The 142,252-nt window shown below is 43.2% G+C and overlaps 5 protein-coding genes across 11 annotated transcripts; 2 read left to right on the top strand and 3 right to left on the bottom strand.

The window, feature by feature from the left end:
• Positions 1 to 18,087: 18,087 nt before the first annotated feature.
• On the bottom strand, positions 18,088 to 24,310 carry TDP2 (tyrosyl-DNA phosphodiesterase 2). 2 transcript variants are annotated; one of them, XM_063164982.1, is made up of 7 exons: positions 24,107 to 24,310; positions 23,944 to 24,032; positions 21,784 to 21,951; positions 20,674 to 20,765; positions 20,080 to 20,198; positions 19,530 to 19,700; positions 18,088 to 18,733 (listed from the first exon to the last, which is right to left on the bottom strand). In XM_063164982.1, the coding sequence occupies exons 1-7, from the start codon at positions 24,293 to 24,295 to the stop codon at positions 18,452 to 18,454; spliced, it is 1,110 nt and encodes a 369-aa protein (XP_063021052.1). In that variant the 5' UTR covers positions 24,296 to 24,310; the 3' UTR covers positions 18,088 to 18,451. The 2 variants fall into 2 exon arrangements, with proteins under 2 accessions (XP_063021052.1, XP_063021042.1); XM_063164972.1 differs by lacking the exons at positions 23,944 to 24,032; positions 24,107 to 24,310 and adding an exon at positions 22,399 to 23,830.
• Positions 24,311 to 24,319: 9 nt separating this feature from the next.
• ACOT13 (acyl-CoA thioesterase 13) lies at positions 24,320 to 30,459 on the top strand. The gene is made up of 3 exons (XM_063164996.1): positions 24,320 to 24,466; positions 27,456 to 27,640; positions 29,779 to 30,459. Exons 1-3 carry the CDS (start codon positions 24,386 to 24,388, stop codon positions 29,933 to 29,935), a joined length of 423 nt encoding a protein of 140 aa, XP_063021066.1. The 5' UTR covers positions 24,320 to 24,385; the 3' UTR covers positions 29,936 to 30,459.
• Positions 30,460 to 37,236: 6,777 nt separating this feature from the next.
• C1H6orf62 (chromosome 1 C6orf62 homolog) lies at positions 37,237 to 44,180 on the bottom strand. The gene is made up of 5 exons (XM_063164956.1): positions 42,469 to 44,180; positions 40,552 to 40,728; positions 39,864 to 39,986; positions 39,012 to 39,146; positions 37,237 to 38,523 (listed from the first exon to the last, which is right to left on the bottom strand). Exons 1-5 carry the CDS (start codon positions 42,595 to 42,597, stop codon positions 38,398 to 38,400), a joined length of 690 nt encoding a protein of 229 aa, XP_063021026.1. The 5' UTR covers positions 42,598 to 44,180; the 3' UTR covers positions 37,237 to 38,397.
• An 8,978-nt stretch (positions 44,181 to 53,158) lies between these two features.
• Positions 53,159 to 58,946, top strand: GMNN (geminin DNA replication inhibitor). Of its 3 annotated transcripts, none has more exons than XM_063164925.1 (7): positions 53,159 to 53,223; positions 53,922 to 53,986; positions 55,697 to 55,795; positions 56,131 to 56,263; positions 56,950 to 57,032; positions 57,113 to 57,223; positions 58,441 to 58,946. In XM_063164925.1, the coding sequence occupies exons 2-7, from the start codon at positions 53,930 to 53,932 to the stop codon at positions 58,642 to 58,644; spliced, it is 687 nt and encodes a 228-aa protein (XP_063020995.1). In that variant the 5' UTR covers positions 53,159 to 53,223; positions 53,922 to 53,929; the 3' UTR covers positions 58,645 to 58,946. The 3 variants fall into 3 exon arrangements, with proteins under 3 accessions (XP_063020995.1, XP_063021004.1, XP_063021013.1); XM_063164934.1 differs by lacking the exon at positions 53,159 to 53,223 and adding an exon at positions 53,428 to 53,537; XM_063164943.1 differs by lacking the exon at positions 53,159 to 53,223 and adding an exon at positions 53,574 to 53,639.
• Positions 58,947 to 63,567: 4,621 nt separating this feature from the next.
• On the bottom strand, positions 63,568 to 132,931 carry RIPOR2 (RHO family interacting cell polarization regulator 2). 4 transcript variants are annotated; one of them, XM_063164884.1, is made up of 22 exons: positions 132,791 to 132,931; positions 98,287 to 98,413; positions 96,999 to 97,154; positions 96,305 to 96,383; positions 96,069 to 96,092; positions 94,981 to 95,034; positions 92,026 to 92,175; positions 91,073 to 91,136; positions 87,281 to 87,324; positions 85,314 to 85,439; positions 83,764 to 83,912; positions 82,584 to 82,713; positions 79,905 to 80,594; positions 77,105 to 77,289; positions 75,183 to 75,351; positions 73,619 to 73,754; positions 72,585 to 72,746; positions 71,467 to 71,625; positions 69,837 to 70,039; positions 68,312 to 68,395; positions 66,294 to 66,384; positions 63,568 to 65,186 (listed from the first exon to the last, which is right to left on the bottom strand). In XM_063164884.1, exons 1-22 carry the CDS (start codon positions 132,849 to 132,851, stop codon positions 65,086 to 65,088), a joined length of 3,144 nt encoding a protein of 1,047 aa, XP_063020954.1. In that variant the 5' UTR covers positions 132,852 to 132,931; the 3' UTR covers positions 63,568 to 65,085. The 4 variants fall into 4 exon arrangements, with proteins under 4 accessions (XP_063020954.1, XP_063020965.1, XP_063020974.1 ...); XM_063164895.1 differs by lacking the exon at positions 132,791 to 132,931 and adding an exon at positions 116,294 to 116,452; XM_063164904.1 differs by lacking the exon at positions 132,791 to 132,931 and adding an exon at positions 115,862 to 116,109.
• Positions 132,932 to 142,252: the final 9,321 nt, after the last annotated feature.

The following is a 142,252-nucleotide window of genomic DNA, read 5'->3' as shown; positions in this document are numbered from 1 at the left end:
GAAAATGTTCTGCATGACAAAGAAACCTTGCCTAACCCTGAGAGAAATTGCCCATGTGCAGGGAAATTTGAATTCCTTGTTCAATAGCCAAAGGAGTTTAAGAAAAAGTTATGATAAGACACCCAGGATTATTATTCCTTAAAAAGTTCTTACTGCTGCCAGCTTCCATGGGCTTCCATGTTGGCTAAAATGAGAAAAATATTATGTAATTGTCTCTCTATATAAAATGGTTATATAACTTGTACACCAGTATTAGTGCTATCATCTATCATCTGCTGTTACCTTCCCAGAAAAATCAGATATTCAGAGGAATATTTGTATTAGGAAGCTGGAACAATGCCACCTACAAGCATCATACAGCATAACAAGTCTAAGACTATGTAGGGCAGGGCTGATCTCCTTCAAATTCAAAGCAGATTTAGAATTTTCACACTGTAATAGATTTATGAGTATAAGCTATTTTTTTAAAAAAATTATTCTGTGTTTAGGTTTTGTGCTGATATGAATGGGTGGGCTTCAGTCCTGAATCAGGGATATGATTTCTTAACATGGTTTGAAGAGATTTTCTTAACCCTTCTGGATATTCCCTGTGTCTTTGAGAACCACTCATGTTGGTGTTTGCCTGCAACATACACACACAGAGACATTAAACCCCAGCAGTTACTAGTTTGGCACAAAAACAGCACAAAAAGCTGCATATTATTAGCAGGGTTTTTCAAAGTTGAAATCTGGAAGAAGAAATCCAATCTGTCAGGGGCTAATAGCATGAACTACAGAGATATTCTCCCATTGCAGTTACAATGCTGAATAACTGATTTTCACCACTCTGAGATGTAATAAACCAAGCTTTCAGAATAATTTGTAATTAAGTCTTTATAAAAGAGCTGTCAGTGTGTTTCAAAGATGCTGCTATGTTGACCAGATTTGTAGTCCAAGGGGAAGCTTTAGGAGTAAATATAGCAGGATCTTAATGGCCATTCTGCCAGAAATGTGTAAGTAGTCATTAATGTCAGCAAAACACAGGCTGGGAGATGGCATGGCTGTAGAGAAATGTAGCCATGATCACTACTTCTATGCAACATTTAATTTCAAGAGCCTTGATTTGAAAATCAGGCTGTTAAAAGGCTGCTGTTATTTTGGGTGTCATCTCAGCAAAAGCCCAAGATTTATAGCAAGGCATACCTGCCCCCTTCTTCACTATTCTGCAAGAAATCCTGTAGCTGGTTAGCTGGCTGACTCAGCTGTGCAAGGGCACAGCTCATGTAAATACCTATCAGATCACTAGATGTCCTCCTCCCACAAAATTTCTTGTCTTTCTCAGCTAGCAAACATTTTCTCTTAGAAAGCACCTACAACCTTGTGCAGCACTAACAGATTGCCGGTGAAATTTTGTGTATTCACAAAAGACCTGAGCCCAGAAAGCAGCCTCAGGGCAGGTCAGAGCCTTCAAGCCCAAAGGCAGGAGCACTGCCCTGGCTGGGAATGGGAAATGGTGCTCACCAGTCCTTCCAGGCAGACTCATGCTTTACCACACCTCTCTTATCATCATTATTTTCAGTGTGTTAAAACAGTGATGGATCTCAAAGGCCCAAGATTGGAATCACCTGTATACTAGCTATGTAAGTGATGAGAATTTTTGACTGGAAAATGTGGAGCAGACCATAAATTTCAATGTGGAAAGTGAAAGTATCAAGTTGCATCATTATACCAACAATTAAAGTTTGCATGGTCAAAATTTTGAGTAGCACAGCCTAGTGTCTTTTCTAGCCTGAGAAATTATGCAATGTGTTAAGCAGAGTGAAGGGTGTACTTTGACATTAGCTGACTATATATTTCACTTTATTAGCTTGCTAGAAGAAAAGCTGTTTTACTTACAGGTCAAAGCTTGCCCTTAATTTTTCCTTTTATTACTATCTACTTCAATGGATGACTGCATCTATGGCAAATGTTGACTCCCTGCCTTGCCTAAAAATCTGAGCTTATTATTAGGTTGTGGGGTTTTTTTTCCCTACAAAGCATGATTTCCTTATTTAAACAACTGAGAATGGATGTGATATGAGAACAAGAATATTTGGACTAAATTTTACTGCAATCTTGCAAAGGCATTTGATTCTTTGAAGAATCAAAAAAGTTTTAGCAAGGATGTGGATTTTTCAGTGTATTTTTTTGTTCCGATTTCAGGCTTACAGAAATGCAAAATGTCAGGTTTCTTTCACCCGTGGCTGTCAGCATTCCATTCTAAACATTAGGCAACAACTAACACATTGTCTTGAGGCCACTGGGAATATTTTGTTCTGCAGTTTCTGCTACCACAAATCACAGTATCATGAAATGCCAAGGACTGTTTGTGGGTCAAGGTTGGACAAGAGAGATGACTGGGAAGAAGGTAAGTCTCATGGAGCAGTCAGAGAAATCACCCTGAAGAAAGGAACTGAAAACCTTATAAACTGTAATGATCATGTTTAATGAAACAGTCCCACTTCTAATCAAGTAGACTTTCTATTAATGCTTAATAATTGATAAAAATGCAATCCTGTCTTCTCTCCTTTTACTTGCAGATATCTTACACAGCAGGACCACTTTGATCAAATAGCTCCTTTTGCACCTGCACTTGCACAACCAGGAATCATATCACAGAGAGACTGCATAAGGTCTGCCTCATTTTCACTTCAGAATACAGCAATTCAGGGTGTAATTGTCACTTCTCATTGTATTCACCCACATGAAATTGCCATTTGAAACACCAGGGGAGGAACTCAATGACACCAAGGCCATGTTTGCCTCCTTAGTGCACTTTTGTGGATATTGGTGTCCTGCTGGTAAATCTGACCTTGTGAGAAAAAACATTGTTAGAGAAAGACAAACATAAATGTTTCCATGTAGCATCTTTCCAAAACAGACTAAAGGGGTTAACCTGTGAGAGATAAAGTACCCTTGATTGGGCCATCTGCACAAATAGAATTTGAATGTTGTTGTCATTTTGCATCTTTCACACTAAACAAAGTTAAATGGAAACATTGTCCTTATTGCTTGCTTCTTCTACAGTCTTTTTCCCTCCTAGCAGCTTTCCCTTCTAATTATAGTAAGTCATGTGCAAATCACAATTCAGCAATATGGTTTTTTAAGCAGCTATTCTGGAGACATTTATGCTTCAGATGTAGGCAATCAGTTCATGAAGCACCTCACAGGTTTGTGGGTTTTTTCTTATCCTAGGCACTAAAGGGCAAAAAGCATAGAAGTAACTTAGATATGTGTTCATTTTTCTGACTTTGTGATTTATTGTATTACAAGGTCTAGGAACAATACAGAGCTGAATTAGTACCCCCAGTATCTTCTCCTAAATGGACTTGGATGGTGCTTTGTGTGGGATAAAAGTTTATTCCCTTCTCACGGACCAAAAAGAAGAAAATTATGTATATATTGGGCACAGTGAACTACATTTTTCAATGGTTATGAGGTTAACATTGTGTGTGAAAGTGAAGTTGTATCAAACCAAGCATAACCTTCTTTAGGACAGGAACAGGTACTTCAGACACTTTGACAACTGCCTTGTGAAGGGGCTGTGACACCGACCTCCCCATGTAGTCTCCCTTCTGCCATGAGAAACCTGAAAAGGAGCTGCAACAGCACCAATTGGTTCTGAGCTGTTGATAAGAAAACAGTTTTTGAGTTCAGCTGGTCCTGTCATAACACATAAAGGTGCTGCAGCTCTCAAAATACAGCACAGGGGACCGTGGCTTTGAAGTCTCACAGCGTTTTAGAAGGGTGCTATTTTGCTCTTTCAATATGCATGTAAACTTCAGGTGACAGCTTTCCTTCCAAGCTGACCCAAGTGTGCTCAGAAAAAGACATGATGCAGGACAGGTATGAGGAGACAAGGCTGTGGTGAGAATATGAAAGCACTTTTCCAAAAAGCTTTAATTCTCCCGCCTTTTACACTGGCGTCACACCGGCTTCCCCTGAACATTACAGTGCATTTACACTCGGCCTAGACAAGAGCTCCAGCTGATCCATAGTGGTGCTACATAATTTGTATTATGCATTAAATAATTATGTATTTACCTTCTAAATTTCCAAAACTTGGGCTGAGAAACTGGTCAAATGAATGGGGACCTCACACAAAAAGTGTTTAATCAAATTTAAGTACAAAACAGGCAGTGGTCATAATTAGATGGTAGAAAACAAAAAAGGTAAAGTTAAACTTACTTCTACTCACCCTCATTTCTTCTCTGTTTAATCACTGATCCCAAAGTAATTTTGGGTCAAGATTGTAGCAAGAGGTTTTTTTTTATTTCTAGATTATGCTGTGATAAAAAATCTTAGGTTTTGCTTTCTGGTCAGATACAAATATGGTGATCAGATAAAAATAGATAAAAATATGGGCTGACACTCCTGCTGCACTGTAGGTGAAGTAAAAGCCTTTTTTTTTTTTGGTTTTTTTTTTTTTTTTTTTTGGAGCTTGCAGCATCAGCAGTTTCAGGATGAGATGTTTCCTGTCCTGTTAAATGGAAGCCAGTGGTATAAAAATAGACAGTGCTATATATTGAAAGCCTAAGCCTACTGAAGTTTTACAGATTTAGAAAGTTCACTAATCATTACCAATTAAAAGGCTGCTTCATTCTGCATAAATTAATCATAATGATGCACTTAACTGCAGGGCCTGCTGAAAATATTTATTTTGAAAAAGTGGTACCAAATTTAATTCAGAAGTGGTGCTTATAGTAACAGTCAAAGCTTTTAAACTGCTACAATTACAAGTTTTTTTCTGAATACTATATAATTCAGCAAGTCTGTGCTACCAGTGTCTTTGCATCTGGTAACTATCAAGCAGGTTCTGAAAGGCAAGAACAGAAAAGCAGTACTTACTTTGAGTGTCTGGAGGACTGAGGGTATGTACAGTGTTCCCATTTGACTTTCTTACAGTCAAGATTATGGCTGAGAACAAAAGGATTGATTTCACATTAGTGCGAGAGAGAGTAGCACAGTTCTTACCCAGTATCTTCTTCCTGCAAATGCTTGGATATTAGAAGCATACCCTGGGTTAAATTCCCTCTAGGTCTATGCCAGTAGCAAGGATTCTGTTATGTGCTATCAGGTTTATAGATACTGTAGTGCTACCATCCAGAATGTTTTCAGGAAGAGAAGTGTCCTTCAGCTCCGTACCAGCAGCAGAAGTTTCACACAGAGCCCTCGAGGTGTGCAGCTCCCTCTTTAAACCTGCAATGTCTGACTCCATGGGTTCCCAAAAACCATTACTGCAAAAGCTTCTTAAAGAGTGTTGGAGGCAGGAGGGTCTGCGTGGTCATCATAGCACGCAGAGTTAAAGCAGAGACAGTGCACAGAGACCTACAAGCTGATCCGGGAAGTCAGAACTCATTAACTTTTACTGGATTTATGACAAAAAATCATCACTCTCTAAAAAAACAGCAACCAGCTGACAAATGGTTGAGAATGAGTTCCCAGGAAGCACAACATGAACAGATGGAATTGTTTTATTCAGTGCAAAATAATACAAACAAATGAAAATATCTGACATACCATGAATATAGCGTGGAATTACTATTATAATAAAATTGATATTTTTATTTCATGAAAAGTATCTTTCCTAGCAATTGTGATAATGAAGCACATGTGGCACATGTTTCTCACTAGCTAAATGTTAAACTAACCATTGTTAAATCATCATTTTTACTCATAAACATTTATTAAGTTTGTAAGTATGTTGTTCTCACTATTCAAATAACCAGTAATCAGTCATCAGCTGGATAGAGTTTCAAGTGGAAGCACCTCAAATCTCTAAGGTCTTCAGCCTTTGTGATATCTCCAAGGTGTACCAAGGGGCAGACAATACTGATGACCTTCCACACATGACAGTGACTAGACAACATCTCATTTTAAAAATTCAGCGCTGTTTCAATGATGTTTTCTTGTAGGCAGTACAACAAAAAATGTATTGAATACTTTCAGTTTATCTGTTTGCACTGTGCCTCATATAAATATGTCGGTAAGTGATGTAAAAATTCTTCTTTTTCTCTCAAATTGCTTTTCTTCAATTCTTTGTAATGAGCATAAAGGTTCTATCAAAGCATAAAGATTCTATCAAGCCAAGTCAAATTAAAAACTCTTATTATGTTTCCATCTTAGCAAAACACACATGCAAGGAAAAGCACCTGCTTACTGACTGAGTCTGGAGCTAGGAAACTTCTGCCTTTATTAGAATGAGGATTTCTCTGTATTAGTCCCACAACATGTGCCATCACTTGCTTATGGTTTTCATAAAATCAAAAGGCAGATCCCACTATCCTTGCATTAGAAGCATTTCATTGGTTTTCAGTTTAAAGTTTTGCTTTGAGACATATGTGAAGAAATATCATGTTTGCTGTCAAATGTTTTTATATTCTGTGAAGCTCGTGGATAGCTGGTTTAAGTATACTAAAATAGCTTTTCAGTGAGACTCAGAGAAAGCATGTTATTCTCCCATATTTTTGAACTGCCTTCCTTGAAATCCATAGACAAAACTGCCTTTAATTTTTTGTCATCAACACCATAAACCAGGTGCTAACCTTAGCAATTTTGCCAAATTAGTAGTGAAGATAAATATTTTGCAATTTTCACCTGAACAGTATAGTATTGTAGCACTTACATGGGATTTGAAAGTACTACTGCACACAGAAATGATACTGTGTTCTGCCCTCTTGTACTGTATGTTGTATTTTATCAAGAGGAACAGAACAAATCAGTACAGGAGAAGACAGGACCACAGCAATTCATTCTAGATTTAGAACAACTTCTAACTCTCTGAGGCAGAAATATGGGTTACTGATTCCATGGTGCTCCATATCTGCAGTGAGATTAATAATTACTGACAGCTGTACCCAGCTGGAAGTTTGTTCAAAGCTACTGGATCCTTTCACTTGAAATGCTCCAGCCAGGGAGTTTTGTGTCCTTTGATGGAGCATGCATTAGAGAACCTCTGCATGTCTAGGGGCTCTTTCCCGATGATCCCACCACAGAATTGATCTCCATTCCCAAATGGCTGCTCTGAGCTGAAGAGCCCCGGATTTGTGAATGTGCTGGCCCTGGCTGAGCTGGGGCTCATTTCCCCACAGCAGCCCCACAGAGCTCTGCTGGGCAAGGTGTTGGTAACCCACGTGGGCTTTGGGTGCTGCTGAGCAGGGCTGGCACAGCATCAGCCCTGTCCCTCAACATTCCCACTCACCAGTGGGCTGGGAACAGACCCAAACTGACCAAAAGGATATTCCATACCAAATTAATCCAGTTTGCAAATAAAACAAAGGGTGAGGGTGGGGAGAAGAGAGGGGCATTTGTTATTACAACATTTGTTTTTCAGATCACTATGAGTGCTAAAGCCCTACTCCTTGGGAAGGAGGTAGGCATGACCTGCTGATAGGAAGTAGAGAATAAATCTCTTGTTTTCCTTTGCTTCTGTATGACCTTCATTAAATTGCCTTTATGTTACCCCGCAAGTTTTTTCCCTCTTAGTTTCTCCCCCCACCCCTTGTCCTGCTGAGAACAGGAGTGATAGAGCAGTATGGTGGGTGCATGGCATCCAGCCCAAGTTGCCCATCACGATTAAAAACTGTATTCCTCAAATTGTCACGGGAAATGACCTGAAAAGTCTACCCAGATACTCTGTGGAAATCCTTCTTCAGTGCACTCTGGTGTCTTAATCTTCTCTTACTCTCACAATTCAACTCCAGAGACTTCAGCTTTGAATCAACCTGCCTTGGTGCATTGTGGATGCACAGTATCCACTAACATACAGTTATCTTTTAACACTATTAACATAAAGGATGTCATTCTGAATATTTGTTTTAAATCCAAATATTAAAAACGCATCATTAATTTTATTCAGGCAAATTGAATTAATTAAACCCACTGACACTGAATTGATAAAAAATACATTGATTTACAGGTTTTCTGACTATCTGAAAATTCACTAAAAGCATTGTATGATCCCCTGTATAACTGATTTATGTAGTCTTTTATTCAATACAATAAATTAGGTACAGATTATTGATAGCTTCCAGCATAAAATAGTGCATACTGGTGCTTTCATTCAATATTGCAGACTACATACCCACTAAGTGCAAAAAGGGATGGTTTCTTCCTAGCAAAATAAGTCAGAAACTGATTTATAGAAATAATACAGAGTAGTAAATATTTATATTTTAGTATTTTTACTTAAGATGCTTATTTGTGAAAATCAATTATTTGAAAGACACTCTTTATACACAAAAAGACATCCATAAAAAAGACATTGTATCTGAAGTATCATGGGTTCATACAGATAACACATTTTTATTTAATGCTTATTTGTAAAATTGACTACAGAAAAGACACTCACTATAAAAAAGACACTGGATCTGAAATATTGTGGGCTCATACAGATAATACATGTAATGAATATTAGTGTCAAAGTTGGTGTTATATTGTTTCTTTCTCCCACTGCACAAAATACCTTAGCACAAATATTTAGTGCAAGACACCAAATTTCTCCAACCATTTGTGAAATGTTTATGAAAGATTTTTACCACATTAACTGTGCCTTAGAATGATACCTGTATCATAGATGTGAACAGGGCAGCTCTTGAGTAGTCTCAAAACTCACCATCCAATTCTTCCTTCTTTTACCATCCACTCTTTGAAAAGTTAATTAGAACATCACTTGCTGCTATTAAAGGTGAAGGTCATGCCTTTATTTCTATAGTCTAATGATAAAGTAGTAACCTAGCTTTAATTATAAGCCATATAGTAAAATTACAAAAAATATCAATACCCTGAAGTATTTATCACTAAATAACAGCAGCCCACATAAAATAAGACATTATCTAATTGCATCTGTCAGAACTCTCACACCAAATGACTTTCAGTCATTCTGCTCCTTGGATCCACTGTTCCACTTCCTCTTTGCTCTTATTCAGTGGCCTGTTTTAAGTTCTGACATTTAATCTCTTTAGGACTATTTAAAAACAAAACTACTAAACAACAAAAAACCCCAACAACCAAAAAGCCCCCCTATCTGGTATCTCTGCTTGGAGCTTATACCTAGTTTAATAACAATAAACACAAAAACTTCTCTTTCTCTGGGCCAACTTTTCTGAAGAATGCATTGTGGTTAAATAAACAGATAATTTTTGTTCACTAAAAGTGAAATATTAACATGTTAAAAGGGACATTGATACCTGTGGCTTCTCAACACTTTTCATTTCTTACGTAGTTTTTGATTGTCATATGCTTTCAATTTGTACTTATTTAAAAGTTTGCCTCTGTTTGCAACAGAATGAATTTTGGCTTCACTGATTGCCTCAATGTTATCAGTGCTGCCCAGATTTTTCTTTCCAAAACCCACACACTGTTGGTGATCTTTTATTTCTCTTGGGCTCAGAAAAATAAACAAAATTCAACTGAAAGGATCAGACTAACATCAGTCCATGTTTTTTTGAAGTTGAATGGCATATTTGTTGAAAATTATTCATTTGCTGGCAAAGCTCAACACTGCTAGAGAGACAGGAACAACTTTACTGAATCCTCAGGTCGCTTAGAAGTCTTTACAATATTGTCAAAATTAAGCTTGGAGAAAAGATAAACATGTCTTTTCAAAAATCTCAGTGTTTGCAGAAAAGTATTCTGATGACTAGAAAAGGTAGACTGTGTGTCTCCTGTTGCTGATACATTTCCTATCTGATAAAAGTGAACCTTTTTCTTACTGAAGAGAACCTTTTTCTCACTGAAAAGGGCTGGCTATGCAAGATGGCCTCATCTTATCTTTTTACAGCCATCTCATACAGGTTCTCCAGAGCAGTATCAGTCTCATTGTTGCCATAAAGTTGATTGAACAATTCCTTAGGGATTAAACTCTTCTTTTTCTCTAGAAAACTGTGGTGGGAGAGAACATAATACAGAATACAATTCTCTTTTCCCTTGCCTGAGAAGAATGAATAAGAAAAATTCCCCAAATGTGACTTTCAGACATTTTGTGATGTATGAGTGCCCTTCAGAGACTGGCACTACACCAGACATATATGTGCATTCTCTGGTTTATTGACAGAAACCTAATATGTTTTCTCCCTTCTACCATTTTTTAAAATAATATATTCACATTTCTTCTCTGGAGATCACTGCTGAAATTTGGACATCTTTTCTGCCTTCCAGTTACTCCTCCAGCTGCCATAAAATGTACTTTTATTTGATCTGAAGACTGTATCATTGTAATTTCAGAAGACATATAATCTGCATTACCAGTTTTGTAGTAGCCCACTGATAGATTTCTGAGCAAGCATGAAAATATTATAATTGTTTTTATGATTGGGCTAGGGGATTTGATAATGTAATTTATGTCATCATTGCATGAAGGAGTGAGGGTTTTTTTCTCCTTCTTTAGGATATACAAGTAGTAACATTTTTTAAGTCTCTGCTCTGCTCTGAAAACCTTTTCTTACAAGGACCATGCACCAACCAAGCCAAAATTGCTGTCTTGTGTATACAGATCCTCACCCCACGTACACTAAGGTGAAGTTACATGACTCAAAGAAAATTGAAAAGAAGAAAAATATCTCTGCTCTGCAGGTCTAAGGTGGAGAAAAATATAAGACCTTTATGTCTTATATCTGGTTTGCCATACACACAGGCTGTTATCTGGAAAGCTAACAGCTTGTAGAGACTTCTCACTTCACAGCCAGCATTGCCTTTGGTAAAATTAACTCAGAAACAAATTTTGGAAGTGCATTGTGCCCAGAGCCCATATAGGATCAGGAATTCAAAGCACCTCTAACTGACCAACATATACATTTGTCACTGGTGTGGTGCAATGAAGATGACCTGATAAAGATCACACTACGACAAAAATGCAAAATTTTTCTTTTGCATTGACTGCTGGACAGATAGGAACTGTTTCCTGCGGCCAAATCCCTTCTGCCAGTGATGCAGATAATGGCAATTCCACAGGCAAATCAAACCTACATTTTGTCTTCATTTTCATCTGAAATATGGGTTGGTCTGTTGTACACAAGGCACACATTTACTACTCATTTTCCTTTTTTGATGTTTAGGAGTTGAAGCATAAAGTGTTCCTCAAGTGTAAAGTGAGGCAACAGCTGCCATTGTGACCACGACTACAGCAGCACCACAACCACCTAAAGCAAGGTTTCATTCATCTCTGAGCCAGCACAAAGTATCCTTAAAATGGAGCTCTATTGTAGTTATAGAAATTAATTGCTTTGTCTGCATGGGGACTAACGGGGACAAAAGCTGTCCTTAGTAAACAGCAACAGAACAGTAAAGTCCTTCTTACTGATTTGCATTCAAGGGCTTTTCCCCACACCATATCTTGGCAATAATTTGCAGCATGCTTTTTAATATTTTTCTCACTGAATTATTACTAACAAAATAAACATAACAAAGTGCTGCTATACACAGCAAGAGGAAAGCCAAGGCACTCAATTTATTTGTAAAATGGTAAAAGACAATTGATAGTGTGGATAAGTATTTTTATATGCATGTATTAATTCATAAATTACAGTATTTCTCATCTCATCTTTCAACAACAGCTGATGTCTCCATTTTCCTCGGGAAACCCCTGCAGTTCCATTATGAGAAATATAAATAATATGTTTTAATGAGATATGGATTGATAATGTTGGGAAAGCTGACATTTTTATCCATCATTCTAAATGTTGTTTAATGATGGATTACAAGCCTGCAATTCCTCTGATAGGAGATTAAATAAAACATCAGGCTGTTTCAGCAGACTAGTCCAAGGAGATGACAATAAATCTGCTCAATTATCATATCAACAATCTGCTTTTCACTAATAAGGATATTATTATTTCATTTAGACTTGCTCAGGCATCACAGATTATTTTATTTCAGTCAGTCAATGGGAGCAAGTGCAGTATTTTATTCTCAGAGTTGCAAAGAACCAAGCTTTGAGAGAGTACAGTACATGCAGCTCAGCAGGCTTCAAGCAGACAGAAGAAAGCTACCAATCCCCTTTCAAACCAAAAATACACTGTGGAAGAACATTTTGTTTTCAACCTAGTTAAGTAATCTGAAAGCCTCAACTGAAGGATACTGTGTGAGAAGCTGATCCATTGAAAACAGAGTTACTGGAACCTCTGTGACTTGTGCTTCATCTTGGTTCTGTTGTATATTTATAATTAAGATCATTCAGACTATCTTTTGGCTTGAAAAATTAGATTGCAAATAACTGCAACAAAAAGAATCCCTCTTTTTTTCTTGCTTCATGCTCATCAAGCAGAAATCATGCAAAGTTTATTAGCAGAAGCCTAACACAGAGAGGATTTTTGCCAGCCAGTCCTAATAAACTCCCCCTCCCGGCAATCTAATCAAAAATGTTACATTTCACTCAGCAGCCTTGCTTTCCTCAGAATGTTTTGTAATGGCAGATAATACTTCAATATGGAGCATGTCCAGTGCCCAGCAAGGCCACACGGACATGGGGGAACTTTTAATAGTTGAGAAAGTTTCAATTTTCTACCCCAGACTGCAAACCAGTGGAGCAGGTGGTCCATGGAAAACACATTGTGTGTATCATGTTATACCTGGATGATCCTTGCTGCTTTACCAGTTACTCTTCTGAAAAATAAGATATAAGATATATTAAGATACTGGTTCCCCCACTCTCTAAACACCAGAAATGTGACAGCCTTGCAGTGGTAAGTTATAATCTGTTCCTTGCAGAAGGGAATTTTTCCAAATCTGCTCCAAAACCTATTTCCCAAGTTTTCATGGAACTGACTCCTTCCTCTGCTTGTGGGTATCCCCAGATGTCAATAAAATAGGATTTTCCTCAAAAGCAAAAGCAAAAACACAAAATCGCTTATACTCTAGTTGTGGAAACTCTATACTGAAGTTGCAGGGGTTGGACGAAGAGGAGACATAGAATTTATTTCTTAGTATTACCACTAGGAGCCAGTGAAGAAATGAAAGCTGCTAGGATGAAATGGAAAACTTGCTCCAGTAAAAAATGTTCTCCCTGGCTCTTTCCTGGCTCATGGACCATCTGATAAGCTTTGACATGATAGACCAAAACAAGGACATGGTACAATCCACGATGGTGTCATCATGAAAGGACAACCACAAACTTCTCTGCAGTGCTGGACTAATTTAACTTTAAGGCAACATGAGGGTGATTCTCATTAGTAGCATTAGTAGTTAAAAAGGCAAAGATAAATATAATCTCTTCAGTATACAACTCTTTTGCTTTGTCTTTTTACTTCCCCCCTGATTCCCACCTTACCAATATTTTTTTAACAGTCAGCTGTATGACTTTTCCTGAAGATAGTCTCCCTTGGTGCAAGCTCTGTAAATATAGAATATGAATCTCTGAACTGTAACTCTGAAATAGTCTGATTGCATTTAAAATAATTTTCATGCTCTGTTATGTCAATTTTTATTCCTCAGTTTCTGTGATTTCCATGGTTAGGCCACAGTTAGGGAGGCTGAACTCTGCTTATTTGATGTAAAAATAATTGTTCTAATAATAACACAAAAAAAGATCAATGAGAGCGTTGTATATTTTTTGATGTTGACCAAGACTGGTCGGTTTTGAAAAGGAAGTGTGTGTAGAGAGAGGAAGCCTGGCTATCTGTCCTTACCAAGGCAGCCCCCTTTCGCCTTCCTGTCAGCACCCAGGGTGCTGATGTACAGAGGTGCTCTGTACATCACCCCTGTGCTGATGTCAGCACAGGGGTGATGTACAGAGCCAGTGAGGGAAGATGATTGCCCTCCAATGCTTTGCATGCTCCTGAGTTCCTAATTTTACTGACTGGAAAAGCATCAGATATAGCTTCAGATTCTTCTGCAGGAAAAAATACTCACTTGGATGCTCAGAGCTAGAGCTTTCTGAGCCATCTGTGCAAGTTTGCAAAGGGCTCCTTGGTGCAGTGCAGGCTGAGGGAGATAAGCCCTCTTCTCATTCTGCCCAGAGGTACCTCCCATCACCTCAGTGAAAGCAGGGGAAAGGATGAAAGCAGCAAATGTCCCTCTTTTCTTTCTCTGCACACCAGCAGCTGGTCCAGTGCCCTCGGCTCTGTCACAAGCAGACTTTCCTTCTCCAGTGAACAAACAGGATGCAGCCAGTCCCATGCAAACACAACGGCATCAGAGCAAACAGCTCCCAGCTGGGAACACCAGCAGCAGCTCCTGTTGCCCATTCTCTGCCTGTGAACTCCAGAAATGCCATGAAACTGAGGAGCAGACCGAGAAAGCAGATTACTGCAGAGGGCAGAGGGTAAGATGGTATTTTCCTGCTGAGCCACTTCTTGCCTTTCATAACGCTGATGAGATAATAGGTTTAACGCTGGTGAACTAATAGGCTGAGTGTGATGTAAGCTATCTAAAGGCCATGGAAGCTTTGAAACACAGATCAATGTTGATTCACCTCCAACTCCTTTCCACAGCAGGAGCACTCAGTTGGGCAGACACAAGCCCTGTGAAGCTGCCATGAGCCAGGAGAGGTAACTCACTGCCAGACATCCAGGGGTAGATAGGAGACCTGGCAAGCACCCATTCCATCAACATCAAATGGTCCTTCTGCCACCACTTGGTGCTGGTGGCAGGGAAGCCCTGACTCGAGGCACAGCATTACTGGGAGGTTTCTCCCATTGCAGGGGGCTGATGCAGCCCCCTGGGCACCCTGAACCCAGCTCTCCCTGCTTATCTGCCTTGTTCACAAGCCAGCCATCTGCTTGGAGGTGTGGAACATGCACAAGTTTGGTTACCAAACCTTGGTGAGATAGTTTTGTGCCTTTGCAGAAAGACCCTTTTGCCCCACCTTCCATCCTAAATGGAAAAATTCTGACCTGTTTCAGCCCAAGGAAGTGTCTGCTAACACTGAAAAGGACAACTGCATTCACCTCCAGGGCATCCAACCAAAAAAAAATTTTTTCTGGTTTTTCAATAATTGGGAGAATTTTTGAAAGCCACAAGAAAGGGAGTTCCCTTTCTTGGACATGTTTGTCCAGCCTCGCCATCTATACTTGCATGCAGTATCTACTTCCAGGTCCAGGTCGAGCTTCTGCCTCAACAAATTATTAACTCCTCTGTCCCACCAGTAACAGCATCAGGAAAAACTCTAGTGCAAAATTTTATAATGGCATGGTGCAGTCCTTCCTTTTTGTCTTTCATGCAAGTGTTATCACTGCAGAAACAGTGTAACTTTCAATTGTTGTAATGAAGCAGCGTTTCAGCTTCTTGTTTAAGCCTCCTACTTTCTCAAATGTCAGTGTTACACTGAAGACTTCTCAGTCACTGGGAGTCTCTTTCCCCTGAGCTGATGTTACACAACAAACTTGACTCCCTGTATGTTTAACATTTCCTTATTTAATTCTAGGTATATCACTTCTCTTTTAAGTAAGTTCAAGCTTTTTTCATGTAGGACTGTTTAAGACTGGCTGGGTTCTCAGAAGAAATTGCTTCTCTTGATAACTGGATCAAAGAATTAATAAAACTATGCCTCCAATTGTGCGTGGTTTCCCCAAGTACAGGTTACTGTTGATTATTAACTTTTTCACATTTGCATAACTCCTTTGGGCTGTATAGATGCCATAATATCATGCTACTGAATCAAGAAAATAAATCAAATTACAAATTGCAGGCCAAGAAATGTTTCGTTTGGTTTAACTTTGCTGTTTCTACCCCTTCAAGTTTTAGTTGCTGTATTCAGCAGATATTTTACCTTTTACATCACTGATTAAATTAAGAGGCAAATTAATTTAAAGACTCTGACTGCCCTTGATTGTCAGCAATTTAGATGCTTATTAAGTGGTTTAAAGTACATTTAATTAAAGATGTATTGCTTCACATCCAGTAGTCAGTGAAACATGTAGTGTTTATGTCTTTTATAAAGTATTACCACTTCTGTAGTTCAAGAATGCTTTCAAAGGATGGATGCATAATTTCCTCATTTTAAAAGAATGACTAACCACTAATTGCACTGAATTGAGTCTTCCTCTTACCTACTGTTTATAATCATAATTAAAAGAATTGGCCCATACAAATGTTATGTCTTTGCTTGCTCTTATGTCCCCCTCTCACTATCTATTCCAAAGGTTAGGAAAGACTGCTGATCAGAGGAGGAATCAGCCAATGCTAGAAAGGGATATGGGGTTTAGGCATCGAGATACATCACACACTACTCTGCTTTTTTTATCCCTGATTCAAAAACCTATTTCAGAACAACAGGAGTCAGCCTCTTTTATGTCTTCCAAAATAGTTCAGAAAGTGCAGCCACATAACCAAAAGCAGCCATAATACAGAAGGCCACATAATCTGGTATTTCTTGATGATGAAACATGAGTTAATTGTGCTTTTCCCTTCTCAAACATTTTTAGAAGTCAGACTGCCTTGACCTTCCCCGCAAATCCTTTAGCTGGAACTACCAGGGAGGGGGAGGAGGTGCAAGCCCTGACAACAAACCCCATGACATTTCTTCAGAGGCTTAGTAAGGAACAAGACTGTCATGGAGCGAGTCATAATGTGTGATCTGTGCCAGCCCCATTTTAAGCCCAGAAGGAAAAGCCTGGCAGTTGGAAAATCCTGACAGTTTTGCCTATTTTTCCCTTTCTTATAGAACTATTTATTTTGGAATAGAAAGAAGAGATTATAGGCTCAACATGAGTTCAAAATTATATCAGTGCTTTCTCCCTCCTTGTTTTTGCAGCTGTTATTATAAAATAATGGGATATGTTGAAAGCAATCAAGGAATGTACATCCTTGCCAAAACAGGCTGTTCTCTTTCACCTTTAATAAACGGAATTTTCTGTTTAAAGAAGTGAGAGCAGAACAGGAGATCTCTGCAGCTGATTTCTGTGCATATGAATTAACATCCTGAGGCTTATTTGCTTGTTTAGTAAAGTCACCTGGGGCTCCTGCTGAATGAAAGGAAAATCACACCTACCTTAGGCCTCCCTGTTCCTGTGACAAGAGGAAGAGCTGGTTAACTTATTCAGGAGAGGTTTAGACTGGACATCAGGATGGATATCTTTACTGAAAGAGTGGTCAAACACTTTTACTGGCTGTAAATTTTGTAACAATGTGTGATAATGGGTAAGGCTGGAAGTGAACACCAGCAGTCATTTAGCTCCTGGCTCAAGCACAGTCAGTCCACTGGAGCACATTAGTAAGGAGTGAGTTTTGAATATCCCCAGTGAGGGAAACTCCACCCCATCTCTGGGCAGCCTGATCCAGAGTCCCTAAACCAAGTCTGTTTTGCCCATGAGGATAATTGGGAAGTGTCCTTATCTCAAACCGTGAGCTTTCCTGGTTTTTTTTTTTAATTTTGATTTCTTCCTCCCACCTCTTTGGGAAAGGGGATTGAGAGAGTGGCTGGGTGGCAGACTGGCTACCAGGTGGAACCTAGACACCACAGTAGTGCAGCAAAGTACAAGTTGTTTGTAAGTTTTGGGCTCGAGACCAAAGAAAAACAACAACAACAACAAGAATTTAGGCTGTCAAACTCCATTCACTTCATGGGGTACCTCTCCTTCTTCTCCATGCCTGTGCACTGAAGTTCACATCAGAAAGTTAGGAGGCTTTCCCTATTAAATCAGCATTGCACATCTATAAAACAACAGTTTCTACAAGATTGACTACACAGTTCTTAGAGTAGGAGGCCTAGTTGATCTTCTGCAAAGAAAGTCAGCGGGGCCTTGACCTGTTCAGGCTTTGCCCAGCAGTTTATAAGAGCTCCCTAAAACACAGCAAGTCTTAATCTGAACCTCATATCCAAGCTAATAAACACCAAGTAAGATGTATATAATCCCAAGTGAACAACTTCCATGCATCTGCCTATATAATTTTCTTGTCAAATAGAAGGCATATTTTTCTTAAATCTGTTCAACAGTAGTTCAGTTTCTACTTAAGAAATCCTTTAATGAGAAGCTAGTCATTCCTTCCTCAGCTCCTTTACTGTCTTGCCTGAAGGGGCATGTACATTCAACACAAACTTCAGAAGCTGACATAAAACATCCTACAAAAGACAAGGTCATAAAGGATGATGGGAATGGTTACAAAATAAACAATGAAGGCACAATAAAAATAGTCTTAAAATACAAAAAAGCAGCCTTTATTATGAGATCATAATACATGCCAAAATAAAAGTGTCTTTTAAATCACTGTGTATGCTTATGAATTGTATTTACAGGTTTTTCCCGCCATTCTAAAACTAGAATTTGTTTGGTTTTGCAGATATTTTCAAAAATAAATATTATAAAACATGATTCAAGAAAAGAGGCATACAATAGGAAAAGGGAAACCTGGCTTGAAACAAAGCCATTCCTGCAGAAACCAAGAACAAAGAACGGGTTGAAAACTTAAATATGCCCTACCTTAAACTGAGAGGGTAAAATTTTGTAAAAACAAGAATAAATCACCTAAAAACTGAAGATGTGAGTATTTTTTTTCCTTTTTATAATATAACATCAAAGTTACACAGAATGCCCCAGTGATCACTAGGAAACCTGCCACATTCTAGTTTTTCCAAACCAATCAAGTCCATGCTTCGTGGGATGAAATGCCCCCCTTCCACTGCAGGCCGGAAGTAAATGCGGTCAAACCTCATCTTGCACTTGTAGGCTGCGTTCAGGTTGGTGTTGGACTGCGTGTCCCAAGTGTAGCGGCAGTGCTGGGGCTTGCCCAAAAACTCCCAAGCATCCTTAATGTTGTCAGGCAGATTACCAAGTTTGGTAACCTGAAGGGAGAAGGAGGGAGAAAATTCCACAAGACAGTGAATTCACAAATTCTACCTTAGAAAAATAGAACTGAGTTGTTGCAGCATTGGATTTTTTTCTGCAAAACGTAAGTTGTTAAAAATCAAAGATCTTGGAGATGTTTCTAAACTATGGTATTTCTCCAGATACTTTAACGCACAACCATTTCCTGTAGCGCTTTCTAAACCCAAAATATGTTCCAAAATAAATGATCAGCTCTGAAATGTTGAGGTATAGGGGCCAACACCATGTTTCCTAAACCAACATCATCCCAGTTCACCCCAATGGAATTTCATGACAGGGAGAGGTGAAACTCTGACCTTCTAGTAATAATGCACAAATTTCCCTTTTAGTATCAGCAGCCAAAAACTACTTCTAATTTTGAATGTCTTCACTGCTGGAAATGAAGATCTATTTCTCCAGAGCACCCTCTTCCTTCACTGATTCTGAGAACTGGAGAGTTGAACAAGTAAAGACCAGGTTCTCAAAATGAGAAAATGTTTTTCTAGTCAAAACTTCCATCAAATCTGCCTGCATCTGCTCAGATACAAGTATTGTTCTTAAAGCACTAAGTTATTTGGAAGGGGTCTCCATATATATCACCTCAGCCAAAACAATGCTTACTTCTACTTAGTTACAATTCTACATGTTAAGAATAAGTGTTGACTATCTCTGTTCTGCCTAAGCAGGTGATTTCTCATAAAGACATCAGAAAAGCCTGAGGAGGTTTTGTCAAAATACCTTCTCTAAATAACAAAGTTGCTTATTTCTATTTACCTCGCTGTCTCTGAGGTTTGTATCCCCTCCAAATATAACAGTGGTAGACTCAGACTCCTTCTGCATTTCATTTAACACTATTTGCAGCTGCTTTATCCGTTCCTTGGAGTGATCTTTAGTGCTCTCCAGATGAGAAGTCATAAGGCAAAGTTCAATACCAGATATGCTCACCTGTGTGTGAAACAAAGAGGCAGTGTTGCTATCCACATCACGATAAGAAGCTCAAAGACAAAATCTAATCACAAAGCAAGTAACTGAATGTTAGAGCTCTGGTTAATATTAGTTTTACATTGAAGAAAAGGGGCTTACACAAGGACAACAGGCTTTTAGTTTTGTTTTCAGAGGTTATGAGACTTGAAAGCAAAGTATGGTAAGTAACTTGCATACAAGATTTAAGTTTGTCAGTATCAAATGCCACCGGGTTCGTATGCTTGAAGAAGTTTTTCTGCTCTTTGAGACTGTCATACAGAAAAAGCCAGTTCAGTTTTTTCTGGGATTTTCTGTTTGGAAGGCAGAAGTACAGCTGCTTAGTACATCCTGACTCACTCACGTGCACAACTAAAAGGTTCCTCTTCATGGCAGTCGTTGGAAAAGGTATTATGTCATGTTTCAGTAGCTTCACTCTTGATTTCTTTAACATTATAGCAGTGAAATACTCATCTATGTTACCTACAGAGGACCAAGCAAAGAAATGTTTGAGGACATGTTCTGCTGTACCACAGCAGAACTGCCATAAAGCAGTTAAGGTTCTGAAAGAGACCTTTTTACCACAACCTGAGAGAATATGTTGATTTTTAAGTCATTAGTGAAAAGTTGCATGATAATGGTCTGAATTTTCCAGATTTTTTAAATGCAAATACCTAAAAAAATTACTTATCTATAATACTTTTTGATTACCCTTGGTACCAATTTTTCAAAATGCAGAAAGAAATACAAAGGAAAAGGCCAGAAAAGCAAACTTTTCACATGCATAATTTGCATCAAGCTACACGCTGATACCAAAACACAGAAACATCAAATGCTTCCTTCTTCACTTTACTATTTATATTCTTTAAAATGGCTGGATGTTTTGGCAAGAGAAACAGAATAAACCCAACCTTTGTTTTCTGGTTTTTGTCTTTAGCACCTGAGGGTATTTTCTTACCTGGAATAATAGTGTAATTGCCTGCTTTCATCTGGAGAAGAGGGAGATGTGGTGGGATGACCTCCTGTAAAAATACAACATCCGGACTGTATCTGAAATCAGCAAGGCAAGAAAAATTTCAATTAATAACTGAGTAGTACTGCAACACTCTGAGGCCAAATGGAACAAAATCAGGGATTTCAGGGGCACCTTGCCCTCATTTTCCTAGGTTTTGTAAGAATCTACTCTTTAAAAAAGAAAAAGCCATCTGCACTGTGTTTAGCAGCACGTAGACACCACCCTTACTAAAAGGGAGGAAACAATTGTTGTTATGAACATGAAACCAACATGGTAATAAAATGCATTACCTCCTTCTACCATGAATTTGCAGGTTTCATATACTACACAACATGAGGAATTAATCTTAAGCAGCTGAAAAGTAGCTTTGGGACATGTTTTCCAGAAGATTCTCACGTACTGGCTGCTATTATGAATTATGTTTGTGATGTATGGTAGCAACTTGAACAATATTGCTCATTATTAGACTTTTAAAAGTAGCCATCTGAAAACATTTAACCTCTGGGATGCTGCACAGGTTCACACCTTTTACAGTAAGTATAACAACTCTCAGCTATTTAGGGTTTATAGGGTGATTGATCTGTTGCATCTAACATTAAGATAATTGGGACATGAAGATTTTTAAATTCTTAAATCAAGAAGCCTTTTTGTCACAGTTGAGGCGGTCACGACATAAAGCAGAGACTACAAGCAGTCTCAGTTGGCAACAGTTGGTAACACTTTATTAGTGAAAATGGTTGATTTTTTATATAATTTTTAGTTGTTTATTTTTTTTAATTTAATAATTTGCTATAATAATTTAATATGTTATTGGTGAAAAGTTATTTTGATTTTACTTAATTTTTTAAAAATGTTTTTTTTAGTTGTAGAATGTGGGTTTTTTTTTTTTTTTTTGATCTCTTTGGTTACAGCTTTGGAGAAAGCTCCTTATCAACTTCTTCTTCTTACTTTTCGCTCTTTTAGCTAACAGGCCCTCTGCTAGCCCCTTCCACACCTTTTTATTTTTCTGCTGAATCCAGGCACCTGACAACACAAGGAGGAGGCTGTACTTACAATGCCAGGTATGTACAGATTCCTCTGGCTCGGTCTTTCACATTTCCCAGATCCAGCCCATCAATGTTCCAGGTGATCAGTGAGAAGTTGCTGTCATCTTCTTTCTGCTGCGAGTCTTCACCATTGACACCAGCAGTACTTGTAGTTACATCTGCAGTGAGGTCAATGCTAAAGAGAGAGAGAGTATTTGTTTGTTAACATGCTAATACTGACCTATCTGTGACTGCCTCACTTGTCTGCTAAAGCATGTGTGGCTCTCAACATCATTTAAAAGCACAGTAACTAAAACATGCAGGCACCTGGTACACAGGTGAAGTAAGTGGTTTTTTCTCCACCTATGGATGGAAGATAACATTTACCATTCTGATGTGAGCTAAACAGATGGAAACCAACAAAATCCAAAGCACTTGAGTAGTTAAACTCTTTCCCCACAATCCCACTCTTTCCCCATGTACTTCAGCAACAGGCTGCTTCCAAGTGGCTCCCCATGGGGTCACAAGTCCTGCCAGCAAACCTGTTCCAACATGGGCTCCTCTGTCCATGTGCCCACAGGTCCTGCCAGGAGCCTGCTCCAGCGTGGGCTTCCCATGGGAACAGCCTTCTTCAGGCACCCACCTGCTGCAGTGGGGACTCCTCCCTGGGCTGCAGGTGGATCTCTGTTCCTCTGTGGTTCTCCAATGGGCGTGCAGGAGCACAGCTGCCTCACCATGCTCTGCACTGCTTGGGGAATCTCTGTTCCTGCCCCTGGAGCACCTCCTGTCCCTCCTTCTTCGCTGACTCTTGGTGTCTGCAGGGCTGTTTTCAGCTCTCTCTTCTGCTGCAGATGCTGTGGTGCAGCAACTTTTTAACTTTAAGTACATTATCCCAGAGGCACTACCACCATCACTGATAGGCACAGCATTGTTCCACAGCGGGTTTGCCTTGAAGCCAGCTGACCTGGGCTCTGTCAGACACAGAGGAAGCTTCTGGCAGCTTCTCACAAGAGCCATGCCTGTAGCCCCTCACTACCAAAACTTTGCCAAGCAAACCTGGTCAGAATAATGTTGACAACACACTGATGTTTTTGTTGTTGTTAACTAATGCCTACCTCAAAAGAAGGGCTTTTCAGTTTCCCATGCTCTGCCAGGTGCATAAGAAGCTGGGAAGAAACATGACCAGGCAAGCTGACCTGAACTGGCAAAAGGGATACTCCATACCATAGATCATCACGTTCAGTGAATGAACTCAGAGGGAATTGGCCAGGAGGAGCCAAGTGCTGCTTAGAGATGGGCTGAGCACCAATCAGTGAGTGGTGAGCAACTGTACTGCCCATCACTTATCTTTCTTGGCTTCCATTTCTCTCTGTCTGTAATCTCAAATTTCATTACAATTAATTTTATATTATTATAATTAATTTTATTTCTGCCATAAAACTGTTTTTACCTCAACCCATGGGGTTTTTTTTTAATACTCTTTCCCACCCCACTGAGAGGGTGGTGGTAAGTCAAGGTGTCTGAGTGAGTGGGTGCATACTACTTAGTTGGTATCTGGGGTTAAATCTGGAAAAGTTCAATTCCACATGCAGATCAATACACTCAATACCTCCTCCAGGTGTGCTATGAGATGGTGTATGTAAAACACAGATCTTATATGTTAACTTTCACAGGTACATCTAACAAGGTATGCATGTACAAGCCTATTTTATTTATAGAGATAAAAATATGCATACATCCACTATAATACAAATATGCATAATTTACACATATACAAACGCATGTATGGTAAAATCAGCATATGTATCACTGCACAACACAAGGAAAAGAGAAGAAAATATGCCTGTGCCTTCTCCAAAAGGTTCACAATCCACCGGTGCGGAGGATCCACAGAGGGAAAAGGCAGTCCAAAAGACTGAGAGTCTCTCCGTGGGAGAGAAACGTGGGGAAAGGGCGAGAACGGGAGCAGAAAAGGAACGGGAACCACCTGCCCCGCTGCACCTCAGCCGAGGCGCGGTGCCCGGCGGGAGGGGAGCGCTGCTCCCCAGGTTACGCCTCGGCCCCGCGATGGCTCTTCTCGGGTATGGGGGCCCCAGCGCCTTCCTGCCAGGGGGAACCTGCCTGCCCCCGGGGAGGCTCCGCTCCCCGACCCGCTCCTCCTGCCGCCTCCCCCGTCCCTGTCACCTACCAGGTGCCGGTGTCCGCGCAGGCCGGGGCCGACCCGCCGGCCGCTGCCTCCGTGTCCCCCGGCGGGTCGAAGTAGGCGTTCAGCGCCCTCTGAAACACAGGGGCGGCTGGCAGCGAGGGGCCGCCGCCGGGCAGCCCCGCGGCCCAGCCGGCCCCGGCCGTACCTCCATGTGCCAGTCGCTGCTGGCCAAGAAGCGGCGCGCCACGGCCTCGTCGCTGCTGGTGATGGCGGCGAACTCGGAGCACAGCACCTTCCTCCGCTTGGCGACGTGGAGCGCCTCATCCTCATCCTCCTGCTCCCGCTTGTGCTCCGCTGGCGGCGGGCTCGGCGCCGCCTCGGCCCGCTCCTCCATGGCTGCGGCGGAAGGCGGGGAGAGGCGCCGCCCGCCGGGGTTGCCGTTCCGGGGCGCGGACGGGCGGGCGGAGGTCGGCGGAGCGGCAGCATGGGGCTCACGATGGAGAGCCTGAAGGAGGCTATGAAGTACATGGTGGAGTCGAAGGGCTTCGACCGGGTGCTCGGCAAGGTACGGGCACTTGGAGGGCAGGGCTCCGGGAGCGCGGCACCGGCGGGACAGCTTGTCTGTACGGCCTTTGTCCCGTCCCGGAATAACCAGCTGGACCAGGATCAGCCCGCGGGGGCTGCGCGGGGCCGAGCCTGGCGGGGCTGCGGGCACGCAGGAGCCCCCCGGTGCAGGCTCGACGGTGTTTCCCCGCATTCCAGGCCTCGCACCCTGGCGTGTGGCCGTGCTGCTAACACGGGGTAGAAAACACAGTTGTTATAATAAGAATAATTACTCAGTTGTTATTCAGTAACTCTCGTTGAACGCTCCCGCTGCCTCCCAGCAGCTCTCTGAAGGTGACTGTACTGAATAACCTTCAGGAGTCATTCAGCAGGTGCCATGCTTTCCTTCGCAGTACGTGCGAAGCCACTAACTTCAGACACCGTGAAATTGTAAAATAAACTCTTCCCTGTTTTAAATTAGAAAACTGTCTCGTTATGACATCTCCTGAGCCTGAAGTCAGGCTGAAAGGACAACACTCACCGCTGTGCTCTCTGAATTTCTACATAAGGCCTTACCCTATACCTTCACTGAGCATTCTGGTGCAAGGAAATGTAATTGACTGGTACTGCTGCAGGGTCATGCTACATTATGCTCAAAAAAAAGTTGAAGTTACTGTTGATTTACACTGCAACTTGTGTAGCGTGCAGTAGCATCGCTGCTGTGTAGGAAAGTTCTTGTTCTAGAAGCAGTTTCAGTGTTCTCATTAAATTTTCACTTTAATTTTTATTTGGTTGTGTAACTGTGACATGGAGTGATGGAGTAAATATAGCTAAGAAAATCAGCCATGCAAAAATGGCTTTGCATTATAGAGGAGCAAATGTTATAATGGAAGCACTGCTTTTGTTGACAGTACCATGATCTGATACACTTAATAGAAACCAACTGTTCACAAGTAATTCTTACAGCCGTGTTTTTCCAAGACATGTTGGTGAGTATAAAGATTTTAAAAAATGTATAAAGCTTTAAGAAGATAGTTTATATATTTATAGTCCATTTAGTTCTTAGTCACCACTTCACTGTGATAACTTTACGCTCCTTTTAAATACTGATAAGTGGTGAACAAATATTAGCATTTCAGCTTGTAAAGGTAAGTGCCTGGAAGTGAGCCTTGGGAGGCAGGTTTCCAGTCTTCCTGTGGAATTCTTTCAGATTTTTCCTGCAACCTTCTAGAATTAGGATGCTAGGAATCTGATGATAATACCAATAAAAGTACAATCCGAATTAAAAGTAATGGCTGCTTTTCTGAGAGATACCTGAAATCTCTCTTGCCATAAGTAATGACTCAAGGTTTCTCTTACTCCAGGGAAGTCACATTTAGTCTGAAACCTTTCACCTCAAGCCTCAGACCTAGTTTCTGGTGTAAGTCCGATGTGGTATCTAGCCAGGCTCTAATGGCTGTGTGTTTAAAGCCTGGAAGCTGCAGCAGTGTGCTGTGTCCCAGGCAGACGCGTGGGAGGACAAGCACAGCAGGGCTGGGAGAAGCACACACCAGCAGCTCTAGCTGAGTAGGTCCTGGAAGCGCTCAAGTACTGAGCTATTTTTGTCAAGGAGAGCAGGCATGTCATGCCAGATCAGAGCCATGACAAATGGGACCAGATGCTTTCCTCACCTCGCTGGTGGGGTGGAGCACCAGTCCCTGATGGGAGCGGAAGCAATCTGCTCCCAGTGTTGAGCATCAGTAAAGTCCTCCTTAGAAATTCTGTCAGAAGCTCAGGCCTCCAGTGCAGTGCAGCATGCCTGATTTAGGACTTGGGGTTTTCATTGACACCGGTGCTATTTCTGTATTAGGATATTGCCTCAGTAATTTCCTCTCTGTTTAATACCAGTTTTTTCCATTAGAAGACTGTACTACATCATCACGGATCTTATTATCATTTGTCTGCAAAATTTAGATAGATTTTGGTTTATCAGAAAGGCTGAAACTCAGCTCTTACAATGCATTATAAATAAAGAACAATGAAACTGGAAACATTTCAACCTTAATACCTTTTAAAATAAAAAAATATTTAAACTCAGCTGGTAACAGAATGGAAACATTCAAGTTTAAAAAAGCCCTTGTAAAAAAACCTGAAAATTAGTAAGAAGAAATATAAGAAATCTGTCCACGTTTCACTTTTAATAGTCTATAGGCACTTCAAAGTCTTAGTTATACATGTAAATATATGTGGAACTTACCCCAGTTTTGCATCTGCTTTCAAATTTTGAATATAGTGCTACTGACTGAAGAAAATTAAATAGAGATTTTCAAATACTGAGTTGCAGTAGCTTCTTGGTGTCAAAATTCCAGCTTCTTTTGTTAGTTATAGGGGGAAGAATGGTACTATAATTCTGGATTTACTACCTGTGGTCTGGAATAAAACTGTATATACAAATGATGATGCTGTAACATTGTGATACAGTCTTGGATACTTCTACTCATGAATATGAATTTCCAGTCAGAGAGGCAATCTGATTAGTATTTCCAATGCTTATTTCAAAATACTGATTTGTATTGAGGTTGCTCTTATGTAATGATTCATTAATTACTGGCGGTCTCATTACCATATTGTGAGCTAACAAATGCCTTCACAACTATGGTACGCACAGATACTTAGAGCAGTTGTGTGTTCCCTCTAATCTGGTCTTTCACTCATGGCTTAAAGCAAAAGGAAAACTGAAGACAGTTTCCTCTTAAGGAATTCATGACAGCGTAACACCTATTGAAGTTCTGTTAAGCTGTCAGCTTAAATATTTGTCTGCATTAGAAGTACAGATTTTTCTAAGGCAACAGTCTTCTGCTCAAAATCTATGGGAATATCTAATGGGACAGTTGAATTACTCTATTTTCCATCTTTTAATTTGTCTCATGGGTCCAGAGTCAGAAAAAATGTACTTTCAATTTGATTGAGGGCAATATTAGGTGTTGGTACTACTGTCACTAAGCTTTTTGTTCCTTTTTTATGTTATACAGATGAAACTTCACTCTGCAACTCCTGGAAAAGTTGTTTGTGAAATGAAGGTAGAGGAGGAGCATACCAACAGAGGGGGCACATTACACGGAGGTTTGACAGCCACCCTTGTGGATGTGGTGTCGACAGCAGCATTGCTGTACACAGAGAGAGCAGCGCCTGGGGTCAGTGTGGACATGAACATCACGTAGGTATTGTCCACTGTGCTACCAAAACGTACTTTTCTTCCCCTATGGACTCCATTGTACATCTTTGCTGTGGCACTCACTAAAAATGGGTGCTTTCTTTGGTTTCAGAAGTCCTGTTTTGATAAATTAAAGAAGTTGCATGTGTGTTTTTGGAGACTGCCATTCAGTTTCAAATGTTGAGCTGGACCTTCTTAAGCTTTTATTTGTTACATGTGTTTATGAGACAGTGCCCATTCCTTCATAGAATGTAAAGGGCTGCTGCTATGTCAACAATTTTACTCCTAAGAAATTGGTTTGGTTTCAGTTTTTACTTGTGCAGGTATGTTAATGTCTCCTCAAAACCCAAGCTCTAGGGTAAGCAGCTTTCTGTAAACTCTTTTTTAATATTACTCCATAAACCAGAGAAGAAGCAGAGTTTACCTCTGTTGTGTATAGAGGGTGAATTACAGATTAAATCAGAATTTCTCGGTGGAAGAAAAATCCTTTGCTTTAGGTTATTTTAAGGTAGTTTTATACTGAGAATAGTTCTTCCTGTAATGAAAATTCAAAGCACGGTGTCTTAAAAAAACAATTGTTCTGAAACTTTCTTTGATCATGCTATTGTAGCTTGTCAGCTTTGCTTCATTACTTTTAATGAAGACTTTATGACAAATTGGAACTAAAGTAATCCTACTTAGAATAACTAACACAGAGCATTAAAAATCTTAGAAAAGTAACCCCTCATCAAAACTGCCTTAAAAAAAAAAAAGCTTTAAAAGTGCGTGGAGAGTGATCTGTATCTTTATCAGGTTCCCTCCTTTCTCTCCCAGCACCTTCTGATTTTTCCACTAGGCAGATGGGGGATTAAGCATCTGTTTAAGCTTCGTGCTACCACTGTGATGACTAGGATCTCACTGGAAATTAAAACCTAAAATTCTCCTATCGTTATGGGTTTTTTCCTGCAGTAGTATAATAAGAGGCCAACATCTGAATTATTGACAGTATCAGTTATGTTCACCCAATTACATAAGGGCTGAAATCTGAAGAAAGTGCTATCTCTGGAGGTGATCCAAAATTACCTTTAGGCAATGGTACATGAAGCAATATTAATATCTTTTTTTAACTTGGACTACTGCATTCATTGAACAAGTGAGATTGGATATCAAATATTGTTACAAGAACTTTTTTCCTTTTTGGGAAGGAGCTTTTTAAAAAGTTGTCATGAGGAAGCTATTTCAGTAATGGAAAGAACAGAGAGAAACAGAGAAATTTTTTTTGGTAACCACAAGAGGATCAGCAGTAGCTTCTGGAAATGAGACAGGGCTGAAATGCTGCCCTTGTCAAGCAGTGGAGCTGGTGCTACGTCAGCGCTAGGCGTGGCTGGCATTCTTGTGACATGGCGTCGTGTATAAAAATGGACTCGTTGATGAAATTTATATCAACAAGATTAACATCCAGCAATTCTTCAATTTCCTCTGCAGCTCTAACATTTGAACATTGTTCCCTTACCTCAGATCATGGCTGGATCACATTCCTCCTAATTTGTTCCAGGGGAATTCTTTGTGCAGAAATTTCTTCCTATTCACTGAAGAGTGTGTTTTAAAAGCACACCCTCCTGCTCATGTAAATAAAACAAAGAGTTTTTAATGAATGGAAACAACATTTGAGGGTGCCCAGATTTCCATGACTTTCTTCTAACCAGGGTATGGGAACAGTTAACCTATGCTTACAGTTCCATACAGAAATGACCTTCTGGAGCCTTTGTGACATTGACATTTTGCAGCTGAAGCAGCCAAACTAGTTTAGAAAGGCTGTAGGAAGCCAGCAGTGGTTGGAACAGGACTTGGATCTGAACTTTTAACTTAAGTCTTGGATACCTCATTGTTTCTGTTCCAAAACAGACTTTTCCTCAGAACCAAGCCAATGGGTTTCTTTCTAGCCTCCATTTTCTCAGAGAACTCTTACACTTACTTACAACTGCCAGTAGTTAGAGGAGCTCAAATCCATTAAGTTGGGATTTGCAAGTAGACAGGCAGACAGAGATGTTGCTTTATTACCTGCTTCTACTAATTCCTTCATGATAATATAAAATGCAGGAATATTCTTGGATTTATCCTCTGTACAATTGCTTACCTGTTCCTTTTTTTCTTCCTTGAAGATACACTTCTGCTGCTAAGATTGGAGAAGACATACTGATTACAGCTCAGATTTTGAAGCAAGGAAAAACTCTTGCATTTGCCACTGTGGATTTAACAAATAAGGCTACAGGAAAGTTAATTGCACAAGGTAGACATACAAAGTTCTTGGGAAATTAATATAAGTATTTTAAATAAGAATGTTGGACTCCAGAATCCCATTTAGAATTATTTTCTCACGTACGCAATATCATCTGAACAAAGTTGTGATAGTCTCTATCAAGTGAATTTGTCTCACTTCTATAATAAGCAAACAGATTTCTTAATTACCACCAGTATTGCTACAAGCCTGGGTTTGGGATGAACAACAGAGTGTGACAGCACAGGGAGGCACCTGGCTTTTTTTGGTCAAGATAGCAGAAGGGAAGAGCCTTTGGGCCAGCCATATGGTTAACCAGCATGACAGCATTTTAGGAGATCTGCTTTCTCTACATGTGGCCAAAGCAACCCTGTCTTCAGGTCTGTCACTGTCACCCTCAAACACTAGAAATGCTTCCCAACTGTACTTGTTCCCTGAGGTGGTAGTACAGAGTTCCTGTAACACTGTCCAGAACTGGTTTGAAAGTATGCAAAATGTAATGCAAAATGTAATTTACTGATACTGTAATAAATTAAGAAGTATTCAATAAAGCTTTCTGAAACTACCTTTTTAAAGATTGTTTCATAGTTTTGTAGCCTCTTTGCACTAAGTAAAAGCTTGTCAGCATGGAGTAGTTGAGAGAGGGTTTGGTGGAACCCTTGTACATAAATTCTACCAACATGCCATCGTCTCCCTCTGATCCTGGAACGTGAAAATAGTTGTATCATGTAGGCTTTTCAGCTCTCCCTAGCTGAGGCTGTGGTTATATTTGTGTAAAATCCATCAGCTGCATGTTACTGATGTAAAAAACTAATTTTGGTGAGCTCTCATTCAGGCTAAGGCTGTAGATTATCTGACCTGGCTTAAATGTGGTAGAGTTAAGCTGCTGTTCATCAGCTGAAGCCTGGTCTCCTCTTGCAGTGTTGTGGACAGGCTTAACTGCTTTCTTCAAACTGTTGACAAATGATCCATGGTGAGATTATCAAGCTATAATAAGAACAGCAATGCCACATATACAGTTCATGTTTGTCTCCTCTAGCAAAAAGCTGATCTACGCTAGTAAAGGGCACGTGTAAGTCCTGTTCGTTGTGGAAGTTGAGTCATTGTCTTCAGTCATTTGACTTTTGTGATGAGCAGTTAGGGTTTTCTTCTGTGCATTCCTAAACCTAAAGCAGTGATTTTCAATGAGTTAGCTGACCTGTTCATGCAGACTGAATTTCAATACAAACTTGTACAAGTTTACTAAAGTGTCATTAATCTTTCCAAAAGACTTTTAAACAACTAATATGAGCGGATAACTAACCTTTCAGTGGAAGTTCTCTAAAAAAATATCTACAGTGGGCTCAAGCTACCAGCATGTATTTTTGCTGCAATTTAGAACACTTTTTCATGGTATATACATTGTCAGAAAAGCTTTTTCTCTGAGGCTGCCTCAGAAGCATACAGGGCTTACATGCCTGTGGCAGTAGAACTTTTAATAATAGCATCCTCTCTGTAGCAGTACATTCATGATTGATTTTCCCACAGGACTTGCACTCACTCATACTCAGAATTCATCCCTGAATCTCATTTAAAGGAACACAATGCTTTGCTGAAACAGTTCTGCAAAGGTGATTACTACAGCAGGAACTTTTTTTGGTTTAAATCTTTGCTCATCAGAGCTAGATGCTGCACTGTACTGAAATTCTCACATCATAGCTCCCTCAGCCTGGAGCACTGTTAGGAGTCTTAAGCATCTCCAGTTCCTCTGCAGTTATTCAAATGAGCAGAGAGGATCCATCAAATCAACTGGATGCACTTCCTGATTTTTGTGATTGCTGCTCTAGTTTCTTCCTATTAACATGTTCTGGCATCTCCAGTTATTTTTTTTCTCATTCTTAAGTTTACCAGTTTTCTTACGTGGATTACTCATGTAAGTAGAATTCAAGAAGATAGTTAAAACCACTCCCCTCCAATTGCTATAAACCCATTCCCCTCACTGGAACACAAGAGTGATTTTGACTGAAATAAAAGGCAGAGGGTGAGAATGAAGGAGGTGCCAAATTCAATATGTGACAAAATACTGAGAACACTCTCAGCTGCATGTTCTGGGGCCACTCTGTCCTTGTTTAACTGTCCCACTGCAACTTAACACGACTTCCTCAATCAGCACTGGCTGCCTCAGGAACCTATCAGAGTTAAGTGGTCCCATTCTATCACTTAGCATTCATCATATCTCCATAATTACAGCTGAAAAGCGTCCAGGCCAATTGAGAGTGGCAAACCTCAACACGGAAACAGCAGTATCCTCCTGTTCCCATTCAAGCCTGGCAAGGACTGTTTCAGCCTGAGAGGGAAACAGAAATAAACCTTCCTGAAATAACAAGTGAATTCTCTTCTCCCTTACAATAGACTATTCAGCACAGTATTTTAGAACTGCCTAATTAATGAGAGGGACATCATTAACATGCAGGCCAGTTATTTCAGAAGCAGTTAATTAAATGGATTATTTTAAGACAACCTTGTCTGTTATCCTTCACCAGCAGCAGTATGTTGACCTCATAATTTATTTCAAAACTGAACTCAGGTGCAGAGATGATCTTAGAAGGAATTGACACCATTGAGCTTGCCTAGCTTTGAGAGTAAACTGTCAAGCATCAGACTTAATACTTGGAAGTGTTCTTTACTGATTTCACTCTAACCTACATGTGGAAAACTCTGTATCTTACCTTAGCTGAATCTCAAAGTAATGGAAACAAATTACTGTAATAAGGACAAGTGGTAAATGGCTCCACCTGGCATTAGAACAAACAGACCTCCTGTGGAGCTGACCTGGTTCCATCACTGCAGATTTAGGCATAATTCCCTTACAAGCAAGCAAATAATGATTTCATGAGCTCATCACGTGAGTCTTAGTAGTATACCAGATTACATATCCAGTAACTGACAGACAACTACAAGTTCCTTCTTAACAGCTAAAAATGAGACCAGCCGTCCCATATTGCAGTTTGTTGGATTTTGGGGTTTTTCTTTTAAATATACCAAACACTAATTATTCTTATGTCTAGATGTCTGTTCTTACACAGGCCACATAAGTGGCCATTTCATGCCACATTTCAGTGGTATGAAATGTTGAGGAACAGTTGTCTCTCTCAGGAAAGTAAATTCAGCTTCCCACTTCATGCAGTACCCTGTCCAGCCAAGTGTTTCATGCTGGTTTCACACCCCAGCTATTGCACAAACGTTTTCAGACTGACACCCACGGGCTTGCACCATGTACAGCTGTGCTTTACAGATGCCTTGAGAAAATAAGGGATCAGAACAAACTTGTTCCCACTGGCATTTGAAACCAGATGCTGATGGGGGTCCAGATGCTGATCAGGGCAGATACAGATCACAGATGAAGATGCAGTGATAAGGGGGTTAGTCATTAAGGATTCCAGCTCTTGAGAAGATGTCAGTGATAAACTAGGGAGAAGATAAGGAAGGGTGTCACTGCTGAAACAAATGTTGAACTATCAGAATTCCTTTTAAGTCTTTTAGGTCAAGCCACCCATCACAGGATTCTCACGTTGAGCTGCTGGTTTACAATTCTCAAATTCACAAACCACCACCTAATAGGGATGGGGCAGGGAGGGCAGGGATGTCAGGTGAATTAGGCTGTTAAGTAACTGTTCTGAACAGCAGTTCAAATCTTTTCAGCTTCATTGACTGGCTCTGAGCCACTGCCAGGGCATATGGAACAATTTCCCACTGCATTATATCATTCACAATTTTAGAATTTCCATCTCCAAAAAAAAAAAATTTTAGGCAGAACTCCCCAAACCTCTTCTTACCTCATTGCCACCAGGAATAAAAAAACACCCACTTACATGCCTATTTTGCTACTTGAGTTCAGGGCCAACATGATGAGAGTTATCACCTTCATGATTCTGCAATGCATTCACTGAACCACTGCTACCACCAGACCAGGATCCCAAGCTGCCATGGCTGTGGGACACAGCAGCACATACAGTTATACAGTTCTCGCTTTAAAGAGAATAAATTACCTGCCACCTTTCATCAAGCAAGACACATTTGCTATCCTTCAGGAAAAACACCAAAAATAAATGAACTAAACAAAAAAATACACCTATTTTTGTTTACTAAGACAGTACCTGGGGCTTGTAACTCTAGTGAAATTCTGGATCTTCGATTTCTTTTGCTTAAAAGCAGTAGTTGCTTGAATGGATTTCCAGAGTCCAGAACAGCAGTTTTTTCAGTAGGTGCTCTAGCATACAGTAATTGTGCTTAAATTAAGGGACCTTTCCATATGTAAATCCTTTCCAAGCAGAAGTAGGCCACAGATATCTTCAGCCCTAAAAAGCATTTCAGTCACCCAAGCAGAAGAGAAATTACACTTAGCTTCAGTTAACCTGTAGAGCTGACACTTAGCTTCAGTTAACCTGTAGAGCTGACACAGCCCTTCCTCTGCAGCATCTGCACTGCCCAGTGAGCCTGGTGAGCTCCCTCCCAGCTGCACGCACAAAGCAGAAAGCAGCACCTACTGCTGCAGACCTGAAGGGTTTAATAATGTTTTGTCTCATTGTTTCACTCCAGAAAGCTGTTCCAGAGTCTGCAGGCTTACACAGCTTGTGAATTTACTGCTGCAATAAATGCAAAATGAAAAATCTGAGATGATTTTCCAGGCTAATAAAAGTAAGTAACAATTAGGTAAACTCACATGGCATGCCTGTCTGCTTAGTGAATGTAAATGCACTCTACCCATTCTTGACTTCAGCTATCATGCTCAATGGCAGTAACGTTAATGCAATATTAAATGAAGCCTCCAACAGTCCATTAGACTAATCTCACTATTAAGAGGCAAGAAACCCTTCAGCGACTCTTCTCACTGTTCAACCCCCCAGATCCTGATTCAACATAAGCTGGTGTTCAGTAACTGCACGTAACCTAAATGACTCAGCACACAAGTGCAAGAAAAAGCAGAGTTCTCCTGGCAGCAGAACAGGGTGGGAAGGGAAGGAAGCCTGCAGAGCTCACAGGCTGCAAGTATGTGCAATGACCAAGCGTTGATAGCATTTGTGTGATGCTTTAAAGTAATTTCAAAACTAATCCATTGCACCTTATGTGTCAAGGGAAAGATGTGGTCATTCCCAAGGATCACAGCCACTTACTGTAGTGCAGGCTGATCCTCAGGTTTGTATTTTCAAAGTACAATTAAACAGGTCTTTCAGAAATGTCAGTTTTTTTAAAGTCTAGGTCATTTTACAAGTTCCAATTTTCATCTTTCCGCCTGCTGTTCTTCTAACAGACTTAACATTTTGCAATGAAAAAAATGAAATTGCAATGAGAGATCAGTACCTTTCATCTAAAACTTTCAATGCTCAGAGATTAGTAACCAATTTTTTCCTTTTTTTAAGAGAAGCGCTGACTAACCCCAGTGTTTCTACTACCTGATATTAACACTTAACATAAACTTTCATGTTTATAAAATAACACTAAAGCTATAATATAGCTTTTGAGAGGGAATTTGAACTTTGAGACACACATGACAAAGGGCATCAACTGCCAGCTAACTACAAGCCTGTTGCATTTTGGCAGTACTTGCACAGCAGTTCTGTACGAGTTCTCCATCTTACCTTATTTTGCTAACTCTTGCACAGCTGAAGCTTGACAAGTGATGAGAAGCTTCATAGTCATGTACAGACTGTAACATTTAAGAAGCTTCTCATCACCCAGGAAGCACCTGACACAAGCTTCCCTTCACCAGACAATTCACTGAGATGCATTTAATATTTAATGGTCTTCTGTTTACTTATTTTATCCCTGCCCCCCTGGCACTTACCAAGGTCTCATGACAAATTCTTAAGCAACAGCCCAGCTGAACTCCAATACTCAGGTGCAATATTGAGTGTATTTCAATTCTTGGTATTAGTATGACCAAGGGAGCCACACAAGCAGTTGACAATAGGCAGTAACTAAAATTCTTGTTAGAGAGCCTTTCTGTATTTACAAACAGCTCCAAAACTGAGGTGCACACCATCACAAACCGTGATATCTAAGACCTACATTTTGAAAAAAGGCTAACAAAAAAAAAGCCATTAAGGTTATATAAAGAGGGCCTGAAACCAAAAGCTCGATGTTATGAACTACTTCCATTCACTTCTGAAGGCCATTTTGCTATAGTAACTTAATGGAAGAATATTTTGAGATTGAACTGCAAGTTCCATTGACAAAGAGTGGAACAAGAATTTAAACTCTTCCTTCAAAAGCTGTCCTGTTTAAGGGGAGAGAAACTCTTCAAAGATGCCAAATGATACAAGAACAAACTCACATATACCCCCACATTCTCAGCTCTGAAACCTGTTGATCCCTTATCTTTTTTCCCCACTACTTAGACAATGCAGATGTACAGCAAAAGAATAAGGTTTGCTAGCTGGGTAGTATAGACCACATTTAACAAAATTAGTTTTCCAATTTTTTGCTTCCTCTAATCCTGTGCTCTCCCAAGGAAGCACAGTATGGTTTGTCATGAGGAACAAATGAGCAGCCTGTCTTACAGACCCTGTACAGAACTAAAAAAGGAATGAAACAGAACCAGTTGTTTCCTGTAATACAGAGAATAAAGTTAAAATCTGTACGATTGCTGACACTTGGAAAGCAGTGTACACAGCCACTCAAACCAACATCTTGAGGCTTTTTCTAAGAGAGACCAGACTGAAGAAAACCCAAATACCTAATGCAAGAACTGTCATTTGTTTGCTAACCAAGGTAACTACGACCCTACTCTCACTGTGGTGAGATGATGTCCAAAATGACAAATTAAGAACAAAGGATGGCACTTACTAAACAAATTCTAAAATTCAGAAACTTAAATGTTCCTATGAAACTTAGCTCAAACTTCATGTGGACATTTTGATTTTGCACTATGTCTAACAGATCATTCAAAGAAGAGCCAGTTAAAGCTGAGAAATTTTCAGTACTATTAGCAGGTATGGTGGTTACTAAGTATTTTAGAAAGTCTTAGCATTATTTCTTTGTAACTTAAGACAACTATGAAAGTGAAGTTGGAACTTTCAGGTGGCGTTTTTGTAGGGCGTTTCATAGTAATCTGTAGGAACTTAAACCTTAGAAGTAAAAATACTTATGTACCAATACAGTAAGATACTAGTAATGCCATTATTTCTGACCAGTACTTTTCAAAGCATATGGCCCACATTTGCAAGAACACCTCTGCCACTGATCTTTGCTAATCTTAGCATTTTACAGTCTGTACATTTTCAGTGTTTGTAGTGGGTGACACTCTTAAGATGCAAGATGCAACTAAGATTCAATTAATAGGATTTCCATAAATAAAACCAGCCATCTTTTACCTAATTTATTTAATTTTCAGTTTTTTCCAATTCCAAACAAAAGCTAAATACAAGTTTTAAACAGGTAAGCACTAGTTTTATCCAAAGGGAGTAGGCTTATGACGTTTTACTCCAGTAAAGTACTCAACCCTTAAGCAGAGCCTTCTTTGTCATCAAAACTATACAGTAGTCTTCCTTTTATCATTGCACAATCTTAAAATGTTCTGTCAGAACCAACTTTTGACACTCCAAACACTATTTTACATTGGTTTATAATGTCTATTCCAAAAGAAAGAAAAAAAACAACCTCAATGGGTTTTCTGTAAGAAATGTTTTAGAAACCAGTATTTCCTGCACAGTTCACCTGCAAGTTTACAAGTCTCAACTCTCAAGAAAAAATAATCCTCTACCAACATTGTTTCTGCAGCTATTATTTTACCTTTTTTGAGCTGCTTTAGCAACTTCAGACTCCAGGTCTGCCTCATCTGTATAAATGCATCCAACTCAAAAGAATACCTTCATACAGTTATACAGCAACTTGGGGAAAGAGATCCAAAACAAAAGTGCCAGTAAACTTAAGACATGGCCCAGCAAAATAAAAGAGGCAAAAAATGCCTATACATTAAATGAGATGCCTTTTTTTTTAGGAAGATTTCTTTCCCACACTTACTTGCTATTGTAATAGCCACTTCTTCGTTCATTAGAATGAATGATAGTGCTCGTCTATACAATCATGAACAGCAAAGCTATAAGGCTTTTATACCCGTTACATTCACTTCTCACCCTCAAATACTGATGGTTAACATTAGAGATGTTAGGGGGCATGACCAGCACAAATGGGAACACCACCACAAATGATCACCTTGTGCTTTCGGATACATTTGTTTCAATGTACAGTCCCTTCATTTCACATATCAGTAAGATGCTGATGCAGTGCAGAAGTGTGCAGAGCATCCTCTCTTTCACAAGGTCCATGCAGAAAACATCTAAAAAAAAATTGCAAAGTTCTGAGATACAAATGATTAAAAAAATCCAGGATGATCAAGTTTCACAATGTATAGTGTTCTGAACATGAGTCCATTTTCTTCTAAATTCTGAAAGAATGAAGTGGTGAGGAAAGTGAAAATCCACTGCTGCATTCTGTGATCTTCCCCATTTTGCTGGCCAGTACCTTACTCTGGCATGTAGGGACAGAGGTGATCCTCTATGGTACCAACCGTCCAGTGAGTGAGCTGCTCCTGTGGCAGGTACAGGCAGATGCTGCATAACTTGAAGATTGTAGCTTTGTTTTTTGGAGTCTAGAGGCAAAGAAAACACAAAGAAAAGGTATTAAGCCTATAAGTTAACTCAGGACTAGTAGGCAGATCCCCAAAGACATTTAAAATTCACTACTTCATACACATAAACAGAGCTTAAAATTAGTCTGCAAATTCTAACGCATAAGATGTTTTCACTATTTTTCACTTGAATTATTTCCATATTGTCACCCAAACCAATGCTTTAATTTTTCTTAAACACAGGTCTATTTCAGAACCTCTTAGATTTTTAATACAAGAACATTATGTGTTCTTGTTCTATGTGAACACATGTGTCCCATAGTTAGTTTTTGCACGTGTGAGTCCTATTTATAGTGGAAGTTTCCCCTGAAACTGCCAAAATGCAATCATGAACGCATGATCAGTTTTTCTACTTGAGTACCTTGCAGCAAAATCACTGATGTTCCCAAGAAGAAAAAGCTTTTTGTGATTAAAATACACCTGTTAAAACAAGGACAAAAGAAGCTCACCTGCAAGTGCTGTCTGTCAATGAAGAGAAACACTGACTGGTTAGGGTTGTTGACAACAATTCCAGTCTTGTCCTTTCGGCTCAGAACGTGCAGAAACTGTTTTTCATAGTCACCATGATGAAATTCAAACTTGGCCTACATGGTGTGAGGGAGGGAAATAAAATATTTTTCAAGACAAAGCTCACATGTAACCCATTAATCTTCTTCAGTCTGGGGCTTTACAACCACTTTTTGTTCTTTCCTTTTCTGACCTATTCTGAAAAGAAGAAACTGAGGACCATGGCAGTGTCTTGACACAATTTAAAGAATCCCCAAATTTCATTCTGTCAACAATGGCATCAGCCATTACAATGACACATTAACAACTCAAAGGTACAACTTTACCTGCAGCATATATAAAACCCAATTTACCTTCCTATGGCAGAAGGTCCCTGTGCAACAATTTATAATGCGAAGGTTCCATCCATCTCACTCTTCCATCTAATCAAATACAGCAACTTGGAATACTGACAAAACCTTAACAACACTATCACATTTAGACAAAGATTGGATGGTACTAAGAGGCACATCTAATCCACTTCTACAAACACAAACACACTGAATGCATTTATACATACGTGTCATTTGCAAAGGCCCTTTGGAAACTTACATTTTGGAAGGGCTAATATGACAGTGCATAAAGATAGGAGTCAGAATTTGGCATTCAGAACACTGAATGCTTTATAAAGAAAAGCAGACAGCATATTTTTCTAACATCCACAGAACTTGCATACCTTATCAACTTAGTGGTTAAAGAGAACACTCCCTCCAGGAACAAGTTAGTTACTGAAGTCAAAACCCAAAACCAAATACCTGAACAGGCCTAAAGGGTTCATCAGACCCCTTCCACCGGGAGAACAGGAGACAGACTATCTTCTCAATATCATTACGAGGCCATAGAATGAAGTCCATCTCCTGGGTACAGCCGATCACATCCTGTGAGCAATAAAGTTCTTTAGTTACATTCCCTCCAACTGTCAAAGATACAGATAAGCAACTTATCTATACAGGCACATACTTGAGAGGTGATACTTGTACAACATTTGTTTGATTTTCCCTTTGCATTACTCATACCACAGCTGAAGTCTTTCTTGCATGCCACTGAATTTAGTATCATTACCCACTTAATATAAACTACACCTGTAAGAAAGCATTAGCAAAGACTGTCTGTCTTCCAACATTCATAAACCAACATCCCTTAGATACACAGCAGGAGCTGTTGCAAGAATTATTAACACATGCCTTCTAAAGGACAAAGACGGCGGGATGATACAATTCCCATGGCACATTTCTGAATGAAACAAATGAAAGGTAAAACTTAAGAACTACATATTTAAACAGTTTCAGAACTGTTATTACCCTACTGCTACTCTTCAAACCAGACCACATAAACACAGGCCCACAGAGCCCTCATGCAGCAAATGAGAAAACAAAAAGGCAGGATTAGCCTTAGGATTCCCAAGGAAAAGCACAACTCAGCAAGGATAAAAAGGAGCCTTACCCTGCGCATGGACTGGTAGCGGGGTGCATGGAGCTGTACTACATCCTTCTGCAGTAGCTCTAAGGAACTTTCCAAAGAATAGCTGGAATCCCGCACACCTTTCAGGATATTTTCTTCATAGTTATTGGTCATGACTGGTATCACTTCAGACACTTCAAAAAGCGCTGACTTCTTCTTCTAAAAAAAGCACAGATTACATTAAGATTACAATCCTTTTTAGGAAACCACAGGTAACAGTCTATTTCAGGATTTGTGATTTTCTGTATAATGTATAAAATACACATCACACAGACTAGGACTTTGACACAAATCACTCTAAAATTCACATGCAAAAAAGTTCATAAATTAAACAGAATCAGACTGACAACTTCTATAAAAGCTGAACAGATTTTTGTAGTCTCCAAAAATGCAGATTTAAGTAGAATATACAACTCTGAGATGACCAAGAACTTCTGCAAGCTTCTCTCTGAAAATCAGGTAACACCTTTTTTCTCCTTTTCAATTTTTGACAGTTTGCCTTTTATGAAAAGTGAAATCTTTCAATGCCACATTTGGTGACAGCAGGTGACTGAGATCCCATCTGAAGTTAGCTACAATCTTCTCAAAGGAGAACTATTTTCATTTGCTATGTAACTTTTATACTCACTACAAATATTTCAGCATCTCTCAAGCAAGGCCAAAACATTATGAGAATGTAAAATCTCTAAAGTTTATGTCTGTTTCTAACAGCTTTCTTACAGTGCACTGGAAGTCCTGACCTACTTGAGAGACAAAGTGCAGCTCACCAAATAATGCTCCCCTTCCCTTCCCCCCTATCAGAACACAGGTAACTATTTGCTGACCATGCTGACTTGAGCAATTCTCCTACTTTAAGCAAAATGGTATGGGATGGACATCTTCAGTTCACTGAGATGTAAGCAAATATAACAGGATTTAAAACAGGCATTTGCCATGAATTTTCTACCAAAAAGTAGTATCAATGTCCAACTAAAAGAGTTACAGCTGTGTCATCTAAGAAAATCTAATTGTTGCCACTGTTTAAACATTCATTTTTGTTACTATTACACAGCACCCAGAAATTATACCCCAATAAAAACAATCTCTGCTTGCACTAGAACTAACAAGAGCAAACTGAATTCAGAAATTTTAAAGAAGCTTTTCAAGGAAAAGCAAAATCTATACATATGAAGAGATTAAACAATTTCAGAGCTCATCTACATGCATTGTGTACTCTGTTGCCATTTGCTTCTACCTTAACTTCCTCATCATGTGTTCAGCATATTCAATTCCTCCCTCTAAGTACCCACTTCCCTTGACGTTCTGTGGATAAAAACTCTCCCACAACTGCGGGTCTATAGCTGGCTTTAGAAAGACGCAGCTCCCCACCCAGATGTGCGGAACTCAGCAGCAGAGGCGGCAGCCAAGCAAATGAAGATTTTCTCTCTGCCCTCCCCACTCCCTTTCAAGATGACAGCAGCAGTTCCTGCGCTCATGTGCCTGCGCACTTGGGCCATTTCCACATCCCATCCTGCGACTCCTCCCTTCAGCTTTCACCAGATAAACACACTCGGCCATGGCCCCAGCCAGACTGCCTGCACAGCCCAACTGCTCAGAGCCAGCAATGGGGCAGGACAGACCCCAATTAGGCTCAACGATTCACAGTGTTAACTTTGAAAAACATCTACCCAATACAGGAGTTACTAAGTAACCATTTAGAGAGGCACTGGAACCCTCCTTCTGCCTTACAAAACACCAAGAGCCAAAATGACAAATATGAACTGAGTATGACAGCAATTAAAAAAAAAAAATCAATGGACTCTGTTAAGGATAAAACATTTGATGCAATCAGGCAGTAAGACTTTGCACAGAACACTTAAAACGCAACAAACACACAGACACACTTTAAAACCAAGTTACCTTGTCTTTGAACACAAAGGCAATGTACATCTTGAAGTCAAACTGGTCAGCTAAAGATTCTTTTTTCTTTCTAAGCTGAGCACGAAGTCTGTTCAGAGCTTGTTTCTTCCGGGAGTTTGGGTCCCCCATTTTGTAATATAGGTGGTACTAAAGCCTTTGGAAATTGTCGCTAAACTATGGGCACCTTTTCGTAAGACTTAAGTACAACAGAAACAAGTCGTTTGATTCCTGCTAATACAACTGAATAGATCAAACACTAATGTAACCCAGAACCGCACCTCAGGCAATATTTTACGAGAATGTCATATTGGAGGGGTCAAGAAACAAAGAAAGTAGTTGTCCAGCCATGGCTGGACAAGAGGTTTTACAATGAATCAAGAAAAAAACCCCAAAGAATTTCGAAGAGAAAATTTTGAACAGTTTAGCTGCAGGAATAAGTAGGAAAGAATGAAGGAGAAAAAAAAGAAAACAAACCCCAAACAAATCTTATCACAATTTATGTGTACAATAAAAAGCACTGGCACAAGCCCAATCCATGGGGGGGTACTTTTGCTCTGCTTACAAAAAAAAAAACCCGAAGCTGAAATTACAAACTGCGTTCTACCCCAGCCAGATTCATGACTCTACTGATTATTATTCTCAGCCTTCCACTATTGCTATGTTGCCTGTCTTTTTCTTTAGAATTATTACACTTGGTGGAGAACAGAGAAAAGGGTGCAAAGGAGGAGTGCACAACCCGGGAAGTATGACATTTCTCTGCCGCCAACAACAACAAAATCAACTACAGACAACACAGCGCTGGTTTGCAGGGGAGCAAAGAGAAAAGACAGCGGAGTCATTTCTAACTTCATCCTGCTCATCACTACCCTGAGGCTACTGCTGCCCAAGAGGAGAGGGATCATGATGGCCATTGACAAGGGGCGGGCAGGGATTCTGAAGGACAGTATTATCTCACCGAGAGACTTAAACCTGAATCAGTGCCCCAAGCCCGGGCTTGCTCCCCAGCAGTGGGAGCGCCCTACATCCCCCGACGCCTCATACGCTCCGTGGGCTGCTGATCCCCCGGGGATCCTTCCCTCTCTCTCTCTGCTGCGAGCACGGTCAGCCGAGGCCGTGCATGGCCGGCGCTCTTGGATTCCCTTCGGCTTCTCAGTGCGCGCAGGGCGGCCGCGCCCGGGGCAGCGGGACACCCACAGCAGCACCGCCTCTCTCCCCTCTCACTTCATGGCCACGACTCGGAAAACATGGAGTGCGTTCCGCTCCTGCTTTTCGGTGACTGATTTTTTTGCGAGGTTTTTGTTTGCCTTTTTTTTTTTCTAATTGCAACCTAGGTTGCAATTATAAACCTCTAAATCACCCTCCCCCGAAAAAAAAAGCAAATCCCCAATTATCAGGTTATTTTCTTCCTCTCTCCAGGCATTTTTCCCCTTCGCCAGGTGTTTGATTAGTCGGGGTTAAAAAGTTTTTAAAAAGTTAAAAATTCGTCGGACCGGGTTAAGAAGAGGAGAGGGGGAAAAAGTATTTCTCCTCTTCTCTCCCTGGAGAGAAAGGAATAAAAAACCAAAGGAAAACAAAAACAAACAAAAAAAGGAATCCCTCCCAAAGCTTCCCCCCGAGTTAAGCAAGAGACTGAGAGGCTCCGACGAGAGCCCGGGACCGTGGCCCGCTCGCTACCCGCAGCCGGCGGGCGCAGGAGCAGCAGTGGCGGAGGAGGTGGCGGCGGTGCTGGCAGCACGGAGAGGAGCCATGTCAAGATAAAGCCACGAAGCCGCGGAGCCCCCCCATCCCTGCCGCAGGGGACACGGTGACCGGGCCGCCCGCTCTGCCGCTGCTCGGCCCCGACCTGGTCCCCATAGTCTAGCTCAGCGCCCCGGGGCCGGGGAGTGGGGAAATGGTGGCGGAGAAGAGAAGGAGAAGGAAGAGGCGACGGCGGCGGAAGGAGGAGGAGGAGGAAGAGGACGCTGTCCCTGCGCTAGCGGCTCCTACGGAGGAGGGCGGCGGGCATAGAGAGATCCCGGAGCGGCGTCGGAACAGGACCGGGACGGCCGGGAAGAATGATGAGAGGGCTGAGGAGAGCCTCTTTTCGCCCAGGCGGTCCCGGGACGTCCTCGAGGGCGACGGCAGGAGCGGGCAGGAGGGAGCGGGAGTGCCTGTGCCTCGGCACGGAGCGAGCGCGGAGTGCAGCTGCGCAGCCACCACGGACCCCTCAAAATGGCAGCGCCTGAGTCACACAGGCACCGCCCTACCCGCACCGCCGGCGCGTACCAAGCCCTCGTGCCTCTGGGGGGGCGAGGCACTGTTGTGACTGAGGCAGTAAAGCTCAATCTCGGTAACCACTGTGGACACGCCTTGTCGGGAATGGCAGGAAGCAAAGTACAACAGCGGCTTGGAGCGCCTCCGAGCTCTCACCGCGCCAGGAATCCGCACTGCCCTGCACTTTCTTCCCCTCCACCCCCCGCGGTCACGCCTCGTGTAACTGCCCGCTCGCTCCGCGTCGTGCCCGTGGGACATGGACCCGGATGGGGCTGCTCAACGCCATTCTCGGGGGGGGTGGCGGGGGTGTGGGGAGAACGACGACGGGCAGGGTGCGAGGCGAAGGGGAGGGAAGAGCCATGCCCCACCCCCCCCCTCCGCCCGCCCGTGGTGGTATGTGCCTGGGGCAGCTCCCCTCCGTCCCATCCGAACAACGCCTGATCTCCAAATTCCGTCACCTTGCGGGAATAGTTAAACTTAAGTACTTGTTTGCCTATAACATCACCAGCCTTAAGCGTGGTGATGTGATAGCTAAACAAGGCTTGCAGTGGCATATTTTGTGTAATTTTGTCCGTCGCGGTTTGTATTCAGCCGGTCCCACGTATGCAAAGTAAAACTGTAAATAAAACAACAGTTAAAGTCCAACATGTATTCAAAGCTGACATGGCGAAGGGCGTGTCTGCACCGCTGATCTCGCCACAGCAGCCAGTGTGACAGTCCGCGTCCCTCCGTGGCGGCCGCAGCGCTTCCCGAGGAGGCTGGCTAAGTTTGATAAATAAGTAATTGCTATTCCAGAGACACAAACCTAATCCTTGGAGAGAAGTAAGCGATTTTATTTCTGCACTACAAGGACAGGCTAATGCCCCCCTTCCCTTCCCTTCCCTTCCCTTCCCTTCCCTTCCCTTCCCTTCCCTTCCCTTCCCTTCCCTTCCCTTCCCTTCCCTTCCCTTCCCTTCCCTTCCCTTCCCTTCCCTTCCCTTCCCTTCCCGTTCTCTGGAAGGAAGGAGGAATGGCATGGAAGCAATGGACGCCAAGCGAGGACACGGCCTGCTGTTGGGCGCTCTCCCTGTGGGAAGGCCCAGGGCGAGTAGGAGGAATCGCCATTCCCAGCACCGGGCCCGGTCGTTTGCTGGGCCATCGCTGCGTACCAGCGAAACCTCCTCGCTGTCCGACGTGCTCCGGCCCGGGGCTGCTCCCGAGGCAGCGAAGGTTCGCAGTGCCGGGAGCCGAGGGGTGCTGAGGGGCTGGTGTGTGCCTCAGCACGGCCCGAGCTGCCCGGCTGGGTGAGCGCCGCGCTCCCGCCTTTCCCTGGAAGCTGGCGCCTGTGACTCCACGGAACAGCGGCGATGTTACAGAGATTACAGGCAGAAGACAAGTGCGGGCACCGTCTCTCTCACTTGATCGTGTTTCAAAGCCCATGCAGCATGCCAATGGCACTCTTCAGTGATTCCACATTTCAGTGTTTGGTCCCCCGGTCTCTTAATTGTCCCCGCCGATACCCCTTGTTCTCTCCTGACCCTCAAATAAGTTATTTTCCTTTAGCATTGCCTTTACATACTTTCCCTCGGACCTGTCTCTCCTGCCTGTCTTGTAGGCAGGAGCTGTGTTCAGCCTTTGGACCTCGTTATCTTCCCTGAGTGTTATCCCGACCCTCCGCTGCGAGCAGTCCTCTTGCCTTCCCTGACATGGGCATTGCCCAGAACATTCTTCTGTTGTTTGAACAAGAACAGAGCAGAACATAATTTTTACCTACTTAGAGATTGCTGTTCAGTCCTAATGGGCAAGGCAATGCCGATGGAAAATATCTTTATTTGGTGTAAAAAGCAAGGCAGGTAAATAGGAGGATTACAGTAGCTCCACACTTCTGTGGCTATTTCAGACTGCCATGAGTTTTTTAACAACATCAGGCTGTCCTTCAGGAGAGCAGTGTTTAGATAACAGCTCTTCCAGCCAGTTCGGTCCAGTTTTGTTTTCCACGCTGCCCTGTGCGACATTTTGTGCCGCAGTCTTGCGCCCGCTGCTATTTTAAGGCATGACTCACGCTTGGCCTGTGACCCTCTTTGTGCCAGCACAGCGAGAGCTCGGCAGCGCCTGACGAGGGGATTGCCCGGCACAGGGCCCGCGGGGGAACTGGCGCCCTGCCCACCTGCGGAGGGGAATGGAAGGCGTTTTCTGCCAGCCCAGGGACTCCAGCTGCCCTTTTGGGTGTGGGGATGCAGTCACGAGGGATCGGGCAGCTGCCCAGCCCCAGGCTGAGGAATGCACCCAAAAAAATTTGTCTAATGTAGTGCTGGTGTAAGAGCACTTTTTCTTCTGGAGGGCTTTATAGTAGAGCTATGAGGAGAGGAATATATATACTTAGATGAAATATACATATATAGATGTGTGTGTCTGTGTGTAAAGGAAAAGGGAGATCAAGTACAAAGTATTTATTACGTATTAAGCAGCCACCACCTGTCTTCTGCAAACTCAGGCTGCTCAAATCCTTTCAGAAAGGGATGGGGAGCTGGAATCACTCCAGGTTCCTTCTGTAAAGACTGGTGCTCCTCCTTATACAGACAACTTCCTTTCTTTAGCAAGCTCAGAGATTTTTTTTCCCCTTTTGCTCATTGTCTAGTAAAGGTACCCTGACAACATTTACACAAATGAGTCAATTAACCAACCCAGGTATGTTTATTATACATTTACATGCAGAAATTTTGCACTATTAAATTCATGAGTACTGGCTGAGTCTTGTCCTACTTTTATATAGTTGTGCTTCTGTTTCTCCATCATGAAGAAGCTTATAGGGTAGAAAAATCTCATCATGTAAGTTAAAACATCTCTTAATGAAGTAACATCTCTTAATGAAGGGAGAGTTAAGACTTAGCAAAATAAATACATGTATGCTATTGATCCATAATTCTCTTGACTAAATAATTGCATATTATTGTTATGCATACTGGTTATGCAATGTTGCATCATTTATCAAAGAAGCTTGTGGCCCTGGAAGCTGGGTGTGTATTTTGCAATTATAACACTCGATCCAATGACAGACTGCGTCTCTTCAAATCTAATTTAAAACAATGTAAGGCTTATCACTGAGAAGAAAGGAATGTGCATGTTATACAAAACAAACCTGACAAGTAGGTTGTGGCATTATATGCAGTAATAGTTCTCTTTTTTTAGGCTTAAATCCCATTAACACAGCAAAAATAGTGGTTTTTGTGCATGATAAATCCAGGCTGAGTAAAACAGCCAGCAGAGTGGGTCAGCCTCTGCTTGGTTAGCACAGCACAGACAAAGCTGGTGTCCTTGAGGCTTTCCCACAGAGTGAGGGGACTGTGTACACCAGCACAAAGCTGCAGTCCTGTACCTTTGGAGGAGCCAGGTGCACACAGACCCCTCTGAGGGCTGGGGTCACAGCATCGGGGCTGCCATCCTGCAGAAATACAGAATCCAGCAGCATGGAAATGTCCCGTGTGAAGGTAGTCATGTACTCTACTTGTCTCAAAAATATATTCCTTGGGAGAGAAAGTGAGTCATGGAATTTTGAGAAGCAAAAGTTTAAAATATCTGTTTGACCAAAGTTTTGAAAGTTTAAAATATCTGGTTGCTGGCTATACTTCTCTGAAAACCTGGTATTTTCGAGTCACCATGCCCTCACCTTCGAGTCACCATATCCTCACTATTTTCAGTGAAACCAAGCACTCCTTTGCATAATAACTTGTGCTTTTTCTGTAAATTAGAAACCATTGATAACTTTATAGACACACCTTGTTGTTTTGGGTTTATTTTCCCTAAAATTTCTGTAATTTCAGAGTCTAATTCCTGTTTTCAAAATAGCATGTTTACTCATAAGCATGTGGGCAAGATTGTACTCTAATGCCTCTGCTCTTAATTTCCAGCTTAATGATTAGTTACTTAAAAATTAATAATTTCATGTTAATAATTAGTTTTTAATAAATTGTCAGAAATTGATATGTATGTTATAGACATATTTAGGAAGAGATTAGATGGATTCTGTTATCTTTCTTCTGTAAATTCCACACATACTGTACTGTATGTTAGAAGCAGAATCAGCCCTGAAGCTACTTGCTTCAAAAACAGAACTATGATTAATTCAGTGCCAAATATTTATGCATCAGACAAAAATAAATTCAAATTCTTTGTAAATTCAAACAAGACAAATTAGGTGGTAATTAAAGCTCTTTCATATACTTCAGAACATACTGATTCACTCCTTTCTACATTCAAAGAAAACAGTTTCTAAGGCATAAGAGGAATGCTTTTGTGCAGAGAAATGTCAGTGTTTACTGAGTACAACATTCCTTATATTGTGTTCTGGACCCAGTTAGAATCACAGAATCATAGAATGACTTTGGTTGTCCACCACTGCCTACTTCTTCTTGTGATGGACAGCAGTGGACAGAAGAAAATTAACTCTACCCCTGCCAAAACCTGCACACCACTGCACACCTGTTGCTACAACATTAACCTTCATTTGGCACTTCCTTATGTCCCACCTCTTAGTTTCAGTGGGCTGTGGTCACAAAATGAGACATAAGTTCTTGGGCATGTGAGACACTGGTTTTAAATAATGTAGGTTTTGTGTTTTAATCAGCAGATGCTTGCAAGAATAAGGGTAGAATTCAAAAAAACTTGTTTTATTTTGTTCAGTCTGTAAATAATATTCTAAATACTTGCAGTCATCAGCAGCTTTAGCTTATTATTAATTTGTAGCTTTTATAGAGCATGTTTAATTTTTGAATCTTAAAGCACTTTTATAAATTTTTTTGAAGCTGTGGGTTAGGACCTCACAGTATCTTAAAGGATGTCTTAGTGGCTCACGCAGTACACAACTAGGGAAAAAAATAACCAGGTGAGATGCAGATTTTTCTTTTAACTTTTCACCTCTGAGGCACTCAGGATCACGGTTCACAGGACAATCTTTTGTTCTGATGCATGAAATTTGTGTACTCTCTGGAGAAATCTAATTATTAACAGTGGCCATTACCAAAACCCAGTTGGCCTTATGAATTATACCTGGATTGTGCCGTGTACATAACCCAGGAGTTTCACTAGCATGCAGCCTTCCGTGCCGATTAACGCAGGGAAAAGAAGACAAACCGTGAATTTCTGGTCGGTAACACACGAAGCACGACGGAAAAGCCAGAGGCGGAGGGAGGGGAAGCGCGATGCCACGCTGCCCCCTACTGTCACCCTGCGGACTGCGGGGAGCCCTTTCATCCCTGGAATAAACATCGGACAGGAGGGTCAGGAGAACATCAGCGAGGGACCCCGAGAGGCACGGGTCTTAACTGGGTCGGGGATTCCAAAGGCGGCCTCGGGGCTTCCTTCCCGAGCCCTTTGCAGGGCTGCGGCCAGGGCAGGACTGCGGTGAGACATTCCCTGGCCCTCTCCCAGGGTGCTCCTCTGCATCCCAAACACACACAGTTGTTTTTACAGTAAACATGAACAAAGAGAAGCTCTTTTATGATATTTATGTAATAACATAGTACACAAAATTTTTAAAAATCACAGTGAGGTTTACCTGTACTTAATGTGGCAGGGGGAAATAAAGAGCCCTTAGGCAGCCCAGAGCTGGATCATTATCTGCAGAGAACAGAAAGGGCCTTGACAAAAGGCACGGTGTGACTGTCAAGTACAAATTCGTCCTTGCCAGCACTTCATTCAGATGGCCAAGTCCAGACTGTCCCTCTGCAAGGCTTAGGAAGTTTCCACACACTGGCATGTCAGCAATACAGGACTCCCAAGCTGCTGGAGAACCTACTATTCCCATGTTCTCAGGCACATGAAGTCCTCCAAGTTGTCATTTGCTGTAAAAACTGATAACAATTATCAACAGCAATGGAATACAAAAGCTCTAGAAAGTACACATTCTCTGCTGCTGTGAATAATCTAAGAAATTGGCTGAGTTCTATGGGAAACCTCGGCGTGTTTGCTTAGGCTCACTTGAAGTGCAAATAGTCGTAAGTATTCATGACAGAGGGTTTTATTTTTTTTTATGAAACAAACAAGCTGAAATGCATTATATTGCACTCAGTTTGAAGAAAAATGTATTCTGCTAGCATTGGGTTGACAGATTTTTTGCATGTAAAAATGTCCTAATCCCTGTTCAAATTAAAACTTTGAAACTTTGGCTACAAAAGGGGAATTATTACAGTAAAATAACCTGGAAGCTTTTTTTTTAGTTTTTTTTTTGTTGTTTTGATGAGGTTTTTATATCATTATACTGGTTTCCCATAATTAAGGTTATGAATAAGCTTCTACTAATAAACTCTCAGTGTTCTTTCTGAGATGGTGATGGCGTTCTTTACAAACCTTTCTGAACTGAAAAGACTGAACTCTGGGACATCGTGGTTCATAAGAGGAAACGTTCTTCAGCTGGATAAATTGAAGGAGTGGCAGCTTTATAATAAACCTCCAGATTGTATGCCTCCAGCAAGGAACAAATTAAAAGGAAAAACAAGACTGTCACATCAGAACCATCTCCCATTACCTTGGACCCTTCCAATTACAATATCTCCAAAAGCAGTTATGCCACTTCTGAACTGTAAATCCACCTGAATTTTTTTTAATGAATTAAACCTGAATTTTGAGAAGGTAATGTCTGAGAAAGTTTCATTTGAAAACATAGTATTTACAAGACATCCAATTTATATATCGCAGTCATAAAATGCACACAGTGCCTCTTAAGTATGATTTATGATATAAATTGATGCATGCATCTAATTTAAATGTTTAGTATAGTTTTTATTGGATTTTTAAATTTCTGTACAAGAAAACATAAAATGTAAAAATAGGAATGTTTTTATGTTGTGCGCATATAGGCACTACCAGTATCAAGATTTTTCTGAAAGGACATTCAAGCTAGTAGGACTTGTGTGCATATATAACCAGTTATGCATACCTGCTGGTGTTTTGAAACCTGGAAATTTCAAATTTCCTTCCAGAATCAACAAGAATTAAACTAACCTAAGAGCATTAACCTTTTTTTTTAGTAGTGTAACAGAACAATGTCACTTTAGATTACATTTCTGCATGTGTTATTTTCATTTGATGTATAGAAGACAAAGTTTACTGAGGTGACAGCTTGCTTATGACAATGTATTATTCAAGATAACAAGAAGGGAACTGACTGAAAAACTGCAGAAAGACATTATGGCATTGAGTGATGGGCAAACACAGCAATGAAATTCAATGCAGATAAACATCAAAGAATATGCATAAGAAAATATATCTTAATTTCACACGTTGATTGAAAAACTTTGAACTGGCCATTACTCAAGAATAAGATCTCAGAGTTATGGTAGATTTTTCCACCGAAATGCCAGCCCAGTGTTCAGCAGTGGCAAATCAAATGCCATCCAGTTCACAAAAGAGCAGGAGGATGGAACAGCTTTCATGTCTGGCATGGCCAAGTATGCCTGGGAAAGAGAACTGGAGAGCAGTCAGTGTAACAGTGGCCCAGATGAGAGCAGGTTGTTTGTTGTCCCTTCCAGTACAAGGACTGGGGACATCAAGTGACAATATCAGAATCAGGTTCAAAGAAGAAAAAAAAAAAAAAAGATGGTGTTCTTTAGACCAAAGATTATTTGAGCTCTACAGGTACTTGCCAAAGGATATTGTGGACAATGAAAATTTCAATGGGTCAATGAGACACTGAACAAGAGAGATTAGCTTTATTTCCTGATCCTTGTTTAAAGATTTCTTAATACATCCCTTTTCTATGTTCTGCCTTTCTTGCTTTCATCGGACCGTGACATTCTACTTAAAACATTCTCATAAGTGCCATAGAATTTATTTCCAAACAGGAGACCGACAGAATGGCAGGATAAATAAATGTTTCTCTCTGTAATTATCCTAATTTCTATTAGCTCCATCATATTGCCTGGGAAAAATGTTGATAGCTGTTCTGTGAGACCTTGATTGTAAGGAATGTGTCCCTAACTCGACAAACTGTTTATTCACAAGTCAGTAGAAGATACCATTAGTATAAATAAAAGATAAATGTGCAAATATTTGCAAGAATTTAACTGTTAAGTGGCCTCTAACAAATTTAACAGCACGCCTGAGGCATAATTAATATAAACTGTTGTCTATGTCATGCGCAAAATTAGTGTTGTGTAGCAGTTATTGTGGCTTAACACTGCTAATTTCCTTCCCCGGTTCAGCAGGTTGTACCGTGTTTAGGCAGGAGCGATGAGAATAAGGGGAGACGTGATTAAGTCTGATGTGGCACAACTCCTTTATCAGTAAAACAAAACAAAAAAACAAACCCAAAAGCCAGAAGCAGCCAAACCCCGCAGGACAGCGCGGAGCGGCTCGCGCCCCCTCAGCGCCGGCAGCGGCGCGCGGGGCGGGGGGAGCGCGGCCCGCCATTGGCTCGGAGAGTGCCCCGGCCTCACGTGACCGACGGCGCGCTCCTTATAGCCGCGCGCGAGAAGGTGGCTGTGTGTGCGAGCGCGCGCTGCGGGGTCCGCGCGGGAGCGGCTGCCGGTGAGCGGGGCCTTGGGATTGGGAGAGGGGCGGGAAGGGGCCGCTCTCCGTCTCGGCTGAGCCGCCGCCACCGGCGGCGGGTTGGGGCCGCAGGGTTCCGTGGCCGAGTTTGGGTATTGGCGGGCTCCTGCCCCGCTATTCCCTATTGGCCGCGGCGACGCGCGGGGAGGGAGGGGCCCTGCGAGCGCCTGGCGGGAGCGGGACCGGGGGATGGTGTGGGTGAGTGCCCCGTTCCCCACAGCCATTGCGGTGTGCGCCTGGGACAGCCCCGCCAGCACTGCGAGCTCCGGGCGGTAGCGGGGCAGGAGGATAGTGTGAGTGAGAGCCCCGTTCCCCCCTCAGCCCCTCCGGGTATGCGCCTGGGACAGCCCCGCCAGCACTGCGAGCTCCGGGCGGTAGCGGGGCAGGAGGATAGTGTGAGTGAGAGCCCCGTTCCCCACAGCCATTCCCGGTGTGCCCGGGACACCCCGCCGGCCCTGCGGGCAGGCCGCTCCGCGCTGTGCGCTCCCGCCGCTCGTGTCTCGGTGCAGCCTCCCCCGGGAAGGGGCTCTGCAGGGGCCCGCTGACCACGCCGTGCATGGCTGACTGCTCAAGGCAGCATGAAGGCCGATAATCCGGAATGATAATGGTCTCCAGCTGGTGTTCCCCGAACTTCAGGAGTAGAGGGATGTGTTAATTTTAGTGTTTTTCTCTTGCAGTTGATCTCATGAATTCCAAAATGAAACAGAAGTTGACCGCAGAGAAGTCGTCAGGATCTTTGCAGGTATGGGCTTTAAAGCCTTGAAGCTAGTACCTCTCTGTGACACAAGCTTCTCTGTCCACTGAAGGAATATAAAGGGATCTGTTGCAATGTGCTTCCGCCTGGCTTATGTCCATTTGGCTTGAGTAACCTCCTGGCAGATATTGTGGCTTGGGAACATGCTGTCCTGCTTGGGTCTATGTGCTTATGACTACTTTTTTTCCTATTGCTCAGCAAGTCCTTTTTACTTTGACACTGAGCTTACTGTCTCTCCGTTTAGTTTTTCAGGGTTGGTTTGGTTTGTTTGTCCTGACTATGTGCCTTTGCTTACTGAATCTGTCTGGCTTATGCGTAGGGGTTGTTGGGTAGGTTTTGTAGGCTGTTCTTTATGGGTGGGAACGTCTGAAGAGTTCTGTCTGCCTTGTGTTGGACGTATTTTAACTGAAGTATTCAAGCAGGCAATTCACTTTCTAAAGTCACCTTTGTGAATAATAGTTGCCTTGGAATTGGTAGGAATGCTTAAACAAATTAGGTTTTTAAGAGTTAATTGATTAGGTACAAACTTTAGTAACTTTTCTTGGTAAGTCTTTTAATGTAGGCCCTAATCAGAATGGTACAGAAGTGTATAAAATAGAGACTAGTGGCTCTTGTATGATGACCCATAGTCACTGGAATGGAAACTCCAGGTATTAGTGAAAATTGCTAATTGATAGGTCTGATTTATGGTGCTCTTGTCCCATATTGTCTCTAGGGTGTGAATTGCTCGGTGTGGCTTTTTGCACTTTCAGTGGGTTCACTTGAGTATTGGCCAATAATTTCTTGGCAGAGTATAGCTAACTCTAATCCTAAGTAACAGCAAGCAGTGTCTGCCCCACGGGGTGATTCCTGTTCCCACAGCAGTTAATGTTTGTCCTTTGGTGGAACAGTAGGATAATTGGTGGCAGGAATTACCGTGGGAAAGGCGAGCTCTTGTCCTGTGAAGCACGGTGTGAATCGGTGACTTTCTCACGCTGGCGTGGCATTGTGTCCTGCCTGCTCTCGCTTGGTTGTCTGCCATTGTTTGCTATCCCATGGTGGCAGTGTAACCAACCCAGTCAGAAAGCTTTGATGCAGGAAAGAGGCATTTATGCATGATAGCAAGGGTGATAAACATACTGGTTAGACAAAACAATAGCCTCTCTGGATCGTAGCAAGGAAACTTTTGATCCATTTTAATGGATAATCAAAGTAACACGTCTACTTAAATGAACACTGTTTGCTGGTGTGTTCACAGGTTACAAAAACAGCTGCTGGCTGATGTGCCTTTGCCACCTAACCGTGCAACTGCAATCACTTTTGTCCCTGTCCCCAAGGGTCTGAGACTGCTGCTCTCAAACTCAAAGTTTGAGAGGTCCAGCTAAAGTCACTGGCCTTGAAATCTAATCAGATTTGGCTTGAGTAACCTCCTGGCAGATATTGTGGCTTGGGAACATGCTGTCCTGCTGAAGTTCTTTTATGAAAGGGAATGTTTCCTAAGAGACAGGAATTGGTTATAGCTTCATGTGATTAACATCTATCTCTGGTAGAAATAATTAAATCCCCTTCCTTACAAAAGCCTTAATATAGGCTGCAGTGTCATTTTTTTTTGTCTTGAAAAGATGAATTGTGTTACCTTAATGGAAGCATGATGGATTCCTAATTTTCAGTTGATGTAAAGAAGAGTGGCTGCTGTCTGACCCATTTCTGTCTTTTCAGAAGTACCTCACAGACAGCACATGCAGTGCTGCCCGAAGACCGACTCTTAAAATGATCCAGCCTTCAGCAGCTGGTAACCTGGTTGGCAGGCATAATGAGGTATAAACTAAAAGATAATTTGGAAATATGGAATTATTTCTGGTCGTAGTGAAGTGCTTTTGAGCTGTTAACTGAAAACTAATGTATTTGAAAAAATATAATGTGCTAACTAGAGGGACACAAGCTTACTATTGTTCTAGTAATAAACATTATTAAAACCTAGCAATTTCTGAGTTCTTTGGGTATTAAGGAAGATGTTTAAACTAGAACTATAATTTGAAGAAAGCAGGACTTGGAGGTTTACTTGCAGCCATGAGTATGCAGCCTTAGAAGTTTGTATTTTTGTGTAGGCTGAGATGTTCCTCTAAACTTAAACCTGCCCATGTTTTATGCAGAAGAAATCTTCAGTCAGAAGGAACCTCTGGAATAACAAATTAGCCTCAAAGGCTTCTAAAGCTGAGGTGTCTGTGGACAGGGAGCAAGAGAATGAGAATGATGTCATTCAAGCTGAAGATCTCATGATGAAAGGTATGTGGTAATTCCTGAAATGTTTTCTTGCACTTTAAATGCTATGCTGCTGTTGGAGTGCTACTTGAAACATATTTCCTTTGTCATTTAGATAAGGGCTTTGTGGGTTTTTCGTGATGTCTGGCAAGAGTTGATGATACTTATCCTCAATATTAAATAACGTATAGATGTCTAGTATTTAAGAAGGAGTTCATGATAACCAGAAGCTGAGAAGCATTGTGTGCAGGAGTGTTAAGGAGTCTTGTAGTTTGTTATTTTGGCTGGGCTATAAGTTTTCCAGTGACTAATAATTAAGTTGAAATGAAAGCCTGTTCTGCCACAGCGTGTTGTTTGTGCAGTTTCTCAGAACAGTGTCGACGGTGACTTGGAAGTAACAGTTCTGTCTCCCACAAAGTGCACATTGAGAGCAGCATTTGCAGATGTGGCCATCTTGCAGAGCCTGCTGCCATGCTTGAGGCAGCTTCCTGAAGGCACTGTGCAGCCATTAATGCAGTGTAGGCCCTGTTCCCTGTAAGCTTGTGTCACTAGTTGTAGTTCTGCAACTAATGTTTGAAAACACTATACAGAGTGAGTGCTTAGTATCACTGCTCATAGAACACTTGTATACCTGTATACAAGTTGGATATCTTAAAGTGCTCTTAAAAAGTCAGTCTTACCACAGACATAATGTAGCCTCTTAAATTCAGGAGATCCTTCATCTCGGTATTGGAAAGAAGTGGCTGAAGAGAGGAGGAAGGCTCTGTATGAAGTGCTTCAAGAAAATGAAAAGGTAGCTACTCAAAGATGCCTAACTGCTAAGGTTACCTGGCTGTTGTCTTCCTCTTCTAACATTTTGTTATTTGAACTCAGTTGCACAAGGAAATCGAGCAGAAGGATGGTGAAATTGCCCGACTAAAAGAAGAAAATGAAGAGCTGATGTCCCTTGCTGAGCATGTGCATTATATGACCAGTGTGATTGAGGTACTCAAAGTAATTTCCAGTTAATGTTGTGGAACAAACCAGTGAGAAACCAGCCAAAGTATTTATAATGAATCATGACTTCTGTTATATGTGCTCACATGACTTTTCATTTTAAATTGCTCTCTGACCTGTTTACTGCAGGATAGCTCTAATTCTAGAGTCAAAAAGCTCCTTCTAGGGGATGAATTTTTCCCATCTTAGAACCTAGGAGTAGTGAGAATACTAAGATGGATGTTTTCTGAAGGAGGAATTCAACCTATTCTCAATAGAATTAGGATTTGCATGTTGGAGATTGTGATAAGGGAAGTAAGAGTTGATTTTTCACTTTTTTTGGGATTACTTAAATTCATGTGCTTAATAGGTTGGTACTGGCTGTGTCCTTTGAGAAACTAAACTTGAAACAGAGTCACAAAATAGAACAGTGAGAGGCATTCTCTTTGAGGTCAAGGTTTTCTTGTCAAGGCACAGAGCCAGTTTCACTGCCCAAAAAGGGCTGTACACAGAGTCTCTAGGGTTCAAATTTCCTAACAGGTCCCTCTGAGAGTTCCTTGGGGTGAGTAGTTGTCACTAATTCCATGGCTCCTTCAGTGGGAGAGGATTGTTTGTAAGAGCCTCTGAAGCTGTGATAAATACATAGATAGGTGTGGAACCTTGATGTTGTGGCTTTCAGGTTGTTTTTTTGCAGGAATTAAGCTCTCATTAAGCTGGGATATGAAGCTGGGTGCCTGGCAAATACTTTGAGTCTGTGATGGCTAGACTGAGAGGTGGAAACAAAATGCAATATTATTGCAAGTAACTTGTGTAATCAAGAATTAAATTTCATCAAGTTACTTTTCAGATAGTGCAGTTATTTAGCTCATCCTTGAAAGACTGCTTTGCTACACTTGAATTTTTTTGGGGTTTGGGGAGTACTGCTTGTTAGTGATAAACTTGCTGGCAGAAATTACATTACTTGAGGAACTGGACTAATATAGTTGGGAACTTCTCTACTGCTAAGAAAAACTGAACAAGCAAATGTGGTTTGCAAGTTAAGAGGTAGTAATTTGAGTTGAACTTGTATCCTAAGATTTTTGTAACTGAGGAATGTTTTGATTATATCAACAACCTCCCAATGAAGGTAATTAGTTGGCTTAATTTCATATGCAGAATCTTATTTCACTATTTCATAGTTATTAAGTAGAAAAATATTAAATTTGCTGTCTTCTGTTTGTTTGTAGAGGCTAACTGGGCAAGCACCTGACAATCTTGAGACACTGGAGAGTCTGGCTCTAGAGGAATCCAGACAGGAAAATGAAGAGCACAACTGTGGAGATGAGGCAGACCGCCCTTCTGAAGAAGAACCATCACAAGTATTGTCTGGTTTAAGGGAGAATAGATCAGATCTTCCTTCAAAGGAAGCAAGCCATTTGCAACTGGAATGACAACCTTTAAATAGGCTTTTGTATGTGGCTTTTAATTGCAGACTTCCTCTTGAAAGGATATACTAAACCTCAGGTACAGAAACTCTTGTGGGAACATGACAGATGCTGGTATTTTTAACTGGAATTATGTGGCAGTGGGAGGAGTATCTGAATACTGCATGGAAAATTTACTACAGGCTGCATGTAGTTGCCTGTAGGAAACGCAAATACTGTGTATTTCAACTGTTGTGTAAATATCTTTCTTATCAGTTGGTCTGACATGATGCATGAAAATTGATAAATAAATCTTTGCATTTCCAAAATAGTGTCTTAATTGACAGGGGAATGGTTAATCCTTGGTACAAATCAATTATGACTCCTGTAGATGGAAGCTTTCAAGTTTTTAGGGGGAATGCCTGGGCAGGTTTTAGTTCTTTTTAGATTTGCAGAATTCTGGAGAACAGATTTGGGTTTTTTTGTGGATAGAGGAGTGGGGGGGGAAAGTCAAAATTTGTGTGCTGTTGGTGAGGTTTCAGAAAATCTTCCTGGGTAATGAGAGTCAAAATGTAAAGGTCAGTTAGATTTATGATTTTCAGTTTTTTTAAAATTAATTTCCTCTGCCTGCTAAGGAAACATTTTGCAATCTGTGTAATGAGAGCTTAAGTAGGAAATATTAGACCATTTAATTTAGTAATACTTTAATTGGCTTATGAAGAGAAGGTGATATGTTCTTGGTCCCAGTAGCAGCTGTACTGAAAACTAGGTGGAGACAAAGTAGCCTATACTTCAGAGCTGTTCTGAAAGAAACTCCGTGTTTTCAAGGTACTGCTCTGGTATTTACCAAGAGATGAGACACCCTTTTACCAAGGTACTTCGGTTCTGAAAGGTTTGCAGGGGTAGAAAAGGTCTTTAAAACTTTGAGCACCTTATCTGGTATCTGCATGGGCTGTGATGGAGTAGGAAAGTTGGATACAGATTTTCCATTACTGAGGGGACTCCAGGCGGTTGTTCTGTAACAAGGCTTTAACGATGGGGGCTGGTGCCATATCTTGGGAGGAGCTTAAAGCTGAGTGGCTTTCAGGAGGCAGAAGTGAACAGAAGCATCCTGAGTTGTGGATCTCTGGCCTTGCCAAAGATGGTTGCTGCAGGGTATGTGTGAATGACTCTGGAGCTATCAGATTGGCACCTTTGTATTCCTTCTGTTTTACTTCCTGTGGCTGTTGATCAGTTAACAGATGTTTTACAAGTGATTTCTGTTGTGACATCCAGGAAATGTCAGAAGCCACTGAAGGAGGTAATACTCCTGGCTGCCATTTTACCTCACGCATGCTAACTAGAAAATCAGGCATCACAATTTCTTGTGGACTTTGTAAGCACGAGATTGTATCTTCCCGTGTGTGCTCCAGGGGCTGCTTAGACATATTCCCTTCCATCACAGGATGAAGAGGTGAGAAAGGTGTGTCCTTTATCTTGCACTGATGCTGTCTTGAAGAAGATACAAACCTGGGTGCTGGGCAAATGCCTTGTAGAGTAACCTTGGATTTCTGTTAAGGAGAAGTGGATAATGCTTGTCAAGTGATTTAGACCTCTCCTATCTCACATTCTAAGCAACTTTCTTAACAAAGTAATTCCACATTAGTAAATAAGGAAACAAATTTCATTTTGATGTAATTTTGTGGTTTTTGCAGTTCAATTTAGTTTAAGTTATTGATTGTTAACTCTAATTTTTAGAGGTGGCTTTATTTTTAAACATCAGGCATATTGTATTTGCAGAGGCTGTAGAAGGGAAGAAAGGTCTGTGGCATGACTAGCAGACCAAAACGAGACAGCAAGTGCAACTTTCCATTATTTGACTTCCTCCTGTGTCAACTGCTGTAGTACAGGTGCTGTTGTTGGAACAGAACTGCCAGAAAGAGACAAATCCAGAATTTGTGTGCAGTGTCTGCCTGTGTTTCTTACTTTCAGGCTGATCAAGAAGAATGCTTTAGGTTTAAATCTTATGCTTTTTCTGGATTGATTTTATTTAAATAAAAAGATGTGACAGTCTGATATGCTGGATCCTTCTGTTGAAATAGACTGTGTACAAATAAATCATGGAAGTTCTGCAAGTAGGCTCATGGATGTATTGCAGCATTTGGCCCACCTCTAACAGAGTAAATTTTTACATCAAAAAGGCATGTGTCACTTAGTCATACATACTAATGCTTTAAACTATGACTATTATGGTTTTATTAAGTGCAGTTTGTTAGCAGATAGCTTGCTGTATAATTTGAAAAAAAAAAACCTGATGCCCCAGAAGGTTAGGTGTGAGAGCTGAACTGCCACAGTAATAAAACCTCTACACATGCTTTGTCACAGATGCACTGAATCTTGACCAAACACTGACTGTACCTATTCTATCAGACATTAATGTATGGAAATGTTCTCAGCAGTTTTAGGATGCTGCAATAACTGCTGTTTAAAGAGTTCTAAAAGGATTGAGTTTGTTCTGAAAGTTCTTGAGTGCTTTTATGAACATGCATGCAGTAGCACTGTGCTACATATTAAGTCTAGGAATGTGGTATTTATGTGCTCACAGCTTGTCAAAGGTGTAGAAATTATATAGAGATTTGTTTGTGATTAGTTCTCTTAAAATCTGACATTTTAAGTATATAGGGAAACTCATTTATCACTGGAACACAGCTCTGTAGCAGCTGAAAATCGGCATCACTAAAGACAGCCTGTATATCCAGCTAAGTTACAGAGAGAGCATTTTATCTAGCACAACAAAAGTGTCAGTTTTGGAACCTAACTACAGAATGTGACTCTTTCCAAGAAATCCAATGCATGTGTGCTACCAGCAAAAGGAGTCACCACTCTTTCACTGCAGAGGATAGACACAATCTTGTCTTTCACTGAGGTTGGCTCCGGCTCTGTGGAAGTGGGATGTATCTGCAGTGTGCTTGCACTTCTGCCATAAAATGTGCATGTCTGAACAGGGCTGGATTTCAGCCATGCAGGAGCAAAGGGGAGGTGAGTCATTTGCAGGTGTCACATGTTTCAAGACTGAGCAGCTATGGCAGCAACAAGCAAACCATGGGGCCGGTGGGTTGTTTGTATGAGGAAGAACTCATAATTGGTTTACACTAAAAATTGTTATTTTTGCTAAGCACCCATTGTACTTAAGACTATGTGCGGAGAAATTAATTAGACCATAATAGCTCCTTGTTTGGGCAGCTGAAACTCCCTTGGTGTTTGGCATGGGATTGCTTATGTGAGGGCTGCAGCATTGTCCTGTGCTGCAGCTTATGGTGTGGCCTCTGCATAAGTCATGACGTTAGTCATAGGTTATTTTTTGTTAAGAACATGTGATGCATGTTCATTTACTTTTCCTCAAGGGCCATCTCAGGTTGTTTTCAGAACTGGATTTAAGAATTTAAGAAGATGATGTGCAAACTTTGTCAAGGCTGTGCTTTTCCAGCACTCCAACTTCTTAAGACTCCAATTTCTTAAGACTGAGTTGCATTGTCATCAATGTTTTTTTTCAGCATTTATTGTTTATTGTGCTATTCATTTATCTTTCCATTCTTGTAATAAGACAAAACAGTTTAGCAGCTGATAATAGTGTTATGAGGAACTGTAATGTGCTGCTGGTTGTTGAACTGCTGGCAGATGCCTGTAATGAAATGTGATCAGTTGTGAGGACACATCTATCCTACCCTCAGGGACACTGCTGCCATTTGAACCTGGATGCTGTGGATCCTCTCCTCAGGACAATCCCCCTGCAAAGCAGGAGCCATACTTAAGATACGTCTGGCAGTTGCTGACTCCCAATTTTGAAGTCCACATTAGTGATAAGCATTTATAAAGTATAATTTATGAAGTATATATTACTGACTGCAGGACAGGGTGAAGCTATAGAGGATAACTTTTCTGAAGGCCTGATGGACACAACAGCCTTGCCAGTAACAGTGTGAAACTGGGCAGCCTAACATGTTGCTGCTGTGGCTACAGTAGTATAGGGGTGCTACAGGTTTCTATTTATGGGGCCACATGCTGAGACAGTGACAGAATGGCAGGGGTAGTAAAAACCACCACAGCATAAGGTAAGGATACCTTTACCACCAGATAAACAAACCCCTTTCCCAAGTGCACTTCTAGCAAGCTGCCTGTCTCTTCCATCTGCACTGTTGCTGAGCTACTTTGTATGGGAACTTTTTCCTAACACACTTTCCTGGGGTAGCCCTGACCTTTGAATTTGTCCAAGTAAGCCTGCTGCAGCCCTAAGAGCTTTTGTAATTACTGCCTGCTGCTTCCTTCTTTACTGTTGGTAAGCATGAGCCTTGTGATGCTCACCTCTGTGCATCTAGTTTTTCCTACTCTGCTAAGGAGTGTGTTAATGTGCCAGGAAAAGGCATCATTGTCAGTTCTGCAAGCAAAGAAATGTACAAGCTTGGAGACAAAAAAATGGTTTGGTCATTTTTCTTTGCCTTCAGGTTTTGGAAGCTTTGTCACAGCTGTCATGAATCCTGGCTGTAATGGTGTAGCAGATCAGCTTTAGGCTAATAAACTTCTCCAAGCTATAATGGGATGAGATACACCCTCCATTTGGTGCAGGACCTCTGTATGTGAGCTGCTCCCTGCTCTTTCTGGCTTTGGCTGCTCCATAGGCAGCTCTACATTCCCCAAGGTGTGTCAGCCTGAATGTTTGAAAAGGGAAAATGAATGGAAGGAATGTCTTCTGTCTGAGGAGAGTCTGTCTGCATAGAAGGGAGGAGTAATTAGTGCAAGTTGGGTAACAATCCTGGAGCCTCTCCAGCACATTTTCTGGTAGTCCCTGTGGAGCCTTCCTTGGTATCTTGAATGATACACAGAACTGGCTTGCTCTGAACTTAAACTATGAGCCTGACAGTGAAGAGGCTGCTGATGGAAAGGGTGACTGTACATATGGACTGATGTGCTTAGTAATTAAAAATAATCTTTATTATAACTTAAATGTGATAGGAAATATGGTGAGTACAAATGCCACAAAACTAAAGAAAAAAAAAAAAAGTAGTAGATACAAAAGGACACCTTGAAAGAATTCAACTGATGGGACATGTGTAGTATAAAAACCATAACATGGCTATTCCACCTTCTGCAAAAAGAGTTTATATTCCTCAGTAAACAAGTAAACATTTTGCAGTGTACAAAATGTACTTCTTTAATTAAAGGAAGAATATATATATTTATAAATATACAGATATGTACATTCTTGTAACATTCACAGTAAAAAAAACGAAAACAAATGACCCCTGCCTGCCAAAGTGTTTGGCTCACAAGGTTTCCTCTTGATGTGAACTGTTTGCAATATTTTCTATGTTGTCTATGCAAATTTGGATACTTCAATTGACATCTAAATAGCATTTCATGCATAATGAACACAGTACAGGAACACTCTTCTGTTAAATTCTGTTCACCTCCTCTGTTACCTTAAGGCTCGTAATCAACAGTTTGAAGCACTCGCTGTCTTTCAGCCTTGCAGTGCAGGGAGGGGGGTGCATTCACTTCCCCCTCTGTTTATTACTGCCTCCGAGGTCCACTTGAGTTTGTTCTGTTCTTTATATGGAAATCGCTCTATAGAAACTACGCTCCTCTAATTAGAAGGTACAAAATCCAATCCTGCCTGCAACTGCAGGACAAAATGGTTCTGGGGACTTGTGCAATTAGCGGTATTCACTCCTCCTTCTCAGAATAAATAAATGCTCTTTACCTTTTCATTTAGTTTTCAGAAACCTACATGATTGTTTGATCTCCCTCAGAAATTGCTGGATTAATGATGGTTTGCTGCTGGAGGGCAAGAGAAGGGAATAAAAGACCAGTGGAGGCATTTAGAATGAGTCACCAAAGTGATGCCTCCCAGGGTTTACATCACGCTGTTTCTCAAGGCAAAACTTGTAGAACTTTCCTGTATTTCAATTCCAAGACACAACTGAGAAAGCTGAGCAGCGTTTCCTGCCGCTGGAGTGTTGCTGGGGACACTGCATGGCAGCAGACACTTCATTTGGGATTCAAGGGAAAACTTTGCATGCCTGTTCAGGTGGCCTTCTGATTGTCCTTGATAGATACGGTATCACACATCTCAAGCTTTCACAACAACTTCAAGGAAGTAAATATAATAGGAAAATATATGGAGATGCCAAATTCTAAAAACCTCACAGAAGTCTGTTGAGGCTGAATAACTGCAATTATATAATTTGTTTAGAATCAGTCAAGAAAGTATTGTTCCTCAGCATCCAACTGTTCCATCGTGAGCTGCAACGAGGAGCCAATAGGAATCCTTAAGCTGGATTTTAGATTTTGCTTTTCTTGAAGAAGTCTGTAAATTGCTACATTTTGGAACATTCTCATAGCATTCTTTAAAGTCTTCCTTTTGTTCCCCACACTGAAGTGCAGCTCCATCCTACTTTAATGCCTGTTAAATATTAGCAGGTTCTTTTCCACCTAAAAAGCTGTGGCAGCTTCAGTTCCACGGCGGCTTCCAACTTTAACAAATTCCCGGGGAAATTTGTCCAGCTGTTCGTATGCCAGTCTCCCATCTTCACCTGAATGCAAAATGATAAAGCTTAATAATGCCTTATGTCATTCCCCTAGAACATTTAAATACTGTTAGAAGGTACTTATTGGCCAGTAACTTCTACTCCTTCTTAAACTTTATCTTGTTAGAAGCAATTTCAGAAATTATTTGGAAAAGTTAAACATGCTCTGAATGTTCAAACTATTTTTTTTAACTTCCCATGTAACTTGTTTGGTTATCTAAAGCCAGACAGAAGCAGATGTGGCTTATATGATGAGTTGACAGTATCTTGCACACTTGTACTGAATGACCTATTGTGCTTCTCAAGGTCTCAGCTGCTGCTGTGATGTACTTGAGGTAAATGTTTATCCACTTCAACCTTGGAAAATATAAAGTTTATCCACCTCCCACTTCCTGGCACTTTAAAGAAGTGAGTCTATCTACAATGTTACTTCTATACTGCTGAAAATGAGGAAGCAGTATGTTTGCTAAATGTTATTGTGTCTTTCAACCCCTTTTTCCTTAGCTACTGCCATCTATATGCACTTCCACTAAGACAGCATTGAGCCTAACGTGTTGAACTGGCAATAATCAACCAAAAATGGTCTCTGTATGTTGTCCAGAAGAATGGCAGAACAATCAGTTTTCAAGTGTCCTTGGGCTAGTTGTTTTATAATCTGAGCAATAACACGTCCAACAGCAGACTGAATTCCTGCTGAAGTGGTGAATGGAAGAGAGCATATTTGAAGGGTTTGCATAATTAAAATAACACAAGGACACCTCCCCCACGGAGTAGAAATTCATGCCTAGCTGAAAGGCCAGAAAAACACAATTTTTCCGTGCCACTGAAGTACTGGTGCCCAGAAACTGTGCAGATTAATTATCAGTTCTTTCTGTTTCTCCTTTTCTATCCTTCCTTTTGCTACTTCCCCCTCCAGACTCACACAATTCAATTTCTCTTTTTAGCTCATTTTCAAAATGAATGATTTTTAAGAATGTGTATTTTCTAACTTGTTTAAGTCACTCTGTAAAGTTCTATTTCAATTTACAGTCTCACATTGACATAGCTCAGATGTCTTACATGCTGCTTTGTTCAAAAATAAAATTAAATATTGCTCTAAACCAGGCAACTCACCAAGGGAGAGCAGGGTTTCGGACGCCACTTTTCTGATCTCTTCATTGTCAGACTGGCAGAGCGTGACCAGCATTTTAATGCTCTCAGTAGCCTGGGAAGTGCAAAGAGAACTGCATCAGCACCACACAGGACACTCTGGGGTTTTTCCACAACCTTGCATGTAAATAGGAACCATCCTCTGCACTGCCCTTCCCACTGCAAGCAAAGGGCTTTGGTGGAGGCAGGAGGAATGGGATTTCCCTGAGGGGAAGCATTTGGAGGAGGTGTATTTTCTGCTGCTGGTGTGGAGCCTTCCTAATTTTCCTACCCTATGCACTTCATACATAAATCTGACAGACCACCTATGTCTGCCACTTCTGACTGTAGGATAGGTGATGGGCTGTGGACCAAGGCCATAAAATGCCAAGGTAGGGGTACAGCAGGGAAATGAACAGGAGACAGGGGTCTAGCAAATGGGTTTCCTATAAGGCATGTAAGCCTGTGCTCACGAGTATTTGCAGACTTCTGCCTTGCCTCTGCTATTTTTGGGAAGAAAGCAAGGAATAATCCTGTTCTGTGATACAAAAATGTCAGGTCTTTGGGGAGAGCAGCTGTCATAGCGTCTCTGGCTGGCTATTTAATACTACAAGAGAGATGAGTGAAAGGAAGGGCAGGTGCTGCCCCAGTGTGACACACGGAAGAGGCACTGAGGCACAGAGTCAGCATTTGTATGAGCCCTGTCGATCCAAGGGGCACAAGGCCTGGGCTGCATGCTCTGAATGAGGGCTTTGCTGCCACAGCCATTACACCTCACCCCCTTGCCTTCGGTGTGGCCACTCGTGTGTGACTCGGGGTGAGGCTGCACTGCTGACTACAGCTCAAATGCCTGAGAGTGATGGGGCACAGCCACACAGAGCTTGCTGCCATCTGAAAAAAACCTCAGAGATTCACTGGGCCCTTTGCTTAATCCACAACCAATTGTGGATTAAACTGCCCTGGGTTACCCCATCCACAGCCACCTATCCATTGTAGCATTTCCATCTCTGAAGTAATAACTTCCAGCTTCAGCTTTTGCTTTGAAGATTCCAAATGATGATACTTTCCCTCAGCAGCTTTTTTGCTCAGCCATTCTCACTATTCAAGACTCACTGGAGCCACACTGCTCAAGTTAAACTTGCCTACCTCCAGTTCCCACCACTGGTTCCTAGTCTGAGTTTTCCTGAGCGATCAAAAACCCCACTGCACCTGCATGCAGCAGAGATGTAATGTCCCTCAGCATTGCCTCTCAGGGATGCCTCCTAGCTTCTCCTTTAAGGGAAAGGTTTTCTCATATTTAAACAATATTGGATTATGTGTTGAATGGCATCAGTTGTGACTGGGATGAAGCTACAGTTTAGAACTGCCTTCCAAGGGACAGACTAGAGGGAGAAATAGTCAGTCCAAAGTGCATCAGTCTCATGGAACATATTTTTTGCCCCAGCAGCCACCCATACCAGCCAGGCTTGGGTGGCTGCTGTCTCCCATGGCTCTATACAACCAAAACAAAAGTGCATTTTCCCATCCTGTCACAGGCTGGAGTGCAAAGATGGTACCAGATGCTAGCTGAAGCTGCAGTGCCCAGATATTATGACCAGTTATTTGTCACAAAACAAGCTGTGATCTCTCTTCTCTACCACTGCAGCCCACATGCATTAGAGCTCATTTTATCCTGGGAAAGCATTTTTTTATCCTTCTCAGTCAGTACTTTACGGATTAACATTTTTTCTCTTTGTGATGTGGAACTGAGTCTCCTGAAGTCAGTATGAGAGGGAGGAAAAGATGATATGCAAAAGATAAAACTTTGCCAAGGTCACAGAACCCAAGTGTTTGTGGTTTAGAAGGTTCTAAACAATTCTCTTTATCTGAAAAAGGATGGAGCACAGCAACAAAACAAAAACACTACTGCTGCTGTTATTGAAATTTCTGTTTTGTTGTTTGTACCTATCAGATGTCCTTTCAAAAACAAAGCCAAGCACCACAGTGTGTTCCTTGTCTCTTACCTTGAGGTATCTTAGAGCCAAGCAAGCTGCTTTCTGCAGCTGGAGGTTGGGCTGGGTTAGTGCTTCACAGTAGTAAATCAATGCCTGAAAACAGATAAAGAAGAACAGCAATGAAAATGTCTGTGCTTCCACAGAGAAGGGTGGAGCATGGAGGTATTGCTACCCTGTTAAAGGACAGCAATTGCAGCCTGCCTCCCTGGCAGGGAGCATGTGGGATGGCACAGGTGGGATAATTCCCTACAGCAGATCCAGGCCAGACCACCAGCCATAGATCAGCAGTCTCAGGGCAGCTTTTGGTGAGGAGAAGTTCATATTAAAGTGAGATGCACAATCTGGCACCTTTGAAGGCCTTTCACCATACATCACCAAAGAGCTTTGAATGGGCTTTGGAGTCTAATATCTCAAGAGGTGGCCCTTGGGATGGTCTCTTTAATGTAGGGATAATAATGAACTAGTTGGTATAGACCCTAGGGAGACTTAACATAATTATTACAATGTCAGCATGAGCTGCTAGACCAGTTTACTGCTTGACCCTAGAAATTAGCAGCTACTACTGAGCAGCAAATCTCAGCAGCACTCGGCTGTACAGTGAATCCATCTGCAGCATAATTCATAAAGCTGCATAATACCCTCACAGAAGCCACTCTGTGGTCCTTCCTGCAGGCAGTGGACCAGGTATCAGCTACACATGTCTGTTCCAGGAGAAGGTTATATCTGCCCTGAGATGCTGCCTCTAGGAAGCTGGGGATGGTAGAAGGATGGTATGAAATACCAAGAGGCTGCAAAAATGGAAGATGAAGTGGGAGGGCAAGCACAGAGGGGACAAGAAAAGCAAAGACTTTTTCTCTTCCCTTTGCCTTCCTTCTGCCACTCTTCCTCTTCCAGCTGCCTTTTCTGTTGCTCTTTCCTGACAGAGAGCAAGATGGATAGTAGGGAAAGGTCTGCCATGAAAGGGTAGGAGCCAATCCCTAATTTCTTCTTACTCCTCCTTATACCCTCTATTTAATTTCTGTGCTTAATCTGGCCCTGCTTGTTGCATTTGGTATCAGAGATAGACTCAAATCTTAGGTCTCACAGCTGAGCTGTGTTTGTCCAAGGCAGTCCGTCCCCTCTGGAAATGCTGGGAAGTTCCATAGATGACAGACTCCTCTGGAAAAAAAAATCTGAGATCTACACCTTTGCATGTGGTGGGGACTGTTACCTTGAAGCCTTGGACTGAAGGCAAGTCTGAGACAGGGCAGCAGGAATGCTGAAGTGTGGAAGACAGCTGGAGTGCACAGCACTCAGTAAGTATTTGCAGTTTTGATTGGTACCTGTTTAGCGTAATGACAGGTACAAGCAGACTGGCATAAAGACAGAAACAGACCTTCATATGTGCAGAAAAATTAGACAGGATATCCCTCTGGATCAGTTTAAATCAAGCTTGGATCAGTTATTTTAAACACACAGATATTTGAGACATGCAGGTAGAAAAAGTCACGATGACACAGGTCAGTCATGTGACAGGTGATTTTCTGCCACTTACCTTCTCCCTGAAGTGCCTGTTTTCTGCAGTTGCTGTCAGAAGTGATGCCACAGTCTCACTGACTTCATTTTTATTTTCATTGAGAAGTAAAGCCAAAGCTCTTAAAACTTCCTGCTGTGGTGGAAGGTTATTGGAGTTTATTTTGGACACGTTGTGCTGCAGTTTTCCGTCTTTCACTGACTGCAGCACCTGAACCACAGATGCTGGAAGTGCAAGAAAAAGGTCTGTGTTACTTTGTCCTCTCAGCACTTTGGATTGATCCTTTCCTCACTAGCAATCCTTGATTTATACTACACACACTGAGGATACAAAAATATTCCCATCTGAGCAACTGCAGCATGGCAGTGTGTCTGCATGGGGAATTGTCTGGGCTTTAAGCTGGGCCAGTTTCTCAGACCTTCTTCAAGTGAGGAGGAGATGACTAGATGGGCCCAAGTGCAGCACTTAGGCCTACCCAGAGCTACAAGCAGCCCTGTCAAATCTTTGCTTTCTGCTGGAAGATGTCAATTCTCACTCTAACAATTGAGACTAAATATCCTTGCCAGGGTATTGACTTTCAGAGCATCTTTATGAGAGCTTTTCCTGGAGAGATTGATGCCTGCCAACAAGAGCTAGGGCTAATATGTTTCAGAGGTGAGTTGAAATGTCATTTTGCTTCCAGGCTTTTGAGCAAAAGCTCCCTCGTATGCCCAAATAAAAAGGAAAACTAGGCAAGGTTCCTCAAACTCCCTCTCAAACAGAGAAGACAACTTGGCTTGCCAGGGACTGCTGTTCAGCACACTTTGTGCAGCATCTGCTTCTCTCTTTAGCTCTTGGTGGCAGGGCCTGCAAAACTCTGAGGTGCTGTGATCCCTGAGAATTGCTCAGCACTTCTGGAGTTGTCTCCATAACAGGTGATGAAAGACCAAGACATCATCTGTCACAGACATATTTCATGAAAAATCCTTTTGCTAGGATTTTTTTCTCCTGAGAAGCTGAGGCCTCAGGAACAAAATGTAAACAATGGTTATCTGCTGCTGAGGAATGCAACAGGTCCATCTTTGATTGGTCCATGTTGGTTGTTTCTAATTAATGGCCAATCACAGTCAGCTAGCTCGGATTCTCTGGTCAGTCACAAGATTTTATTATCATTCCATTCCTTTCCTTTCAAGCCTTCTGATGAAATCCTTTCTTCTATTCTTTTAGTATAGTTTTTATATATAATTTTATTTTAATAGAATATATATAATAAAATAATAAATCAGCCTTCTGAAACATGGAGTCAAGGATTCGTCTCCATCCTGGGACCTCTGTGAACCCCACCACAATCATCCAAGGTGTGGGCACAGAAAACTTCCCAGACCTTGGGCTCAGCCCACCACATCAGCCATTCCCTGAAAAACAGTGCTTTCAAAACAGTTTTTTTCCCATTTGAATATGGAAATAGGATTGACTGAGGGTCTATCTGCATCAGCTCCTTTCCCTTGACATGCACAACAGTTCACGTGCATTCACCTAATAGCCAGGACACTTCTTTGTCTCTTTTCTCTCCTCCTTTTGTAAAGCCAGCCTCAGGGCTGGACTGCCTTGTGTTGAGCTCAGAAGGACAGGGGTGTACTCCCTAAGCAGCCAGCAGAATTTACAACCCTACCTTCTTTGGCGAGTTGCAGCAAATAGCTCCCAAGGTCACTGACGCTGTGGCTGGCAAAGTAGCTGTAATACTGAAAGACAGTGATGGTCTCGGAGGACATGCTGGAGTAGAGCACGGGCTCCGTCCGGTCCAGGATCTGAGACACCAGGATCCTGAAGACTGCAGGAGGCCATGGATAAAGGCACAGGTTAGTGAGAGCAAAAGCTGCTGGCAAAATTACACAATCTATTTCAAAACTGGAAAGAAAGAACCTCATCTGCAAGGCCAGATAAGTGATGTTTCTAAGTGATGTTCTCAATGTTTCTAAGTTCAGCTGTGGTTAGGTTAGAAGCTGGACAGGCCTTCTCCCTGTCTGGGTCTCATTGCCAGAGAATTTCTTTGTAAGGACAAACCTCTGCCAGTGTACAGATGGCTAGTGCAGCTCCCTGGTCAATCAACAGAGCATCATTTCTAGCTGAACAATATCCTGCATCATAACCCCCTCTCCACATGCACTGCCTGTACATCCCCACAGTGCCTCTGAGGCAGGATTTGGCTTTGCTATTTTTCATGTTCCTGCACTAGTGTGGCATGCAGAAAGCTAGTCTGAGGCACTGCCTGTGAGAGCTGTAGCATGGAGCAGGAAGGAGAACACTGCCCTGTGTAGGCACCCACACCTGGGCAAATCAGCCTCCATCCCCATTCTGTCCAAGTGAGAGCTTGGTATACATAGCTGGAATTTGAGGTGTGGCACATCCTCCACCAGACAAGAACCTGTGCTCAGACAAACTCACTTGAATGTGGATTAATTTCAATCCCAGTGCATTGTAATGGGTGTGGGAATTATACAGATACACAAAATTAAGTCCAAGGATTCCTGATTTACTGAATCACTTACAAACCTGTATTTTGGAATAGACTTTCTTTCTGGTTAGCTCATAAACCTTAAAACAGTATTTTCTTTTCTGTTAACCTCTCCTTTTTTTATTATTTGGGGCCAAACTGTTTCAAGAGTTGTAGCAATAGTTTTCAAATGAGATCTTGGAACTATGGCCAAACAGATCTCCGAGGGGTTGGAAAACAAAGCTCAGTAAACAACTGTTCTCCATTGTGACACATTTTTTTGCAGCAGTTTGTACCTGTTTCTGCAAGTCCTGGACACTCCTCATTCACAGTGGTGGCAAAATTGATATCCAACTGCTTCATCATCTTGTCTGCAGAGGTGTGATACACTCCTGCAGGGCCAGTACACTTCATCCAGAAAGCCAGCAGTGACAGCTTCTTGTGGAACTCTGGAATTGCTGGGGAAGACAAAATGAATAATGAAACAAAGCCATGCTAGAAACATCAGCTTTGAAAAAAGAATAAAGGACATCTCACCCAATCCCACTGATCAACAGTTACTGTTTGCTGGGTCTCCCTGAGCCATTACTTTCATGAGCATGACCAGGTGCTCACCGCAGGTTTGTAATATGTTTTTTCTGTTTCCCATGGCAATGTGAGAAAATTTGCTCCTGATCCAGTTCTTGGCATTGATGTCCCTTCCTCTTAAATAGCACAAAATACTAGGGGAACACCACAAATGGTCTGGACAAGTTTGGTCCCTGTCCTAGCACTAGACATGGCTTCAAGTAAGTCATTCAGTTTTTGCCCCAATTTTCTGATATAGCAAATACTCATTGTAGTATTTACCCATCCTGCCAGAGCGTAACTATGTGTTTATCAAACTCTTCCATGTATTAAAATAGATGCAAAAAGAAAAATAACTTAGAAGTTCTCCATAGAGACCACTAAAAATGAAAATGTTCAGGAAGTTGTATTACGCCTTTGATATTGTAATGCAAATTGTGCCTTTCCTCAGGAAAGAAAGGTGGAAGAAGAATTTGGGTCTTCAGAGGTGGAAGTATCCCTAGCCCATAACACCAATGACATCTGTCCATCTTCTGCACATCAGGTTGGATAAGTGCTTTCTCTTCTCACTTGCATTTCAGCACTGAGGGCAGATGCAGGTGACACCTGCCTTGCCTGCTGCGTCTCCTGGTGACCCTGAGCCAGCCCTTACTACAGTGGCCCCTCCTGCACTGCTGGTGAGCTCTGCACAGTGATTATTTCAGCAGACACACATGCCCAGGCAAATCCTTGTCAGAAGGAAAGCCCCTAAGCTGTTTCTTACCATCAGTAAGAGAGGTGATGTTTCCCAAGTTCTCAGTGCTGATCTCGGCAATATTCTCCACCACGAGGATCTGCCTGGACAGCTTATCCAGGAGGTCTCTTGTCACAAATGGTGTTTTACTGGAGAACACAATTTGCTGGTGAAGACAAATGGGAAGAGGCAAAAAGGAGTCATTGAACCAAAAAGAAACCCAGCCTCAGAAAAAACAAAAAAATTCCAAAACACCTGAAGTGCAACAACAAATTCATTGCCTGGAACTACAGGATCTCCTTAACTTAAAAAAAAATTTTGTTGTTGGGATATTTTTTGGTCCTAGTTGATATGCATCACTGCTTGTACCTTCAACATCTACATCCACATCCAGACACCTGAGAATCCAAGTAGCCATTTGTGAAAGTAATTTCTGATTTACACACTCCACAAAGCTAAAGAAACCCATCACCACGAGACTTAAAGCCAGGCAAGAATATTAGTCTGACTTTCACACAACGTGGGCCATAGACTTTCAGGACAACCCTGTACAGGGGAAGACCACAAGTTGCTCTTTCTCTATTCCATTTCAGCTTTGATCAATTACTTAGGTGCCTTTATTAATTTTATTAATTAATTAATCCTTGCTAATACTCCCTGCTGCTGCTATCTACATCTTCTTCAGCAGTTTATGTAAATAATATTCATATCAGATCTGCTGTGTATGTGGATGTGGTTCAAGTTCACCTTGCTCACCTGCATATTTACTGTATACTCTTGTATTGAAACCAAAAAACCTCCCTTTTCCTCATAGTGTGAGTCAGCAGAGTTTCCGGCTCAGCACTAAGGGTGCTGGAATCAGGCTCACGCTCTCCTGCTTCAACGAGCTTTTGGGAAAATAAAGCTAATTATAAATAAGATGGAGGAGTAAAATAATTGTGACAAGGAAGTTGCAGCATGTTTTGATTTGTCAGGAAAATCCTGATAACCTCACTTACTGAATGTTTAAATTCACATTTGCTGTGCATGAGCTCTGAAAAAAAAATCTACAGAAAAGCACCTCTAGTTGTGAGCACGAACTGACAATTTTGATGTCCCAGAGGAGCTGTCTCATGCTGCCTTCACCGTGCCTATTGCAGACAGAATCTCTCTGCACCATGTGCAAAAATTCATCTCTGCTCTTGAACGCTGCAGGCTCATCTGGGGCTCAGTTAAACAGTGGAGATGGGGTTCCTGTTTTACCCCTGAAGACACAGGTTGCTTTAACTGGGAACTGACTTCACTCCCAGCAAAGCCAGCAGGAGTATGTAACCCAGAGCAGGGGATGCCCCTGTCCCCACTGCCCTGCCCCTCAGCCCTCCTGGGCAGCTCGTGCCAAGCCCCCCTTAGTTCACAGGTCAGGTCTGCTCCAAAACCAGCCAGGATGGAAACGATGGAGGCACCTCTGGCTGGGGTCAGGGTGTCACCATCCAATCCCAGCATGGTGTCTGTGCCAGCCCTGAGCTCCCACTGCCTCGCAGGAGCAGCGCTGACCTTGCCAGCCTGCAGGCAGGAAGGATTTAAAATAAATGCCCAAATGAGGCTGGGCTGGTACCTGAATGAGCTGGGTGCAGTACTGCAAGTGCTTAACTATGGTTATATCCAGGCTGTCGTTGCCTGTGGTCAGGGGCAGAGGGCTGCCAGCCACGCTGGTGCCCACGCCCGTGTCCTCGGTGAGAGCTTCGCTCAGGTGGCCTCTGGCTTCTGGGTGCTCCGTCCTGTAACTGGGGAGGAGGCAGGGAGGAAGAGGAGGTCAGTGCAGGGCCAGCAGCTGCCACAGCAGACACACACCCGCACCCACAGCCCCATTCACACACAAGGGGATGAGCAAAGAGCACGGCAGAAGAGCTGAAAGTGCACAGAAACCTGGTGATGGGCACATCATATCACAAAGGAGCAGGGCTGCCCTGCCTGGGAACAGGAGGGACGTGCCCATCCAGGGGACAGACCTGTCCCCTGACTGGCTTGCCCTGAGTGATGTGATGTCCTCAACAGCAAGGTCTGTCGTGGTTACTGTCCCTTGGTGGTGACAGCTTTCTCCCATCTGTGACGAATCACCTGCCCAGTCACTCTGGATTAAGAACCGTGACAATTTGTACCTTCCCAACCACTGAGCTGCTAAGAACAGCTCTGTGCTTGCAGAATCCTCCTGCTGTCATTTAGGTTCATTGCAGAAGGAAAGGAAAACCACTGCTGAAGTTAGAGACATGATGTTTTCATATGCAGTTTTAGACACAATGTGTACAGCTTACTTTGCAAATTGTTTCTGCAAGAGTGTTGAGCTAGTCTTACTGTGTTTTAAATCATTATTTCCAATATTGTGTTGCTGCACAAATGATCCTCCCCATGTTTAAATGCAAAGCCTGAGGTCAGTCCCCAGATGGCAAGTGTGTTTGGCTGCAAGTTCAGAAGTTTCAACACTTGCAGTCTTTACACTGAGTCACACACTTACACATCTAAAAATGGAAGCGGGAATCTGCACTGTCTGGGGATGAGCCAGAGGGGAAAAAAAGAAATTTTAATTTCTATTTTAACGGGTTGAAGCTAGATCCTTAAATCAGCACAGACCGGACTGAGGTCAGGGTGCCAGTTCAGCAAGCAACACAATTTCCCAATTTTTTTTTCCCACCAAGTCTTATTCTGGAATGGGGACATGATGGGAACAGCACGGTGGCTGCTCACTGCACTCAAACTGCTTTGAGCAAGCTGTGAGTAGTACAGCTCCCTGGCTGGAGAGCACAGGCAGGGAGGGAACTCTGTTCCTTTCTCTTTTTCCAGCTCTAGTGCCGCTTACGTGCCTGCTGGGCATCGTGTCAGCTCAAAGGAGGCAAACATGCTTTCAAGATCTAATGATTTAAGCACAGCATCTTAAAGTCACACAACAATGGCAGGCCACGGCACAACACCACAGCTTTTTTTGTTTTCTCTTTTTTTGCTTTTTTTTTTTTTTCTCAGAAAGACCAAAAGTGATGAAAGAAGGGCAGGTGACACGCAGGGCCATGAACAGAGTACCAGTCATCACTCTTACATTCCAAAGGCAACCTACATCATGCTGCTTAAATCTGGCCCTGTGTTATTGTTACTGACAAGCTTAATCCACTGCAAAGACTCATTCGGCTAGAGAGAAAAGACAAAGGGAGGGGGGAAAAACCACAGAGGAATTAGTAATTACATCCAAGGAAAGCCAGGTCCAAACCTATGTCAAGGAAGAGGCTCTGCCAGTATTGATGTCAGCCTAATTTAATTTACCCTTCTCCTCTGGAGGACAGATTGCATATATTTCAACAGAGGAAAAAAAATGGTCCTGGAAACTAAAGATTTTGTATGCAGCATCCATGGGGAGCCCTCTGACCCTAAAACTCATCAAGGATTAGTCAGTCTTCCTTGAATAAATTGTGCACCAGGATCCCCTGTTAGTGACAAAGAGCCAGGGTGTCAGTTTGGCGTAAGCACAGCTGGCAGGTACTACAAACTTACCTATTCTTCTCAATCTCAGTATCTGAAAATACCGAGTCTGCACCTCCTCCACCATTACAAACCTCCACACCACCACCATCCTCATCATCAAAGTCAGAGGTGTTCAGGAAATCAAAGCTTTCTAAAGCACTTTCAACTGTTAGACTTAAACTGGAGGACCTGCTTCGGCTTACTGCTGGCTTGCACTGCAAAGGCAGAACGAACCAATGAAAACCCCAGGTATTAGCTACTACAAGAAAGATAAAAAAAAAATTGATAAAGCTTAAAACTTCAAATTCTTCATTTTATTTTTAAAACTTCATTTTATTGGGTGTTTCATTTCAAGCCTTCATATTCATAGCATATACAATCAAAGCCTGAGAACTGGAGAAAGCCTTTCATTCTTCCTCCCCTCCTCATGCTACCCACTCTCTTCCCCAAAGGAAAACCCTCAAAGGCAAAATTCAACATGTTTTATAGAAATGAGAAGAACTTCTTGAATCCAAGTTTCTCAGCTCTCGGCATTTTGCAAAAGGAATGAAGGGAATTAATGCAATGGAAGTTGAAAGGGGAAGGCACATTCCTTAATTGCTGTTCTAGCTACAGAAGCCAATTTATACATATCCAATGGCACTACCTGATTTATTCCAGACGTAACTCTAACAGACCTTAGCCAGGAATGAATTTCATCCCATAGCTGCACATTTATTAATGGAATGAAAGGAGTTTTGTGGCCTTTGAAGCCAAATGGATTATCAAGGAAAAGCCAATAAGGTATCAGATTCCTAGGTGACAGAGAAAGGCAGTATTGTAAGTCATAAATTAACAGTGCTAGAGAGAGGAGGGAAACCATCCCCACCTCACTGCAGGGAAGAAACGCAAAGGAACCTTGCTGTTGCTGTAGGAAGTATGAAATACCCTGGCCCCATGTGGCATTTCATCCACATGTGCCCTCAGAATTTCTTCCAGGGTTATCCTGAAGAGTCAGATGTAACTTGAGGGATCATCTCCATTGGTTGGTGAAATGACTTCAACATCTTTCATACCATGTGATTATTTATCAGAAACAGTCATGAGCCACTGGTGTCATTACACAGGCCACATCCTCCAGTCCCAAGCAGGAGCCATGACTTTGTCTCAGCTCACAGAAAAATGCACTGGCCTCTGAGGAATTCAGATCCAGCACCAGCTGCTCTAGAGCTGAAGGGAGCTGGAGTTCCATTTGTAATTCATTTGCACACAATACTAATGGTAATACACTTGCATTTAGGATGTCTGAGTCCTTAAACTGACTGTACAGTCAATAGCTGATCAGACACAATTCCCAACACAACTGTGATGAGGATGAGTGCTGTATCCTGCTTCTTGTGCAGCACCAATGGTTTCAGCTTCCATTTCCTTCAGGGCTTGGTAGTGCAGCTTCTTCAAGCAGACAGGAACAGCAACATGTGGGCCATTTTCTCTGCTCATCCAATATGGCCAGGAGAGGTTTCTTCAGCCACAGCTGGAATCCAGCTCAACCCTTCTGCATGAGGAGCCCTTTTCTGCATGGCTGCTGGTGATGCTGAGTGCCAGTCTGTGAGCTGATCAACAGGTGACACCCAGACTTCCACAGGTCTGAAGAGGCATCCATCTCGAGTGTGCAGGAATCCTGTCTGCACACATCCATCCTCTCACCCCCATCCCATGTCTGTCTGTTTGTAACTTCTGATCAAAGCAGCCTAAATAAAGAGTGTCTCTCTGCCCTTTGGATAGTCATCCTCTTGTACCAAGTTAGAAAATAATAGTAATGGTACCTTTGCCTGCTCAAACCTCTCTAGGAATAAATAATGCAAGGAATGGAGGCTGCAGGCTGTCAAAAAAAGATGCTTAATTTGGAAAAGTACCATGCAATGGAAATAAGGAGTTTAACAAAGTTTCTTTTAAAAAGATAATGCAGAAGAATAAATGATTCCCTGCTTCTTCCTCAGCCATATTTTTGAATAATGAGGCTTAAATGACTAGCAGACCAACTTGCATATGAATATGAAGCATTTGAAATGATTATTCCCCATATAATACTGTTTGCAGAGTAACGTGTCACGAGTTGTTATTCACAGGGGAGATACAAGTAACAGTGACCTGCAGTAAACATATTAACAACACACATGCAAACCACTTTTCTTCTGATTTTTAACATTATTCTCTGCATCTTGATGTGATGACAGGATGTCTTTCATTATGAAAATGGAGGAGGGGAAAAAGGAAAAGGCCATGCCGAGGTGACATGGGGGACAGCAACCTTCAGTGACACTTGTGCTTCTAAATCCCTTTGGCAATTTAGAAAATTCAGCTTGTATGGCTACAAGGCCTGATCCTCAGCTGGTGCAGTTTTGCACAGCTCCATGCAGTTCAGGGGCAGTATGCTAAAGTACACCCACTGAGGATGTGACTCATAGATTTCAAAGGCAGAAGGTTGGCTATATTTGATCCCCAGTATGGCACAAGCAATGGGTTCTCAAGAGGTGATTCACAATGGTTCACAAGGCATTCAGGGAAGGGTATAATTTAATTACCCTTCTGTCACAGCACCTTTTTCTCTTTCCCCCAAGTTTTGATAAAAGTTCTGTTGCTTGAGGACACAAGGCTATGACAAGCACATTGCTGACAAAAGTTTAAAAATGCAACATTGTGAAAGGATGCTCCAAGCAGGAGCAAATCTACTGCTACCAGGGAATTCTACTATTCTCCAGAAAGCCTACTTTGATGTTTGCGAGGCAGGCAAGGAGTTTGTACCTGCTCAGATTTTCTTTAGGGTAGCATTTTCTGAAATTGTACTCACTTTTAGGATGTCATCTAGATGCATCACTTCTTGATCCAGGTCCTGAAACTCTTTATACTGCTCTTTATGTGGCTCAAGAGCTAAGAGAAGCCCTTGCAAGGCTTCCTCAATGCTTCCATCGAGGTAAGACTTATATCCTTCTGATTCCCCACTAATGGATCCCTCACAAGGCAGCCTCTCTGGGGTCAGGGGTGTCTCTGCTGATGTAAGCCTTTTGACCAGCTGCTTTGTGATGTTGCCCTCATAGGTATCCAGCTCCACAGGCTTGAGTTCTGAGCCTTCATCCGTGTCCTGCAGGAGAGACACCGGGACGCTCGTTTCCACAAAGATATGATCGCTCCCAGCATCAGAGACCTTTTGGCAAACTTCAGGAGCTGCCCTGGGGGTGTTCTTGCTCTCAGCCACCGCTCCCTCTCCGTGGGACAGCAGGTCCTTTGGCTCAGCAACAGAGTCTCTGCGGGAGTCGCTGCTGCTACAGTCTAGGCTGGAGCTCTGGGAGGACCCCAGGGCTCGGTGCTGGCTGGGGGTGGCAGCGATGTCAGGGCTGGAGCTGACGTGAGCACAGGAGGACTCTGCTGAGTTGGCAGGGGGCACAGCATCTTCATAAGGCAGGTCACCAAAAGTGAAGGAGAGAGGCCGCTTCTCAGTGGCCGCTGTGCCATTTTCAAAGACTTCATCTGGCAAATTCGACTGAAAAGATAATAGGGAGAAAGTGTTTATCAATCAGCATTTGAAAGAGGAAAAAAATAACAGCATGTGCCCAGGAAAGAAAAAGGCAAGGCAAAAGATTAAAGAAGCATTCAAGACTTGAGAGATGGAAAGAATATTTCAAATCAAACTTCCGCTTTCATCTGGCACAGGTCCTCAATTTCAGCAAGAAAACTTCTGGAAAACCTGGGCTCTGCCATGCCTCTGCTAAAAAGAGAGCTCTAGGAAATGATCTCCAGAGAGTCATGAAATCTGCTCACCCTACTATATCCTCTCAAACTGCATTTCCAGTGCACTGCTCTAGTTCCTGTATCATGGCTCTTTTTAATAAGATTGTACCTTGTCTGCATTTTCCTACTCATTACAGATTTCTGTTCTACTTATTTTCTGACTTCTAAAGTAGTAATTCGTAAAATGTAACACAGTTTGCTCTAAGTTTCTCTAGTGTCATGGTGGTTAAATGGTGATAGTACTGTGCTATTTCCTTTTATTCAATGTCCTGCACATGGCATGGATGTCTGTAACAATTGTTGAAACAGAGTTATACAGGAGTTCTCTCCAACATGAGTTTCTGTTAAAATGAGTCAGCCAAATTGGTGGTGTTTCATTAAAGAAGCAAAACCAGCCTATGCAGACTCCAGACTTATCAGGGCAGATATAGATACATATGCTCATCTCTGACTGACACATGGGGAAAAATCACTATAGGAGTCACAACCTGCCTATCTAACCTACAAACCCTGCTTTGTTATGTGGCCAGCTCATGGAAATGCATGGCACAGATGGAAGGCAACTACTATTTTGCTGACAATTTGCTGGAAAGAACTGTAGGCATCCACATGTTGTTAAGCTTAAGGGTTAAGTGTCCAAAACTTGAAATTTTTTTCTAGTATTATTAGCAGCTTTTGTCCCTAAACATAATCATAGCCAAAGGTTTATTTCTTCTTTTCTTTGACATGGGTGTGCTTTTAGCTTCTGAAAGTCATGTTACTAGGCAAATGTAGAGCGTCAATCAGTGTAGCAGGTGATCTTTAAGAACACTGGTGGCTTGTACTCCTGCCCTGCTCTCTGCCCACAGACAGTTGACTTCTGATCATTATCTCTGTAGAAACCAAGAGGAATTTTGATTTAATGGGAACTGCATGGGCTCACAGTTATGCCCTGCCCTCTAATCAGTCAGCAAAATGAGCGAGTTGCAACAGAGAGCGACACACAAAGCATGCGTGGGAACAGAAATGCCACACAGGAACTGAAAAAATCCTTCACCAAACAAAAACCAGGACTCACATATAGCTCTAGCCCTGCTTTTGGGCTTAGCCTGAGCGATGGCAGGTCACTAAAAGAGCGACTGCGGCGAAGCTTGTCAAAGAAAGTGTCTTGAAGAGCATCTAAGATTGTCAACTTTGGCCTGTCTTGCAGGGGATGCAGCCATTTCTTCAACAGTTAAAGCAAAGAGGGTGTGAGGAAGGGCAAGTTAAATGAATGCTTTGCAGCAGAGTACTAAGTTACAGGCATGGGATGCAGCACTTGCAAAGTTAATCTCTGTACAGATGGCCTGATTAAGCATTCAGAATTCGATTCATGCAAAATGCAGGAACACCCTGTGAATATCTTCAGTACAGGGGCAAATTTTATCACAGGATACTTAAAAATACTTGTGCTATAATAGTTGCTTAACTACTGTTGCAAAATGAAAACACATTTTTTAAAGATTATTCAAGCATCACAGCAGTCAGGCAGGAAGGATAGGTATGCATTAATTGGCCACATAGTTTCAAAGATGCCAGGATCATAGTCTCCTTTTTTTAGGATTAGCAGCTAGGAATGCACTTGCTTTATAAGTATTTGTAAGGGTAACCTGCTGGAACCAGGGCAAAAAAAGCTTAGACATGTAAAGCAGTGAAATGTTTGCAGTGTTTGAACTGCTCTAAGGTTTCTCATTACATAAACACGAGGCCAAACAGAGCTTACAAAGAATGAGTGGTCCTTGAAGGTTGGTGTTTCAGGAGTGCCTTGGCTGTACATGGACATTCTCCTCTGGAGAGCAGATGCCTTGCTCACATTTCCCGTGGATGGGGTCAAATCTTCAACATCAAAGGGGCTACGGATACACAAGCAAGAGGGGAGAAAATAAAAGGTTGTTAGGCTGAGCAAGAGGGACTTTCAGGTCCATAGAAAGCATTTTTGAAAGGGTGGTTTATTAGCACATCAAAACCCAGAGGTAGCAAGTTTTTAAACTGAAGTGTTTAAAGAAAATGTTGTTAATTAGACAGCAGTCTCAGAAGTGTGGTTTTTGGTTCTGATAAAAGTGTTCCCTCAGAAATAATTTCTGTAGTGTAGGCTGATGTTATTCTTCTCACATGAAAAGTATTCTTGAATTTCAGTTGCCAAGTGTCACACATACTAATGAGAAAGGTGCTCAACTATTAATAGAGCTGTTGCATTGTAAAGGAAACCAGGAGCTGTTATTGCTGGCTTCATGTTTATTGCATTACAAGAAACAGCACACATGATTGTAAAAAGTTAAATGCATCATGCTTCTTCAGAAATGACATTTACTTATTAAAATGCAGTGAGAACTGGGTTTGTATCCTAAGGCTACCAGCTCACCTATGCTGACCAATGTGAATAGAAAACACCAAGACACTTACCATCACTCTTGTGGTGTATGAAGCACTTAAAAGCCAGCTTTTCAAGATGGGCCAGCTCCTGAACTTTGCTATGCTAGTGTGAATCCATAATCCATAGAATGGTTTTATATATATATATATATATATATATATATATATATATATATATATATATATATATGAGGACTCAGTTATATCCCATTTTTAAGCTTTGAAGTAAGCTTTGGGCAATTCTGAGATCTATCATCACTAAGCAGTTCCCATACCTTGTAATGTCAGTTCTTACCAAACCTAATTTAACAGCTGAAACTAGGCACAACCCTTTTCACCACAGGAAAAGCAGGCAAACTGTGGCTGACCATGAACTATTTCTCATACACCAAACTTAGGCCACAGTTCCTTCACAATCTTCCTCGGCAGGGAAAAATATCGAGAGAACTGCCCACATGGATGAACCATTTTTCTTTGATTGAAGTTTTACAGCTGATTGATTGATTGAGTGACCAAGGAGTTCTACTTACTACCAGGTGATCTCAAGGTTCAGCTTTACTGTGCCAAGGTCATTAATGTCTACTGCAACCACCTGAGGCCGGGCTGCAAACAGGTCTTTTGTCTCACAGGTTACACTTCCCACAAGGATATGAGTAGCAAGTCCTTTAACTTCTGTGACCTGTAAGAGATGAGAACAGGATATTTAGGACCACAAAAGGCATTGCAACCCCTAATCCCAAAATAATAGTTTTGATTGTCTGGCCTGGCCTCCTTGCCAAAGAGCTTCTAAAATATGATTGTCTGTTGCATTACTTAAGGAAAAAAAAATCTGGGTTTGGTGGTGGTTTTGTTTTGGTTTATTTTTAGGAAATGCATAGTTGCATATGATCATGATTCCATGTTTTCTTTACGTTTTTTATAGGAGTCAGAAGAGGACAACCATACTGGCTCAGACCAAGGGGCTCTCTAGTCTTGTATTTGATCTTTTGCACTAATGATAACCAGAGCCCAAGGGAAGAGTGAGAACAGGGAGGCCATAGAGTGTCCCAGCAGTTGACAAATTCCTGACTGGGAATCTCCTGATGTAACTTGCCTAATTAATAATTCCCAAGGGAGCTCTCTTCTAGGTATTTCTCTCTTGTAACTCTGAAGCCATGTAATTGTTTGCACCAAGGATGGCCTTTGGTGAGGACTTCTACAGATCTACTGTTGAGGAACAACCTCTGTGTATGTTGTTACAGTAGGAGTAGAGCACTATTCATATTTAGAGATATATTTGCCTGGGAATTCAGAGTGACAGTTCCATATGCAGCTCCTACACAAATCAGCCTTTGGCTGTTTGCTTGAAAGTCAGTTCTTGAGCCTTTTAAGTGAAAGTGTTTGGACAGAGTCCAAAACGGGAAGAGAATATACACATTAACCTTAATAATACTGGGATTCTTGTGTACTATAAAAAGGGGTTCTCTCCTAACTTTCCACCTTAAACTTATGTGTTAGATTGAGGAGAGTGACTCACCATGTGTCACAACTTGCCTTTCATTGAAAACCTACTGTCTCACACATCTGGGATTATTTTGGTAGTGGGTTTTGTAATCACCTGCATGTTTTTTCATAAAGTCTTTGCAGTGTCTAAGAGGGCCATTTCCCCTAAGACTTTCAAGACATTCTTCTGTTTAAACTTCCTAACCAGGGACATCTGGAATGGTTTCTAGGAGCAATTTCTAGACAGGGATGAGAGAATGGGTATCTCTAGGTTGAAGGCTTATGGAAAAGAAAGCATATGGACTTCCAGTCAGGAGAAAACCGTGTTGGGACGCTGAGGGCAATGAAGATATGGAACAGTGATGAAAAGACTCCAGTTTGGGAAGAAAATCTCTCCCACAGCTCTCACAAATGGATTAGTCTTGTAGTATCTAAACTGGACAATACTACAGCACTTTAGTAGGTGTGTCAGAAATACTAATTATGGCTCGTTTCTAAAGAGTTTAATGATCTGCATTTGTGTTTTTGCTGATGGTGCATGAGAAGGCAGGCTCTTGACTCCTGCCTTGCTTGCAGGCAAAGGAGTCAGCATGCATACCTTAATGGAGATCAGTCCAACAATGAGAGGGAGGAAAACCATCTCTTCTCCATCCCAGCTTTGCTTGCCATTCACTTCTATCTTGCCTTTCAGTTTCCAGCGCTGGCGACCGTAACGCATGAAAATCTGAAAAAGAAAAATCCCCTCATTATTGGAAAAAAGGCTCCCAGTATTACCAGTTAGATTGTGCCTGGGCCAGTCTGACCCTCGCTGCTGGGCCAAAGGCAGCAACTGCGGTGTATCACCCCAGAGATACCTTGGCTTGCTGGTGGTTGCAGCTGGGCACCGAACAAGTCCAGGCTTGTAAGGGACCCCGTTACCTCAGGAGGAATAGCTTCAGGCGATGGTGAAGAGAAAAAGGAGAGGATTCTGCTGGAGGGTTTAATGTCCAGAGGTTTATTCCATGGTTACAGAGGTCTGAACGTGAGGACCTGCTCCAACAGAATCCTGACCGCATGGTCTGATCACCTTTTAAGCTCAGGGACAGGGGGAGGGGAGGTACAGGTGAGCCACCAACCAGGTGGGAGGGGCAGGGTCTCAGGGGAAGATGACACCCAGACAGGCCAATGACCCCTGGGCCTGAGTGGCATCCTTTGAACTTGACCAACCACACGACGCCTTGCTGGAATGTTAGGACTCAGTCAGCATGGGGGCAAGGGGGAAGGGAGAGAGTATAGGCACACCTGGGAAAGTGACCTGGAAGGCCAAAATGGGACAATACAGCACACCACAACACCTCATTTTCTTGAGAAATCTGTTCTCATGATGCACAAATATCAGAAACAGAACTGGGGAAAGAGTCTGAGAAAGGCTGAAAGAGTTAGGTGGCGTAGGTGCTGCCCTTCCACTTCCCATCGAGTCAGAAGGAAAAATCTACTGGAGGATCTCTATCTCTCAGCTCTTCTAATTGCTCCTTATGGTAGTGAACCCCTCACCCAAGTTTTTAACTACATGTAACTTGATGACTCATAACAAAGCTGCAAGGCATTTAATTCCACTTACAGGGAAAGTGGCAGGGCAAAGGAGATTTAGGAGGGCAGGATGAAAGCACCAGTGGTCTATCCTAACATCTACAGCTTGTTGGAGCATCTGCCTTTCCAGCAGGTAAGCTTTTGGCCAGTCCCCATCAGAGATCTCCCAGCTGTGAGGTTTTGGCTGTCTGATGACGGAAATGAATGACATCCCTACTGCAGTAACCCACTTTGAAGCATCAAGAGCAGGAAGACCACTTTGGGCCAGCTGGGAGACACCTGCACCAACTAATAGACCCCACAGAGGAAGCAGGAGTCATTTGTCACAGGGAATGAGAGTGGGAACAAAAGAATCTATGATCAAGGCAGCTAGGAAGTACTATACTGGTTGGAGGGATTCACTATCAATCCACTGCAAATTTCTTGCAAGGTTAGTTCTGTTCTGGTAGAGCTTTTATTTTAATCCATCTCTAATGAACACACTCCTGATGATCTCTATTGAAACACTGCAATGACCAGAGATCCTGATGCAGCCTCACAGCAGGTAACACCTGGGTCTTGAGAAATGGTTATTGTGTCTTTCTGCCACTGAGCTCTATGATGAAGTAGAGCCTATGCATTCAGTAAAGGATGCTTGCAAGGATGTGTTCCATTTGCCCTACGTGTATGGGGCATATGATTTTTTCCAGGGGAATTTGAAACTTTTGTCAAAAATAAGATTTTTAAAAGTAAAAAAAAAAAAAAAAAGCTCAAAGTTCTTCTAACAGCTATCACTCAGTTCTCTGAATGTAAAATCCAGGTCTTCTGACAGATGCCCTGACAAAAGCAGACATACAGAGAAGGCAAGGTTTTTCAGAGCATATATGGGAAAAATAATAGCTGTTCATTGAGGTGCTGATGTGAAAAGGTTTTATCCATCGTGACATAAAGAGCAGCACAGTTATGCCTTCCTTTTGATTCTTTTGCTATTTAATACACAAATCGATGCAGACATACCTCGTATTGATCTCCTGGGCAGAGCCGAGCGAAGCCAGCCAGACCTGAGAAGGAAAGACACAGAGGGGATGTGGGAGGGCTTGGGCTGCCAAGCGTGGCTGAGCCCAGAAGTGGGGTGCAGTGGAGTGCCCAGGGCCACCAGTGCCACACTTGGACAGAAGAGAGCAACACTCTCCTGCAGCCCCCCAGCTGATGTTTATATTCCCCTCTTACTGCTGCCTGTGCACCCTCCAAGACAACCCACCATCTTAATTTTCTATTTTCTTGTTTAATTTGTAAAAAATTCATTGGGCTGTGGTTTCTTGCACATGAAAGATTTATACCTTCCATCTTTTTTCCCTATTAGAGCCTTATGTTTCCTTTCATATAGTAACAACAGAAAAAGGAGAAACACCTTCCTGACATCATCTGGCTTCAGACCCTCAGCTGAGAGCCCCTCCCATGGCGAGGTGCAGGCGAGCTGCTGATCCCCCTGCAGTGCTGCTCAACGCTGTCTGACCGAGCTCCACACTTCAACACAGATCCCTTTTTAGCACATCCTCAGAGAGGCACAGCAAGCAACAGGGCCTCCTTCTGCTTAGTGTTTCCATAACATTATCATTCCCATAATAGCTGAGTGTCTTTCAATAGTAAGTGCATCACAAAATATGACTGGCATCTGTAATACCAGATTAATCCCATTTTTCCCCAGAGTGGGAGAAGTAGCACAGCAAAGCACTTGTGATCTATGTTTGGTTTGGGGGTTTTTTAAGGTAGGACATAACAATGCTATTTTTATATCAGCACTATGCATATGAAATGAAAGTTTCCTGAGGCTCCACACTGAAATCCAAGGGGAATTACCACCCCTCTCCTGGCCTGCTGACCTGCTTTCCTACAGGATTCAACTGGTTGTTTTTCCCACAGAGGGAGCTTCTCCTTTCTCACAGATTCCCCTCAGTATGCAGCCATTGCACTTGTTTTGGTATAAAACCTTCCCCAGCTTTGCCTATGTGAGCCTAAATCTATGCCTCTAGTGTTGCAGTGCCCAAAGAAAGCGTCTTAAGGCCACATACAAAGCCTGTGGCAGAGAAAGGGATGCCCCAACAGAACACGCTGGGGTGTGTTAAAATCAAGGCAAGTATGAGGAGCCCTAGGAGTCCTGGCTGTATTTGCAGGGATGAACCAGTCCTGCTAGCTGTACTGTAGGAGCAACTCAATCCCTGCATGCAGTCATGGGCTGTCCCTGCTTATCTGCCTCTTCCATTTCTTTGACCAGAAAATAGTTTTCTTTGCTCATCTTAGTGTTCAGAGCGGCCCTTGCACAGAGCTCATATTACCAATTCCTTTCTAATTTATTTACTGTTAATAAATAATTTAGGATTACTAGCACTCCACCACTGCTTCTCTCTCCCCAGGCACGCTTTTATAAGTGAATTTGATCTCTCCTGGGACACGTCATCGAAAGCATCTGAGGAAAATAAAAGGTTTTTTTTTTTTTTGCCCAGTGTATGGGGAGGGTGGGTGAGGAAACTCCAGCTTAAAACTCCATATGGATGTTGAAGTCGGTGAGCTGTGACTGGCCCAACCAGGCTGGCCAAGTCTTTTCAGAATGATGAAGAGGAGGCTAAATGCTGGCTTGACAATAGGCCATAAGTACTTTCGTAGGAAACAACAGGGGACAGGGTGATCACGGGGCTGTGGGAAGGAGGCAGGGCCACCTGGAGCTCATGCAGCACATGCAGCTCTGCTGGTGGACAGGATGCTGGACTCCTGGCTGCTGGTGGTGGGCTCTGTGTAGCAGAGCCACTGGTGAGTCAGGCCAGCAAATTGTTCTCTCTTTAGTGAAACATCTGGGCTCTTCACCTCCTGCTGTCCTGGCTCTTCAAACAGCTATAAGGGCACTTTCCTGTACATCACAACAGGACAAGCAGATTCCATACAGGAATTTCCACACTCGCTTTCCCTCGTAAATTTCAACAACTGATTAATTCTGATCAGTTAGCTAAGCCTGCTGGCACATTTATTATCTTGATTCTGCAAAATGATTAGGCTTTTATTTTTCTATAAATATAAGTCATAAAAGCTCTGTGCAGCTCCCCTGCTTCCTGACAGCATTGTGTAGGTTGGCTTGCTTTCAGTGTAAGTGACAGAGGGCACAAAATAAAAATAACTTTCACTGGAATGGCTAGGAACAGATAAGCTTTGGGGAGAGGAATGCTTTGATTTTAAATTAGATCCTAAAGTTAGCTGGATATGCTGCAGTATAACTTGAGGGGGAAACTTGCTGTGTGATCTGCAGGCTTTTTTGCCAGAGCTGCTGCAAGCCTTAGCAATAGCAATGGCTATAGTGTCCTATAGGATTCCTATTCCTAGGGAAAACTATCTAGATAGAAATCTCAGATGCCCTAATTAGAGAATACTTAGTATGGCTTTTCTCTTTGCTGTTTTCTAATTTGGGCTTCTTTATGTGATGCAAACTGTGTTCAGCAGCAGCTGCTGCTTGTGCTCTGTGCTCTGCTCCCACATGTGAGTATAGGACCTGCCTTCTCCAGAGCCCTTGAGTTCTGCCAGAGGATTTGGCATCCAAAAGAGAAGGGTCCAGATCTCTTCAGACAAGACATTTATGACACTGTGACACCTTCTGCAACATGTCCCACTGCCAGGAACTGTGCACTGCATTTACAGCAAGTAAAGAAATGCCCCAAGGGAGCTGGAAAATCCCTTTACACACTCTGTGACATTGCTTCATTCAACATGTCCGTGCTGTGGATCTGCTGTGGGTTCTTGTACAGAAGTATCTGTCTCTGTGTGTTCATCTAAAACCTGAGTTCTCCTGAGCTAGGAGAACTCCAACATCTGCTGCAATTGTTTTCTCTAATATGAGAGCGCAGAGTAGCTATTTTAATTTAATCTAAGATTAAGATTAATCTCATGCAATGCAATCATAGGAAACAACTGTGACAAGGCAGGCAGAATAAAAACCTTGTATGAGATTTCTGAGCTCTCAAAACTCCACCAGCAATACTGTGGATGTTTTTAATTGCAAGATACCAAGTGAAGAATTAAAATTTCATGAATATTTAGATGCTGACTTTGTTTTATAGAACTATTCTCATGCCAGTAACTGAAGATCCAAAAAAGATATCCACTCCTAGTATCTTCTTTAAGACATTGAGTCTTAAAGGGATAACAGCATTAGCAATACCTGATGATCCACTGAGGCTTCAAGTAAAATTTATTTCAGTGTATTCAAATCCATAAACTCTCCTGTCATATAGACAAGGAATAAAATGGAAAAGTGGATGCCATCACAGAGTTAGCCAGGAAAACTATCCCCAGCTTTTTGCTTTTTTTACATTTGGTCAAAAATAGTATTGGTCACAATTAGTAAAGGAGTTAGAAATAGCTGATGTCAAATTAAAAAGCTATTTTAAATTTTGAGTTCAGCTCCATGGAAATTCAGATAATTTCCCAGTCACCTTCTCAAAGAATTACTGAAAATAGAGGCAAAAATGACAGCAGTCTTCAAAACTGAATTGCTTTGGCTGTTGGGAGGAGTCTTTGTGGGAGGTAATTAGTCTAGAAAACAAAAAGCAGAACCTCAGAAAGCCTGTAAGCATTGGTGTTTCTGTTTCTGTAATCCTTTCCAGTGGGCAGGGGTGTGAATAGGGGGTTTGAAGGCCCAGCAATGGGTGAGAAACCCCACCTGTCATAAATGCATGTCACACAGCACGTCTCAATTCCCTCACCAATGTGTGCAGCAACTGCTACTGTTTCTGAGAAAGAAGGAAAAGGTGAAAAGGCACTTACCTTTCATCTTGATGCAGAACTCCCCCAATAGGTTTTCCAGCTCTGCTTCTATGGTACACATGTTCTGTGTTGGAAAAGAGAACAGTGAGGGCAGACAAAACTTCTCTGGGGTTTATTTTTTAAGGTCTGTTTGTTAGGATAGATTCAAGATATTTTGCAATAAAATCAATCTCAGAGTCATCCTTCTTGTTTACCTAGGGGTGGCCCTAAAAATGGCAGCTTTTTTTGACACTGCAACCCTGTGCTTGTCTGCTGCTGCATGCTAATCCTCAAGATGGCAAAAGGAAAACTTTGGCCCTTGGAGTGTAACCTGTTCACTTTTCTGGTCCTCTCCAGCCAGGACTTGTGCCAACAGCAGCAGCTCTATGGTGAAGTGGCTCCTAGCATGATTTAATCTCTCAAGAAACGTGGACTACATTAAGAAAGAAGGCTGTGAGAGATGGATATTAGACCCTCTCCAGTTCTTCCTTCAGGTTTTGGAAGGTTGTCACAGCTTGTGTGCTGGGAAGTCTGCAACACTGTTAGACTTGTTCACCATCTCCTGCCTGTTTAATAAAATAGATTTTGATCACAGCAAGTACAACACACAGAATGCCTATGTCTGTAGGTACATCATTTCCAGTCAAGCTGCCATCCCTACATCTGCAGGTGGGAAGGAGGTAGTTGGAGTTTAAGTAGGTTTGGGGCAGATTGATGCTTTTGCTTTTGTGCTGCAGTTCCTAGGTATAACCCTGCTCTTACAGAGTCTAAACTGTTATTTCAAGGAACTCTTTGGGCTCATGTAACCTGTCTCTGTCAGTCATCAGGTATTCACCTGAAGAAAAAGAAATACTAATTCCTCTTTGATGAGTTTTCTTTTATTTCTGGATGAAACTCTTCCTGAAATTAGTGGCAAAGTTCCCATGGCTTTCAAACAGTGTGAGAGTGAAAAGAATGAACTGATGAGGATGTACCTCTGTGTACTCCTTGTAGCTCCTGTTGATTTCAGTCAAACTCTCTCGAGCTGCTTTGCTGGCAGGAGACATTGCAAAAGCTTGCTTCATTTTGCTGGCACCATCACAGAGACGTCTTTGGATACAATAGGCTTCATAAAGCTCATCCACCTAGTGGGAACAAGGGAAGTTTACTGAAAAAACCCCAGAAACCCCAGCAAAATAAAGCCAACACAATGAAGTAATTTGCATTAAAATAAAACTCAGCCAAACCATTATACCCAATGGAGGAGCTGAGGAAATGAAGCTGTGATACTGTTACAGTCTGTGGAAAAGAAACACAAGATGAAAGTAACTTCCACTGTAAAAATCTCAATAGAGCAACAGTAGATGCCAGCAATTCACCTGCTTGCCCTGCATGCCTCTAAGCATTGTTACTTGTGTTCTCCCCATCGTACCAGTGAGGCAGGAATGCAGCCAGCTTCTCAAACATCTCGCTGTGGAAGAGCTCTTTAAAAGGCAACTGCAATGTCCACACTGCCAAATTCAACTGGAAGTGGTAAATGACACATTTAGCAGGGTCAGCAGTGGCTCTGGTTCCTTAATATCAGCCATGGATCAAAGCTGTTGCAATATCAAACCTGTTCCAATACTACTAATAGATAGTATTGGAAGCTGGGAGTGATATTTTGAACTTTTACTGTCCATGCTCCAGAAACTGGAGTCATACTAGGAGTCAGCACAAGTAAAGGGCTTACAAACAGCTGATGTCAAATTTTAAAAGTATTTTGAACTTCAAGTCCCCTAGACACTTACATCTAGTAATTTTCTTACACTCCCTTGACATAACTTAGGGACCCAACATATTGTCAATGCCGTGAAGTTTTGCAAAGCACAGTCACACACAGTTTGAAGTCACACCTGGATCTAGCTTCAGAGGAGCAATGGATTTACACACCTTGTGCTTTGGTTTCCCTTTTGCCTCTAATCCCTGTACTGAATGCACACATTTACTACAACTGAGTAATATATGTACATATATACACAAGCTATATATAGTGGTTTTTTATTTTTATAAACTAAATCTGCCAGATACAGAAGATGTGGGTTTTCTAATCTGACTATCAGGGTAAGGAGAAGCACAGGAATGAAAGAAGCTGTCTCTTCTTTCTGCTTCTAGAATCCCTCCTAAAACAGGATGATATTTGGGTTTTGCCAAAAAATTGTGAAATCAAGAGGTCACTCTGGGTCCCACAGTGCTCCTCCTCAGCAATGGATTTTCATGGCAGAATTTCTCTCTATGAAAGCATCCAGCACCTTGGCTTCATCAGTCTGTGACTTTGTGTGCTGCATTAGTGATGGGCCTGATGTGACAATCCTGGCATGTTTCCAATCCCACTTTCCAAGCCTGCTTAACCTCTAACAAGAAGTGCTGTTGCTAATTTGTTTGGAACAGGACTTGTCTTCCTGATGGCTTCAAAGCCTTGGGTCAGTTTTTACAAGGCTATCTTGGATAACTGGTGGCTGAAGCCTCTGACCTGAGGGCACTCCACCCAAAACAGGGGTGCTTTGCAAAGTGAAAGAGTTCAGCATAAATTAATGAAGGCAAGGTAACATTTTACCATTTTGAAGTTACAAAAAAAGCTTTCTGCACTCATACTCACTCCTGTTTCTCTTGCTAGCCAGCAAGCTAAAGACAGCTACTATAAATAGATGTCACTTGGTATTTACCTCTGACATTGGAGTGGAGCCTTGGTCTGGGATTGATATCCTGCTCCTGCCTATGTGAATGTAGCTAGGACATGCTCAACTGCTCCCCAAGTATGTGGGATCTGCTGTGGTGCACCCCATCTTCCTTGGTTTGCTTCCTTTACAGAGCAGTGGCAGGTAAAAGACAGAGGGCACCTCTGTGTCCCTGATTAAATACTGCTGAAAAAACCTTTTCTGTCATTAGAAACAAAGATGTTTCTCCACCTGCCCAAGCCTGTGGGCTTTAATGCCACACACTTGGTTCCTTTTGTCTCTGTTGCCATGGGTTACAGAGAGTGAACTCATGCAGTTGGCAAGCCTGAGTAACACTGACCAGCGTTACCTCTCGCGTTTGGTGCTTTTCACTCTTATTCTAAACCCAGAAACCATTAGCTCTGAGCAGGCTGAAGTGGGAAGGATTTGAATGGAAATGTTCCTTAAGTACTAATTTTTGCCATTCATGTTGCCAGCAAGGGAGTAGGTGGCTTGGGGAACAAAATCTCAGTCTATCACCTCATGATTTATATTTTTATTTTCAGTTCCAAGAGTAAGAGGACTGAAATTAAAAGGTTTGGATAGGTTGTCATAATTAGAGGACTTGAAGCTGCACAAATGCTTTTTAAATGACTCTCAAAGGACATTTCATCTGTCAAAAATAATTCATTCCTTTGTCAGACTTAAAAAAGCAACTAATCACTAGCAGATATGTTTATAAGTAAGAGAATACACGCCATGGATTTCATCCAGCTCTAAAACGTATTAGTGTAAATCACAAGTACCTGCACCAATATTCTTACCGATGCATTCAAATGGATGTGGGCCCCAAACCATGCAGCAAAAGCATTAGCAGTGAAATCCAGGAATAAATCCAAACTAGCTGCTGTGTGTGCTAGAGATAACTGCTGAATTAAATTGCTTTCAGATGCAACTCTCCTTCTACCTCAAGTCTGACAATAAGATGCTGTGAGATAGATTTTCCCCAGCAGGTCTCCAACCCAATGTTCTCTCTGTACCTAAAAGTATGTGGGAGTGTCTTGGGGCATGGCTGGACCTTGGGATCTATGTGGAAACCCTTTCTTTGGCTCTGACCACCAGCCTATCATGGAAAAACCAGCCAGTCCGGGAGCGGCCTCCCCAGCACAAAGGGGTAGCAGGAGGCCAAGGGTTTGTTTCCTCAATAATATAGGAACAGATGCAGAAGAAAGATGATAGGAGAGAGCTCATTACCTTGCTAATGTGGAACTCCAGCCTTCTCATGTATCTCTCAACTGCTTTGATTTGCTGAAAGAAAGAAAAAGGCAGAGGTGAGGCACCTTTAAATAAATCAGTAAGCCACTGCCATGCTAGCTCTGCTAGTCCCCATGGGTCCAAGATATTCCTCCTTAAAACACACAGGATTTCCATGACCATGAATCCAGAATCAGTTGTCCCACCCTACTACTGTTAAGCTGCTGCTGACAATGAAGCTTCTTCATTCCTTTACCTAATGCATATATTAAAATTACATTTTCTAATTATTTTTTAAATTATAAAAAAAAAAAAACCAAAAAAAAACCAACCAACCAAAAAAAAAAAAAAAAACCCAAAAAAACAAAGAAAAGAAAGCAGAGCTTTTTTAGGTTAAAAATAACGTTTTCAGTACTTTGAAATCCCATATTAATTTTGATCAGGCTTTGCATTTCAAGATCCATTGTCTTCCTTAGCAAGCTGGTTTTGAGAATAAACTCAAGCTTGGCATTTTGACTGAAAACAAAGTCAGACTTTTTCAGGAAATGTTTTTGCAAGATTTCTTTCACCCAAATTTTCCTGCAGGCAAAATATATTTTCAATTTTTCTTTCTTCAGAACTCACAGGAGCAGGAATGAACTGGGGCTTGACCTGGATCCCCCCCAGCCCTCTGTGCACTGCTATCAGCCCCCATCTGACTGGGGGCTGGCTAAGAGAATTTGCACAAGGGAATGGATTTAATGGCTGTCAGCTGACAGAAAAAGGAAGTCTCTCCTCTGCTTCCTTCTTTGCTTGCCTGGCAGGGGTCTGTCTCTCTGTCTGTGCCCATCCCAGAGCCAGTCTGACCTGGCAGACCTCAGAAAAAGGGTTGGTGGGGCACGTTTGACACCAGATCAGTGAGCACACTGAGTTTGATGCTGCATTAGTGGGCAATGCCAGAGCCCCTGGGAAGAGGAGGGGAGTGGGACTTCTTCCTTTGAAATGCAGGCGTTGGCATGGCCAGCAGATCCCTCTGAGAAAGGTTTCCATGTACATTGTAAGGATATTAATGCTTTCTTGCAAAATGAGTGTTGAAGGGAGTAGCATACCTTATCTAAATCGTACAGGACTCCCTGCAACAGAGAACACAAAACTGATTAATTTTGCAACACAACAGCACCATGAGAAAATAGTGTTTGACACTCAGAAATCACAAACAAGACAATGGCTAGAAGGGAAGAAGAGCACCAGTGCAAATTCCCTGTATCCCACACCCATCCCTTGGCTGCTCCAGCACCTCAAGAAGGCCACTGGGCATCTATACATGAAAAAGCATGGCACGTACCAGGCGGGAATTTCTTTTCATGTCTTTTAACTGAGTAGTCAGCTTATCCAGCTCTGTCTGGTGAACTTCCAGATACTCACTGCAAACACAAACCAGAGAACGATGCATGAGCTCTGCAGCATATACCAAGCTGGCTGATGACCATCCTAAAAGAAAATCTACCTGACAAATGGCTTTCCTCACGGGATGTGTTTACAGACAAAAACTCATTTACATTGATCTGTCCTAAAAGCAGCTCCCTGATGCCTTTTTGGGAATAAATAGGAGCCCACTTATTTAACTGTGTAAGAACTTGGTGTTCTCTTTACACTGAACAACCAGTTTCAAGTAAGCTAATCTGCTGCTCAGTTTATGGGCTGGTGCCTTCCAGTCGCTATGCCTGTATCTGGCTGATTAAAGCCCTGTTATCATCTGGGATGTTATCTGAAAGGCAATACAAGCCTTTGATAGGACTCTAGGAAACTCAGGGGAAAAAAAAAAATCTGATGCTGAAATCCCAGACTGGGAGCTTTTCTCAAAATGTGAATGGAAATGGGATTCTGCCTCCTGTATTCCTGTTTCCCATACAAATATTTTAGATACTAAGTGTCACAATCCAGACTTCCTCTTATGAGGAAGGATCCCTGCTTTTGTTTCTCTAGGTTCTAAAATGTCACAGAAAGCTTCAGTCACCAAGCAGGATAAAAGCTCTTACTCCAGGCCACTCTTCAGGGCTCGGTAGACCTCTTCCATCCTTTTAGGCTGGGGTTCTTTGGGCGTGGTGCTGTTCTTATGGCCCAAATTATGCATTTTCTTCACCTTTGCTTGGGGCTTCTTGAGCGCTGAGGAATTTTCAATAAAGGAGTTACACCTGCAAAATGAACATCAAAGAAGAAGAAATCCCTATAAATCATAGAAATCTCAAAGGAGTTTAGCTTGAAGAAATCTTGTGATATTATCTCTGCTAGCAAAAAATGAATCTGCTTCTGTGCCTGCCCATTAAAGGTCTGCATTTCTTTATGGGTTAAGAATCTGAGCAGCCTGGGATATGCGTTTCCCAAGACATAACTGCTTATCTGGAAATGCAAGGCCGAGTCTGAGGCTCATCAGACATTTCTCTGTCTTACATTATGCCTGTCCTAACTCACATTAGAGAGTCCGTGAGAGTGCTGAGCCACATCCAGGTGCTAAACAGAAAGGGGAGCCCAGATAATCTCAGGTATAAAGCCTGCAGATCCTAAGGAAGATTGGGATTTGATTGAGTTTCTGGAGAACAGCATCACAGGTCTTGAGTATGCAGGGCATGGCAAAGTGAGGACAGTTGGGCTGCATACAGGTGCCTCTTTGGGGGCTTTGCTTCGCCAGCATCTAACAACCGTCATCGACTTGGGCTGACAATGGGAAGCCCTTTGCCTACTGTTACTCCTCAGTTGCTAACTGGTGGTCTGGCACTGGGAGACTACACAAGTTAAAATCAAAAGTTAAGTAGCCTCTGGGAGCATCCAGGACTGCATGGCTTGGGCATGCCTGATTCAAAGCCCTAAGTCCTGTGTAGCTAAGTGGCAGTGCACAGAAAGGCTCCAAGCCAAGCTCAGGGAAACAGCTTTGTTTTGGATTTGTGGTGGTGCAGCAGCAAGAAAACTGTCTTTTAGGCAGCAGTGGTCTTAAACAGGAGGTGATGGCAAGTGTATATGTGCAGTGTTCCTGCACATTTCACATGTTGAAAAGATCACTGCATAAGTTAAAACTGTTCTCTGAAATTCTCTCACAGCTCTGAGGCATGTGAGGAAGCCCTGCACTAATGGGGGAGAGGCAAACAGGCCAAGGGTAACACCTTAGTTATACAAAAAATATAGACACATTTTAGCCTAGGACATTTTATTTGGCAGAGAGTCAGAAAGATAGAAGTCCTCTCTCACCTCCTTTCCCCTTTCATCCCCTAAAGCCCAGAAGTCCCTTACAGCCCGATTTTGAAATTCCCCTTAGAGAGCAAGGGCACTTGCCTGGACCGTCTTTCCTGAAGCCCGCTGAAGCCAGCAAAGGACTGACTTCTAATAATCCCATTAGGACCTCCTGGGGAGAATGAATGTGATCCTATTGACATGATGTCAGAGAGCCTTGGAGATATTCCTGAAAAACAACAGAAAGCATGTCAGTGAGGGTGGAATTACAGTAAAAGGCAGGCAGTGAGGCCAGACAGCCTGGTGTCCATCCCTGACATTAAGGGGTACCTGAACCCCACGAAGGGCTGCAAGCCAGGGCACAAATCTGTGTGCATTTCCAAATCATGCCCACTCAAAACCAAAACAATCCTATTCAAACTTCTGACTTCCAGCCCAGAGTCTACTGAAAAATGTATCAGAGACACAAAGAGGGTCTGGATGTGGGTCTAGAAACCAGATACTTCAATGCGATAATCCCAATGCCATCTCCAATTTCTGCCAGGCCAGGCATGCTTCACCCCCAGCCCCAGCATCCTGATCTGTCCTGGGAATTATTATGGGAGCGTGGAGAGCTCTTGGAGGTGCTCACCATCACTGCAAAGTGTGATTATACACAGTAATAATTTTTAAAAGGATTGATACATCATGAATGCCCTGCAGCTCCCCTTTGATCCTTGCTCCCATGGCTGCTCAGCCCAGGGGCTGCTGAGAAGGAAGACACAGTGGCTGTGTGTGCAGCCATGACATGCCGTGATGAGAGGGATGCCCTCCACTGTGAAGAGAGAGGAGTAAACAAGCTCCAGGCACTGTATGCTCTGCATTTCATGTGTCTGGGTGGGGGGAGCTCAGCAGAGAGGAAGCCCTTGCCCTCTGTGTGCTCATTTCCAATGCCCAGCTTGGCATCTGCACTAAACTAGAATGATTTCAATCCATCCACAAATAAATAGCAGAGAAGTGCTACGGTTCACAGCAGCTCTGTCTGCTGCCACAAGGGAAAATGGGGACACCTTTGTCTTCCTATTCTCCTTAATCCACTGTTTTTCTTGTCTCTGCCCTTGGCAGACAATTAAATTGATTTTTCTGCTGGCTTGGTTTTGTGCTGCTCTGGTAAGAGGAGTGGCCCCACCAATTTGTGAGGAGCACCAAGGCCAACACAGGCCAGGCAGCAGGGCAGGGAGCAGGAGGAAAATGGGGATGCTGGAGAAGAGGGAGCTGGTCAGCGGGTACTGCCAGACATGGCTCCCCCATCCTGCAGGACCCATCCTCTCACTGCCTCCATCCTTCCTGGGATGTCAGTTCAGCTGATGACACCACTGTGCTGTGAAACGGACTGAGAAACTAGGCCAGCTTAAAAATAACCTGACAGAAAATGAAAAAGAGGGGTTTTAGCAGTCCTTTTCCATCTATTTTAAAAGCTGGACCCAGCCTGCCCCATGGCTCCAGTTCATTTCACTCCAGTAGCTGGGCTGAGGGATGAGCTTGGTAATGAAGCAGGATGGCATGGCAGGGGCTGGAGCTGCCTGCAGGCAGTGGAGCTGATGTTCTGTGAAACTCTGACCTACAGGGCTGAGGGGGTGACAGCAAGTCTAAATTGCTCTCTCATCCCCACAGGTCAGGAACGACTGAGAGTGCCCAATAAAACAGCCATTTGTGAAAGCCAGACATCTACACTGTGAGCCTTCACAACTGAACATATTTATTAATGATAAGCACCAGAGCTACGTGCTGCTTGCATGGCAAACATTCACTGCAGAAAGCAAATACGTGGGGAAACATTGTGCACTGCTCAGTTATATTTAATTTGGAGCATTAAACTGGGCAGATATTCTTTGGGGTGGCAGTGGGTGCCATGGCAAACTACTGTTTCTCTTTGGAGGAGACTGCATTGCCCAAGGAGCAGCTTTGTCAGGAATATTTCTGCAAGCACATTGCCAGAAACACTTCTTCCAATCCCAGCATTGCCAGCACTACTGCTAATGAGACATTTTCTCTATTGCACAACCCAACCAGAGTACATCTTCCTGTTTTGGAAGTGAGGGCTGTCCCCCTGACTGAACAGCTACAGAGATACCACATGGGGTGCAGTGAAAGACAGCTTCCTCCTCCCCTGTGGTCAGCAGGCAATGGTACTTCACCATTCATGTCCCTGCCTAGCCCAGATGCAGCCCACTAAGCTCAGAGAGTTTAACCACAGCAAGGATGAATCCCTGGGACACAGAAGCTGCTTTCAGGCAGAGCAGGACCATGAGCACCTGTGTTGGGCACAAACCCACGGAAAGGGGAGAGCATGGAGGAGCAGAGAGGCTCTGGAGCTGCTGCTCCTCACCAACTCAGAAGATACCAGAAAATTCTCAGAAGATACTTTGGCTAACTTACACAGGGATAAACATGCTCCAGCCACAGCTGGAGGTACTTGAGTCTTTGCTCACTGAGAGCCCAAATTTGGCTCTGTACTCATCCCTACATGCATAAGGCTCTCTGCACACCTCTGCAGGGCTGAGCTGTGCTCAGGTTTGCAGATACCTGGCACAGCACTTGCCAGAAGGCATTTTGCAGCTTCCAGGGTCAAACCTCACATCCCTATAGACTGTAGAGAGTTTCCCTCTGCCAGATTATGCCTAACAGTTCAAACTGCACAGAGAGCCACCTCCTGCGAGACAGAGCGGAAACCACCCGACCACAGCACTCTGGGGGCTGCACAGCAAGCTCCCTTTGGGTGTGCAAATAACCTTTAGACAATTAGGCTGCAATCTGCATGCTACCATACAAGGATTTGCATCAAAATTCTGGTCCGGAGTGCCAAGGGGCAGAAAGAAAATCCCTTGCAAGTGTTCAGTACTTGCACGGCTTGACAGGATGATTAACACACACACCCTGACAACATCTGGAGACCTAGGAGGAGCTAAACAACACTGACAGTCAGAAGAGATTTAGCAGCCTAAACACCAACAATTCCTCAAAAAATAAGAGAGAGAAAACAAAACTTGAACTTGGGTGCTAATCACAACCACACTGACTATGAAAAGGGCTTTAGATTCAAAGCTGTTGTGAAAATGCTAGCATCTTCTGCATGATGTCTCTTCTCTATTAACATGATCAGAACACTAATGGTTTTCACTCTGAACAGAATCTTAAGTGTCCAAATCTGACTGTGCAGAAACACTGGAACTGTTTTGATTTTCTTTTCCTTTGGGCAAACTTAAAAAATAAATAATCTTGGAAAAGGAATGTACTTATTTATTTTCTTTATTTTGCTCAAGCACTCAGATGGCTTTAAAAGGCTTTAGTAGCTAAGACTATCCCCAAGATACTAGAAAAATGTGCAAGAAGTGCAATTGAAATGCAAATTGAAGACCTGCCTGGAGCTACTTTTGCTTTGCTTCTGCATAAAATGGTCAGAACCCAGAGCCCAGATAGGCTTGTGGCCTCTCCCTATATATTATATATAATCTTGGTGAATAATGTATGTTTAATTTCTGTACAGAAGAAAACTGAGATAAAAGGAGGTAGCAGTAGGAACTGGTGAAATCCCCAGTTCTGTTCAGTTATTTTCCATTGGTCAGGTAAAAGGTTGACTCTATTGTACCAACACCACCTGTTCTTAAGATTTAGACTAATATTGATAATATGACATCTCAGACACTTCCAACCAACCTCAGAAAATTGCAGACCCTGCATCAGCCCCTTGGCCCAGATTCCCAGAGACAATGGCTGCATACGGGCACTGCATCGATGGATTATTAATGATACCCATCTTGCAAATACACTTTGAGTGATGAGTATCTGTCATGTTGTTGTGATACCCTCTGCTGAGAGGCGTTTCTCTTCCTGCCTCTTAAACCATTCACAGGTCTCTCTACTATCTACTACATAAACCTACCTCTGAATTTAATAGTACAGCTGTATCCTGATGATCTGCATGACTGCAGTTGCTAGTATAATTTCAGCAAGGCTCAGCCCCTGAGGGCTCACCCAGCTCCCTTACTGACCGGATGGGTATCCCCACAGCTGAACACTGCTAAGGGCATTCTGGTGCTATGCCAAGGGAGCGATCGAGTTTCTCAGTCTACATTTAGCCCTTATATGATATAATGCTACTGTCTTCTACATGCAATATAAATATTGCTCTCAATATAATGCAAGTTGCACATCTAAAATGATATTAAATGCTTCTGTGATTTGAGAGGTCCCCTTCAGCAGTGGATATAATGACTACACTTACACTTTTAAATCTATATAGTTAATGAACCAGGGATGTTTCATTTTAAAAAGACAGCAGTCTCCTTACTGCTAATATAAGCATGCCCTGTGTAGAAGTATAATTAATATAATTAGTACTGCCCATACTAAGTGCACAGCAGTTGAATGATGAGCCCATCAGTGAGTCAAGGGATAAGGTGAAATCCTATCAGTACTCCTCTGCCCTATTCGCTGACAGCTTGCAGCACAGAATGGCAGATAATTGATGATGTCTCTGTCCCCAGGGAAATAAAAGTCCCCTCTCTCAGGTCTTCTTTCAGTCTGGAAATGGGGAAGCAGCTGAGCCTGAGCTAATGAGTGGGGAAAGGACAATCACTTTCACAGGGCTGCCCTGTCTTCATCACCCTCAGCATAGGCCTCTACCTCCCACAGTGCCAAAATATTTGATAAACAGTATTTGATTCAAACTAAGAGGGAAAATTCAGGCTGAAACATATTTGCTAAATCTAGTTTAACTTTTGCACAGCCTTTTTTTCTTTGCTTCTTCCCCATGACCAGTTTGGAGATGGCATTTTTTGCTCACCACATGACGAGTGGAAGTTGGTTTTGCTAGACATGTGCTAACAGCCATGAAAGCTGCAATATACAGTGGTGAGGGTGCCCTTAATTCCTCCTGTTCTGTGTAGCAGCCACAGTTTTGGCTCCAGGTCTAGAATTTGCTGTAAAGTGTAAGGGAGCTGTCGGCAGCTGAGGCTTCGAGAACACTTCAGAATTACGTATAATTGCTGATTAAATGGGAATGTGGGATAGGGCTGAATGACTGAAAGCATCCTTGATCATCCTTTCTTCCTGTATTATTTTCTTGTGTGACACATGGTTCAAGGTCCATACTGGACCTAAGGAGAGGTAGTCCCTGCAGTGAGGTGGTTTCTATGTTGATCTATGATGGTCTGCAGGCTGCCTGTTAAAAATCAAGTGATAATTATCTAGGTTAGGGTGAGCTGAGGGGGCCCACTAACTAACATGAGTGAATGGCTACAAAAGGCAACCAATTCTGTTTGCTGTGCTAGGAACATTTCTTACCTGCAAACCCAGGGTATGTCTGACAAAAGAGCTGGTATCTTTGTGACTAATGAAAGAAAAGAACATTTTCCTCTCTCATCTATGCCAAGGTCTATATGCTGCTTAGTGGGCTGGCTGGCCTACAAAGGAGACAAACTTTTGAATGCAATGAGATCACAATTAGGACCATGCATCTCTCCAAAAGACAACCACAATAAGGGAAGGAACTGTTATGCCCTAGTAGTCATGTCATACTCCAAAACAGCCAAATCTTTCTGCTTTGCACTCGTAAGCCCAAAGAGCAAAATGAAATTCTAAACTAACACACGTTCACAGTGCCAAGCTCATTCAGCGCACCTTCAATTCATGCTCCTTGCTTTTGTAGCCTGAGTCTAGTAATTTTTAATATTTATTTTCCAACTTCTTCCTTCTGATTTAGCTGAATCACTTTGGCAATACAAGGCCAGCATGGCCAGTAGTCCAAATAACCACCTGGAATTTATGATTTTCATGCTTCCTAGCCTCCCATGCGTCTTGGATGAGAAAATAGACCTCATTAAAAACATTTGGGTTTTTAAACATAAAAATTTGACAGTGCTAAGTGGATAAGAGTACTCAGGAGCACTATAAAAACTTTCACAAGAAATTTAATTCTTGCACAAGACTTTTTACACTTTCAGGACAAAAACTCTTAGGCATGAGTGAGCAGGCTCACAATTTCTGTATGTGTCAAGAAGATTTCTGTGGGGTGAGGGACTCCTGGAAGCACCTGTAGAAAGGTGTCTTCTGTTGATCACTCGATCACACAAATTACAACCTTCATGGCACTTGTGCAGGGCAGCATTTACTAGAACTGCACAGACATGTGAGCTCCATCTGAAGAACTATTCTTGGTTGCCAGAATAAAATCATGTGCATTTGTTCCACCCAAGCCCAAGGCTTAGAGATATTCCTAAATAGTAGCATATGGCTGCACCGACAGCACACTTCCCGAGCCTACATCAGCCGGTGAAAGGCCAGCACACCCGTGAGCTCCACGCGTTAATTTTAGTGCACAGAACGAGCCACGTGGGCTTCCCCACACGACTGAAGAGCAGTGCTGCACAGAGAAGGAGCTGCAGCTGAGATGGAGCCCCCTCCTTCAAACAAGACATGTGGGAGCACATGGGACACACTTGGGTGGGCATCAAAGCCATTGGCAGCCACAGCACAGGAAGGGAAACTTCTGCCCTGCCTCTTGCAGCAGCAAGAATCTCAGCTGAGCCCACTGCAGCTCATCCTGCTCTCCCTGAGGTGGTCTCTTCCATGTCTCACCATGGACATCCTCAGCACTGACTGTCCAGCAGGATCTCTCTGAAGGTTTGAGCACACTTCTCACTGATGACTTTATGTCCATCAGAGACACCCACAGTGATTCTTGTATTAGCTGTATTTCAATACCTTCAATTCAGGTGGATTCTGTTCTTGCAATGCACAAAGAAATGTTTATGCAGCTGATGCATCTTTTATAGCTCTTAAGCCCATAGCTGGGAGCTTTACTTTTTCATGCAGAAATCCCTGCAAGTGAGCACAAGCCGCCATTACCCGTTTCTAATAAATGAAAATGTATTTCAGTACCAAATTTCAGCTTTTGTTGCAAATTGTAACAAGCCTTAGGAAAAAGGCTTCTACTTTATGGCTTAATTTCTGTAAGAGCATTTTAAATGTTGCATGTAAGGGCATTTTCAATTCAAATGCTAGCTCATCACTAGACATCCTGACCAGAAATACAAATCGTCTACCATCTGGAACAGCCCATACTGTTCTTCTGCTCCTCCTACCCAAACTAGATGATGTACATGAACCTTTTTATTGCATAAAAAGCAACAGAATAGTAAGAAGAAAGCTACCAGTCCAGGTCAAGAGCAAAATGGTAAAGTAGATATGGCTGTAAGTGCATAGAACCTGAATAGCGGATGCTCCCACTGCAATATATTAGCTCCATATATTCAGTAAGTCATCTCTCACACCAGTCTAGGTACCAAAGTACATGTGAGGACTTTGCACTTTATTTTATGTTTATTGTAAAACATGCCTTTGCCTCTAATTCCCATTACCTCACAGAACACAGAAATAAGGATTGGCAGTGGCTAAGGTGAAAGCAGCACTCTTTTGTCTCATACCACTGTCAGCCTTCTTCCTCCCCTTTTTGCAGCTACTCCCCCAGAGCTCTCAGTGCAATGCCCCCATTCCTCTGTTTTTGTTGCCAGGGAGCCTCTGCTTAACCTTCCTTCAGAGAAAGGCCCACACTGCACCTTCCCCTTGGTATAGCTGAAAACCCAAGGAGAGGGAAATGCAAATGAGTTATTTCACTGTAATAAAGCCAAGGAAAATAAACTTGATCCTAAATGGCTCCGCACACAACAGATGGGTTCGTGGCAGCTGACCTCCTTTTTTTTTTCAGTTCCAACATTTATTTCACACTGGTGGCTGGGGTGAGCATGCGCAGGAGCCCACATGGAGCCCTCCCTAATCTTGCTCCCTACATCATTAGAGACATGGGGCAATTGTATTCAGCTTGCATTAGCATAAATAAGCAAAATGTGGTGTCGTACTTATGAGTGTGGCTGAGGGATCAGAATCTGACCATCTAATTACATTTGACATTCATTTATCTCAAACCCACCCCAGTATGCAGAATTATCTTTGATTAGAAGCCAACTCCAATTCTACTCATCACTGATAATTCTTTATGTCAATGTAAGATTTAATTAAAAACGAAGTCCCACTGCCATTCAAGTGCTGGCAAATAATCTAAAGAAAAAGCACTGCTAAAACCCTGAGAACAATCCTCTCGTGCTTTAAATCCACCTTGCACAAAATCCCTAACAAGCGGTTCAGCAGAGTGGCCTGAGCACACAATCAACCACACTGTCATTGGGGCAGCACTGCACAGTCATAAAGGTGCAAGACTCTGGGCAGCTCTGTTATCTACCCCTGCATCAGGAGATAAACTACAAGGAGCAACCTTGTGAGCAGTAAGACTAGCAGGATGAAAAACAGGTTGTGGGAACTCCTCCAGCCAGGAGCAGCCTGACTACTTCTCTACCTCTTTTAGCATAGGCCTGGTTGGCCACAGATGTTGGGTGGAATTTTAATTTCTTAGCTCAGACCACAAGAAGTGACCAACTGATTACCCATTTTGGCAAGCACTAGCATTAGGGGAGGCCTAGGAACCGGTGAGGGCTGCGGGTGGTCTCCCTTCACCCTTACTGACTAACAGGAACATCTGGAGTAACAAGCCCAGGAGTCCATCTGAGCACAAGTGGAGTAAGACAGCCCTGATGTCAACAGATACAGCTCCAGTGGGAGTCCTTTGGCAAAATCCATGATGAATCTGAGCAGTGACCTAAATTTGCATGTCAAGTGTAAGCAGCACAGAGTGGCTTCACTTTCTCAGACTGTGCAAGGAACGAATACAAAAATCTTCTCCATGACAGGAGAAAAAAAGCAATGGCTAGGAAAGTTGTCCTTGAGAATGCTGATTTCTTTAATTACTTTGCACCAATATTTTTGCTGCTTTACAACCCTCATTTAATGCAGATGGCAGCAGCAGAGGCAAGGACAGCGAGCTGAGGTTACCATTTCTTTGCATCTGCAGGAAAGTAAAGGCATCAAGTAAACACATGCAGAATGGTTTGGGTAACCAGTGGGCTGCTCTGGAGATTATTTGTTTTCCCTCAGCCAAGACAGACAAACTGGCTGTTCTCAGTATCCACTCCAGGTACGCTCTAATATAAGCATGAGTGAGCTAAATTAAACAAGTACGCCAGGCTTTTCATCCCTGAAAGGAAAGTAAAACATCATTGTTGTCAAATCCCTTCAGCCACTAATGAGATACAAACGCTTTGCTGCTCCTCTTTAAATACATGGGATTAGGGTGACTTAAAACTCCGTGGATGTTTATACGATCATTCTATTTCCAGAAGTGTCGTAATGGCACACTGCTCCCTAAAATACTGTGGAAGATACACTGTTACATGTCCTAGGATGAAGATCTTTAAAGCTGGATGTTCTTCTTCCAGACATGAGCATTGCAGAAATGGATTTATTTAATCTTTTTGACACCTTACAAGTGTGGCCCCTTAAAGAGCATTGCCATAAAAGTCCTGTGTTACTTCATTTACATTTGGTTATAGCATCTGTCTGAAGCTCTCTTGCAGTACATCAAGTAGCTGAACACTGTCCATGCACAACCAAGAATGGCTGTCTACTCTGATGCAACTCGCTTGTCTCTTGGCTTCAGCTCATTTTAAAATTCAAAACTTCAGTCTTCTCACATACATGACTTTATGAAATTTTATTTAAAGTTATGGCAGAGTTTATTATTCTCTTGGCTACAGTATTTTAAGCTTAAAAAACCTCTTCAAGGGACAGGATATAAGAGTACATATCTAATACCATCAAACAGCCTAAACTTCTCCCAAAACACCATCATTTTCTCTGGTCAGGATCATTAAAGGATTTGTAAGAAGCATATGAAAGAGCATAATGGCGTACGGGTCTATGCTAGGGTCCCTCTTGGGAAAAGCTTGTGTTTGTGACACTGGAAAAAGAGGGTTGATGACCAACAGGGCAGCTGAGCAAAACAGAAAAGGAGATTGCTATGTGCAGACTGCCAGAAGACACAGCTATCCTAACCCTGTCCCACACAGTTATCTTATACCAGGTATCCACAAAAAGAGCAGAACAGCTTTATAAACACGCAAGTGTTTACAGGAACCACATCTAGAGTTTTAGGCAGACCTTCTCTCCTTGCCACCACTTTGTGAAACCACATTTCATTTCAACACTTATCAAGATGACTCAACAATGTGCAACTGGAGCCCAGAAAGCCAGCAATATTCTGTGCTGCATCAAAAGCAACATGGGCAGCAGGGTGAGGGACACTGCCCCTCTGCTCTGGTGAGACCCCATGTCAAGTACTGCATCCTCATCTGGGGCCCTCAGCACAGGAAAGACATGGACATGCTGGAGTGAGTCCTAAGGAGGGCACAGACAGGATCAGAGGGATGGAGCACCTCTCTTACAAAGACAGGCTGAGAGAGGTGGGGTTGTTCAGCTGGCAAAGAGAATGCTCCAGAGAGACTGGATTGTAGCCTTTCAGTACTTGAAGAAGGCTCATAAGAAAGATCAAACTCCTCAGCAGGCCCTGTAGTAACAGGACAAGGGGCAATCTTTTATAACTAAAAGAGGGTAGGTTTAGACTAGATAAAAGGAAGAAATTATTTACAATGAGGGTGTTGAAACACTGGAAAATCTACAACAGAGTAGCTGCAGATGCTCCATTCCTGGAAACATTTGAGGTTGACTTGGACTCTACATTGAACAAACCTGGTCTACTGGAAGGTGCTCATGATAGGGACAGGATTGGAACAAGATGGCCCTTAAAGGCCCCTTCCAACACAAACCATTCTTCAACTCTGAGTTTCTCAGCACAGAAAAGCTGTTCCATCTTGTCTCTGCAATGGCTTGGCAAAGGAGGTTACGTTGAACAGTCACTGGCACAGTTCTGGTTTGGGCCAGACAGGGCTTTCTTACACAACTACTGTGCATATTTTGGGAAGCATGGACCAAAGATCATTCCCAAAGCAGTGCTGATGTACTTTCCTCCTCTGAAAGGCAGGGGAGCTTAATGCCATAGATACAGGCTAGTCTGTGCCTGCTGCTGTTTCTGCCCAAAAACATTCACAAACACCTGTAGTTTGCTGTCACAGACAAAACCAATACAAACCCGATGAAACCCTTAAATCTACAGCAGGTATTTCTAGTCAGGGTTAATTAATAAATTTAATTTGTAGTGGACATTAAAAAAAAATCAAATCCCAAGTTTAAAATGCCATATCCTGCAGCTATGCTATAGGATTAGTTACCATTTGAGTTTTCTAGACACAGAGACATTACAGATAAATTGAGCATGAACCAAAAAGATCTGACAGGGCTTTTGTCACTGAACTACAAGGTAATTATCTTGTGTAACTTTTTATTACACAAATTAAGGCAGTGCATCTTGGCACATCCCTGCTATTCCACAGTATGCCATTTAAAAGAAAGATCTACTGGGGCCATTGCAGGTTAATGACAAGCTTTTAGGAATGACCCCATGGCTTGTCCTCTGCTGCCCTTCCTTTCTTCTTTCCTTCTCTGTTGATTTCTGCATTTTCCTATTCATGTCATATTAACAGACCATCATTAAGGATATAAGAAAAGGATATCATGGCTTTTCATGAGGATGGAAAATTATTTTGCCCCTTTGCCAATGGAGGCAATTGTCTTCCTCAGCTGGTGGCAGCACGGCATGCCCACAAGAAACACAGAGCCTGGAAGAACCTTGTGTACAGGGTTCAGTTTAAGATAGAAGTTGCTACACTGGATCCACTGCCACCACCTTCTCTACTAGGAAGGAAGATTGTTTTCTTTTTAAGGGTAGAGCTGGGAGAGAATGGGAAAAAAGCAACCCTTTGCTAGTTAACTGCATATGAAAAGCCATCTAACATTCAGAGAACTTCTGTTTTCAGTGTAGGGCATGGAAATCAAATGTATTGAAAGCACTTCCAGTCCAGCACCTGCATGATGGAACAAGTCTTTGTGGTCCAGCTGTCATCTGGGGAGAGGATGACAACATTTCCCTCTGATTTCGAAGAAAGCAAAGCCCCAGTTTATGCAGGCAGAATTTTAAGCTGATTATTCTCTGGCCTCAGCTGAGTCTTAGCATTTTTAATATAGCTTTGGTTTGGTTTTGTGTAGCACAGATGACTTACTGCAGTGAGCAACTCCAGCTCCTGGCTTTATTAATCTGAACATCTAAAAAACTAAACATTCTTCTCTGTTTATTTTAGCAAAGATCTCTTCTTATACACAAGATTTTATGTATATCTAAGTAGATGTGATCCGCAAGTGTCACACTGAATTCAAGAAAAAGCCTTGTGAATCAAAGAGCACCTCACAGCCAACTCTTCCAATGCCACCAGCACCTCTTTGTGAAAACTCAAGTCCTTCTTTGAACTAACAGAACACTGTCTTGTGGATGTACTGAATGAGACAAGGAAAGGGCAGTCAGTCATGCAGGGCAACACATTACACACTTAATTGAGCATTGGCAACAGCACTGTCACCCACTGACGTGCCTCTGTGGTTGGGAAAGTGCACAGGTTGCTGCCATGATCCAGCAATGCTTACGGGGTGACCAGAGAAAAAGGTGTGTCCATACCCATGGAGACTCACTGGCCAAAGGCTACTAGCAGGGATATTATGGCACAGAGCTGTAACATACCCTACTACTTCTGTACCACAGTTGAAAAGTTTTAAAACCAAACACTTTAAAATTAAATACTAACTGAGGATGTTAAGCTGCTTAATTATGGAAAATACATTTTCCTTCATGTTATGAAACAAGAAAATGCTTATCAGACTTTGAATACAGAGTGACACTGTCTGCCCTACCTGCCTGCAGCAGTATCACAGACCACTATCACCATCTCAACCCCAAGCACAAGCCCTGATCCTCAAGGCATCCTCAAGGGGTGCATTCGCTACAAGCAAAAATTTTATTCCTCTGTTCAGATTCAGACTTCTAGCAGATGCAAGACAAATCTGACAATGAAGAAGACACCTCACAGAGGCACAAATCAAGCAGTTTTGGCTGGTCAGACAGCAAGATGGTTATTTGGGAAAAGGGAAGTTCTGGTGTTCAACCTTGCATGGTCTGTTGAAATATGAACTTTCTGCCACTATTAACAGATGCTTATTTGCCTGTCTCTTACAGATTTCACTGAAAAGGAGATCCTTTTTTTGGTCAGCTCAAATACAAATGTATAAATAGTAAAAGATAAGGTTGGTCTAGACTGGTGTTTTGCAGAGGCAAAGGCACAAGCTAAAACCAGAACCTTGGTGATGACCAGATAGATTTTCTCTGCTGCAACTGCTTTTTGGAGTTAATGGATGACTAGAAGCTTTCCTGTTGATAAGGCTCTTCAGGACAAAATCATCTACGACAAATCTCTGGGCGTTGCAGCTAGATGAGGTTTTTTGATTAAAATAAAAGGTAATTACAGAAGGGATTATTTGAAACAGTTCTGGTGTTACTGAAGGGTTACCAGCAGGCTGCACAACCTGGAAAGCAATAGCTGCAGCTAATCAGGCTGTTTGAGGGCCAGGACAGAGGGCAGACTGTGAGCAGTGGGACAGCAGTAATGAGATGGTTGGCTCTGCCAGCCAAGGTCAGCTTACTGGAGGCATCAGAGACCAGAGAGCTTCTGATGCTCTAAAAGGGCTGGAAGATAAAATGTATTATTGTGACTACTTCATGTGTTGCACTGGTTCCAGGGAACTGTCAGCTTCAATTTGTTCCTCCCATTGAAAAGAAGAAAGATGCTCGCATACTTCTGCGCTAATCCGTCATTTCTTTTGTGCTGCTCGGGAAGTAAAAATTACAGGATACCCTTGCAACATAAAAAGACACAAGAAAAAGATAACTTTAGGAAAAAAAGGCCAGTTACTTCTTGTGTCATGCTTAGAGGACTCACTTCTTGAGTCCACTGGGTGCAGAGCCTGTATGCAAAGAACAAGGCAAGGTCTGTACTTGTGGCTACCAAAAAGCAATTCAAGTACACCATAAACCTGCCCTTCTCCACACCTCCCAAATCCCATGGGGCAGCATGTATTGGGACTGTAATTTTTTATCATGGCTTGGTTCCTGGCAGCTCCCTAATTAACATGGATGGGACTGGGGAGGTGGAATCTTCTTTCTTCCAAACAACACCAGACCCAGCAGCAAAAACACTTCAAAGCTAGAGCTGAAGAGCAAAAATTCAAGAGATTTAATCCAAATCCCCTGGATGCAGGCTTGTAGTGATAGGAGAAGGGGTAATGGTTTTAAACTATAAGAGGGCAGATTTAAGCAGGATATGAGAACTTTTCTTTTTACAATTAGGGTGGTGAAACACTGGCACAGGTTGCCCAGAGAGGTGGTAGATGCCCCATCTCTGGAAACATTTAAGGTCAGGTTGGACAGGTCTCTGAGGAACCTGATCTAGTTGAAGATGTACCTGCTCAATGCAGGGAGCTTGGACTAGATGGCCTTTAAAAGTCCCTTCCAACCTAAGCCATTCTATGATTCTGCGAAGGCTGAGATAAAATTGGTGCCCACTTGTGGTAAAACAAGAGCTGAACGTTGTCTGTCCCTAGGCTGCCAGATGGGGATAACAACAGCTCCCAGAGAAGATTACCTGGTACCCACTGCTTCCTTTCCCCTTGAAACACCTGCCTGGAGGTATTCCAGGTGCCAGAGCACCAGCTTTATGGGAAGGGACAGGACAGGATTAATCCCCAGGCCAGACACACAGCCTACGTGGGTGCAGATAAGTGAAGGCACGAGCAGCATTTGCACTGAGAAACAGAAATAAAGCTGCAGAAGAGCTGTGGGCAAGAAAATGCAGTTTCTGCTTTGATTTGGGGCATGTAGGGAAGGACAGTCACGGACCTCAAACTGAGCTGACTGCCCAGCCTTGGCTAAGCCATTCCTGACATTACGCAGAGAGCTATAATATGATCCAGTTTATTACACCCAGGGTTGGCTTTTGCTGCCAACCTCCCTCCAGCTCTCTCATGGGGAGCTGGCAAAGCCCATCAGGCCATTCCTCCTCCAGCCCTGCTCACAGACTGCCCTTTGCCCTGGTGTAACTGAACGAAGGACAGCACTGGAAACAAAGATGTTGGCAACTTAAGTTCTCATAGACTCTGTGATATGTTTAACGTGCAGCCACCATGATTTGTGAAGTCTCCCAGGGCAAAATTGATTCTGCTCTCAAAAGACTTCACATTTGACTTTAAATTCCAAGTGGGCTTAGTTCTTTCTCTCTGCTTGCTAAAAGGGGCAAGCACATCTTGGAGCCAATGCAACAATCAGTTGCAAAACTAGTGGAGGGGAAAAAAAAAACAGTGTGTGTTCTTCCTGATTAATTTTGAGAATCTTTTAGTAAGAAACTCCTCTAGCAACCTTCCTTTCAGAAAATCAGCAGGCAGTGCAAGCTGAGTGAACAAAACAATGACCTCTAAGCTCCTGCTAAGTGAGAAAATAACCATTTTTCCCCTCCCATTTTGTTAATAGAGTCATCCAGGAACCACACAGCTTCAAAGCGATGTGACAGGCCCCTATCTGATACTAATTCACATCCCAGCCCTCTCTAACAAGCCCGTGCCAGGAGCTGCGTTCAGGCATTGCTGTCCTCCCTTCCTTCCCAGTCTGCTTTCAGCTGATGCTCTGTGCAGGCTGAATGGCCACAGACACAAGCTGTCTATCTCCCAGCTGCTCCCAGCCTAGCTTGCCTGATGAAAACTACCCCAGTTAAGTGGGTTGTCTGGGAGCAGCTTGTCACTGCCACATGTATAGCATCAGGAAAAAAAAAGTGTCAAACCAGCCATCCCTTTTTTGGAAAAAGCCAATGCTGCTTATAGCTCTCACTCCCACTTCTCCCAGCAGGAAAGCAAGGCGGCTTCCCCAGACCTCTTCCAGCATTGCACTTTGTGTGGAAGTTACCTTTCAGGCTGTTTGGGTTTAAAAATATCAAAGAGCAAAAGGTAACCCTGCATGGCAGGTAAGCATGCCATGGTGAGCTCTGAGGCCGTGCTTGGTACCACTCATAGCCCAAGTGTTTGCTCTGTGATACAGGTGAATAAAATGGTCATGTGCCTTGAGAGCACAAGGGAAGAAAAGCACCTTTTTCACTAACAGATGCTCCTTCACAAACCACACACTCTTCCACTTACACGTTCCCAAGCATTTAAGAAATATTAATTCTGCAGCAGAAAAACCTCTAAGGTATAACTGTACTGTCATTCTAGAGAGGAGTAGCAACATGCCAAAGCTAAGTGCTCTGTTTCTTGTGCAGGATCCTGGAAAGAAATTCAACATGCTGCTTTTTAAAAACAATACAAAACAAAGAAAACTCCAAAAGCCTACACTTTGTCAAGGAAATGCTGCTTGGATGCCAAAAATTAAACCAGCATCGGGTTATGAATGCTGGGATTGTCAAAGTCTACTTTGCGCAAGTGCCTATCTGCACTTGCAAGCAGCACAGACACCATCTTAAGTGACTGTCCTAATCTTCAGTTACTAGCTTAGAAAACATTGGATTTATGGGAAAAAAAGAAACTTTGCTTCCTTTAGACTCCCACTGTGCAACATACATACCCACCCACACTCATTTAAACGTGGAACAATCTGTCACATTTGCCCATTTTGGTAATAAAGCAGGGCTCTGAACCCATCCCAGTGGATACCTTTCGGGGTCTGGCCACACAAACCACATCACGTCGTGTCTCTTCCCACTGTGTGAAGACCTCCAAGACAGCTGCGCAACCAGCACAGGAATCTTTCAGGAAATAGACCTTCCTCCTGTCTCCTTCCTTAAGCTCTCTGTTTGGGTATGCTCCTGCTTTTGTTTATACAGGAGAGGGATACTTGTGAAACCTAATTAACCACCGGAGAAGATGATGTTTCTGTTTGGGAGCGTGTTCCCTGCCCCGGGCTCCAGCTGCGTGACAGCAGCTCAAACACGGTAATTAAAATGAGCGTGGCTGAATGCATGGCCAGATTAATGAATGCTGAAATTACACTGGGAATACACTCAGCTCTTCCCAGAGAGACGGATGAAAGGGTGCAAAGGCAGCATGGCCACAAGCACACAATTTCCAGAAAGCGTTTTGAAACTTTGAATGACAGCAAAATGCTCGGCTAACACAGCAATAGAAAGACCAGTCACAGGATTAGGGTGACCTTTTGTGACCAGGGCATTTAAAGGTAAACTGAAGAGCAATGCCAGTGTGTAATGGGTTTGCATCAGTCCTTGGGAACGAGCCAGAGGACTGTAAAGGGAACTTAAGAGGGTCTAAGCTCTCCTCTAACCAGTAATACCATAAAAGCCCTCTGGAAATAGAAAGACAAGACCTAAGGAAACGCCAAGACTTTTTTATGGAAACAGGGCTAAGCACTTCCACGCTATGTGAGAATATATTAAGCTAGCTTCATGTCCCTCAGCGAACAACCACGATCAAGATTTTCTTCACAATCACAGCCTAACACCACGCCCGAGACACCCCAAAACAGCACCTCTGCCCTTCTCAAAACCTTGCCGCCGCCGCCGGCAGCTGAGCGGGGTCGGGACCCGCTCCCGTGAGCGCGGCTCTCCAGCCCCGCAGCCCCGGAGATGCGCCCGGCCACGTCCCCGCTCGGCAGCGCCCCTTTCCTTCCTTCCTTCCTTCTTTCCTTCCCTCGTTCCTTCCTGCCTTCCCCCGCGGGCTCGGGCCCCGCACCCCGCGGGAGCCCGGCCGGTACCTGTTGCTGCCGCGGCTCACAGCCCGCTCCGGGACGCCGCTCGCCCGCCGCCGCCCAGCGCTCCTCGGGCACCGCGGTGCCCCATCCCGGGCGGCAGCGCCCGCAGCTGCAAAACTAACAAACACCGAATAATAATTTCTAAAAACAAAAAGGATAAAATTAAAGCTTTAAAATGAAATTAAAAATCTAAAACGAAGAGAAGCGAGGACAGCTCGCCTCCGGTGGCCGCGCACCGCCGCTCTGGCAGGGAGCAGAGCCGCGGCCGGCTTTTCCTTGCGGAGCCGCGGCGGGCGGGAGGCGGGGGCGGAGGAGGCGGCGGAGGCGGTGCCGCTGCCGCCCGCCCCCAGCCCCCAGCCCCAGCCGCGGGCAGTGCGGGGGTGCGGAGCCCCCGGGCCCGGCCCCGCGGGATGCGGCGCTCCGGTGCCCCCGTACCTTTCTGGGAGACGCGGCCGTGCTGCTCTTCCTTTTTTTCGCCCGATGCGTCTGGCCGCTCAGGCCGTTTGTCCCAAAGGCGGAACATGTGCAGAATCCCTCTGACCCTTCGTGCCTGGAATGGGGCAGGGAGCGGGCTGCCGCCGCCTGCCTTCCCCGCGGCCGGTGGACCACTCGCTGCAGCCTCCGCTGCCGTCAGGAGTGTGCATGAAAGCTCTAAATTTGGATGTTGGGCGGGCTGAAGACAGCAGTTAAAGGCGAATATAAATGAAAGAACAATGCAATGAATGGACCTTGCGTTTCCTCCTTTAAGCATCTTTTCTGTTACCCCAAGGAAAAAAAGGCTGTATTTTCCCAGAGACTGTGAGCTATTTTCTTCAAATTTAGTGTTCCTTCCAAAATACACAGTCCTATTTACTATCAATATATCTCTCTAGAGGTATGGATTTTGCATATATTTGTTGCCACCCTTAGGACTTCTTAATTTCTCTTTTGTGACTTTAATACTGGACTTCACATCAGCCAACAGAAGTACCAAACACACGTTGTATTTTCTATATGATTTGCTGTTCTTCTGCCAGCATTTAAAGCTGTTGTAGGGTCCTTCAAACAAGCTCTCCCTTGTGCCTCTTAAACAGCTGCAAGTGGTTCTTTTTTGGGGGAGGGAGTAAGGGGCAGGGGGAATCCCTGGCAAATCTATGGGGTTCATAAACAGACACAATTTGCAAGGAGGCTTGAGAAGTCAATGCCCATACCCTCCCCATATCCCTGTATCTTTCCCCATTTGGGTCAGGATAGGTAGAATCACCACTTTGTTTTCATTGAGTACACTGACCTGTCACACAGAGGCTGATATTGTATGAAGAAGTTAAGCAAATGACAAGGAAGACAGAGCTAGGTTTTGCAGAGCATTGTGCAATCCCCAAAACTGTCCCTGAATAAAAAATCCAAGCTGCCAATTCCAGATGACCTATCATCTTAAGTAATTTTTAGCAGGAACAATGAATATGAGTTATTTATATTGTATGCTGAAAATAAACCCTGCAGCCTTAGAAATAGAAATGAGACAAAATTGCTCCAGATTTAGTAAAAGCAGAGAAGCATGCTCTTCACACTGGTGTGGGGACCTCTGGGGTCTAGAGGCCGTTTCCAAGGTTTCTGAGTTCAGATGGACTTTACAGCAATCACGGCTGTGGTATTTCCAGAGGCACCCATTTCTCCACTAGAAAAAGTGTAGGGGCTGGTGCCAACACAGTGTCACTGCTGTAGCTCCAAGGCAAAATTTTAAGGGTGACCTTTCTACATCTCTGACTGAATCAACTGTTCCCCCATTTCATGTGTGTCACACAGGATGTGAACTCTGAGGCAAAGGCAGAGGAATCGCTTTCTGGAAAAAGCAGCTGTGCACTTTGGGCTATGGAATGCCAGGGAAAGAGGAGAGGAAATATTTGTGGCAACCCTGAAAGCTATAAATGTCACATCATGCACACTTAATATGTGTTTGAGTCCATTTCAGCCTTTTAGGGGGTGGCAGCTCTCACTGTGGAAGCCTGGTTATCTGTTAAAGGTTTTCAGTGCCACAGACTAATTGCAACATCCTACTTCAACCTGGAGCTTCCTACAGTTCTGGTCAATTGTTACCAATTCCCTCTGGCCTTTTTGATCTTATCTTGCAGAAGATTTTTAGAACTTAAGGTTGCAGATGCAAATTACCTCATTCATATTGCAGCCTCCTCTTTCAAGGAAATATCCTCTATCCTATGCAAATACATGTGGTAGGGATGTATGAGCTGTTTCTCTTGATTTCTCAATATTTAGCATAGCAAATGCAGAAGGGTACTCTCCTCCTCCCCATCACACCAAGCCCTACACACACTCCCACTTCTCTGCCCCCAGTGCTTGTTGAAACAGCTGGGAGACTGAGTAGGTTGATGGATGCTCTAGATAAAATCTTTGCCCCACTTAGTCCTTCTGGACATGTATTCATCCTGACACACATGCTTTTGAAAGGCTGGGACAGTCATTCCACGTGTGTCTTGTTTTGCTAATTCAGTGGAAATTGCCAGAGAGCTCTGTCTCCCTCCATCATCTGGCAGGAACTGAAGCTGCCATTGTATTGTGGCTGTGATCATGCTACTATGCCTATAAATTATTCACGGTATTGCAGCGTAATCTTCTGTTATGTTAAAAATAGGTCATCATGAGTGTCCCCAGTGAAATTCTAAGTGACAACAGCTGATTTTAGCTTTGTCTTCAGAAAACAGTGACCTTTTCAAAGCAGTAATTGACAATTATGGTCTACTTCTGTCTCTGAGACATCTCCAGTGCACCTTCACAAACATTAATTCTCAGCACTGGTAACCCCACATTATACTTGAGACAATTAAACCAGAGCTACTAAATTACCTGCTGAGCTTTGCCAAAGCACTTTGCTTTCTATTAGCCTTTGCTTCCAGGCCAAAGAGCAAATCAGGATTATCAGAGAAGAGATTATAGTCTGAGAATACCTAAATGCTCTGCTCCTCCCAAGCACTGAAAGCTTCTTGAAAGGGCTGAGCAGGATTTTCTGGCTGATATGCATCAGTTACACATCCCTCTGGGGGGGTGGATATATTGAAAAGTACTTCACTTTTCCTATTGCCACACAGACTCCAGGCCACTGAATCCCCTGAATCAAGAGAGCCAGAGGCTTTCAGGTCCATTTCAGACTAGACAAACCTGGAAAGGGGGAGCACAACCCAGCAGTCTGGACAGAGGTCCAGGGGAAACTCTCTTTTCCCCATAAGATACTGTGTGGGAGGGCTCTGTGTGGAAAAAGTGGGATATTGTTGAAATTTCCCTGCTGGCTGTGGGGATATGTGTCTGTTATGCAGATACAAAGACTTAGGCCTGGGTGACTTCATTCACCTGAAAGCAAGGACTGGTGGTGGGTGGCAATGCTCACTGGGCAGGCCTTGCAGACAGCAATTTGCATGGAGCTCTCTTGTTAGCATGTTCTGCATGGAGCTCTCTTGTTAGCATGTTCAGAGCAGCAGGAGGCCAAAGGATGTGGGGAGATGGTTGGGCAAGACCACAGCTTTGAGCTCTGGATGTCTGAGGTAGATCAGGCCTGCCCTAGCCTTTAAGGAAGACAATTTATACCTGTTTTTTTCTGATGTAACTTGTCTTTGCTGTGTTTCTGTGTAACTCCCATGCTCAGAAGGGATGCGCAAGGCATCTTCATATTGCTGAGGGACACCCAACAGGACATCTCCAGCAGGTATCACACCCAGGGAAGTCTTCTGTGGGAAGACAGGGTGCAAACCTGACTGCTCTTACCTGGGGATCTTGGTGCAAAAATATAGGTAAATTACCATATTTGAGAGTGGGGAACATGGCAGGTGCTGGAACCATCACTTGGGAAAGCTTTTAGGGGAGAAGTAAAAGACAAGAGCCTGACCCCTGCTATGAGCAATTTGAGCAAGATGTGAGCTTTAACATTCTGACTGTATGCAAGTTTGCCATTACTCTTTCCAACTATACATATTGAAGTGTAGCCACAATTCTCCTACTGCACCCTGCCCATGCTGTTTTTTGGATTGATTCCATTCCTGTACTTAGACCTTCTCTGTCCAGTTTGTTGCACATTCATTGTCATCCTGTAACACTTCTTGCTCTCTTTCCAGAAGAGTTTGATACCCACTTGTTTTTCTCTCTTCTAACCACTGTGCAACCATTTCCCCCCTTTTACTTCCCATCACTATTTTGCTGCTCCACCCTCAAGTTCCTCATTTCTCATGATGGTGCTTTTGCAAGTCTTTCCACTTGCTGCTTTGGGGCACTGTGGGGAAAAGCTACTAGTGCTGATCTTCTGCAATGATTTGGGAACAAATTCCATTTGGGACTGTTGGCCAGATGCTCAGCACAGCTGGATCTTTGGGAATGACCGAATCATAATGCAGAGGTTGTGTCCTGTGGCATGGAGGTCAGGACACACTTGGTATGACAAGGAACAGCTATGGATACAGAGGGAGAGGGCCAAGGACAGAGAGAGGAGTCACCTTTAGCTTTTGATGTACCACAGAGACAACACTTTCTCTAGGTAATCCTTCTTTTATCTGTTCTTTGTCCCACCTGGATGCATTTGTGGTGGTCTGAGATAGCTGCCTTCAGATCAAGAACGCCTCCCACAATGGCCTGTGCATCTGGCAGCATTTGATGTTTGGGAGGTGTATGCACAAGCATACATCCTACCTATCCTCACATATATAACTTGGGGAGCAGCACGAAGGAGCCATCAATTGCATTTTTTTCCCCAGAACCTGTTTCAAAATCAGCACTGATGCCTCTTCTGGGCAGGTTTTATGTGGCAATGTTCATGTAGGGTTGGAGGGAGCAGCACATTCCAGTTTCTCAGACTGCTTAGCAACCAGGGCTGGCTGAGCTGCTCTTACGTGCACACCAAGTCTGTGGATGGTGTGTCTAGTACTGCAGCTCTATCCTTAATTTTCCCCTGTCTTTTGTTTTTGAAAATCATTCCTTGTTTTCTAGTTAAGGCACTTGAAAAAATGCTGTAAACTAATTTTTGCTTTCCTGGACAGCTGGAAGTCAGCTATACTATGAGATGATCCAAGCTATTATAGGAGGGATTGGAGACCTGGAGAGACAGGTGTGGCACTATCAGCCTGCTTTTTGGGAGTATGACTGCAGGACAGTGTCATCCATGCTGCTGGTAATGGGCTGGCTTGAAGTCCTGCTGCTGGACAGCCATGAAACCAACCTGCCCAGAGGAGTGCAGGCAGTGGAACACATTGCTTTCCATGGGTCTGCAGCATGTGAGATTCCTGCTCAGGGCTACCAACATGCTTAAGATCAAGAAGACCCTGTTAGACCATTTCCAGGAACAGTTTCAGCTTTGTAGACAGAAAGTCAATATGTTCCTAGCTTTCTTGCTGGGATCCTCTTGAATCATTGGGTAATCTCTTATGCCTTTTGTTTCTTGGCTTTCAAATGCCCAGACCAGTCTCCCTGCCACAACCTTCACCATCCATCATGACAGCAGGCTGATATTCTGAATCTGTTTGGGGCTCTCTTAGAAACTTTGCCCATCTCTTCCCATGTTATCAAGCAGTAATACCTGCTTCTGAAATTTGCTGCTGACATCAGGACTACAGTTAAAATGTGACCCCAGCCCATGTTCACCTCCATACTCCCCTTGCACCCTCACCTGCATTTGAGAAACACATTTTGGGTAAGCTCTAAAGCACAGAGGAGGAGAAAACCTTTCTTTATACATGCACAGGCACTCTGGTTCTTCTCTACTCCGTGATATGAAGCAGACAACTGGCCTGGAAGGACCAAGGATTATATATTATATTATATGTATTATATGGGCGAGACACTATAGGACATGTTAGCAAACATCAAAGGTATCCTCAGTCCATGACTGAAAGAGCAAGTAAGGAGCACCCAGGACTTTGGCCTGCCTTGCTGCGACCGTCAGCAGCAGCATAGAGACGGGCCCTGCCTTCCTACTGCTCTGTGAGCCCCACAGGTCATGGCAAGAAGGGGAGGAGCTGCAGGGATGATGAGCATGGTCTGGGGAAAATGATGGTCAGGTAGAAGGAGGCTGCAAAGGCTGGGGTGGAAGCAGGAAGCAAAGGAGCAAATAATGCCAGACATTTAAAAATCTAGTTCCATGTATGAATTCTGCAGTGCTGCATGCAGGTCTTCCTGCATGTCCCTAACAAGGCAGTTTCATAACAGAAACCCAGAAGGAGTCCTCAGGTGCAAAGGCTCCAAGCAATTTCCATCCTTACTTACGTTAGTGTAACACCAGAGCTGCCTTGTAATCATTCCCAGAAAAACTGCAGTACAGTGACCTGTCGAGGTCCTTGGTGCAGAGACCATGTTCCTCTTTCCTTCTTGTGAGCCAAAATTCTGCACAGAGGACTGCAGCTTTGAGAAATTATTTTCATTTCTTCCCTGCCTCCAAGATACCACCACTTCCCTCTTTTCCTCCCCAGCGCACATTTCTGTGGCTTAAATATAGCAAACACAAAACAAGTGCAGCACACACAGAATGCCATTCGGGGGAGCGCAGTGAACATGCTGCCTCTGTAATGTAATGAGCCCCAAGTGCATCTGCCAAATATTTGGACTGAGATTCCAAGGGAGAGAGGGTGGTCTGTAGCACAGAGAAGCTCTGACCAAACCCTCAGACCAGCACCCCCAGGCATCTCTTGGGGGGATACACGTTCCTTGTTAGTCCAGCATGCCTTCACCTGGAGGTGATTGACCATTCACAGCAGTTATTTCCTCTAGGAACAGTGAAGAGCAGCTTTGTGTGAGTGGATTTAAAATTCATAAAGAATAAGTAAAGCAAATAAGAAGTGTTTCTTTAGGAGTGTGTTCTGGCTTTGTGGCTGAGGTTAAATGACACCAGTGAAACCATGCCAGATTTTGAACATCTGACCCTGTGTACTATTTTCAGTGCAGTGATTTTTGAAGTGATTAATGACAACAACTTGGCACTACTCAGAGGCTGGTGTTGCTGATTAAGCTAACTCTTCCTTGGCTCACAACAGGCATCAGGAATGGAGTGGGCAGGAAGCTCCCCAGAGTGACAGAAGAGGCAGAGCACATCAGGACGTCCTGAGCTGCCTGTGTTTCAATGGGGAAATTAGAAAAAAAAACTACTGACATCCAACTCCACAGCTGAGCTCAGCAGTGCTGGACTGCTCTGCTCCTCCTGTGGCTTTCTTTTTCTTTAAGAATATTTTGTATGGATTCTTTTCAACATTCCCACCCTTCTCAATTAAAAAAAAAAAATAAAGAGCCTCGCTTGTTAAGTGTGCACTGGGATTGCTATGTGGCATTCCTAGCATCTGTTTGGAGGAGGATCTCAGAGATGCTGTCTGGTTTCAAATCTATCTACATCTATAAAGTATCTCTCTTCTCCAAGACCCTCAAGAAAAGGAATCTGTTAGTTCAGAGTGAAGGCAGTGAGCAGGACTCCAAAACTTACAGGAGCTCTCAGGTGGCAAACTGCACTTCTACCCAGTCACAACCAACTGCTAAAAAGAGCACAGTGCCTTATAGACAATATCCACGTTCACAACAGAGCTCTTCCACTGCTCTGAGCTACCATGAAATGAGAAGGATGTGAACAAAGCTCCAGTTATGCCATGGAGCCTGAATGCTGGCCGGCCTTGTTAGCTACTGGCATCTTAATCACAAATTTGAGAAAACCGTGGGGCTCATGTGTGAGATTTTATAATCTCATCTCCCTGAGGTCCTGCAGGAGTCCTTGAAAATTTAATGACTATGTTAATGACATATATTGAATATATTCACAGAGCTTTTAGCCATTCTGCCAAGCCCCTCAGAGAGCCTGTCCCTCTCTCTTCTGCCACAGGTGACTGTGGCATCCCTCCAGGGAACCTCCTGGATACCACTCAGCTGCTGCCATACCTGAACCACAGGTGCACTCCCTGGGGAGTGAGGAGGGATGGGGGCTTTTCACCCTGGTGTTACACAGCATGAAGAGAGGATCAGTTGCACAAAAGCTCATCATTGCAGGTCACTTCCCCTAGGGCTGGGCACAGGGAGGGCAGGAAGGCAGGGCTGGCCTGGGGAACAGCTTGCTGTGATGAAAGGGGAGCTTTTGCAAGCCCTTGTGTGCACTGTTATAGTCACCTCAGAGAGCTCTGTCTGAGTTTTTGGGGAAGTTTTGGGGTTTCCTTCCCAGGGTGGTCATTTCACATGGGATTTTGGGCTGGAGCATTTATTTTGCTGGACAATTTTGAGTGTCTTTTCTTTTCTGTGGAATGGGTTGTGGTTAATTTAGGCAGGCTCACACAGTGCCGTGACATGGGCAGTAAATCCAGGGCAGGGCTCTGGTTAGTGAAGCTGCAGGAGCAGCCTGGGTGCTGAGCTCCCCCATCACAGTGCAACAGAGCAGCGACAAGTGCAGGCAGTTTTCCCAGTGGGGCATGACTAAAAGCATCACTGTGCACTGGGGAAACCTAGCCCAGGCCCATGTGGGCATTACCTTAGCTACTGGATCCTGGTTAGAGGCAAAGCTCAAGTAAATATCACTTTAATGGTAAGCAGCTCCTGCAGGGCTTCCTCCTTGAACCTGCTATCACAAAGATGAGTCTGCCCCACTGCTGCAGTGGATCTGCCTCCTGTTGCCCTGTGGGTGGGAATGCTGGGCTCTGGACCCTGACAGGCACCAGCCACACTTGTGCCCACTGCTGCCAGGCTAGCACCAGGGGACTGCCATGGTCAGCAAAAGAGCCCAGGTCTGCCAGCAGGGAAGGATCCCTATTTCCATGCCCTGAACTGGCACCTGGAGGGGCTTCTTGTTTCCACCCTTGCTCTCCCTCCTTCTTGAACACACTCATTATTGACTAAGAGGAACATAAAGTAACCAGTTTAAGGAGCTAGAACATTAAATCTCAGAGAAGGCTGGAATAGAGGTCATTGAAACTGCCCCAGTTTGGGTGCAGCCAGATGTGTTTATCCACTGTGTTTATCTCTTCAGACAAGGGCTGGTCACAGCAGGCTTTTCCCCAAAATACCAGTTTTTTTCTCTCTCTCCATGGCTTCATATCTTTCTACTTTACTTCTCGTCTTCCAAGCTTTTTATCAATTATTAGAACTCAAGTTATCATTTCCAAGCTCTGCATCTCTGAACTTTCCAACTCCCAGACTACCTGCAATTAAACTAGAGGAAGCCAATGCCAGCCCCCATTAAGTTATGCAGATTGAAGCTTTTTATGCTCAGGACTTCCATAGCACTTTTGCTTCAACGGTTTTCCAGTTGCCAAAGACACAGGAATATCAGGGACTCTTTCACAGCATAAACCCCTGCTTCAAACCATTTCCCTGCTCCTGGATGCCAGATCAAAACCACACTGCTTAAAATTCTGTGTGGCCTGACAACACCCCTCACTCCCACAAGCAATGCTGAGATATAGGAGAGATCCTACTATTGGGATGGGAAATCTTCCCACCATCAACTTTTTAGGGCCTCTGTGACATTGTCAAGTGCTTGACTACTCTCTCCCTCTCTCTCCCCCCTCCATCCATACACACAGACTGTTTTCACTGCTCGCCTTTTAACTCTGCACTTCCTGACCCGCTTGTTTTGTGCCTGTCACACCCATGGCGCACCGACTGCAAGGCTTTGGTTCAGCATCCAGGCAGGCGGAAGCTCATTTCACAGGCGGCTGAGCTGTGCCTCGAATTATTAAAGGGGTGAAGTTGTTTACGCCACCCACTCGTGTTGGCAAGACATGTTTATTTTGTGAATTTAATGACGGGACCGAGCGACAAAAAGCTCGTGTTTCTTGGAACTTTGTAAAGATGCTCTGTAAAACCAGGAGGGGGAAAATGTGTGGAAAAAAAAGGCAGCTTTGCTGCAGCCTTTGGTGTGACACTTGTTTTGCAAGCTTAGAAGGCGCCCCAAGCACACCTGATCAGTGGTTTCTCTCTGGCTTGTACATACCTTCCTCTTTTCTCTGAGGGCTGGTTAAATGCCACTTGTTTATTTGGCCTGGATTTTCCCCTCACTGTTGTTATTATTAGTGATCTAGAAATATCATCAACAGATATGAACAAAAAAAGCTGCCTTCCAGAAATGGAGAAGGAAGCACTGAAAAGATCAAAAGTTTTAATTAAAAAATCAGGAGAAAACAAAGCAGAAAGGGTCTCTCATTTCAATCTTTTTTTTTAATTTTTTTTTTTTTTTAATTTGGGGGATCATGGGCTCAAACTTTTCTGCTTCATATATGGAGTGCAATGCCCTGTTAAAAATAATCCTCCAGCTGCCCAGGACAGCTGGAAGTTCCAGAGCACTGCGGGTGGGTCAGTGTGGGGGCGCCTGGGGTGGGGATGGGCGTCTCACACAGACTCCTCTAACCACAAAAAGCTCTCGCCCCCGTCTGCATAACTGAGTCCACCCATGGACACAACCAGAATGAAGCAGCTGTGAGAAGCAGGTGAGCGGAGCATTCAGTGTAAACAGGAATAACAAAAATGCTCCATAAGGCAGCACTCTTTTTTCCTTGCCATCCTTGTCCTGTGTGTTAAAATAGGTCTGATCATGCTCTGCAGAAAGGTGCTTCAATCTGAGTTTTCAGGCCAAATATCTCACGACAATCCATCTATCTGGATGAAGCAGACACTGTTGCCTTGGTGATGGGACTTCTCATCCTCTGGGCTGCAGCAAGTACAGCACTCACTTTCTTCAGGAATGTGAGATAAGCCAAAAGGACAAGTAGGGCTGCTGGGACCTGTAAATGTTTTCAGGACACTGATCTGCAGTCTCCCAGCAGTTAGGAAGGAGAAGCTCCCATGCTTGATACATTGCAAGGCTGCTCATCCTTACAACAGCCTCCTGAAGTATTGGGAACTGGTATGCTGGATAAAAAGCAGCCGTGTCAAACTCTCTGGGGTGAAAACATAGGAAAAAAATTATCTCTGTATATCCCTGAGGTGGGCCTCTGCTGGAATACCATACTGATATGAACACAAGAGAATCATTAGAAAACAATTCTCCTGAAGTTACACCCCTTTGATGTACTCTGTGGGGAGGGGTCATACCTGAGGGGTCTCACCAAAGCAGGGCCAGATACAGCATGGAAAGAAAACTGGTCCCATGGGTCACAGACAAGCTGTGACATGGATGGCCCCATGTGACATTTGACAAGCCACTGCAGTTGTATGTCCAAGAAAAGCACAGTGTCTAGTGTTGCTTCAGGGAAAGAGAAAAGTTGCTTAACCTGAATTGCTGCTGAATAAAGAGTCTCAACTATAAGTTAACATCCAAGGCTTTATCCTCAGTTTTCTCTAACATCTCTAACCTCACTATGTGCAGGCAGTGCACATAATCATGTACAGCAGCTACCTTTCATTTCAGCTAAGCCTCAGAGCTGGTCCCAAACCCCAGAACTAAAGCTCTTTTCTCTCTTGTAAAGGACAGGCAGGCTTTACAAGGATGCAAAGGCATCTGCTGCATTTTTTAAGCGCACCTTAAACATTTGATGCAGTTCTGTTCTCACAGGAGCCTTGATGGGCAGCAGTGCTGGAATGTATCTGTATGCCAGAAGGAGCATGTCAGTCCTGGGCAAGGAAAGGGCCCTGGGACTCTGACTCTGTGCAGTGCACCATCTAAAATGGGGCTCTGGTCTACTGAACCGGAGCACACCCTTAATGAATGAAATGAAAAAGACAGTGTTGGTTTCTCTACCCCATTATTAGGAAACACTGATAGGATTTTGTGTGGGCTTTGACCTGACAGGGAGGTTATGGTTACCCCATGTACAACCAGAGGGTATACACAGGAAGTGGGAAATGGAGGTGTGAGGAGAGGTCAGTGTAGAGCAGCTGCATGAAAAGATCTGCAATAAATCACAGCTTAATTTCTACTTTTCCTGTGCATTCTCAGTGTGGATAGGGTGCTAACAAAATATTTGGACCTAATTCTTGAAGGAATACCAAGCAAGTTTGCCAACAACACTAAATTGAGAGGAGCTGTTGACTCCCTTAAGGGCAGACAGGCCCTGCAGAGAGACCCTGACAAATCAGAGGAGTGGGCAATCACCAACTGTAAGAAGTTCAACAAAGGCAAGTGCTGGATTCTGGACCCTGGATGGCGCAACCTTGGTTGTGTGTATAGACTAGAGAACAAGAGGCTGGAGAGAAGCACTGTGTGGGAAGGAACCTGGTTGATGGCAAGTTGAACCTGAGTCAGCAGTGCCCTGGCAGCCAGGAGGGCCAGGGGTGTCCTGGGGGCATCAGGCACAGCAACACCAGCCAGGCAAGGGAGGGGACTGTCCTGCTCTGCTCTGAGCTGGGGCAGCCTCACCTCCAGTGCTGGGGGCAGTTTTGGGTGCCACAATATAAAAAAGATATTAAACTGTTGGAGAGTGTCCAAAGGAGGACTATGAAGATGGTGAAGGGCCTTGAGGGGAAGCTGTGTGAGGAGCACCTGAGGTCACTTGTTCTGTTCAGCCTGGAGAAAAGGAGACTGAAGGGAGACCTCATTGCAGTCACAACTTCCTTGTGAGGGAAAGAGGAGGGCCAGACACTGATCTCTTCTCTGTGGTGATAAGTGACAGAACCCAAGGAAACTGCATGAAGTAGAGTCAGGAGAGGTTTAGTCAGGATATCAAGAAAAGGTTCTTCACCCAGAGGGTGTTTGGGCACTGGAACAGGCTCCCCAGGGAAGTGGTCACAGCACCAGCCTGACAGGGTTCAAGAAGCATTTGAACAATGCTCTTGGGCACTTGAGTCATACTCAAGGTATGACTCTTGGAGCTATCATGTACAGGGCCAGGAGCTGGACTCGATGATCCTGATGGATCCCTTCCAACTCAGCATATCCTATGATTCTGTGATGTGCTGGCCATGTTTGCTGACTGCTTGCAAATTCTGTTCATGGATGTGTCTGCTTGATCCAGGAGCTCCTGCTGTGCTGAGCCTCTGGTCCCAGCCAGAGGCTGTGCTGGTGCAGTGGCATCACAGCTCTGTGTGAGCCCTCAGCTCTCCTCCCAGGGAAACCAGGGTCCGCCAAGAGAGGTGACTTGTGCTCAAATGCCCCTCACTCTCTGGGCTTGGCTCCTCATCTTAGACAGAGCCAGGGGAAATCCACACCATCACTGCAGGCTGCAGTGAGGAGGGGAAGCCTAGTGCTAGTGGAAGGGATTTCTTTTTAATGAAATATAACTTCAGAATCCCAGGCACTTGGAGTCACTAAAAATTAAACAGTATTTTGCCCAAAGTGGGTATTTGACCTAACAAAATTGTAAAAGTAACTGAAGGCACTTGCTTTGAGTTAACAGAGTGAGTAGGGCTTAAAAGGAATTAAACATGTCACTCCTTGTGCTTTCAAAAGGCTAAAATAATTTATTTTTTAAACTTTTCCACATTACAGCTGTGCCCTGTTCAACACTGACCACGTTGCAGAGGAGAGGGAGTTCTTCACTGAACATAAGCACAGTCACTTGCAAAATCTCTGCAAAACCTCTGAAGGAGAGAGCACCATGTCAATGCAAGGCACTGTTATTACAAAACAAGGGAAAGAGCTAACAAAGTTTCTTTGAGGTTGAACATTTTGAAGCTTTGAATGCCTGTTGCATTTTTGTGAGGATAGTTCTAGCCTATTTTGTCACATCCAGCTTTGTGACTTGCAATTTCAAGGTATAATAAGGAAAAGCAATGCCTACTGAAGGACAAGTAAAAATTGTGGCATTATGGATTATGCTGAAGAAAACCCAGAAGTTTTCAACAAATGTTTTGGTTTGCATGTGGGAAACATCAGTGCCATCTGACAGTCTATATCAATGGGAAAATATTTCCCCCTTGATCTTTCCCAGAAGACAGTTTAAAACTGTAATTTTGAGAAGAGTTATCCTAGGAACTTCTTATTGACATTTCAGAAAACTTGCAACACCACAGTAATTCCAGGGAGCTGTAAATAATGTTGTGTTACTAATAATGTGATAGGCTGGCAGTGGTCTTGGCCTCGTCAAGGAATAGCTGATGTTGAAGTCATATAAGCAAAATTAAAGGAGATGGAGTACAATCAGTGGCAATCATTAGGATTTTAGAGAACATAATTGTATTGATAGTGTATTCAGATTTTAGTAAGAAACAGAATTTGGTACTGCATGAGATCTTTACACACATAACCCAGCTGAGAAATCATCAAAGATGCCAGTTTCTAAAGAGGACATACAAAGATTGGTTCTCCTCCATGGGACTGAACTATTTTTATGTCAGTGATCTGAAAGGGAACTTTAAACAGTGATTGACTGAGTATGGCACAGATGGCACAATGTCTGGAGAAGTGGAAAACAGGCTACTTGAGGAAGTGAGGTGAATCATCTGGTTTTAGTATGGGCATAGCTGGGAGCAAGGGAGATAAGCCATCCTGACAGGATAACATTGACTTTGTCCTGAGAAATTTGAATCTGAAAGACTTGAGGATTAAAGAGAAAAATCTGAGAAGAGCAAACCCTCATGTGATGCTGCAACCTGAAAGAACTTCAGCAGATCCTTGAACTGATCCTGATATATTATATATATACTTCCGAAGTATGAGTAAACACATCATGTAACTTCTGGATTTGTCCCTGGTCTGACAGTTTTGGAGCACTGGGCTCCATGGTGGTGTCCGCATCTCTCCAAGGGACTGGTCTCAAGAACCATGAAAATGCTTAACAGATTAAAACTTTATAAGGAAACAGTCATTGATAACAGTCTGCTTGGCAAAAGATGAGAGTGGTCTGAATATTGCCTGTAGACAGTTATATGAGATTTTTATATGCACAAGCAATAGTGAGATCTTAGCTCTCCTGGACAGGAGGGAAACTAACTCCAAAAAAGTAGAGACAGATCAGTGCTAGAAGATTTAAAATGTAGCTGTCTTTAACTGTGATGGTAGCTAAGCCTTGGGATGAGTTAAAAAGGTGGACAGAGATTTGCCATCACCACTTTCCAAATCAAGGTGGATGTGGAAAATAATAAAAAATAGGTCAAGCCCTAAGAGCTGAGGTCTGCACTGAGCTGGGAGTTCAGTGCCTGACAAGTGCCTCCATCCGGCCCGAAAATCTGCGACTGAGTTTTGGCGGTGACTAAATTTTGGCTGGCGCCCGAGGCTGCAGCGGAGCGGGGCGGGGCTGCCCCGGGACCCAAAGGGGCCCCGCTGCTCCCGCCCGGATCCCGCCCAGCCCCAGGGAGCGCTCCGGGCTGTCCGGGGTCAGCAGCGCTCCAGAAATAGCAGCCAGAAAGTTAATGCTTCCTTGCTAACCCATTCAAGAGCGAGGAGAGGGGACTGAAGGGGAAGTCTAGCACTGTGCCTGTGTTGTTTGGGCTCTCCAGCTGGCAGGTTTGGGAGCCAACAATCCCTGTGTCTGAGAGAGCAGCTGGGATACAACTGTTCCCAGTTACACGTAGGTGAGTTGAAGAGGATGTCACCAACTCATAGACTCGAAGGATATCTTAGGTGGGTGGGACCTCAGAAAATCATCTATTCCAACCTCCTGCTCCAAGAAGGGTCATGGAAAGGTTTTTAAAATGTTCCTGCCTTTGAAAAAGCAGAGCCTCCTCTAGCTGTTTCTGGATCAGCCCTGCCAGAAACAACTTAGCTGAGAGGCTGGAACAGATTTTTGAAGTGGTGTATCATTCCCTTCAGATAACACAATATATATGTCGACTAACCTGCCCACATTTCTCTCCTTCCCTTCCAAATTTCTGATCAAGAACATGAGCTAAAGGTTTCAGAAACAGCAAAGAAGCTTAAAAATCCACTGGCTCTTCAGAGCAATTGCAAATGTCCATATCAAGTCAGAGCACGTGGATGATTATCCTGGGAAGCAGCATCCACTTGTGTTGAATGCAGGATACAGCAAATGCAATGGGGTACTTTCAGTGCCAGTTGATTTGCCCACTGGCATGAGGTGTTTCCTGGACTACTAGGATTTCTTCCACAATGCAAATGCACTGACCTCTCCTGTCAGCAAATTCATTGCCCTTCTGAGCCCAGACTGGGATACAGGGTGAGAAGAGGGGGCATAGAGACGTGAGAAATGTATTTGAGTACGGAGAGAACATCATTGAGACTGCATTCTTTTCTGAGCTGATGCCTTTCACTGGGGCTCAGATAACTTGATTTGGCACTATTCACTGCTAAGTTTTCCATACCAACCGCAGCTGAGCTTTGTTTAAATGAGGTTTGCTGAAGCTGTGCTGAAAGTGAGTTTAAAGGTTCACAGTCTTTGGAGTGGATCCAGGCAGCCTTTTGTGCCTTCAACTCCCTTAGAAACTGTGGAGGGCTGGGGGCCGGGAGAAGATTTGCATGAGCAAGTTCTCCCCCTGGCTCAAGTGCAAAGGGGAGCAGTGAGCAACGGCAGAAATTGAACACCATGGGCCAGATTCTTCCTCCTCCTCCTCTGGGCCCTCTTATCTGTGTATCTGCTATTTTGACTTGATAGTACTCAATATACATGTAAACGATGGTACAGAATGCAAGCAACAGGAATCAAGCACGAGCAGAAGCAGTTTTAGGATAAGAAGTTATGACACTGGCTTTGTATCTCAGGTTGTGCCAGTTGGAGAGGAGGATGCTAATTCTGCTCAGTTAATTTAAGTAGCAAGTCACCCTTAGCCCATAAAGAGCTGCTACCACTTTAACCACAGCTGCACCTGTGCTGTTGAATGCCCAATGTGCTACTTTGCACAGTGCAGCCACTGTAGAGAATACACTGGGTGTCCCCCCGGTTTTCTTCTGCAGTAACTTCCTAGAAGCTGCTGAACCAGTGTGAAAGTATCTTTATTGTATCTATGGTCCCTTTGTTCTCCATTCTCTAAGGAGAAAAAGAGTCTGGTCACCCTGTGACCTTGAAGCCCACAGACAACTTCAGATTTACACAAGAAATACCACCCAGGCTAGTAACCGGTCTCAAGTCTGAGTAGGAGAAGGATTACTTTAATAAAAGATGACTTTACCTTCCCCAAAGGAATCATCTTCTTCTCCGAGTGCAGTCAAATCTTCTTGGGAGTTCTGCATCGTGGCAAGGACACAGCTCAGGGCGCAGCCAGAGCCGAGTGCTTGAACCTGTTCCTGTGCTACAGCTCGACTGTTTCCTTTCACCAGTTTCCTAAATATTTTGGTGGTAACAGCTTCCGCATCTGCACTTACGAAAACTATCTCATTCATAGAAATGACGCCTCCTGTTTTTACAGTCAGCCTTTGAGATGAGCTTTGAGGTGGGGTGTCTTTACTGCTGAGAGAGGAGTTGATTTTGAGAGCAGAGGAAGCAGGACAAGCTTGAAATGCACCCTGCCCTGTTGCTGAGTGCCATAGCTGCGCAGCAGCAGCAGCTCTGTCAGCCCGGGGTGTTAAAAGTTTTGCATATGAATGGGAATGTTTTCTGGTGGCAGAGGTAGAGCCGGGGAACAGCTCACCCCGCTTGGACTGCAGAGCAACTCCTCCCTTTCACCCCAGGGACAGTGTGAGAGGAGGAAACCCCCAGGCTCTTTCACTGTTCTGTGTTGATGAAACTAATTTTTCTTTTAGCACGGCGGCAGTGACATCACTTTCTCACCCACGCTGGGGTGGCCCATAGCAATGGACACATGGACAAGCTGGAAACCATAGGTGATGGCAGTTGTCCCATGGGCAGATGCCTTGGCAGGGACGTGACTCTCACAGTCACACTCATCCGAGTCACAGTCTGTGGTGCACTACCAAACCTAGGGAGCTTCCTGATCATCTGGTGTACAACAGAACACCACCAAAGTAAAACTTGCTGTCTGCCAACAATGGGCATATTATTTGAGTATCTCTGTCACTCCTAATTCGGCATCATACTGGTCTGTCCTGTCACTGTGCTTCTTGAATTTTATATAGCAAGTTGACTCCTTTGTGTCAGGTCCCTCAGTTTAGGAGAGGACCTTACCTACAAACTAATTTGCTCTAAACTTGTACAAAAACACATTTGGCCTTTAGGTAGTGTCTGAGCCTTGCACAGCCCTGCTGTCTCAGCAGTCCCCTCAGGGATATGTTTGTCCACTGTGGGGCCTAGCACAGGCAGCTCTGCTATCAGAAGTTGGAATGCTATGACAGTAAACCTGAGCTGAGCACCAATTTCTCAGTCTAGTAACTGCACGTGTCACCACACCCTTGGAAGCGAGACTGCCGGCACAGCAGCCGTGCTTGCTGCAGCTTCCGGCCGATGAGTCACAGATATAATGAGCTCCTCTCTAGTTATTATGTTGGGATTTTTTTAAAGCTCTCCCAGTGGGTGTCTGCAGGCCCTGCACAACTTGAACTAAAGATGGGACAAGTCCATTTGAAGCACCTGATTTCACCCTAGCCCAGTCCATGTCTATTAGCAAATCCTATGGCAGCACTTTGGCCATCACAGGAAGGTGTAAAGACCCTTCCCAGCTCAGGCACAGCTTTCCTTTGGGTGCAGGGTCCCTGGAAAGTGGTGCTGCATCCCACCCGCTCATGCTTCCCCCTCGCTGTCACATCAGGGGTCTTGGTTGCACGACCTGTGAGTTGCTGCCTTGCCAGGGTTGGGAAGCTGTGTTTTCCTAGGTGGCTGTGGTTGAAGCCAAGAGCATCCCAGGACTGGTTTTTAGTGGGGCATTGTGGTTTGCCCACTGTGTTCTTCCTCTGCCACAGTGGCAAGATTCCTTAAGGAACTCCGTTCCCAACAGGCCTCCCTCAAACTTGGCTTTGTTTTAAAATTACATTTGTTCAAATCCCTGCAGACATGACAGCTTGGTCCAATGGGCAAGAGAAGAGGACTTGTTTCTGTCCCTGCTGGACAGCCTTGGGGAAGCCACTCCTCCTTTCCAGACATCCTCCCTCAGTCTTTTTCTTGCTCTGTTTATTGAAATTATTTTTTCAGGCAAGGACCATCTCTGATTAGATGATACTCAACGAAAGCATCCCTCTGCTTCAGTACAGCCCTCCTGCCATGGTCCTGAGTAGATGGAGAAAGTGATGAAAAGAGAGAAATACCATTATTGGGTGATGAGGGGAAGCAGAGAATTAGAGGGAATCAATGAGAGAGAGGTATGAAAAGAGGAATAGTAAGGGACATGAAAGCTGCAGAGGAGAAGCATCAGTCTGGAGGGAAGGGATGCTGGCACAGGAGGCTGGGACCTCTCCTGGCACTGCCTCTCAGGGTCAGGGCTGGGAACCCCCGAGCTTGCAGAGGCTGGTGGGGCCAGCATGTGAAATGACTGCTGGGGGTCAGGGAAAGGAGAAGCGCTGAAGGAAAGACACCCACAAGGTGCATCTTGTCTTAAAGCTTCCTGGCAAGGCCTACTGCTGGCAATGGGCAGCCCTGCCCATGGTTTCCCTGAAACAGCAGGCAGTGGTTGGCAGAAATCTTGAGCCCTTGTAAAGTCAATGGTTAACCTGCCCCAGGGTGCTGTGGAGCCTGTCAGTCTCTGAGGACTGGAGCCAGAAGAGGCTTCTGCTCTCTTGAGGGAGGTTTCTGGGCTTGACTAGAATAAGTTGCAAGATGAATGATGCTACAAAGACAGATATGAATACTCAAATCAGAAGGACAACCCAGCAGAAAGAATCCCAGAGAAAATACTGCAGCTTTAACTCTCCTCCATTGTGCTACAACTGGAGGTCATTTGTAACTTGGGCATGGGAAGTTTTAGCCATTTGCTGCTTCCTTCAGAAATGAGAAGGAGCAAGCCACACTGTCCTGGTTATTGTGGCAGCTCCCTTTTATGCTGCATTTCCCTGGGACTTAAAGCTATTTCCTTACCCACTGTTTTCAGTCAGCCTCTCCGGATGCCTGTTACCTTGACAGCCCTTTTTTCTTTTATTTTGAGGAATTAAAAGGCATCAAAAGCTGTCCTCTCTCCCGAAAACAACTGTCACCAGAATTAACACACCAGTCGGGCTAGTGATGAATGGTAATGACTCAGCCTCCATTGCAGATGCACAAAGAGGAGTTGCTTTGATTCCTTCCCGTTTGCCACATCGTCCCTTGACAGCAGCCTCACCTGCACTGCTCGCAGCATGTGATGCTCCTCCAGAGACCTGTTCCCCAGGGGAGCACAGTGCCCTTTCCCTTGAGACAGGATAAATTAACACAGACAAAAGCAGTCCACCTCACATGGATGCCCCGGTTTCCCTTCCCCCTGCTCCATCTTTGCCTTTGGGGCAGCAGGATTTTGGCCTGACAGTCTGTCTTTGCTGCTTACTGATCTCAACTATCAGCCTAACAAAGTGACTTCCTCCCTGCTTTGTTTTGTAGCATATCTGGGGTTTTTCCCTTCTGTACCCACAATAAGTATTTTTTTCTCATACTTGTTGAGATGCTCTGAAACACAGTAAGTTCTTTTCAACTTTGGCTCTTAAAGACCCACCCCACACCAAAAATAAAAGCCCCAATCAATTTTGCACCCACTGCAAAACTCTCACCTGCATATTTTTCATGTAACTACATCTGATGCTGTTCTCAGAAAAAGCCACCACCCATTTTCTAAGAACCTGTCAACAAAAAGCAGGGGAGCCTGGGGAAATGTCAAAAACAAGGGTGGATCAAGCAAAAAGAGGCAACTTCTACATCAGCTTCTTCAAATTACTCCAACATACTCTTCTTCCCCTGCAACTTAGTTTATTAAGATTTCTAATCCAGAAAAAAGTCAAGCATTCTGATGTTTTATCTCCAAATACTAAAAGCCATTCCCAATAAAAAAGAAGTGTAAAATATTGTGCCATTTAGAAGTTTTGGGGATGTTTTAATTCAACTCTACCTTAATTTACCAACACCTCCACAAGCAGCAGGAGAGATGAGTTGGCCATTTTCTGTGTCTGAAGCAGCTCTGCCCTATTCACATCTCCTCCTGTTCCAGCACTAGAAAGATTCTCAGGATACAGAAAGTTGCAGATCACAGGGGTGGTTAGTGCCCTGCTTTGAGGGCTCTAAATAGCCCCTCCGAGGCTATTTTGGGAGTGAAGATTACATTTGATGGGATAATCTACATGGAAAAAAAGGAGAGGAAGAAGTGATGAAGGAAGGGCAGATGACTGAGGTGGAGACAGTATGAAAGAGAATGCAGAAAAAGGTGGCTGACACTGGTCAGTTTGGGAAAGTGAGTGTTCATTTGCATTTGGAATACTTGAAAAGTTTTGCTCTGGATATTGCTGCAGTGTCAGTCCTCCAGCAAAACATGCTCCTCAGAAATCTGATAAATAGAGTTACAATAACTTATTTAGTTGTTAACTCATTTGCAAGTTACAGGGACTCCAGGGACATAGATTATGTTTAGACAGTCTGTGTCAGTGTCTGAGTGAGCTTAGTATAATTTTTTCTTTCCAACTCTTGAAACTTTTTGTACTTTTTTGCCAAAAAATCTAAGCACTTTTTTTTTCTAAATTTTTAAGTAGGGATATTCAGTTCCAGAGAAAACCTGGGAGAATTTCTCCCTTTTACTGTCCAGAAGGAGAGTCAGCAGGCCAGGCCAGTAGAAGACATGACTCACAGCACACAACCTCACAGACATTAAGAGCCCTGTGCACAAATCTTCACAAGGCTGTGAAATATACACCATGGATTTTGGAGAGCTGAAAAAAGGGCTGGCTCCAGGAACCATTCCCACAGCAGAGAGAACAGTGGTTCCTTAGGACCCCTGTAGTACATCAGCCTTTTGCTCAGTTCCCCAGCAGACACACACTGCAGTGAGCAGGAACCATGGCATACATGTTGTTGGTGCTGTTGGTGCCCTACTGGTGTCCATGCATGTTCCCCACCCTGCTGTGAGCAGAGAACCCATGGCATGGACCAGGGGTGAGTGGCATTTGTGTGCATTCACATGTCACAACACTGCAATCTACAACACCGAGCACATCCCACCAGTGCATCAAAGGAGACTTTGGCTTCTTCCAAGACGGCATTTTTTCATTCCAGTATCACTTGGCCTATTATCTCCTCATAGCAAAATATTATTTCAGTTCAAAGGGAGAAAGCAAACCGTGCTGGATGAAACCCCTACAGAATGAATACAATCTTGGAAATTGTACTCAGTTAAGTAGTTCCCAAGTGGCTCATTATCAAAAGATAAGAAAATGGTCAAGCATGATTTTGCAGGGCTCAGCCTTGGATTTGGTATTATTCAATATATACTTTAATATCCTAGATGATATTTAATATCCCAGAATAGATATGATCACACTCATTACAATTGCAGATGCCAGGCTTCCCAGCATATGTACACTGGAGGACAGAATCAAAATTCAAGCTTATAGTTTCAAACTGGAGAAGCAGTCTGGAAACAATTGAATGCAAGAGAATGATTTGTGAAGTATTATACTCCAGCAGGAATAATCCTTATAAATGCAGGCTGAGAGATGGCTACTTTAGTAGTATTTTTTCAGAAAGAAGGCAGGAGACAGCAAAAGGGGGTTCAGCACCCAAAACCAGCAGACAGCTGCCACCAGGTGTGATCAAAGGCAGAGACACAAAGTATTCAGGCAGCGTTTGAGGTTAATAAGGCCTCTGCCAAGGCAGGACACTGGTTTCAGACATCTCAGTTCAAGAGGATAGAGACTGTTGGCTGATGTTCCTGAGGGGAACAACCAGACTATTCTGAGGGCTAGGAAATGGGAAATGAGGGATAAGACTGGAGAAACTGTAGCTACTTCATTTGAGGGAGAGAGAACAAATACAGGAGATAAGAGCAGTACTCAAGCCCTCTTCTTCACCTTTGTTGTGAACAAGGTGTCAGGAAGTGCGGCTGCAGAATGGAGGAAGCAAATGAGGAGGCAGATAAGGTAGCAAACAAGCAGAAAATAGGAAGAATAAGTTTGGGAAAACCACTTTCCAACAGCCAAGACAGTGAAGCAGCAAAAGACAGTGCTTGGGTGAGTCAGTGCTGAGTGAATCAGAGTGCTGCTTTAACCTACAAAGCACATCCAAGGCTGTTGAAGAACACAGCAGAAATGCAGCTATTGGGAATAATATAGGAATGATTGATTCTGAAGTCTTAGGGGAGGGCAGTGGGAATAGGGGATCTCTTGAGGTTAGACTCAGTGCTGTGTTGCTCGAGCAGCTATTGAGTAATACTGGATTTCTAATTGTTAAATTTATTTCTCAGTGACACTTAGCCAAGTGCTAAACTTTCCCACTGCTTGAGGGGTCCAGCACATTCCAGTGGCTCTTGACTGGGATGGGAATATTTTTGCTATTTCAAGCAATTTAAGTATCCCTGCTATCTTTCTCGTTCTGTAAGAAATCTTCATGTCTGGTTGCTTTTGTGTTCATTCTTTTTCCTAGTTCCTTTGTTACCTATTCCTCTATAATCCAGTGAGGTCGTTGTCATCAGCAAAGAATAGAGGATGGATTTTTCATCCTTAGATGATTAAATCCCATGGGTTTATCTCAGAAGTACCTCAGGTTATTTCTATAAATTGTTAAAGAGAAGCAGTCTGAATACTATAATAACATGGGAGCTTGCTATCCCCAGCATAACTAACAACTTAATATGGGAGCTTGCTATCCCCAGCATAACTAACAACTGTGCTCAATCCTGCCAAGCATCACAACCTTATGTCTTACTAAAAGTCAGATATCAACTATATAATACTTTCATTAACGTGAACAAATTTTACAATTGATCTAAGAGGTCTAGACAATATTCTAGTGCCTATGCCAAAGCCACAAGGCCATCTCAATTTTCTCTACCATAATTTTTGGTTTTTTTCTCCAATACTAACCACCTTGGGTGTTGGAGGAAATACAGGAAATCAAGTCATCTCATTGTTCAGCTGCATGTCTTCCATCCCAGGCAAACGATAGTGAAAGGTGATTCACAACAAATTTTAGTAATATTTCAAAAAATATATGAGTTCCCCTTCTTTTCCTTTAGCTAGACTATTGGAAATAGAGTGAAAGCCCCAGGTCATTTATTTTAAACTCTCAGGTCTATCAAACAAATGATGTCTGTGGATGATCTGCCTTTCCTTCACATTAATAATCCTGCCTGTGGACTATTCAGTTTAGCGGCCTTTACTTCATAGTGTACATGATGTTTCCAGTTTCTCCAGCTACTGGAAGGAGTTCAGGAGCTGGTCTTCTACCCTAGTCTTTGCTTCTTCCAGCTCCAACCAGCAGCGTTCTTTCTGCTTCTGGGAGATAATTCTTGACAGAACTTATCTTGGGTATTCTGCAAGACAGTGTGGGTCTTTTCCCTTGCCAAAGGGTGTTTTTTAAAGGCATTCTCCCATATTCGGGCAAACTGTGGATGAGATGGGCAGCTTCAGTTGAGAGATGGTTCAGACCCTGCCTGGGGCTGCTCCCAAAGGAGCAAGAGTGCATTTCTCTCAGGCAGCTACTTCCATCTCCAGGACACTGCCAAGTCTTAGCATTTCCCCCTTGCCTACAATGCATTCTTCTCATCAGTCCCTAAAATGCTATAAATTACTGTTTAACATCTCTCTTGCACAGCACTTAGCAGAGACAAGTGGACATAAGGAATTGCTGCTGCAAATAAAGCTGCTGGCATGCAGGAGTATGACATTCAGGCAGTGTGAAGAGTGGGTGCACAGACTGTAAGGGTATCAAAGCCCAGGAATTCCTTTGTTTGGGATCCCCCTGCCCCCCTGGCTTGAGCTGTTATTATGCCACAGCACCACAATTAAATTACTCAAAGTCTGGGACTTTGCTAGGGGATACCTAGGATTGAGGGGACAAGGGAAACTTGTCTGTGTGAGCATGGTGTGTGGATGGAGTCAAATGGGGGACCCATTGGTTCCGTGGAACTTCCCCCTGTGAAGGGGCTTCGGTCTCAGCAGTTAAATCGTGGGCAGTGGGAGTGTGACTGTCAGAGTGGCATCTGAGTGGTCAGGTGGGAAAGTTTCACTAACACACATTCTCAATCTCCAAGAGCTGAAACAGCCCTAAACCTTGAACTTCCTCTGTTTTGTAGGGAGGCATCACTTCATTGTAGCTCACACAGATAGTGGCAAAGATGGTGTAACATCAGCTTCACCAGTGAGGTAGTTTGGTTTCAAGCCCAGTTTATTTTCTGTGAAACTTTTGCTGATACTGGCCCTGACTTAGGTGCTATCTCCCAGGCCAAGTGTCCCTGACACCTGGTGCCAAGGTCCCAGGGAATCTGAGCATTTAATCCTAAATAGTGTCAATTTGAGCACTCAAGCTTTTGATCCTTCCCCAGTTCCAGCCCATACACTCACTGCAGGTGGCCATGGCACAGTCAGCAGTAGGGCTGTATTAAAACTGGAGCACCTTGGCTTTGGAAAAACAAGTAGCTGCTTCCAAAGGATGGATAAGCTTTCATATTGCCTACTGTGCATGTATCAGCAGAGGAGAACACTTTCATTAAGGACAAAAAAAAGGTTAAATTGAGATGGGCTTATTCTGTTCTGTATTTCTGGTTGCTTTTTGAGAAATTGCCCTGAAAAATGTCCCTGTTTTGTGTTTGCAGCCTCTTGGTACATTGGTAACACTCTGGGACCGAGTTCTCTGAATAATTGCAACAGCAGGATTTACTTCTCCTTTATCTGAAGCCCTAGGAAAAAGCACAGCTGGGAACGGAACCTGTGGTAAAGGAAATGGCCCTGCAAGGCATCCCCACCCTGTTTGCCTTCCTCCTTGAGCAAGTGGTACAGGCCATGAGCAGGGGCTGGATGTGCACAGGGCTGGTAATAACTCTCCTGGTGGGATTGCTTCATTTTTTCTCCTAAAAGTAGGGCAGAAAAGAGGATTAAAAAAAAAATAATTTAGCACACTGTCTCCCTTTTTGCAATTTGTTGAAGTGATTAGCAGCTCAGAAAAAGTGTAATGACCAAGCACACTTATTTGGCATTTTTGGGTTTTGTTGCTTTTAACCAAAGAGCAACAGTCAGTTCTCCCTTCCCTGCAAACACAGGGGAATCAATTGAAGGAATGTGGACTTGAGGTCCTTCAAGAGAAAGTGGTTCACTACTTTCCACATCCACATCTTTCAGGAAGAGGTTCTGGCAGCTGGGTGGACAAACAGTGATAGCATTTCTGGAGTACCTTGGAATGAGGAAATCTCTGCAAACATTTGCATGCATCTGCAATTCTCTACCCTGAAAATATAAAGTAGTTATAGACAGGAAAACATTTTCCACCGTTAAATAATGACAGTTGTTGGCTATGGTATCCCAAACAGACTTCACTCATAGAAGGTACCTAAAACCTTCCATTGTCTGTACATGGCCAGGATTTTGGGTCCCTCCTGCAGCACTGCTGCACTAATGCTTAGCTGGCTCAGGGGAGGATCACCACCCACTGCATCAGTGATTCTTCAGCAGCCTTGATTTTGCTAATCAGCCTGTCTTTCATCCTGGCCCTGTTTGCTGAGAGAGCAACTTCAGAGAGAGCGGTACAACACAGAAAAAGTAAAAATAGCAACAAGAGTTTCTGCAAAATGTGGCACTTCATG

Source organism: Melospiza melodia, chromosome 1 (genome assembly GCF_035770615.1).
Source record: "Melospiza melodia melodia isolate bMelMel2 chromosome 1, bMelMel2.pri, whole genome shotgun sequence".
Lineage (NCBI taxonomy): Eukaryota > Metazoa > Chordata > Aves > Passeriformes > Passerellidae > Melospiza > Melospiza melodia.
The sequence above is the reverse complement of the archived record's forward strand: the minus strand, read 5'-3'. Positions and strand labels throughout refer to the sequence as shown.

What these genes read in the sequence shown, in the direction of transcription:
- TDP2 (XM_063164972.1), bottom strand. Translation starts at nt 22,772, where the DNA reads ATGGCTCTTGTGAGAAGCTGCCAGAAGCTTCCTCTGTGTCTGACAGAG. An exon ending in CAATTACACTATTATTCCAG is followed by an intron (nt 20,199 to 20,673) that starts GTAAGAAAATAC and finishes GGTCCTCTGTAG; the next exon opens with GTAACATAGATGAGTATTTC. An exon ending in CAAACCTCAGAGACAGCGAG is followed by an intron (nt 18,734 to 19,529) that starts GTAAATAGAAAT and finishes TTCTCCCTTCAG; the next exon opens with GTTACCAAACTTGGTAATCT.
- C1H6orf62 (XM_063164956.1), bottom strand. Translation starts at nt 42,597, where the DNA reads ATGGGGGACCCAAACTCCCGGAAGAAACAAGCTCTGAACAGACTTCGT. An exon ending in AACCCTTTAGGCCTGTTCAG is followed by an intron (nt 39,147 to 39,863) that starts GTATTTGGTTTT and finishes CACACCATGTAG; the next exon opens with GCCAAGTTTGAATTTCATCA. An exon ending in TTGACAGACAGCACTTGCAG is followed by an intron (nt 38,524 to 39,011) that starts GTGAGCTTCTTT and finishes CTTTGCCTCTAG; the next exon opens with ACTCCAAAAAACAAAGCTAC.
- RIPOR2 (XM_063164895.1), bottom strand. Translation starts at nt 116,381, where the DNA reads ATGTTCCGCCTTTGGGACAAACGGCCTGAGCGGCCAGACGCATCGGGC. An exon ending in AACCTTGAGATCACCTGGTA is followed by an intron (nt 82,714 to 83,763) that starts GTAAGTAGAACT and finishes GTGTATCCGTAG; the next exon opens with CCCCTTTGATGTTGAAGATT. An exon ending in ACTGAGATTGAGAAGAATAG is followed by an intron (nt 75,352 to 77,104) that starts GTAAGTTTGTAG and finishes CCTCCTCCCCAG; the next exon opens with TTACAGGACGGAGCACCCAG.
- GMNN (XM_063164925.1), top strand. Translation starts at nt 53,930, where the DNA reads ATGAATTCCAAAATGAAACAGAAGTTGACCGCAGAGAAGTCGTCAGGA. An exon ending in TGAAGATCTCATGATGAAAG is followed by an intron (nt 56,264 to 56,949) that starts GTATGTGGTAAT and finishes TCTTAAATTCAG; the next exon opens with GAGATCCTTCATCTCGGTAT. An exon ending in ATATGACCAGTGTGATTGAG is followed by an intron (nt 57,224 to 58,440) that starts GTACTCAAAGTA and finishes GTTTGTTTGTAG; the next exon opens with AGGCTAACTGGGCAAGCACC.
- ACOT13 (XM_063164996.1), top strand. Translation starts at nt 24,386, where the DNA reads ATGGGGCTCACGATGGAGAGCCTGAAGGAGGCTATGAAGTACATGGTG. An exon ending in TCGACCGGGTGCTCGGCAAG is followed by an intron (nt 24,467 to 27,455) that starts GTACGGGCACTT and finishes TATGTTATACAG; the next exon opens with ATGAAACTTCACTCTGCAAC. An exon ending in AGTGTGGACATGAACATCAC is followed by an intron (nt 27,641 to 29,778) that starts GTAGGTATTGTC and finishes TCTTCCTTGAAG; the next exon opens with ATACACTTCTGCTGCTAAGA.